This window comes from Vidua chalybeata, chromosome Z (assembly GCF_026979565.1).
Source record: "Vidua chalybeata isolate OUT-0048 chromosome Z, bVidCha1 merged haplotype, whole genome shotgun sequence".
Classification (NCBI taxonomy): Eukaryota; Metazoa; Chordata; class Aves; order Passeriformes; family Viduidae; genus Vidua; species Vidua chalybeata.
Genome location: NC_071570.1, coordinates 68,656,462 through 68,794,551, shown reverse-complemented (window position 1 = coordinate 68,794,551; position 138,090 = coordinate 68,656,462). Strand labels below are relative to the sequence as shown.

General features: G+C 39.0%; 1 protein-coding gene and 1 long non-coding RNA gene across 3 annotated transcripts in view; both read left to right on the top strand.

Annotated features, from left to right (window-relative positions):
- Positions 1-366, top strand: part of LOC128782158 (uncharacterized) — a 17,852-nt gene extending 17,486 nt beyond the window's left edge. Inside the window, exon 3 of the long non-coding RNA XR_008428678.1 lies at positions 316-366. This is a non-coding gene — a long non-coding RNA (uncharacterized LOC128782158). The remainder of the gene's footprint in view (positions 1-315) is intronic.
- A 57,815-nt stretch (positions 367-58,181) lies between these two features.
- On the top strand, positions 58,182-86,799 carry SLCO4C1 (solute carrier organic anion transporter family member 4C1). Of its 2 annotated transcripts, XM_053932825.1 has the most exons (13): positions 58,185-59,391; positions 64,232-64,495; positions 68,553-68,747; positions 71,388-71,484; positions 72,373-72,494; positions 73,334-73,449; positions 73,736-73,880; positions 75,720-75,915; positions 79,092-79,245; positions 80,773-80,960; positions 82,501-82,565; positions 84,312-84,449; positions 85,969-86,799. In XM_053932825.1, exons 1-13 carry the CDS (start codon positions 59,157-59,159, stop codon positions 86,091-86,093), a joined length of 2,040 nt encoding a protein of 679 aa, XP_053788800.1. In that variant the 5' UTR covers positions 58,185-59,156; the 3' UTR covers positions 86,094-86,799. The 2 variants fall into 2 exon arrangements, with proteins under 2 accessions (XP_053788801.1, XP_053788800.1); XM_053932826.1 differs by lacking the exons at positions 73,334-73,449; positions 75,720-75,915 and having other exon boundaries at positions 58,182-59,391.
- Positions 86,800-138,090: the final 51,291 nt, after the last annotated feature.

Sequence of the window (138,090 nt, the reverse complement as noted above, 5' to 3'; positions counted from 1 at the left end):
TAAAAAGAAGGATGTGTATGTTAATTAATGCTCACTGGATTTGTTTTTATTTCAATGTAGCCTCTTGTTTCTGGTTTGCATTGTATAATGCCCATCAGTCAGTGCCAAGAACCTTACGCGTATCAGCAGCATCTTCTGGAACATCAGTGGCCATATTCAGTTGCAGTACAGTGTATGTGGAATAGTCATTCTCTGCTAGGAAATGATAAAACTGTATCATTTGATTGCAATGGCATCCTTGTTCATGCTAAGGTGCTGGCTTTAAAGGGTTCTTATCAACACCTCTAACTAATAATTTTGTTGGGTTTTTTTCAGGAGATGAGCTGAGAGGCAATAAGTAAGAGCTCAAGTCTCTGCAGGACGCACAGCTTTGCAATGAAACCATTGTGTATATACATTTACTTCCTCATAAAAACTTTGTGAGAGCTTAAACAAGACCCTGAAGAGTATATATTTTCCTCAAGATAGCAAAAAAACCCTCATTATTTTCTGTCAAAAAGTAAACCATACTTCCACAGAAGAATCAGATACACTTTTGGGCAAGACTGGTGGTGAAGGTGTAGAACTTTCTTGTTACATGAGGCCATTGGTTGGAGACAGGGACAACACAAACTCTCAGAGATCCATGCGACAACAGCAACAGTTTGTTACTGAAGATTCCTTATATAGGGGGTTTGAAAATCCAGGATTTAGACAACTGATTGTTTGGGATTTCTCTCTCCACCCAGATCTCTGGCCAATGGTGCTTCTACATCTAGACTTGAACAGGGTTGGCTAAGGGTCCCCTTTATAGGTTTGAATCCAACCTATCCAGGGACTTCTTTATCTGTTTTCCAGAGCGAACCAGGCTAGCTGAATTGGATTTGTGTTATGGTTAGATTTACCTTGTCCAGCTATAGACCAGCTGTACTGTGACAGTACTGTGACAATTTCTCAGTTTCTGTACAGTAATCTCTGAACAAGCTGCTGAAAATAAGAAAATGCTTGAACTTGGAGGATATGGTACAGCTATAGCTGTTTGAGTACTACGGACTTTGTCAAAGTACTATGACCTATATCAAGTCTATTCCTTCAAATTATTTCCATTTCTATTTCCAGTGTTCTAAAGTGCTTCTATTTGAATAGGGGGAGTAAACATCATTACACTGTCCCCCAAAGTCAGCTCTGCTTCTTGCACCAGAGTGAGGCATCTATTGGAAGAAGAAAATCCCCACACTGAAATAACTACTAATGTCAATGTTTAAATAATCATCTCTAAGCATGTACATTAATTCCTCATGGACATAAATGAAGTAGATAACCTCATTTCGTGCTAATGTTTCACATTTGTTCTTTATTTGGTCTTATTTCCAATCCAGATTGCTGCAATTTGGGGAGAGAGAGGGGGAGGAGAGAACGAAGATGGGAATGGAACACTAACTTCTTATGAAAAGTATGTCTAGCATGTATTAACTGTATCAAAACTCAGCCTATTACAAGGCTGAAACATGAGCTGAGCCCCTGTATGGCTGAGATGCCATTAAACTTGACATTTCTAGGACTGCCTGGAGTTGGGAATAATCTTGACACACTTGTGGGTTAAAGGAGAGGAAGAGCAGTTAAAAAGAAATGGAAGAGGTGGTTTGTATTCAGTTACAGCAAATCAAATTGATCAATTTTTTCTTCCAAGTGCTAAGTTTGCAGAAATTTCCTAGAAGCAGCTCATTGCACTGGTGTATGTGGAAATGAGGGCAGTATTGAATGAGTTTTCAGAAGCAGACTTGAAGTCATGTGAAATTATCTTTAACAACTCCACTCTAGTTTACATTAATCTGTTACTCTGTGTTAATACTCCAGATAGAGCTGTAATTCTGCTTTGTTGAAATGGGAATCCACTACCACCTTCATCATATCCCTGCTATTTATTTAACTTGCTGCACTTAAGAGTTTCCATGGCTTTTTGGGCAATGAAAAGGGATTTTAGGGCTTTAGGGTGATTGGCCAAAGGATCAGGATCACAGGTAGTGTTTTCTTCGTGCCTTTCAACAACAGCAAAGAATATTGAAAGGAAAGGGCAGAGTCAATAGATTAACATGCTACTCCAAGGCTGGTGTCACTGGCAGAATTTAGGGGTTTTTTGATCATAGGATGATCTATACAATGCCAGGCTGGCTGACACCTGATGGGATGTTATCATAGCAGGAGTACCCGCTGGGTAATAATTACCATTGACTCCATGATTGCAGAAGGCTGATCAATTGCTTTATTGTATTATACTACACTATACTATACTATACTATGCTATACTATACTATACTATTCTACTAAGAAGCACACTTCACCCTTACAGACAGTCTGATACATGTTGCATCCCGGGTTTGGGTTCAGATTAGGGGTTCTGATATATGTTAGTCAGCCGGTTCTGTGTACCCCTGTGTACCCCCATGTTCCCCCCGCTTCGGGTCACCTACCATTGGAGCATCACCATGCCAGCCTTGTGGCCACCCCCCTGTTCACTCCTGAGAGTTCTGTGTCTGTTACCCCATCCCTGCAACCCCGTTCATCCTGGAACCCTGTGTCCGCCCCTGTCGTGTCCCCATTCGTTGCCACAGTCTACGTCACTCCCCTGTTGTCTGTCCCCATTGGGCAAGGAGGGCTTCTGCCCGTATCTGCCCTCCCCCTATAAAACCCCACGCGTTCCTTTGTTTGCTGCCATTTTGTCCATACGGTGCTAGGGAGAGGCCGCTGTTCTCCATTGCAGCTCCACGCGACAATAAACCCTCTCCAGCCAACCGCAAGGACAAGGTGCACCTCCTTCGCCTCTTTGTCTCATCCCAGCGCCGGCCATGGAGCGTGGCCAGCCCTACCCTGGTGCGCTGAACACCACAGCGCCCGGGACACACGGTGCCCCAATCCTGCCGAGAAACAGCGCCTTTAGCCGGGCTCTCCAGAGCTGCTCAGGACCAGGGAAAACAACGCAACACTGCAGATACAGTCCTTGAAAATCCAAACACCATCACCAATGTCCAATTAAGAAATCATCCTTTGGTAAACAAATCTCCATAACATTCCACATGTGCACAACAGGTGCAACAAGTGACGATAATAATTGTTTCTCATTCTTTTCTCTGAGCTTTCTCACAGCTTCTCACAGCTTCTCAGGAAAATCCTAGGAAAGCTATCTCTCTCTCTGTTCAGAGGATATGTGATTACCACAGGATGCTCCTTTCTCAGAGGGGAAAAGAGGGTTTTTGCACAGGAGGTAGAAGTTCTTATCAACAGAACTTAACACTAGACTGGAATGGGGAAAGGAAAAAGACCAGACTTGCCTCTCATATGTAATGGGGAGGGACATGAAAGTTTGAGTGAGTATGTGTTAGTGAGATCCTTCAGTCTTCTCTATGGGGTGTTGGCTGCAATGAGGTGCACTCGACCAACACGTGCAGCGTCAGTCCCTGAGACACATCAGTGTCATCCCTGGTGGAATGAGTCTTCTGACAGAAGTGCAGATGGTTATAGGCTGTTCAGGGGGAATAGGCAGGGCAAAAGAGGCAGTAGAGGTCATGGTGGTAGGGTGGCATTTTGTATAATGGAGGGGCTGGAATGTGTGGATCTCACATTTGGCAATGGACCAGTTGAGATAATACTCTGGATGAGTATTAAGGGACAAGCAAGTAGTGCAGATTTCCTCATGGGAGTCTGCTACAGACCAGTGAGACAGGATGACAGCACTGATGAATTATTTTCTAAGGAACTAAGAGACACCTAATTCGGCCACCCTTGCCCTGGACAACCCATCTTGCCAGATATTAACCATATTATTAATATGGGAATTATTGCCATATTATTAGTATGGGAATGGCATACAGGTGGTACAAGCAGGTCCAAAACACCACTAAAATATTTGTGTTATAACTTAAATGGAAGGACATAGAGCTGTTAAAATGAGTCCAGAGGAGGGTCATGAAGATGATTACAGGGTAGAACACCTTTCCTATGAGAAAATGCTTAGATAATTGGAATTGTTCATCCTAGAGAAGAGAAGACTCCAGGGAGTCTCTATAGCAGCCTTCTAGTACCTAATGGGGGCCTACAAGACAGCTGGTAGAGGGACTTTTTGCATGGGCATGTAGTGATAGGATGGCTTTAAACTGAAAGATAATTGGTTTAGATTAGACATTAGGAAGAAAATCGTTACTTGGAGCGTGGTGAGGCACTCCCACAGGTTGGCCAAAGAAGCTGTGAATGTATCATCCATAGAAGAGCTCAAGGCCAGGCTAGATGGATATTTGAGCCACTGGGTGAAGGGGAAGGTGTCCCTGCCCATGGGGAGGGCGATTGGAATGAAATGATCTTAAAGGTCTCTTCTAATCCTAAGCATTATATGAGTCTATGATTCATGGTACAGGTACTTAAAGGAGAAAACTATGAAAGGTGCCCTTCTTGGTTTGTTTCTTTTTAAAAGAGAGCTTCTAATGAATAAAGTAGTGACTGGTGGCCATCTTGGCCACAGCAACCATGTAGGAATCAAGTCTGACATCTCTGGTGACAGGAGGAAAATGCCAGCAAAATGTCAACCCTTGACAAGAGGAGAGCAGACTGCTCAGGGATCTAATTAGAGACGTCCCTGAGAAAATTCTTTAGGGGGTGCTGGGGTATATCAGTTCTGGTCACTTTTTAAGCACCACATTCTAAGAGCACAGGAACAGGTATTTCCAAAATGTTAGAAGTCAAGTAGGGGAGGCAAAAGGTTGGCTTGGCTGAGCAGGCACCTTCCTCTGGAACTAAGGTAAAAACAAGACAGTGTATGGCCAATGGAGAAAAGCTCATGTGACATGGAGGGCATACAGAGATACTTGTCACCACTGTAGGAAGAAAATTTGTGTGTCTGAAAGTCTGTTTGAGCCAAAGCAGAGTGGGGGACAGGAAATCTACTTTTTAAATGTGTTAATATCAAAATAGCAATAGGCAGAAATAACATTGTCCCAAAGATCTGGCTGATGTCATCTTGAGGCCTTTCTTATTCATATTTGGATGATCTTGGAAATGTCCTGGTCAACTGGACACTGGCAAATTTCCAAATTCCAGCTCAGGTCATTCTATGATTTACAATTCACTTCCAGGATCCTGCACACAGGTTCAGAAGTCTCTCAAACTGAGTGTTATGTAGGATGTGGGCAGATATAATGAATTTTTGTCTTCTCCTACTCTCAAATACTCAAATATCAATCCTAAATGTGTGATTTTTTTGACTGAAGGGAATCTGAATCCTTAAAAGCAGATTTTCTTACACTGTTCTCACTGTTGCTATATTTTAGTGTGTTATAACCCTGCACAGAACCTAGAGGACATTGCAGAAATACGATGCAAGCTGTGAATCATAGGAATCTTATTGTAGATGCTAGTAGAAGTTGTTTCAGTACAGTCACATAGGGCTGTAAGAATGTCTTAAATACTGCCCACTCTACTAAACTGTAATACAGTTAAATATTTCCTGTATTTTGACACATGATTTATAGAGGAACATGCTATATGACACAGAAACAAAATATAGAACTTTACAATATGTGAAAAGCAAACCTGGCATATATTAGAAATTATACATCAAAATACTGAAAACACAGCAGAAATATAGAACTTACACATTAAATTAGTCATTTCCAAAAAATGAAAATGAAAAAAAAAGTATTTCTAAAACCACTCAACACAATGCCACTTTCAAAACATAAAGCTGATGATCAGCAAGAAATTTGGCAGGATGTGCTTGACAACATCATTCTGCCTTAGGAAAAATTACTGTAACAGAAAAATATTCCAGTATTTGCTTCTCAATGGCAGACAATCCCAGAAACCTCTGAGACACTGAGGTCTCAATAGGCACAAAATGGATGATGAAGAAGAAAAGAAAACCTATCCTTTTTAAGAACAATCACAAAAGTATACTTTATAGCAACTGGAATTGAACACAAGCAATTTTTGAAATTCAATCATAGCTATGTTCAGGGAGAGGACTTAGGGATTCAGAGACTTTGCAGCAGATATTTTTTTATTGAAAACTCATACATGTCACTTTAGTTCAAAAGAAACTTCTAAACAGAGAAGAGAAAAATTTGATCCTTTTTGCTCCATTTTAAAGGTAGCAAGTGAAGAAAATAAGCCTCTTTCACAAGCACGTAAATCAGTGAAAATGCAGTGTCTAAAGCAACTTATTCCTCTTGTTTACTCAGTGTATCTTCTCCTGTTCATGCCATTTATATGTTAACTTTTTCATATCTTATTGTTTGGTTTGGCATTTAAACTCAGAGAAAATTCGTGTTATTTTGCTAACAAAAGCATTAAAAATTGAGATACTCTAAATTTTTGTTTACCTCCTAAGATGCATCAATTCTTATCTAGAATGATTAGATCTGGTAGATCTTTGTTCTTTCAAAGATCTGTTTACAATCACTGTGAATTTCTTTGCAGGAACCAAGACTGCTTTTGTAAGTCAAAACCAGTAACCTGTCCTATGAAAAACAGGCATCAGTCTGAATCTCTTCTCCCTGTCATGATTGTAATCAAGAGAGATTTAAGAACAAGGAGGAATATATTTTCCCAAGGCACTAATAATGTTTCCTTTTTTCTGCCCTGCCTCCTCATGCAGTATGTGTACCTGATTAACTGTTGGCAGAGTAGCTGTGCAGCCTGTAATTTCTGTAAGACAATTCTGTATGACAAGTACAAAATATGTTGCTGTAGCTTGTTTAAATATTAACTTTGCATCAATTTCAATTTTAACTTTGAATCTGATATTTATTTTAAAATAATTCCTTGATTTATGCATACAACAAAAAGAATAGTTTTTAGTAAGCAAAAGTTTTTAGAAAGGGATGTTGTAGCTCTTAGATGCTCTCAGAATATTCCAAAACGGATGTCTAAGACTTGTACAGCAGTGAAATCAATGTGCATGAGAAGAGCAATCAATTCCTTCTGTGGAACAAAATAATTTGCATGCACCTGCTTGTTCATGAGGCTGCCAGCTTTTCATGTTGGGCTGGAGTGAGAAGTGAGTGCACAGCCCATGTACCTATATATTAATGACATGACATTTGCTACCTTTTGAAATGTTATCCTGGAAACACTTAATCACAGGATTAAAGAAACCACTGGGCCACTTCAAATTGATACCGGATAGTTTATAAGGAGGAGACTGGCAGACTCTAACACTGGCAGCATTGTTAAACACTTACTTTGCATCTCTCCTTGTAGAGAAACATAGAAAAAATCAGTTCAAGCTTGAGATCAGTTTACAAGTAATGACAGAGTGAAATAGATATGTACAGATTAAAGAATTGCTTCCTAACAGCTTAAATCCACTTAATGCAGACAAAGAATATTGCCTTGATAAAATGAATCTGTTAGTCTTACAGACTGCAAGTGAGGAAATAAGCAAAGGGGTAGTTGTCTGTTTCTCCTGCTTTGGGATTTGGTTTAGGGGATTTGCAACTAGAGAAACAAATAGCACTATTTTAATTGTTTGAGATAAAAGCAAAACATAACAGCATGAATTAACTTAAGAGTGATTTGTCTCATTTTGGGGGAGTCCAGGCTACCTTAAGAAAACAGGAGGCAAGAAGGGGAGAAAAATATCAAAAATAATGGAGAAAAATTTAACTGCAAAACCTTTGACACTACTTTGAATGCAGTAAAATACCTGTCAAATATCTGAACATCCATGAGTATGATTGATTGCAGATCAAAAAAAGCAAATCTGAATTTTCAGAGCTCCTTGTTGCTCTGTGTAAGTTGTTATCCACCCTCTGTACAGCATCAGCATGGGCCCATTACTTGATGTGCCAGCCCCTGGCCCTTTTATGAGTGGTCATCCTGGTATTCATCATATAAGATCAAATGCTTATAACATTAGGCTGGTAGTCTAAGAAGTTTTGGGGGGCAGGATATTCACATAATTTAAAATTAAGAATCTTAGCACTGACTTTGCATCAGAAATGAGCAGATGTTTGGATTCATGGGTGAAGAGGTCTGCTGCAGGCATAGGCCCCATCTCTCTGCAATCACAACAGATTTGCAGCTGGTCTGACAGTCCTCCTGGAGGTATGGTACAGAGCAGAGAGCTAACTAGCCTGCCTGTTTTAAAGGCATTTGGAGGCACAGGTGAATGAGTCATGAAGGAAAGCACATTTCCCACTAAACAGCCAGATTTTGCATGTGTGCATTCATACTTGCTATTATTATGTTCTCATTTTAATGTTATTGTCACAATTGCATGATCAATGTTTTGTTGTGATGCCTCAATGCTCTACCGAAACGGAAGGTGAAATGACTTGGGAATCTAAGTTGGTCTGTTTCTATCCAGTTCTTGATTCACTTCCAGGTTGTTCTGTTCATATTCAGAACAGCAGAGGAAAAAGCAATGCTAAAATTATTAATTTTTCAAGACATGCAACTTACACAACATAGATAGTTTTCTTCCGAAGCTGTAACATTACTAGGAGAAATTATAAGATAGATGGTAAACTCTTCTGCATACACAAAAAGCAAATAGATTTAAAAGCAAATAGATTTCATTGAGGTGACAAAAGTATGCAGGAATATGAAGAATTCAGTAATGGTCTTAAACACACTCTAGTTAATGTGAGTTTCACTCACCTCCAGAATTTCTTTGGTTTAAACTATCCAGGTAAGTATCAAAGACTGTATCTTTGGGTTAATAAAATAAAGAGGATAAACCTCTTTATTTGGCAGGGGGCTACTTGTTTTGTACTTTTTATGTTATTACTAACATGGGAAGCATTCTTTTCTCTTCTGGTTCTTCATTTTTGTAGGTCCTTGTCAAATACATAGGAGTTTGTAATACCTGAAAGCTGCATAATGGGAGACAAGTTTATTTTCCCCCTTTTCTGTAAGAACAGGAGAGCAGACTACTCTTGTTAAGACTTTAGCTTTGGACACTAATTGGACACTAATTGAGTATCACCAGGTCTTACAAATTAGAGATGAATAAAAATTCTCTTGGTAACCTTTTTACAATGTATGATTTTTAAATATGAAATCTAGTTCTTGTGCCAGAAGTAGAAAACACTAAAGCATAGTAGAAAACACTACAGAAAACATATGGAAATGTATTTTCTAGAACACTGGAAAAAACTTAGAAAATGTGATGTTGATACCTACAGTCCATAATTTATACAGTAATCAGAAAAATAAAAAAGTCAGATGTACTGTTACACAATTCACTCAGCTGCACATTTCATCTGAGCAAGTAATATGACAGCTGGCTATAGCAGTTTGTGCCCCAGTAGAATAAATGGAAGGCTAAAATTGCATTCACAGGGGAAAAGGCATGGGGACAGGCACATGTGTGGCTGTGTACATGGACAGATATGTATGCACATGTACTATGAGATGTCTCACGTTATCATCTGAAGGAATGAGACAAAATTGCAAAGCTGTCTTGAAGAGCAGCTTCTAACTGGGTTATTTCATCTGGCTTTTCTGTCTTTATCATGAGGTAACACAGATAAAGACCTGTTAAGCCACTGACTCCTGGCTTAATGAGATCTGTGTTCCAGGAGAAAGCCCAAACACCATCTGGCTGGCTCTCAGCAATGTAGAAAAAGTCAACCACTCTACCAGAGGAAACAGAGGATTGAATTTAAAGAGTTGAGACAGAGGAAAAAGGAGGAAAAGACAATGAGTACTGCAAATAAAATTGCTGTCAGTGTCCTACTGATATATTCAAGTATTCTACCAAGTGCTTTCAAAGAAATAATGAAAAATTAAATAATAATACTGCATCAGATAGACACCATAGTCACATTTCTATAAGAGTAAAATAAATATTTTTAAAGAAATCCTTGAAAACAACCCTCAGCAGCTCAGAGTTTCAGCTAGTCTGAAAACAACTGGTTTTTTTCACTATTCCTGGCAGTCTCTGGCAGGTTATTGCAGACAAAGCTGAGTTCTGGCTGCCCTCCATGGAACCTTGTTTTCCAGCACACATTCCACTAATAAATACTTCCATGTTGAAATGAAAGCCATTACATGGAAGTTAAGACCTCACTGGGGGCTTAAAGTCACAGCTTTTCTTCTGCCCAGGAAAAGTGACTATAGCGTGTCAATATTCATGTAATAAAAAACAGAACTTCTATTAGTAAAACTAGATAAAGTAGAATAAAAAAATATTGCTATACACTGATGTGGAGATAAGGGAGAAAAAGTGGGGTTCTGTAGAACAACTGCATGGGTTTTTGGTTTTGTAGAGTTCGGAACAAATGTTGCTGCAAGGCTGTGCTAGTCTTCAGTGGTCCCCAAACCAGCCACATCAGCCCAGCTCTCCTAGGAGATGGGAGAGGCCCAGGCTCAAAGGGAGTCACATCCCTGCCCCAGAACGTCCTAACAAACAAACAGCCCAGGCTGGCTCAGACAATGGTGTGAGTGGATTTGTGTCTTTTTAGGCAAAAAGCTGTAAGAATAAGCCACACTGGAGGGCAGAATTAATGCTAGTGTGGGGAATCTGATGATGCTTTCACTTCTGTAGAAATTAAACTTCCACAATCCCTTAAATGCTTTTTTTCTTGGTGACCAATGCAGCAATTTGTAATGTGGTGTACTTAGCCAATATGTTTAAGGAAAGAAATGTATTGTGGTAAAGGCACTCGACTAACTCTCCATTTCTAGCTCTACTAAAAAATGTCTGTGTGACTCTGAGAAAGAATATTACTCCTCCAGCAAGGCTTGTTCTGCATCTTCCAGGTATATAATTACTTTGGAATACCAGAAGCAGAGCTTTGTGAATGGTACTGTCACTACACAGGTCAGCAATTTTTATTAATTTAGATTAGGTAGATGATTTTATGGAAAACCCCAAAAACCTCTGCCTATCCAAAAAAAATGTACCTCACAAAAAAAGAAAAAAAAAAAATCAAAGGAAAATGTACAACTCCCCTCCCCCACCAAACCCCCAAAAAATAACATCCCAAAACCAAATCAACCAACTAAAAAACCCCATAAAACCAAATGGGCATGAGGGAGGAAAAAGCCCCTATTTTTCTTGTTTGAAATCAGGAAACTTTTGAAAAATCTTCTTTCCAAAGTCACAGAATTATTCCTTTGTCTTCCCTTTGCATTTTTCATTTCCTTTTTTTATTTTTCCCCTTGTTCCCTAAGAGAAGAGAAGATGCTTTCTTCCATTGTCTGCAACAATCCTGTCTAGTTCAGTTCCTAAAATCATCACAGTAGCAAGAGCTGGAGAAAAACAGCTATTTTTTTCTTTCAGTTCAATGTGGAAATATGGAACTGCTGTTACCTGAGTTACTGCTCGGGTTACTGTTACATGTTTGAACTCATTGAGCCATATGAAGCAAATTTTTAAAATGTCAAATCTGTACTACTGGACTGTCCATGGAGACAGAGGGGATGACATTTGTGCTGTTGTGCTAGTGTTATCTGCCTAGGAAGAGGAATATAACTAGCATCATGTTTAAACTGATAAATATGAAGATAACAGGATAAAGCATTCCTTAAGCGCTGATAGCATGTACTTACTACTCCAGTCCTGTCTTGGCTGTCATGTCAAATAAAGGAAGCTGAGACAGAATAGTTACAGGCAATAGACTACGTAAGAAGATTAGGCAAAGGAAAGTATCAGAATATGTCCTTCTGGAATACAAATTTTCTCATTAGATACAGGATTCTTCTGCCCCCTCTCAATTAATTCTGTAACACCTACAGGTTCTGTAAAAGCCCCCTGTATAGGAGGATAAATCACAGCAGTCCCAGCAGCAGTGGAGCTACAGTCTGCAGCACAAATCACAGTGGATTTCTTGAGGTAAATCTGCAATAAAAGAGATCTGTGCTCTTGTTTCCTCTTCCTAGCATTTACAAAACCCAATAGCACAAATATAAGCATCTAATATTTGAAACAGAAAACCGCTCAGCTGATGGAGGGATCAGGAGCTAATGAAGCTAGAAAACTACTAAGTGCAAATTAGTAGAGCTTCACTGGTATTTGATTGATAATTTTGCCCAACAGAGGTTATTGCAAAGATACCTCATAAGAGATCTCTGCTTAGAGGGGTATGCAGTTTCAGGAAGAGATTTGGTTGTGATATTTTCAGTTTAGGGGAGTATTTTTGTTACTTGAAAGTTAAAGAATACATAGGATCATCATCTTTGCAAACACCTGCCTCAAAAAACCAAGCAATCAAACTTGGCTCAGTCCTGTGCAGGTCTTGATAGCATTAAGCATTTTGGCAGTAATTTCTCCTTCTCCAAATTATGGATGTATTTCACAAAGATTAAAAACAACATTTCCCACAGCTTATCTGATGGTAAATAATCAGGGACCCAGCCAGATGGGAACACAGAGATTTCAAAGAAGGGGAATTGGTACACTTTTATTTCACGTTTTCTTGTGCTTGGATATTCAATCTCTTGTTACGTGATATTGTTGGTCAGAGACAGCTCACTGAGCATCCTGGACAAATAACATATTTTATTGTTTGGAAGTTCTTTTCATAGGGAGTTTGAATTTCCCGGGCTTAGGTAGTTGATTGGCTGGGATTTCCTTCTGCCTGCATCTTTGGCAGTGCTGTTTCTGCATCTAGGCTTACACAGGGATGGCTGAGGTTCTGCTGTATAGGTTTGAAACCAACCTATCTGGGAACTTGTTTATCTGTTTTCTGGAATGAACTAGGATAGCCTAATTGGGTTTGTGTTTACCTTGTCCGGCTACAGACCAGCTGTACTGTGACAGTACTGTGACAATCTCTACTAAGGATGAGATTATATATGAAGCATGGAGGCAGATTAATTTCTTTCATATCTGTTCACCTAATGGTGATCAAAGGTGTGATGCACAAGCTTGGCTAAAACATTATTTTTTGTTTGGTTGGGGTTTTTTTTTGTTTGGTTTGGTTTGATTTTTGTTTTGTTTTTTTTGGTTGTTTTTTTTTTTTTTTTTTTTTTTTGTGTTTGGTTTTTTGTTTTGTTGTTTTTTGGGGGTTATTTTTGTGGTTTTGTTGTTTTGTTTATTTGGTTTTGATTTTGATTTTGATTTTGTTTTGTTTTGTTTTGTTTTGTTTTGTTTGTGGGGTTTTGTTTGTTTTGTTTTTCCTGAATAAAAGAGCATTCTGGGAAAAAGAATGTTGAGGGTTTTGGCTTCTTTTTCCTCTCATAACTGATAATTCATCTGTATGGTGATTTGTAGAGACAAGTTTATATCTTTCTCAGTCAGCTCCACTGAACGCTTTGGAGTCCTGAAGCTGTGGCTGGGCAGTTTACTTCCCTTGTCTTCAGCTGAAATGTATGTTTAGCAACTGACAGTTCTCTTTGCCACCATAGAAGAAATACGAGGCTTAGCTCACTTATTGTCTGTTTCCATTTTTCTACCTGCCAAAAGAAAAGGAAAAAAAAAATGGCTAGGTGTAGGAAAATGTAGTGGAGAGTGCTTTATGTACTGAATCACAGATACCGATGAAAGTATTTTAGCTGTTTGGAGGCTACACACTCAGGCAGTCACAATGTAGGTCAGTCTGAATGAAATGTGTTTTTATCAGAAGAGGAAACCTTAGAAAGGAAGAGTTTGACATAATTTAAACTGTTTGACATAATTTAAACTGTTTTCCTCCTACAACTAGTATTTCTTTTCAGGAATGATACAAGTTTTGATGGTAGTTATCCCACATGAAAACATACAGACTAGTCAACTGTTCAAGAAAAACCTTGTGATGGCAGCTGAAATGCATATACCCACGTGAACACTCACACTTGACATACCCCTATATGCTCCAGATTTTAAAACTATCAAAATATTATGGGACCTTTTGTGTTTTTAAACACTCAAGTTTGTACACTATGATTAAGTTTATACACTATGATTAAGTTTATACACTTTAAAACATGGTTATCAATTATACTTTGCAACAGTTTTCTAATGGTGGAAAAAAAATATTATTACATTATATCCACACCTGACAAAAAAAGGCTGGCTACATTTCTGGGGAGAGCTGTGCTGAGAAGTCTGCCCTGTGACACAACGGTAACTGCAACCACAATTGAATTCTTCCCAGGCCAGCAAATGAAATAAGTAGGCATTTAAATGTAATACCTAATGAATACTTTTCAGGAGATGAAAACCACTGTGCAGGCTAGCATGACTGCTAATCCTTTCCAAGGCTAGGGAAGCGCTGAGCATAAATCATCCATAAGATGCTTTGGCATACATTTGCAAGACAGCTGAAAGATCATGCATAATATCAGTTTCAGCTAACCTCATTGCCTTCTTTCCTAAATGCAATACAAAATAAAAATTATAAGTTAACATTTAGAGTATAATCGCCTCTTAAATTTTAAATTAGAAATGGGGAAAACATTGATTTCAGAATTTGTTTTACAAATAAAAATAATATTCTTCCTATGTTTATAACTCAATGGAGATCTTTTTAGATCTTTATGCAGCAAATTGGTTGTTTTGTAAAATTTTAAGGCAAATTCAATGCCTAAATGGTTTTGCAGGGCTAAATATGAATAATTTATTATTTTAATTAAATTTTTATCTCGTTATTCCAAACATACTTGAATTTGAGTGCTATGCATATATAGTACACTTGATAAATTTTTCACATTCCTGTCTTTTTTTAGCACAGCAGAACTCCATCATATACTGTGTATGTTGCATTTGATATCTAGTCTGATAATTAATCCAAGTTTAATTACTTGGATAAGGACAATTTTGTCCTTGCTTACAACTGTTTAACTCTAAAGTGGGTTTGTGTATTTTTATAGTCTTTAAATGCTAATTGCAAAATCTTTTTCCTCAGCACAATTGTTGGCTTGGGAAGTACAGTAGCATGGGTAGTCTATGTATAAAAACTCCTAGTATTAGAGCTTTTGCTCTATTAAAAATGTTAAAGAGAGCTGAGCAAGATTTTCAATCAGTTCTGGACCCAATTTGATGAATTTTGGTGAAATACATAGGCCCAGAAATCTAGCATATTAATTGGAAACATTCTCCAAGTGTAATGTTAGGCAAAATACATAAATGAGTCTCCTATGCTCTCCTGGCTTCCATCAGAAATACATTACAGGAGCATGCCAAGCTTTTATAACAGAGTGCATTCGTGTAAGTGCTCATCCAGCTCTGGCTGCTCTGAGTCTTGCCCTAGGTAGCATTTTCTTTTGATTGAATAAATTAAACTTTAAATAATGCAGACCTATATGTAAACCCAATATTTGAAATGTCTTTGTCCCTATGCCTTGCTCAAGAAAGCCAGGTCAGCTTCAGTCTTGATGAAAAGATAACTACAGATAGGATAGATAAAAGCACATGCTACTTTACACAGAACTAAAAACTAAATGCTTTTTCTTTAAACTTCTTTCTATCCAATATTTTTATGCTTTAACACAATAGAGTTGTAAGGAGAAAGACCATATCCACACTAAACAAGAGAAGGCAAATGCATAGCATTCTTCCACATCGAGCAGCAAAGTGCTGACTGACATAACATTTTGTTTGCACAGCTAACTGTGTTACAGTTGGCAAATAAGAAACATATGCATTTTCATGAAGCCCCTGGCGGAAACTTCATCCAGAAGGGCAAGTCTTAAAGTAAATAGACAAAGACAAATAAAACAGAAGAAAAAAATTACGTCTCTTTGGCACAAAATCAAATCCATGCAAAAAGCCAAAAACAGCTCGAGAGCCAATTTCATGCTAATAAGCAAATGCTATTGAAGTGTGATGTTTTATAAAAGATTTTCAGAGAGATACTTCCATATGTCTCAATGGATTTGGAAGATAAGTATTATTTATCCCCATTTCACAGACAATGCAAATGGATGTCATGAAACTGCTTGTCCCAAGACATATTCAATTAAAATAGTGTTCTTTAATCCTTTCTCTTCAAGGCTGCCATATACTACCCCTCTGTATGCTCTAGCTTGCAAAGTTCTGGTCAGAATAAAGATATTTTTTTCTCCTGGGCATTTTTGAAAATTTATTAAGTTTCTGTGCTGAAGTCTCTGCTTTTTTATTAAAGGCAATCCATGTCAGGAGACTATCACCATGCCAGCTACTCCAGGTAGCTGTAAACCATCCATGTGGAGTATAAAAATTATAATCCTGATACATATTCAGTGTGTTTCATTGAATACTCTGGAAATCAGATGCAGTTAGGAGTAAATTAGGAGGCAAGAGCAATCTGGGATAAAATCTATTTGAGGCAGAACCTGCCTTAAGTCTTCCCAGGAGCACTGGAGCTTGAAGGAGATAGTGAGATAATCACTAGTAAATTCAGCATGTCCTTTCCCTCCTTTGACCAGGTCCACTCTTGAGAAACAATGCAACTTGGCCTCTGTTTTATCCAAGGTAAGTATATTTGAAAGTTTGGTTATTTCATGAAGAAACAGTTGAAAAGTTTCTGGCACTTGCATCACTTAAACTCTTTCTTCCTTCCCTTTCCCCATCAACTTTAGTACAAAAGAGGAAGTATTTTCTAATGTGCTCTTTCATCTTTTCCCCTGGCCTGAACGTTGATTTCCTGTTGAGACATAACTGCCACATTCCTCTTTTGCAATGCCAACAGAAGAACAATTACTTAACTAGAAGCTCTCCGGAAAAATGCTGAAGGTGTTATGAAGTAAGGTCTCACACTCTGAAGCCACAGAATGGATTGCACAAGAAAAAACTGTGAAAAATAATTAATTTCTTCTCATGCAGTTTATTCAGAGCAGTCTAGCCTGCTGTTGTGCTAGTAACGTTCTCAAGGGTTCTTGACTTAGAAATACAGCAGATGGCAAGAAGATGCCTGCCTGCTCTGTACAATCAGTTAGAAACATAGCATTTTTTTTTAATAAGGACTCCTTTTCAAACAGAGATAAATAATTTATAGTAATTTGTTAATCCTTTCTGAGCTCCTGCTCTATGTCTTTCAGCAACTACAAATTGCTGCCACTCAAATTATTTCCTTCCCTTTTTATACTAAGGTTGCAACAGGCAAGGTGATCAAAGAACAGGAATATTTTTGGGCCAATGTCAGAGCTTAAGAGTGGGCCTTTGATTCATAAACCTTGTGTTATGTTATGCAGAGACATCCATCTTAATTGCTACAGTTTTTCACTGGGAAAGCATTTTGAAGTTCAGAATAAACTTTGCAGGGAATAAAAACTGGTCCTAGGAGCTACTTAGTAATTTTTTTTTTACTCAAATATAAGAATATTTATTGTGCTTTGATCCCAGCTGACAACTAAGCAGCCATTCACTCACTCCCCCACAACCAGAACTGGGGAAATAATGAGAAAAATAAAAGTAAAAAACTCATGGGTTGAGATACAAGCAAATTTAGAGGTAAAGCAAAAGCTACACAAACAAATAAAGGAAAGCAATAAATTCATTCCCCACTTCCCAGGGACAAGCAAATGCTCAGCTATCCCAAAGAAGGGAGGGTACCATCATGGGTAACAGTGACTTGGGAAGACAAATGCCATCACTCCAAATGGTTCCCTCTTCTTTTTCCTCCAGTTTCATGTTCTGATCATGACTCCATGCACCCTGGGATATATTTGTGGTCAGTGTCAGCTGTCCTGGCTGTTTTTCTCCCAATTCCTTGTTCACCCCCAGACTGTTCACTAGCGGGGTGGAGTGAGAAGCAGAAATGGTCTTCACACTGTGCAAGTGTTGCTCAACAATAACTAAAATATCTCTATAATATCAGCACTGTTTTCAGCACAAATCCAAAACAGATCCCTACATGAGGCACTGTGAAGAAAATTAACTCTACTCCACAAGTATCCAAACCAGCTAAATATTTAAAATTCTAAGACCTGTTGTACTAAATAGCTCTATACTACACCCAGTATAAAAAAAAAAAGATGATTCAATTAGCAGGAACGAGCTTTTACTAGAATCATTGGAATTGTAGGAAATACTAGAATTATGGTATTTTTGTATATTCACTGTGATATTGTCTTCATTGGCATGACCAGTTCTACTTATGCACATGGAAAAATGTTGGAAAGCAGCAAAGTTGTTTATTAGAGAGATGGGAACACAGGCACTTACATGGATCTTTCTTTTCTTTGAAGAGTGGGAGAGTTCTTAGAATCATAAACAACAGAATAACCTGATTTGGAAGGGACTTGGAAGGAGCATGAAACTCCTGACTTCACACAGAGAAAATTAAAATTTAAACTGTTGTCTAAAGATGTCTTGAACACTTGGCTTGGAGCCATAGCTATTTTCCTGGGAATCTTGCTCAATTGCTTGATAAATCCCTCAGTGAAAACCTTTCCTAATCCTCAATCTGAACTTCCCCTGCTACAGTTCTAAGTCATTGCCATGGGTTCTTTCACTGGACACTGGAGAAGAGATCAGCATCTCTCTTCCATTTGTGCAGAAGGTTGTGTTGGTTTGGCACAGCCTGGTTTGTGGTAGCAGGGGGGCTACAAGATGGCTCCGGTGGGAAGCTGCTAGAAGCTTCCCACCACGTCCAGCAGTGGTGGGAAGCTTCTAGCTTCCCAAACTGTTGATTTCAGATGGCAAGGCAGGAAAATTGCTGCTTATAAGTAGTTAGTTTTCCATTAGTGGTGAGGGGGAGGTGGGGTTTGAGAAAGTCGAACACAATATTTTTTCTCTGACACTACTAATAGCAGGAGTGACTGAGACCTACTTGAGGTAGTGGAAATTTTCTCAGATGCTGTTTCAAGTTAGAACAATGAAAGAAAAACCATAATTTTACATCTAGTGGGCTAGAAAAAGATAGCTAAAGTCTCCAGAAGCTTCCCACCACATCCAGCAGCAACAATACCTGATGACTCTGAAGATGGACATGCTGTTAGCCAGTGAGAGAGGCTGGTAACACCTCTGTGATTACATAATTAAGAAGCAAATCAACACAAAGTCAGAGGGTTTTTTGCTTGTAGCCAGAGAAGAGGAGGAGGTGAGAAAATGTGAGGTAAAACAACATGGAGACAGCAAGGTCAGTGGAGAAGGAGAGGGAGGAGCTGCTCCAGGCTCCAGAGCCGAGATTCCTCTGCAGGCTGTGGTGAGACCATGCTGAAGCAGCTGTGCCCCTGCAGCCCATGGGTCCACAGGGAATGCAGAGATCCACCCACAGCCCATGGAGGAGGTGCCCATGCTGGAGTGGGTGGATGGCTGGAGGAGGCTGTGATCCAGTGGGAGACCCAGTGGAGAGAGGGCCCTTGCTTCCAGGCTGGAGCAGCCTGACCTTGGAGGACTGCACCCCGCTGAAAGAGAGAGACCCATGCCACAACAGTTTTGGGAGGGCTGTCTGCCCGTGGGGGCAGTTCATGCTGCAGCAGATGGGGTTTGGCTGCTGTTTGTGAGAGTGGACCCACACTGGAGAAGTTCATGGGGAGCTGTCTCCCATGGGAGGGACCCCACGGCCTCACAGGGGAAGGACTCCTCTCCCTGAGCAGCAGAAGAAAATCTCAGTGATTAACAGAACAACCCCCCTCCGCCCTCACCCTGTCTCCCTGTACAGTCGGTGGGAAGGAGGGAGGGGGTGCAGGAAAAGGTGTTTTAAGGGCTTCTTTTACTTCTCATTATCCTCCTCTTAATTTTGCAACTTAAGCTGAGCCCGGTTTTGCCCTTGCAGTGTTTTCTCCCAGTCCTTATCTCACTCATGAAACATTTGTTAATTTTTTTCCCTCTCCACTGCTCAGCTGTAGCAGGAGAGGGTGAACAAGTGACTCATGGTTCCTTGCATTGGGCCAGTGTCAAACCATGACAAAGGTATAAATAGAAATGAGGTCATCCCTCAGACTCCTCTAAGCAGGAGAAACCTAATATCCTCAGCAGCTCCTCATAAGCCATGCCCTGTAGTCATTTCACCACCTTTGTTGCCCTCCTTTGGACACATTCTGATATTTTTATCTCCTTCTTACATTGTGGAGAGGAAAACTCTACACAATGTTTGAGGTGAGGACACACCAACAGTGGATGTAGTGGGACAATAGGTTTTGACTGGTCAGCTATATTGTGCTTAACGCACCTCAGGGTACAGCTGACCTTTTTCTGGAATTACTGTTTTTATCTCTTGTCCCCATTCACCTCAGAAATTGCTGCTTCTCTTTGGGGCATAAACCAAAAATTTGACAACCAAAATTTGACAATTTGACAACCAAAATTTGAGCAGAACACACCAGTGATTGTACTCCACTTCTATTTCTGCTGACATTGTCCTTCTCATATATTCATAAGTTAGTCTAAAAATATCTTACAGTTTATTTACAAATCAGATCAACAGTGCTTCAGGCCAAATTTTTGTAACATCCAGTGACAAAGTGTAAAACACCAGCAACCTGTTTCAGTGATTCTCTGATCAGTGTCATCCTTTATAATAAATCCAATCTCTGGCAAGAGCCCAGAGATTGCTGTAAATGTATGAGCAATGTGTTGCTACCAAGGGACCATTTGTTACCTGAGAGGCAGCAAAATGCTGAATTTGAAGAAGTTACGTCCCATTTACATCCCAGTCTATGTGACTTAGCTGAACACATTAAATTTAGCTAGCTCCAAGATTATCAGGTAAGCCAAAGAAACTTCCTGCTGTTTTCCCTCTCTCTTTCACAAAGAACTGGGAGGAGGGATTTTTGAAGCTAGAAATCTGACTTTGTTTTTGGGGATTCCTAATACAATTTTCCTGGTTGTTCATGAAGGTTGTTTCCCCTTTACCTCCACATATTATCAGCATCTCCCACCTCCAAACTGTTGATTTCAGATGGCAAGGCAGGAAAACTGATGCTTATAAGTAGGTTGTTTTCCATTAGTGGTGAGGGGGAGGTGGGGTTTGAGAAAGTCGAACACAATATTTTTTCTCTGACACTACTAATAGCAGGAGTGACTTAGACCTACTTGAGGTAGTGGCAATTTTCTCAGATGCTGTTTCAAGTTAGAACAATGAAAGGAAAACCATAATTTTACATCTAGTGGGCTAGAAAAAGATAGCTAAAGTCTCCAGGCAGTGATAAAAACCTCTGAGATATGACTTATATGAAAAAATGATCCTCTCATTATAATGACAAATTTCCATCTGACCAATTTGATGACCAGCCTTTCCACTGTTTGGGCTGTATTGAGGTATTTAGTGGCAAAAAGGGGGGATTTACAAGAACTTTTCAGTAATATAGGATCATATTCTGTATACATAGGGCTCACTTTCTTCTACTCTTTCAGGAATATGATAAATTCTGTGGTACTGTGTGAGCTGATATGTAAACTGCTGTCATTACAACAGGTTTTTAGGTAATTTTTTGTTTATGAAACCCAGTATAATAATTAGTATACTACACCTACTAATTAGTTTAAATTTATGATTTATCATAAGTAATTTCTCACTGTATTTGTTGAGAATATTGTAGTTTATTCGTATGCTTCTATATTTAGTTTAATTATTGAAATAATGAAATCTGCATGTAAGCATGTTTGGGCCACTTGGGTTTAGTAAGAAAGGTAACTCTATACTGACAAAATGTAATCTATTCTTATAGATCTTCGTTTAAGTGCTCCAACGCAGTAACATTATTGTCTTTTGAATATACAGTCCAAATCTTCTGACTCTCTGGGCACTTACCACCTGAAACCCCATCACTTTTCCCTAGTGATCAGTATTCTCCAAATATTTCTGAAGCCTTTCCAAAGCCTCCAAAGTGTCTCTGTGGTTCTGTCCAATAAACATGACCTGGTCTTATTGGTTTTCTTCATACACATCCCAAAATTAGCCCTACTAGCTTAGTGGAGGTTAGTCTTACTGAGATGAGCTGATCTTCCAGTTTTTCTTTAGGAGTTAATTTATTCATAAGAAATACAAGGCATCAACTGAAGAAAGTAGGAGTTCTGGAAAAGTAATATTGGATTATGGCTTGGATACCTTATTAAAATGTAGTTAAATTACTTACTGGAAATAAAATATTGGAATAATATTGTTTCAAACTCAAAATAGCCCTAGTGATCTTGAAGACTAAAATAATATGTTTATGCATTACATGCAGAATAAAGCTTATTTCTACACATGGTGCCATGAAAAAATCCTGCTAAAATTAAACAATCAAAGAAGATGAGGTGTGACTTTATATAGTAAACAGTGATTGAGGAAAGAAGAGAAAACAGCAGGACTCTGCATGAAGCAAATTAATTCACACTAGAATTTCGTGCTTGTAGAGAAATCAAATTGTCCACTTCCCAACCAGCACAGCTCCCTGCCATGTAAATTCTTCACTTTGTATTTAATCTTCCATTTTTAGTACAATTTGTTCTATATGGAAGTCCAAATTTAAACTTCTACGTTTTCTAGATTTTCTTTTTTCAATTATTCTACAAGAGCATTTTTTCTTTGAATTACTTTGAGTAAAGCGCTATGCAGCTATCATAATTCCTTTTTCTTGCTGTTGAGAATATAATTTACTCCTGCCCCCTGCTTTATTTTTTTCTGTTTACTTTCCATAGAAGTGATGCTTGAGGCTATGCAACTAGTGCATCTATGAAACACAGTAATACTTCATCCCTTTTGTGGGATAAACATGAGAATACTGTACACTACTTGGAGAGTAAATAAAAACCACCAGCTTTTAAACAATATATAAAACTAAAATTAAGTCAAGGACAAATCTTCAAGAGTAAAGACACAAATAGATAATGAGCTAATTTAAACATCAATTCTAACATTCTTTGTTTTTTATTAAGTTTGGAACTGAAAAATGTGTTCCAGATCTGAAACTAGCACTTCCACATATCATTAATACATCAAGATTCTGCCTGGAGCAATGGACTGTTATTTTCCCGCATCCAGCTGAGTCTTTAAATGTAACAGCATGAATTCCATCTATTCTTGTGAAATGGTAGCCACAAATGCAGATAAAATATAAGTACCCATTATACGCTCTAAAGGAAGTCTGGGATAAACCAAAGCACTTTGGAAATGGCATCATTGTTATACTACAAGCTAGAATACAAACTTTCTACTGTATACATTTCTTTAAGTTATCTTTGCTATAAGGTGTTCTTAGACATATTATATATGCAGTAAATGTCATAGCATAAATTGTTATGATAATTATTTGTAATTCATCATCTATAACCTCTAAAGGTTACAGATCTAAAGCACGGTAATATTTCAGCTGACTGACAGATAGAAAGCCAATTAGGTGATTTTGTCAGAACCTCATTTCCAGAATCAGGTCATTGTTAAGAAGTATGTTTTTGGTGTGTTTTGCTGAGTTGGAGCCAAAGTTCTGTCCATGAGCTTTTAATTTCAGTGCTGTTCCAAGTGTAGGAATACAACGCAGCAGAATTGGCAGATATTGTGAGGTTTCCATTATTTCAAATGGATATAATTTTTAATTTATTTGTTCTGAGAATCACTCATCAGATTTATAGCTCTTAATATGAACACTAACACAATCTGGCCTTGAGCCAGGACATTAAGCTCCAGCTTAAAACCTTATTCACATCTAACTCTAAACACCTCAGTTCCTTGTTGATAATACAGTATGGAAAGTGAATTATCATGTAGCCTGGAGAGGTGGTTCATCAACATAAGGATGATATATATTGTGGGGTATCACTGGAATGTCTAATATGGAAAAAAGTCTTTGAGACTTCTATGCCTGTATCTATCTTCACCATCACATTCATTCTGGCATTTTGTATTTCTGTTTTAAGACTCAATATTATCATTCTGACATGTATCTGAAAAGATGTGAACCTACCAGTGGAATTTTGATTCTAATGTCTGGTTGTAGCTGAAGTTTCTAGCAATCTATCCAAATTAGCATTAATATGTTAAACTTGCTAATGTCTTCCATGGTGTTTGGAGTTTATTTTCAACTTAATCACCTCAAGCCTTCTTTCTGGTAAGCTATTTTGAAAAATTCCCTTAGCTAGGAGAACTGCCTTCACCATTTTTTTACCTGCTCTCTGTGGAAGAGAAATGAAAAATTGGTGTTCTAGACCTTGTTTTCTACTTATTTCTTCTTTTGACAAGCTAAAATGTGGACAGCTCCAAATTGCTGCATTCCCATTACTCATGGCATGCTGAGGGTAACTTCAGCTAGTGTCTCCTTCCATTCTGACAAGTAAAAAAAAAAAAAAAATCCAGACGATAAAGTTGGCATTTAATACAGTCACAATAAATTGACAGTGATTTTGGAAGACTTCTAGTCTCAGGTCTGTTTAATTCATTCATTCTTGCACATGCAAAACTTGCATTTAGTATTTTCTATCTCATGAACAAAATTCTTCACTTTGTCTCTAAAACACAGACCCTGCCTACTCTAAAAGAACTGTAAGCCTATTATGATACTATCTCATATTAGCTCAAATGGTAGAAGCCTTAAAGCCTTTTAAATATGCTTGTGATGTCCCCTCCATCAAAACACACTTTGGGCTCTATTAAGTATACTCTCTAGTATATCAGCTCAAACACTTTCCTCTGGAACTCATTACCTCTATATAAACTAATTAAATTGACAAACCTTTTATGCCAGTGACATTTATAGTGCTTAATCACTGTAGCAGAGAACTTCAAGATCTGTACCTGAAATGCTGCCACTCTCTGGTAAAGTAATAGATGTTGGTTTAGTTTGTTTTGTTTGATGCTGTTTTTCTGCCTGCTGTGTTGTACATACATGCATGCCTAAGTAGAGAAACACAGTGGATGAACATTCATTGTCAAGTGCATATTGGACAAGTCAGGAATTTTTTGAGGATTGACTAGCACTGCTTACTCATTTAATTTAATATCTGGTGATTAGTTCATGCCATTTATTTCAATCTTAGCACCCTATCAAAATTTATAGTAGAACAGAAATACATTCTAGAAAATCAGAAGGGCCCCTAAATTTTCACAAAGAGGCAAGCTTCCAAAATGACAAGGACATATTACAAAGTTCTTGTAATATGTTCTTGTCATTTTGGAAGTTTAAATCAACAGTATGAGTGTTAAGTTCTGCATGGTTCCCTATACTAAATGCTCATTCGCCATTTCACTAATGACATGCATTCCTCATCTTAGTGATCCAAAAATTAAGTTGAACATTGTAATACCCTCAGTCTCTGCACTTAGACAGCAGCATCCTGACATTCAACAAACACTGCTCAGAAGTACTTCAAATTCTATGCCACTAGCTGGTTTTAACAATATCCTAGAAAAATAAATGTGCCACCTGCAGGCACTGGGAGTGCATCAGATGCAGTGGATAAAGCCTTAGGAAAAGTGGGGGAGGGAGTATCATTCTTGTGTTAATTGCAAGCTTTCTGGCAGATTAAGAAATGCTATTATCTTAGGCATTTGCTCATAGTCATGAGTTAAAGTGCAGCGCTGTATATAATGTAAGACATGACTACAAAGGAAGTCTCTGCTGATGAGATATTTTAGTACAAGGATCGCAAAATTTGAAAGTGAATTTTTGATGCCATCTTCCATGTCTTAATAAAATAATTTCAGAATTCTGTCTCAGATTCTTCTATAGATGCCTGCAGTATTGCCAGGGTAGCATCAAGCAAAAATGTAAAATAAAGAAATATTATCTTTGATTGTCTATAAAAATAGAGTTGTTTCTCCAAAACAACTGTAGTTTACATTTGATTTTGAGAAAATACATCACTTTACTTTTAGAAAAACACAGCATCTATTAAAAAAATTAAAATATTATGAGAGTATTTTTATGTATTCTAAAGCTATTGCAATCTTTTTTACTATTTGCCTTTCATTCCACTGAAAATGCCTTTATTTTTCAAAATATTGCAAGAGACATTTCAATTACAGGTACGTCCCTGAAGTGGCTGCATTTCTGTAGAGAAGAAGCAATTGATAAATAATGCACATTACTTTCAGTCATGTGAAAGGGAAGGGAAAGGAAAAAGAAAGGGGAAAAAATAGGCAGTGCTATTATTATTCAATGCAGGCCTGCCTTGAGTGGTATATTTCTGTCGCTGTAAAGTAGATCTCCAAATCTGTACTGAGTAAATTATTTTTTTATTATGTTTGTACATGCTCATTCTTGAGCTAGGATGAATCATCAAAGCTGCTTCATCTCTTAGTCATCCCAAGGACTGGTTTCTTTGTTATACAGTAGAAAATATGAAACTCGTAGGATGTTGGAAGAAAAAAATGCATTCAACTTAAAAGTAATAGAGCTAATTTTATAATGACTTGGCTTCATGTGCTTGGGCTGATTTATGCTGAAGAATCTTAAATATATAATACCATCACCACCACCCTACATGCTTCACAGTTTTATCAATATAAACTTTGTGGTTTACTCAGCAATTCCAGTAGAATTTGAACAGGAAACAGTAAAAAAATTTGGTGATTACAACAGCTGGAAGGCCCCAAAATCTTTTAAAGTCTTAAAAGTTAATGAACTTATTGTAAGAGAAGATTTATTTGTTTTACTGTTACTAAATAAGCCTTGAAAACATACAGCAAGAACAGCTGATGGATGTTTGGATGTTTCATTTCTGAGATGCAATTTTTATTACCACATTACTCAGCTTATGCCTTTATCTCAATTAAAATTAATCCCTGCTGTTCTTTATGTGTCATCTAATGTTATTATGAGATATTTCATGTCATAAGTTACTCTCATGGCAAAAGACAGTCTTGCTCATAATCTGAAAGTAAAAGAAGAATATCTATGTTAATTTATTGACTTAGCAATTTTTTTTAAGACATAGAATAGTGTGAGCTTGCTAGAGAAAATTGAATCAAGAAAGTTATATAGCAATGTTTGTAGTGTAATTAAAAAATAGTAAGTGTTGGGAAACTAGATTTTTGGCACAAGAAACCCTGAAAGAAATTTCAGTCATGACCTATATGAAAACAAAACTTTCTATTTATCAGCACTTATACCTCTAGAGAGGAGAAACAGGATTTTTTTTTTTTTTTTTTTTTTTTTTTTTTTTTTTTTTTTTTCCTGAGGACATTATAACTTGAATGACACAAATTTTCTGCAAGAATATTTGAAAGGGTAACAAAAACCCAATTATATTTAAATATAAGCAAAAATTGATGTAAAATTCATTGATCAGCCTTGCTTTTCCGTGCAAGAAGGTAACAGCAATGTTTACTGGCTGCACATTTTCCTCTGGAATGACAGGCTGTGTGAGTCACTTATGCTATTGATGCCTTGGAATGGCTACCTAGAACAGAAGCTAGACAGAGTTAAAAGACAAAAGAAGATATTTATTAAAGGCCTTTAACAGATACACCTTGGGCAGTGAAAAAGCCTTACAGAGGCTTTTTCCATCCCAGATGGATGACAGTCGTGAGTTCCTCAGACAAATATAAGTTTGGTCTCTTTGCATATCAAAGGTTAATTGTCTGATTATAGCTCCAGGTAATGAAGTCATATTCTCCCGGTTTGTTTTCCGCCCAATTCACTTTTGTTTATACTTCCTGGGGCTTGAGGCAGAAGGCGTTGTTGGTTCTCAGGCCTGGAAGGATTGTTATGTCTGACAAAAATGAAGAGAGCTTACCAATACTCTGTATGGAGTTGAGAGTTATACACTAATGCAATACAGGATCTGAAAAAAAATAAAAGCTAAAAAGTTAAGGCATCACCATGGGCACTGAAAGCCCTGACAGTCCCTGCCTGGTCCCCCTGAGGCTCTTGTCACCTATCCTCAGCCCAGGACTCCATCTCAGTCTCAGAACTGACAGCCTCTGCCCCAGCAATGCTGCAAGGACCTTGTCTGCCTCCCCATAGCCCTGCCCTGTTGGTCCATGGACCCCACAGAGCTCTCTCCACATTCCTGGTGGAGGATGCCCAAAGCCCACGGCTGGGGGTACCCTTTGCTCCCAGCTAGGGCTGTGGGAGCACTCACTTTACTCAGGTCCAACAGAGCCACTCACCCATGCGTTGGGCAAAACAGATACATCAATGGTTTGCACAATTTAATCATTCATTTTTGTGAGAAATATTCTGTGCTGTCAATTTCCTCTCTGCAGCATGTTAGAGATGATGAAGATGTGTCCTTATCTTCTGGAGACTTCTCAGTGGTGCCAAAGACAGCATTTCATTTCTGGAGATGGGTCAGAGTGGACAGAAGTCACCTACAGTGATCATGGAAGAAAGACAGAAGACAAAGGAGAAGGAGCTGATGAATAGAATGGTGGAAAATGGAGCTTATTTTTACTGCTGTTCCTGGTCTATTTCCTAGAACACAATTAGAATATCTGCTTCTGTGAAGGGATGCTCTTCTTTCCCTCTCATATCCCCACAGATACACGACCAGTCTTGACATCCCCTTCAGCAGGAACACTGAAGGATGCCAGATGTTTTTCTACTCTAGGCAATTTGCTGTCTTACTTTTGGCTTCTGCTCAGAGCTGCCCTGTTTTCCTGGCAAAACGTTCCCATTTTCTCATCTTTTCAATGCTTTCACAAAAGGTCACTGCAAATACATAATATTCTCTCTGTGAGAATCTCTCTTTAAGAGCTATCTACTGAAAGCCCTGAAAAGAGGTAATCAGTTACTCACTCATCCTGGATGCATAAGTAGGCACTAATTATTGAAAAACCCCCACCATACTGTATCAACAGTAGCATGGTAAGGTAACAGAAAAGGCCTTGCCTCAAAAATGTTCTCCACATTGTGCAGAGAAGAAGATAAAAATTTGACTGATCAGTGAAAGGAGTTGCGCGCTCCAAATCTCCATTACAGCTGGGAAGGCCGATTATTCTGGGTTTGTAATTTTGGAGGTGCAGGTGTAGCTGTGCTGTTACTGGGAACAGCACCTGGAGTCCTTCATGGGCATTAGAAAGGCACCTGGGCTAAGCATGTCCTAGCATCTACATGATGCAGCTGGATAACTGGATCTAGTAACTGTGCCATGGTTTTGTTCATGTTTCATTTCTTCCTTATGCAGCCACAAAATCCTGTGTAGGATTTAAAGCAGGAAGCACAACAGTAGTGTTTCCTGCTTTAAACAGGGCAGGAAACTTTCACAGTAAAAGCTCAGATCAGCAGTTCAGCGAGCAAGACAGGAGGAAGCACCAGGAAGGTGATGCTGGAGCTGGGGGTGGCAGTGGAGTAGGCAGGAAGACAGGATGCAGCCCCATAGTGTTGGGAGACAGGGGACAGCAGGGAGCAGTGACAGCAGCCAGGGACACCCAGCTGGACCACTACACAAGGATAATGATGCCTGTCCTGGGTGGGTCACAGCTGGGTGCAGGGACATGCATGACCAGGCACAAGAACACAGGGTTACCTGAAGGAGAGCTCAAGCCAGAGACTTTATCCAGAACATCATGCAGCTCCCAGGAGAAGCAGGGACAGTGTCCCATGGGGCTTCTCACAGTTTCTGCTCTGCAGCTGTGCACCCAGCAGCTTGGAAGCAGAACTGTGCTATGTCAGAGCAGTCATGAGAACAAATGCACAAACCCTGACAAGAGGGGATGGATGGGTGGAAGGAGGTTGCAGAGTCTGGTAGTGCACTGGAGGTCAACAGTGAGTGCCAGTGTTTATACACATGTTGTGCTTCAGCTATGACTAAGGTAGTATGTAAGGGGTCCATTTGTGAACATATTAACAAGCTGATGTTGAGAAAGATAATATCATTATTTTTGTAAATGTTTGGAATTCTCCAGGATGAATTTTTCAATGGTCTGAACTTCCTGTGCAGTCTCACAGATGGTAGAAGACTGGGAGCATCAGGAGATAAAGAGAGTAATTTGAGGAATACTAAGAAGGAAATTAAACTTTGACATAAATCTTGGCAATGTTTTCATGTTGTCAATGTATAAATAAAATACACCATGAAGTAGGAATACTTAATTAAATCCTCTTAGGTTAGAATTATTGACAATTAGTTCTTTTTCAAAAACTGATACAGCTTTTCCTGACTGTGATTCTTTTAAAGGCTAGCTATTAAAGGTATGTTTTTGTGGGAGGAATTCTGCTCAACAGATCTATAGCAGTGTCTTCTGCTCCATGTAGAGTCGAATGGTGATTTTTTATAGTATAAATCCTGAGGATAGTTTCACTCCTTGTTTACATCTGTATCCTTTTTTTGGATAGTTTGACCAGTTGACAATAAAATGCTTTTCCCTCCACTTGATTTATTGTCTATGATTTGAAACTTTTTGCCCAGGTGCATCAAATTCTTCTGCATTTAGAATACATAAGGCTGGTTTACAAAAAAATTGTTGAGTGCAAGCACAACATACTCATTTTCAAATCCAGTAATTCTGTAAGTTGTTAAAGAACTTTATGAGAAATATTTATGTATTATGAGGCTTTCAAATGCTTTCTTGTAATGAATATGCAAAGGCTTAATTTTTTATGGGGGATGATATATTTTTCAGAGTCAATTTAATCAAATATGTATGATAGACAGATAATACAATTGCATTCCTAAAAAAAAAAAAAATATAAAGGTATCTTCTTTCAAGAGCCCCTCTTAATTGGCTACTTCATCTTTTTACTTACTGGTCTTCAGGTTGCTCTTTAAATCTCAGAGAAATTTAAACTGAGATAATAAACTTAGTGGCTGAATAGTTATATTCTTTAAAAGCTATAATCAAGTTGTCTGCTTAACATAAATAGGTTGTATGTAAATCTGTTTAATGTTTTACTAGTGTATCATTTTAATGCAGAGTAGCTTCTTTACAGGGAATTCAGCCTGTCACTGGATGTTTAAATTTTCAGTGTCTGTTGTCATGGCAACATGAATTGACTTTGGTACCCACTGTGTTCAACATAAATTAATTTAAAGTCATAGTATCTTTCTTTTCTTTAGATTTGTTGTGGTAAAAAATAGCTGTACTGGAAAGAGAGTTAAAAGTGCAATAATTCGCAGCTAATTATTAGTTTTACTAGTAGGATTCAATAGATTGATTTTAATAAATAATATATGTATGGAAAAATTTTTCCTCCCTTTCTTTTTCTGTCTTTCCTCCATGAGAGGAACCATACTTTTCAAATATTAAAACTGACACATTTTAACCATTATTTACATTTGAATTCTCACATTTTTAGTTATAGTTCCAGTGCTTTCATATTTTTTTGAACTGACAAGTAAATTTTTAGACTTTAGGATTTTCTCTAATTTCATTATTCTGATTCTTTCTGCAGTACTGTCATGCTTCCACAAAACTGCTAATGTTTTATGTTTAAATTTAACCTGATATGCTCTATCAGAAAAATCTGTAAAATGCAGCTATGTATATATTAAAAAAATTGGAGAGAGTCATGTCTTGATCCCTTGGGATTCTCATGGTTCATAAGAGGATTAATACAATATATTAAGTGCATGTGGTAAGAGACAGAATATAGTTCCAGCAGGCATAACAAAATTATTTTTTTCCTCTTGATATTTGTAAAGTTAGTCACAGCCTAATCTATCCTCTAGGAAAAAAAAATAGCTCTTGATGTGCAGTATCATGTAGAGTTCTTCAGTGCAGGAGACTCTCAATGACTTCTTTGCATGACATTGACATTTTAAGAAAATTCTGTGGTTTAATCTTCCTGATACAGGTAGGTGTTACATATTTCATTCCGTATGTTTTCTACAGCACAGTCCACTTTTCAGAGGATGCTAAAACAGTTCTTTGAAAGAGTTGTGTTTCATTTCTATTTTATGTTGAAAAGGTTATTTAATGATTTATAAATTGTGTGAACAAAATGCCATCCTTTCTGAAAATGCAGGCATCTCAAAGAAAATTCAGTTTGAGTAAAGTGAGTGTTTTGTAGGTAATAAAAATGTAATTTTTTTTTACTATTTATCCTGGAGATACTAAAAAAATGGACATGGTTCTGTTTGAACAATTGTCTTCTGGATATTGAGTTTTACATAATGAAACATTTTACATTGCAATAAAACATGTTGTTCAGATTCTATTTAATTTCTGTGTGGAAAACACTGGTTAACATTTAAAGCTTTAAAAAGTTACTGCTGAAATGCAGATGTTACTGTCTAGTTATGTCTCTGTGTGCCTAGCAGTTGCAACATTGCCATATTGACGCATACTGTAACGAGACATTTAAGAAAAAAAAAAATCTGCTGCAGCTCTGCATGACTCATTTGCACCAGCCTCACACATTTGTTATAACCCAGTAGAGAGAACAAATCTCAAAATAAGGTTCTTCTGGGGATTTGGGCTGCTGCATTTTCTACAAAAATCTTAATGGCTGCAAACTCTCCTCATTTGGATTAAATCTTCCAAACACCTCTGTTTCTTAATGAGGATGCTGTCATTCACTGTTAAATCATCTGTAATGAGCTTGAAAGGAGAAAGACTAAGATTTCTACTCTCATCTGTCACTGATGGGACAATTACAGTTTTATTGCTGACTTCATTTGTAGTCTGACTGATTCAAACTGGGAGTGAAATACAATATTCTTATTCCTGAATTACTGAGGGAGATTTTCTTCCCAGTTCAGTGAGCAGTAAGTATCATAGAGCTCATAATAAAGATATGGAATCACAAGGGTGTGTTCTTACACAAATGTGGGTTTAAGTATCACATCAACAAATGTATTGCATAGCACAGAGCTTTATTTTCAAATTCACCACTGGTTGCTCTGTTATGAACTCAGTTTGTCTGGTCTCTCCTTTCCTGGGTAAGAATACCAGTTTTTTAGTGTCAGCCAGGTATGGCAGTAGGGATTTACAAGCTCCCTCAAAACACCATATAAACCAATATTTTATATTAGGTTGTATTACTTTATAAAGCACTTGTCTGATCATGGAACTTTCAGGTGATTAGGTGATTTTTTTTCTTTAAACTGCTTATTAACCTTAAATAATCTTTAAACATAACCTTAAATAATCTTTAAATAATCCTTTTACAAGTGTATGTAAAGGTGGTATTTCTTTAAGATAGGAAACTGTAATACTGAAATACTCCTTTTATTACAGGTCTTATTTTACTAAATTACTATTTTCATACAGCTAAATTTCCTTTTCAACTGCAAGGATGATTTATGTAACTCCTGGCAAATAGTGTGTAGCTTATTGCATGCTTAGCTTCACCAAGGAGACGATAAAAACAAATTAGAAATAAAATTTGTTGCCTGTTGGAAAAGCATACCATAAGCCTCCAGAAGAATTCTTCCTATACTTTCTTTTCACAAGCAGAGAGCAGAGTCCAAGGCTCTTCCAGAAATACAGAATGCTATTGCTAGGAAGATACTGTACGTTCACTTTTTTAAATGGTTCACAAATTTTCCTAAATAAAACATTCTGAATGTCTTTGCTATGATGCTAGATAAACCTTCCCCCAACCACATGTGTATTTGAATGTAAGCAGCTAAATCACATAGCAGAAATCAAACATCCATTAGCAATTTTCACTTATCTCAAAAGCCAAGATTTGCCAAATCATAGTTCAACAAGGCTTTTTTTTGTCTGTTTCCAGGGACTTTATAGAGGTTGATGTTGTATTTTCATGCACTTATAAAAGAAAAAATAAAAAACCAAAACAAACCAAGCTTGATAATAAATACTGATTGTTTTGCCTTAGGTCAAGATTACTTTTTTGTAGTATTCCTAGTTTCTCCAACAGTTATTGATAATATTTAGTTACTGCTTAATATTGCTTCCTTCTAATATTTGAAGCATATCAGCTAAAGTGAAAAGGACAATTCAAATTCAGATGTAAGAGAGCAGATTTATTTGCAACAAATAAAGTAACTTGCCTGACTATAACAGTTCCTTAAGAAATTCCTGAAATTTGTGCTTGTTTTTACACTGATCTTTCTTGGACACTTGCTAATTAATATTTTGCCTCTTGACAAATTTCATGATACAGTCTTCCTAATCCTGAACTGCATTTTTAACCCAAAAGTCAGTGAACACAGAGATAAATAATAACACTTGCTGTTTGCTTTATGGTCTGACTTTTCATGGAAAGAAAAAAGAAGTCATATTGAAATTACTATGAGTTTCCTTGGTTAGTTTGTCTGGTATGCTACAGTTATGTGAGCAGTGCAGTCAGGAATGCATTTAATGCCTCAATGAGTTGAATACTCTTAGGATGGTAGTTCAAGTTCTTTCAGACATGATTTAGAACAAGATTTTGATCTTCTGGGAAAAGAAAAATCACTGTATAAAGTATGGAACAAAACAAAACCAAAAAACAACCCCCACAACAAACAAAAACAATACAAAAAACAACAAGAGAAAAGTCTGCAGCTGTAAAATCAATAGATGTGGGCAGGAGGCAGGGGATTCCTTGTCTGTTTTAGAGTAACATGTGCAGCAATACCTTTCCTGTGTTCATGTTTGACTTCCTGTGCATTGAGATTCAGGGTCTCATTTGAACTTTCTCTTCACTATGTAATTAGCATTTATTTCAGGAGAATGCTTTTCACTTTCTTCACTACAGGGTGAATTTTCCTCAACGTTCTTTCTACTCACTGAACCCGATTTTCATTTACATCAAGAACCTCTTGAGCCAGCGGGTTATTTCCATGTTAAAGGGCTTTTGTACTGTCAGTATGATGGAAGAGGTCAAGAGTGCAAGTGAAAAATCAAGGTTAGTAGATTTCTGGAAATCTTGTTTGTGTCTTTCAAAGCTACCATCAATAAGAATGGAAAATATTACCTCCAGTTATTTTGTTTTTTCCTTCCAAATACTGAAATTTTCTAAATTTGTAAGACTTCTAGAAGAAGAAGGCTGCAAAGTTATTTTGAAAGCTATTAGAAACAGTTTCAATACTTTCAAATTGAATGGCATGCATTAATAAGCATGAGTTTATTTGAAGTAAAAATTTCAAAATGAAGCTTTACTCATGTTACACATGGATATCTGGCAGTAGGAACAGTTAATACAATGCAAATAGGTAAAAACCAGGAATGTCCCATTTTCAGTTTATATTATATACTGTTTACCATTAAAATTGTGATTGATAAGTCTTATATACTAAAGATGTGAACCTAGGCACACCACAGACTGCAGAACTCACACTGAATTCATAACCAAATGGCAAGCACAGTTTCCAAAACTGTTTCACATAGTTTTTATAGATAGTTTCACATAGATATTTTTATCGAAGATCTGTTCAGTTTAATTGGCAGCATATGAGGTAAATAATGCAAGATCATTTCCATAGGGAGATTGTTCCACATTCTTGCAAACCCTCTTCTCAGATTTTTCCTAGTGAGGCAGTGTGTGTTTCCCTTACAGCCATATTAAAATCTTTCTATTTCAGTGCTTTTAAAGGATTGTTTAATGCCAGGCTATTGTCACTGATATTTACAGAAAGTATGAAGATTCAGTAATTTTTGTAGAAAGCCTAAGATTTTTTATTCATATACTTCAGGAGAAAAATTTGATTGGTAGGAACAGATCAGCAGACCAAACTATTCTGTCTTCTTCATCCCAGTTCTTTGTATGCCTATGAAGAGCTATCCTTTATTGCAGTTGTAAAACTTTATTATTCAGACAAGACAATTAATAATATTATCTATAACTAATGCCCAGATTCTTGAATACCAGGCTTATCTATCAATAAAATGAAGATATTTGTTTCAGTAGAGACATTACAATACAAACAGCTATAAATCATATGGAAACACAAATATTTAGCAAACTGTTAAATTCAATAGAGAACAGACTCTGGAATCTTAATAGGATGTATCTGTAACACAATTGTGTCCATACATTGAAGCCTCTTAAGCATTAGCCCTTCATAAATAATAAAGCCAATCCATGTGAATAATTTTAAATAGTTAAAGCAGATGGGAAGAAGCTCTGTGCAGCTATGCTGCAAAGCTGTAGATCAAAGCTGATAACACTAGGAGAATGACATCTTTGGCAAAGAAAGGCAGTATTCAGGATATCTTCAGGTCAAGTGTCAGAATCTTTTACTGCTATTTTAAGCAGAGAAGCCTCTCTTTGCAGCAAATTGTATATGGAGGTGTTTCCTCCTGTATGCATAGTCTAGTTAGCAGTAAAAAATTGTCACTGTGATGTAGCCATGTTCAATGATTTATTTCATTTTCTAACTACCTTCTCTGACAGAAACAATTGAAATGAAATTATATCCCAAGGACAAATCCCCACTCTTTGGAAACATTTGCATCTCAGTGTTTATGTTCATTAACTGTTTGTCTTTCTTGGCTTTCATCCAGCAGCAGAAGACTGTTATCCTGGGACAGGAATGTATGATAATTACATTATCCCTTAATTAAAATATTGCATGGACTCCAAAGATAAATGTTGCATCTGTCCTATTTTCAAGCTGAACTGCATGAGTGATCCTGGAATTCAAAGCAGCAGCCTCTATACATCAAAACTACTGCCTGTGTCACACTTCACTATAATGGTGGATCCCATCCTTGTTTTACCAAAAGCATTGGAAATACTTTTGCCAACTTTGCAAGGACAAGAACAAAATCCAGCAAGAATTTCTATCCAACAGAACAGCAATATCTTAATCTCACTCACCTATACAGAACAAAAGCATTGTATTCTGCCAAGTATCTGACTAAAAGATGTACAGTTAACTTTTCTGTTTCCACTGAAACTGACTGTTATGTCTTTGTCATGTTAAACACAATATTTATTGCAGATTTGGTGGTACAGAAGATCATAAGATCTAAGTAACTACATAAATTGTTCTGACCCACTAGTCAAAAATAGTCTTGATTTGTATTATAAATGATCCTACTTATTCTAAATCTTATGCTAGTCATAAAATGCTATACCATTAAAGATCAAGGAAAGAAATTTCCAAACAGAAAAACCATTTACATAATCTTTAACACTGATTTATTTCAGAATAGATACACAGCTGAAGGAGATGTTTTCCTTTCAAAAATTAGGTATAAATGTCTGTTGTGGTTTAAGCCCAGATGGCAGCTAAGCAGCACACAGTGGAATGGGGATGAAAATTGAGATAAGAAGGGTTTAAAAATTGAAATAAAGTAAAATATAAGAGTAATGCTAATTAAAACAAACAAACAAACAAAAAACCCACCAAGCAATATACAATACAATTGCACATCACCTACTGATGTCCAGTCCATCTCTGAATAGGCATCAGTGTGCTATGAATGGATTAGTGAAAGATGCCTCTACCTGAATTAAGGTGAAAATGAGACCATGTGCTGAAGTCAATAATACAGTCTTAATTAATGGTAAATTTGAATTAGAGAGATTGAAAAAATAGAAAAAACTGGTGCAGGGAAAGGAGGGAGAGATCAGCAAAAGATAATCACCACCCATGGATCCAGCTGCATCCTGTTGGTCCCTTTTCACCCCAGGTTTTTTGGTGTTGGGGGTCTCAGAGTTGTTCTTCTGGGAGAACCACCCTTATACAGTACATGTTCCGGGAATCCATGGGGTAGTGGTACATGCTGTTCCCACAACTTGAGGTGATATATATATGAACAGTTGATTCCTTTCGCACAGCTTGCCAGAGTGGGAATATTTGTCTGGATGAATTAACTAGGAAGTTCCAACCAGGCCTCACCTCTGCCAGGCCTGGAATTAACACCTTCCTCTTGCAAATTCCTTAAGTTCCTTCCGTGGTGGCTTATCTTATGCAAAGTTTCTTCTATGGCCTTTTGAGACAGGGAACTGCACTCTTCAAGTCCTTACATGACTTCCCTCTGGGTAAGTCTCCCATTTTGTATACTGGGCATGACATTTTATGTTGGAATATCCCTTTGGCCAGTTCAGGTCACCTGTCCTGGCTGTTCTCCCTGGTTTCCTGTGAAGCTCCTCACTAGCAGAGAATGAGACACTGACAAGTCCTTAGCACTACTTAAAACCAGCCCAAAACAGTGTGTAATTAACATTAATTCTCATACTGAATCCAAAACACCAGCTACTAAGAAGAAATTAACTCTCTCCCAGATGAATCCAGGACATCATCAGCCATCAATTTCCATCTTGTTCTATCTCTTATTTTCACTTAGAACCTCTTGCTGAATGAAACATAAATTCTAGTGGTGAAATGCTGTAGTTATATGTTTGCAAAGATATAAACAATTGTAAGTGATACATTTGCTTACTCATGCAGAGATACTTGTAAGTGCTTGAATACTCAGTTAATAAACGTAATTCTGTCTAGTCATTTAGTATATAAGGTTGTCTAAATATAGAAGATATGTCCACTAGTTCATCTGAAAATGACACAGTTATAGTGTCAGAAGCCTTCTGAATCTTCTATCAGTCTCCTGGGTTTTGTTCTTTTCTCCTGCTTCTCATGCTGAGCCTTTTTTTTTTCCTCAGTAGATATCCGAAGAATCAGCTATAAATATTCCCCTTTTGCAGCATGAGCTATTTTATCCTCTTATCCAGGATACTGATTTTGAGGGCCTCTACAGAGATACTGTGCAGCAGATAGATCTGTTATTTGAAGTCTTTCCTGTGTTTAATCTGTAATATCCAATGCAAGGGGTGGTGCTGGAATTCAAAACTACAGGCTTCTCAAACTGGAGCCAGTTTGTAGTCATTAATGCTGGTTTAGGCTTAAACTGAGATTAAAAAAAGGCATACAATAATTTTAGCAATAACATCAACAACAACCACAACAATTACAATGACAACAATGATGATGATAATGATGATGAAAAATTATACCTGTAAACAATGAAAACATCTATAAAGGAGCATGGTGCAATTCTTGGTAATTCCTAGTTTTGTCTAAGAATATGTAAGACAGTTAAGAGCTCTCAGATACTTGGTAACAGTCCAAGAGCCCCAATCAGTTCTGTACCACCAAAGAAATACTGGCTATTGTATGAGATATGCTCAGTCTTCATTCATACAGTTGACAGGACAAAAAAGCCACAGTCACTGTCCCACACAGATAAGGAAAAAAGAAGTAGAGCATCCCAAAATTATGTCTAGCATAAAAGCTCTAGCAATTTTAAAGGATATTAATGAGATTGCATAGATTGTTCTGAAAACAGGCATCAGATGTCTGCTTTAATTAGTAGCAATAACAATCCTTCCAATCCCCCCAAAGTATGCTCCTTAAAGTTTATAAAAATATTTCTAGAGGTTTCTCTTTTAGACTGGGAGTAATGATTCTGCATCTTACTTCTCAGTTCCAGATTATAGTTTCTCTGTTATATCTCTGTAGGCTGAGTAAAGACCTGCCATGGATGGTCAGTTCCTGGCAATGTTTTGCAACAGTTTGGAAAGTAGAATTTGGGTGTTATGAGGGTGAAATCCCAAGTCCCAAGGTTTGGATAAACTCTGAAATATCAATACAATTATTTAAATCAATGGAAACGGTTTCTGTTCCTTCAAGACTCCTTTCACTTCTCCTTTCTTTGTTTGCATTTACTTACTTCTTCTTCAGCTTTTAACTGTTTTCTTGCTATTGCTTACTTACATCCTAACAGCATGATTCCTGTTTTCTTAGTACATCCTTCAGAGAAATTACCTTTGGGACAGATGTTATTTTCAAAAGCTTTCCTTTATATCTATTGCTCCTGGTCTTTGAAAGCCTAAGAGAGACCCATTTAAAGAAACTGTGGAGGAAAAATACAGTGAAGATAAACCAGAGAAACTTTTTTTAACACAAAATTCAGAGTCCAAACACACAGCTTTAGAAAATCTGGAACCAAATTCAAACTCCTTAGTTGAAGCCACTTTTTGAAAACTGTGATGAACTTTCTGTGGAGCAGGATAGTATGTTATGATGATCCTTTCTGCTCCACCTTTCCCTTTGAATGCTTAGCCATATCTAGTAACTTATCTGCTAGGGCAGTACATGTTATTGAATTAATATAAGACTGATCAATTTCAACATCAGGTTCCTCTGCTCACAGTTTTAGAATAAATTTACATACAGAGCTCTCCAAATATTTTATTTAAATAAAAACTTTCTTCCCATTAGAATGGTAAATATAGAATGCATTTTGAGAACTTTTGCATTTTATTAGAAAAAACCATACAACTTCTGCCTTTTTGTGCTTTTCTCAAACCTGTGGACTACAAAAGTAACTCTTTAGCTGAGAGTCTCTGTCCATTAAAAATTAATTGATGCCATCTTGTGGCGTGTAAAGAAAATGCGAAAACTATCAACCCATATTCTTTGCCACATCCTGTATAATTTTGCACCACATTTTTTTTGTGCATGTCCTTTTCTTGCCTTTTCTCTACCACGACGTGCATGCCATTTTGTTACAGTTCAGTCTAACCCAGTTCTACAGTTGAAAAATGTTACTTTAAAATCATAATTTAAGAAATCTTCTAAAGAAGAACAGTTTGTAATACATATTATGATCAAATTAAACCAGGAAATATAAAGAAATTGTTAATCTTATGGAACTAAGCTTAGTCTTTGACAAATTTAGTTTAAAGAAAAATTATGGAAAGGGTCTGTTTGGTGTTGGCATCACTGTGATATCATAAAGCTTGCAGAGACATAGGTTCAATACTCAGTGGAGCTACTTGTTTTTGCTATTAACTGGAATTTCTAGTGCTCTTTGATGCCTGGGGAAAGAAAGAGGCAGTTCTGCTTGTGATACCACCCTTCTGTATGTTCATCTTTACAAAGCAGAAAATCAGGTCCTAAACTCTGTGGAAGATCAAACTGCAATGTACACAGACCTTGCCAAGATTATATTTGCATTGTCTAAATGTATTACTTAGAATTTATTCCTAGCATTAATGGCTGTCTCTTTATAATGCAGTCATATTCCAAAGGAACGAGTGATTCTTAGTGCTTCAATTATTGAATTACTCCCTCTAAGAACTGGATTCCTATAACAGATCATCATAGCTACAGCTTCTTTAATAATGTGCCATCATTTTGTAGTTAATGATTCACCATTCTCTCTAATTTTATCTTAAATCTTGAAAATATGCTATTTAACCATAAAAATTAATAAACTTCTTTGGGAGTTATAAATATTGAATTATCTTCTGTTAAAATACTGCAAGTTGTATATCCTGAAATATTCACCTTACTATTCTTTTCAAAATTACCCTAGTTTTGGTACATTCTAGCGGTATCTGTGGGACCTCTTCTTCTGTTTCTACTTGCTGGAGTTAATTCACATAACCAGAATTAACATGAATGTATATGTGAATATATGGCATCCTGTATTTTGCACTTCAGCTCTAAAATAATGAAATACAAGTCAACAACAGACATTCCTTTTTTTCAAACATTAATATTCTTAGCAATTCAATATTTGCTGTTTCCAAGAAAGAATATTGTAAATATAAACCTAGTATTTACACTGTGTTTTACTTGGTGTATTTTTAATTAGCTCACCAATATTCAAGGTATATTTGCAATCTTCTGAGATCTCAAATCTAGATGTATGGAACACAAGCAGAATTCTCTGTATCTCTTTAAGCAGACTATTCAAGCCTCTTTTTTTTTACTCTGTTATTGAATTCTACTATTTAGTTTTGTGAGGACTGAGAAAAATGCACAGGCATTGTTTTAGAACTTCTTTCACATACTGTTTGAAAAATTTTCTAATGCTCTACTTTCCTGAAGACAGAAAGAATATACACTACTTATCTACTTCTAAAATATTAATTACTTGAAAAATGAATATTTTTTCCATTTGGTCAGAAAGAGAAGAAGAATTAAGTGTAGCTGTTCAAGTACAGATGACAATCTGACAGGCCACAAAATTATCTTGTTAACCACAGTTCCTTTTGACCACAGTCAATAGACACATGAACATAAGGATAGAAGATGGATAAATGACACTTTCCTCCCAGTTTTGGATGAAAGTGAGAATGATAGCATAACTTGGAATGGGAGCAGAGAGAGGATTTTATAGAAAAGATAAGGAGTTTGGTTTTGTCCATGCAATGCAGACATACAGGAGGTTGATACTGGAGTAACAAAATGAAGTGCAAGAATACGGTTGCCTAGTTCTGGACTGAAATACTGTTTAAAGTGCAAGCAATTTAGCAATACATCATTTAGTTTCCTTTTATCCAAAAACTAACTTGTCTTCTAGTGACTTAAGTGACTTCTCTTCTAATCCTTCCAGCAACCAGAAGCAATTTACAATGGCAGTAAAGGCTCCTCAATGAATTATTGCTTAATTAAAACATTAGTATCTTATTTTGCTAAAAGACTGGTAAGAAAACATAACAGCTGGGTGGAAGACTCTAGGTTGTGAAATTTGGCAAACTTTTATAACATCTAGTATTTATGTTCTCCCTTTCCATATTTTTTCCTCATTTGCTACTGAAATGATTGAGTATAGAAATTCTGTTCATGAATAGACACCATTCTACTGACAAAATTAATTTCCATTGATGCAAATGCCAACATAATAAAGTAAAGTTTCCCTTGCTACTAGGCCACCTGAAATCAGATGTTTATATGTTTGCAAAATATATGTTAGTAGCAAAGTAACACCTGTCAATTGAAACAATTACAACAATGGATGCAAAATATCAAATTAAATAATGCCAATAATAAATGTAAAATATTTCTTTTTCTGAGCATTTTTTATCAAACATCTGAACAAAACTCTCTAAAAGTTTAATTTGCCATGGAGCAGCAGAAAAGTGTTTTAATAAATATGTTGTCTGGGTACTGAGGAGAAAACTATTGCTGGTCTCATTATAATGCCTGTCCTGAGAACTATCAAATTGAATAGGAATCTTCCCCAAAGATAGCATTTCTATAGGGAATCTTTCAATTCTGTTAGGTAAACATAATGCTTAAAGCACACTGCATCTGACAATGAGCTGTAATTGATCTGCTTTAGGATCCAAAGGAGAAATTATTTCAGAAACTTAGCCAAATTCAGACTTCCATATGTGTTTATTTAGAGCCTTATCTTTGCTAATGATGAAATCTTGGTAATACAAAGTTTCACTGTGTTTTTTAAACTCAGAGTATAAGTAACTTAAACTCACTAACAAATGATGTAGCTACAGAAATGTCAGTTTATCCTAAAATAATACATTAAATATGTAAATTATACACCTACATGAAGTTTCTCCTGTTGTGAACTTCAGTCAGCTTATTATCTGTCTTGAAGATGCCATTTGCCAGAGACTCAAATTATATTAATTAAGATAGTGACATTGATATACTCCATTGATTTACTTTACTATGGTTTATTGCCTTTGAATCTTCAGGATTTTTTAAACTGATATCAAACATACTAACATACTTCTAAAACAATGTTTCAAGCATTGATATTGGTCTTTTTATATTTACATTCACCACTTCTGTCAGCTGCCGAAAGAACTCTTTTGAAATTGCATTTACTAATTTGGAAAAAAAACTACTCAATCTCATCTCCAGTTTCAACCCAAGTGAAAACTGAAGAGATTTCTGACAGCAGACATGGAATGTTGAAAGAGGAGAAAATAATTGTGGCTAAAATATTTAGCTGACCCAGTACTGATATGAAGGAAGAAATTAAGTCAAATGCAGCACTATTCATAATTTGGGAAATCCGAAGACAGAGGCAAGAATAGCATGTAAAAAACACTATTGAAGACTTGTTAGAAATGTGTAATGACTGTTTCTTAGTTCTGGTGAAAAAAAAGTCTTATCTATTAAAGTAAAAACATAATGTATGTTTTCTACCATATTTTAATGACTATTGCTTGTACATAAATAAAAAGATAATCCAATCCAACAAAAGGAATAAAATCAATATTTCTGTAAGTGTTAGCAAGTGATGACAAGATTGTGCTCAAAACTTTTTTTGCGCAAAAATTGGAATAGTGCAGAGTCAGGGAACTGGCAGAGCAGAGATGAAAAGCCTTGAAGGGTCAGGCCAGTAGTAGGTGTGGGTCATGACGCCATGTCTGCTGCTGATGAGAGGGTTTGGTGCTCATTAAATAGTTGCCATGCCTTACATCTCAGTTTCCTTCTTGGCAGCAAAACTGCAGCCAGCCTGCCCTTTGAGGACTATGCTTTGATAAAGTAGTAATGGACTGACTGTGTTAGTGTGCTAATTAACTCTTCTTTTCCTGCATTTACACTTTTATTCTTTTATCAACTATTAAAGAAAAGTTGGTTTACTGCATTTTCAAAGATAAAGATTCTGCTAAGCTCTGGAAGAAGAAATGTGAGATAGCAGAGACTAGAAGGTGTTAATGGACTTGCCCAATGAGACCCTGGCTGATGTATCACTGGTGTAAGCTCTTAGAGAACCATGCAATGACAGCTAAACAGCTGGTCTCTCCTTTTCCATACCTGTTAACGAGCATAAAAACAGCTTTTAAAATATTTGTGAAGTGCCCAAAGAGACAGTGCAATAGTTTATTTATGATAATGGCCCAACCCTGGGCAAACAAATGGGCTACTTTAATATGTATAAATTATTGTAAAATAAACTGCAGCAGAGGTAACTCAGTCTCACAGCTTCTTTGTGTTTGCAGCAGCAAATCAGAACACTTCAAGTATCACCAGCAGTAGATGTCTGCTTTTCCTGCAGATGAATCCTGTCATAGGGGCACATTTAGCCCTCTGAATGAAAGATTAACAGAAAGAGATAATGCTAGAAAGACATAGTTTAGAAGAAAAACATTCTTTCTTGTCAAGGAATTCCTTTGTGTTTCTTGTGAAAGCGTTCCTCTGCGCTCTCCCAAAATGCAGCTGAGGTTGAGGACCTACTAGTTTCATTTGAACAAGATGAATATAGCAATTTTGAAGGTATTCTGTTATGTGAGAGGTTTCATACTACTGATTTCAAATTCCAGAAATAATAACTTCTAAAGTGGCATTCTTATAGCCAGTGGAAATATAATTCACATCCATCACAGAAAAATCTCAAACCCAAACCCCAAATCAATAATTAATAACTCTGAACTTTTAGCATTAAGGTATTAGGACAGAAAAATAGATGACTGATTTCATTCTAGACACCAATTATGAAACATAGTAATAAAATATTACCATAAAACAGATTATCACAGCAGACCCTGATGTTCTAAAGATGAGTGGCAATGCTTGCTGAAGCAGAATATTATTGGAACTTCCAGCCACTGTGTAGATTACTTTAAAAACTGAGAAAGAAAAATTTCATTCCTTTATGTCCTAATAAAAGTATTGACTACAACCAAAGCCCTGTGGGCATCAGGGGAGAGACGGGATTCTGCCCCTCTGCTCCGCTCTGGTGAGACCCCACCTGCAGGGCTGCCTCCAGCTCTGGGGTCCCAGCACAGGAAGGACATGGAGCTGTTGGAGAGAGTCCAGAGGAGGCTACCAAGATGATCAGAGGGATGAGTCCCTCTCCTGTGAGGGAAGACTGAGACAAGTGGGATTGTTCAGCCTGGAGAAGAGAAGGCTTCTGGGTGACCTGACTGAAGCCTTCGGTACCTGAAGGGAGCCCACAAGATCAATGGAAATGGACTTTCTACAGGTGCATGTAGTGATAGGACAAGGGGGAATAGCTTACTGAAATAGGTTTAAAACAGAATCGATTTAGATCAGATTTTAGGATTTTTTTTTTTTTTTTTTTTTATTGTGAGAGTGATGAGGCCTTGGCACAGGTTGCCTAGAAAAGCTGTGGATGCCCAGTCCCTGGAAGTGTTCAAGGCCAGACTGGATGGAGCTCTGAGCAACCTGGTCGAGTGAAATATGTCCCTGCCCACAGCAAGGGGTTGGAACTAGATGATCTTTAAAGTCCCTTCTACTTTTAACCAATCTTTGATTCTGTGTTTTCATGAAAATGCAATATGCAGTTCCCTCTTCAGTTATTTGGCCACAGATAAATTTTCTCACATCCCTTGTTTGTTATATTACTTTTTTTTTAATCTATGATGAAAGGTATGTTCTAATACCATTAACAATAATTTTAAATTTTCTAAACAGATTTTTGATTTAATATGTATACTAATATGCAAACAACCAAACTCTGTCTTCCTACAGTGACATGATACAGCAACATGGTCAAACCTTTCCTCAGTGTGTGCATTAGAACAGAACCTCCCAGACTGCTGTCACTGCTGTCATTGGCATACTAGACAACTAACCCCTGGTCGCTATCTCTTCTTGCTATAGCAAATTTTTTGAAGCTGTGGTGAAATTGTCTTTAGAGACATGCCCTAAAAAAGCTGGTTTCTCCTATTGATCATATCACTCAGATTTCTGGGTCACAGGTAACTTCTTAACACACCAGGTATAACAGGGCAGTTGTTTTCCAGGTGGCTGAAACATGGATATTGACCTAAGCCCTACTGACTCACAGCACAGATGAGACCTGACACCTGTGCTTTCAAATTATGATGAAATTATGGGCTCATAACCACTGCTATGCTATGCTAGAAATCACATTCTAATAGACAACTGAAAGGCATCTTATTCACTGAACTCCTTTCTTTCTTTTGTAAGGCAAACACATGTTTTCAGTTTTGTTTTTGTTTGAAAAAATGCTCCCAAATGAACAAAATTGGAAGAAGAGAAATATAGGTTCTAAGGTATTTGTTTTATGAAATTAAAAAAAAAAAAAAATTCCTAAATACATTATCAAGTTGAGGTCTAACTCTACTCAAAGTGGCTAATCAAGTACTAGTTTCCAAGCATGAAGACTATAGAAGTAGCAGCAAGTTAGGTATTTCCAGAATGAACCAATGTTTGTGGACAACAATGCTAAACAAAATAGTACTGAAATCAACAAGTTACTTCAAAATGTGCATTCTTACTATCATACAGAATACAGAAATGACAATAAATTCTGGCAAAATGTTTTATTTTTCTCAGTAGTCCAATTTGGAGCCCTCTCCTGGAACTTCCAAGTATAAGGTCAAGTGAAATTTCATTTAACTTTATGCATTTGAAACATTGAGCAGCCACTTCTACCTCACAGAAGAAGTCTGTTTCCTTAGTTTTTTCCATCTGATGTGAGTCACATTATTTTTATCAGCTCTTCTATCTCAAAAAGACAGACATACAATGGTTGTATTACTTTGGCGGGTTAAGACATTCTACTAAGTAATATTTCTTAAAGTATTATTCTATTAAGATTAATATTAATTTTATTTTTGAACAAAATTTTAATTTTATTTTTGAACAAAAATGAGATTATGGAAAAACAGCAGATTGCTTTCTCACACTTACAAATGTTTTATAGATGTCACATTGTATTGATGTATTTATTAGTGGAAGATAAAATCTTATTGCTACAACATTTGAATTGAAGTTAATATTTGCAACATGGAGTCCAAATTTATGGATATGTAAATTTGAAAGAAAACTGATTTTATAAATTTTATGTAAGAAAATAAATAAAAGTGAATTAAAGAGAATTTGAAATATTACACAGAAAAATGTTATGTGAATTATGTCAATAACATATATTTTAAGACATTCAGGTATTTAACAGATAAAGGTGGCTGGCCCAGCCTTCAACTTAAAGGATGAATTGAGGAAGTTAAGAGTAGTACAAATATGACAAAGATAGGAATAACCTCTTCCTTTAAAACAGCTTCTTTTTTCTCCTGCTGCTTCTTCAACCTCTCCACATATTTACAGCAGAGTGTGTCTCACAGACTCAATAGATCAGATTATTTGTGAAGGTTGAGGCCAGAATTTTGGAATGCTTGTTCTGGTTCTGAAAGAGAGCCCGAGTCCCTGTGGAATGATTTTGGCATAAGGATAATGCACGGCTGACCACTGTCCTTTAAATCTTATTCAGACTAGATGTCAGTGTTAAACCTATGGAGTGACTGAGTGGGTAGTTTTCTTTTCTCAGCTGCTAATTATTTAGTTCATATTGTCTCACAAACATTTTAAACATTCACTGCATTGATGGATTTAGTGCTGGAGATTTAGCTTAAAGATTAACAATTAAATGTTTAAATTAAGATTACAATTTACATATTGACACAAAACTTACAAAATGGGCAGGCTGTATGTATGAATTGAATTTTAAAATACTTCCTATGTAACACAGTTTAATGTAATGCTGCCCCTGAAAATTAAATGCTATAATAAGTTTCAAAAAATATCCAGAATCCATTTTTTGTTTAATCCCATACAATCAGGAGTCTATTTAATGTATGTCATTTTATATTAATTTTAATAACTTCATCTTACTTTCTACTTTTTCATAGTTTATACTTACATATTTTTCTATTATATTGCATTATATTTTATTGTATTTTACTTGGCTTAAACTTAAATCCTGAAAACTACCAACTTTTCTGTTTCCACTTAAAGAATTTGTTCCTCACATCATCTACTACTAGAGGCATATGTGACTTTTATCAGTATGAGCGGATAGTAACCCTTTACATTTTCTAAAAATATTTCCTTAACAGTTTCATCTACATTTATGGAAGAATATTGAAGCTATTAAGAGTTCATACAATCTTGATAGTCAATACACATTGTAGTGCTCCTACTCACAAAAGTGATTACTTGCTGGTCTTCATTTATTTAGAATGCTATCCAATCTGTTCAATTCCTTCTCAAAGTTTTCCTTAGATGATTAACATTCTTCCAAAGAGAATATATTCTAAGTAGAATCAATTGTACACTTTCTTCTTGGTTGTAATTTAGTAATCTGAAACATTTCTAAGGTCAGAATGAGTTTTAAGACCTACTTAAGCCTTCTGCATCTTCATGGATATGAGCTGCATGCTTGGAACAAGAAAAAAGACTATCTAAGGTTCAAATATGATTACTAATAGCTTCTTGTTGGAGGTAAAATAATAGGATACTGATACAACAAATAAATTTTGTGTATCCCCAGCTGTCTGCCATTGCCATCTAAACAAGGGTGTGGAATGAAAGAAGAAAAACACACAATAATAATTAAAGAAATAACAGATGGGAGAGATGCACAGCTATTTGATGTGAAGTAGTTCAAGAAAATTAGAACAAATATTCATAATGTAAGTTCTTCCTTAACCAGGTCAACCAGGGTGTCCAGTGCTCCAGACTCTTTTACTCACATCCATGTCTCCTTCAGGTTTCCATGGATGTGCTCACACAAGCTCTGACAGTGCACCTGTGCTGCCCTGGTGTCTTGGTTTGAAAAGACAGGTGTCTGTTAAGGAAGGCAGGAGCCTTCCTTGAAATGGAAAATGTAAACCCCCTCCCTCTGAATTATTATAATTTTGAAATTAAGGGGCTCTCAGGCAAAGATATGGGAATAGGAATAACAGTTCTTTACTAGGAAAATTAAAAACCAAAAATGCAATAATAGTACAAAAGAAAAAAAAAAAAAAAAAAACAGAAAACAAACCACTGTCAGAGTCAGAATATGACCTGACACCCTGTTGGTCAAGGTGTTGGTAGCAGTCCAATTAAATAGTCACTGCAGTCCTCCTGGAGTGACAGGTGTGGTTCTGTTGGAGCAGTGATCCTGTAGGAGGGTGTAGGTTTCCTCTGAAGGTCCGGTGATGATGTAAATGGGCCTGGTCTTTCTCTGGGAATCCAGTGGAGAAGAAAGCTGCTCCTCTGGGAATCCAGTGAGAAAAGGCTGTCTCTGTTGTTCCAAATTTCAGATTATATCCAGTTAGGAATTCTTGCCTCCTCCCTCGGGGCAGAGCATCTCACAATGGGATGATGTAATTTTATCAGTCATGCAGTGAGACTCGATGGCCCATTAACAGAAGGTATCTCCCTGCAGGGAGGATGGGTTGTGGAAGACATAAAGTAAACTGCCCAATTAACAGAAGATAACTTTCCCACCTCTAACAGATAGCACATAGAACATACAAATATCTTACAACCCAGGACACCTGGATTAGGGATCAGGGAGTAAAGCTGCATTAGCAGGAGCTGGGAGTATTTTGCTGAGGGGCTGTCTCTGCTTCCCCTGGGAGCTGCATTGTGCCCAGGTCCCACTGCCTGTGGTGTTGATGCTCTCAATGCCTGGTTCCTCAGAAACTGCACAGCAGCAAGTGCTGCTGCTTGACAAAACCAGTCATGAACATATTCCCTCATGTTCACAAGTCTAACAGCTGTACTGCCTCCAAAACTCAACCACACTGCTCACTTGTTTGCCCTCTGTAACAGCTTCTATTACCTTCAATATCCTTTTTCTTATGACAGGATGCAAATGTCTACCCCGTGTTTCTGATGCCAAGTGGAAAACACTATGGATTGTTCTCTCACTTTTAATATACCCATGATTACTCCTGAGATTTTGACTTTCCTCTGGTGATAGGCTCTAAGACACTTTGGGTCTGAGGCCTTGAAGAGCATCACATGGGTCTGCACCCACACCTTTTCCCTTCTGCCTGCAGCCTGGGGTTTCAGGGCAGGACAGGGGAGAGCCCCCTGCCCTGCCTTCCTGGCTGTGCTATTGTCCTTTCCTCTTGGCTCCTAGTCCCTGGCACAGCCACTGGCCCTTGTTGCTCCCTGACCTCAGGTTAGGGGTTATGCTACCTGGTGTCTCAAAGAACTGCTACTCCTTACACAGTCATTGATTACTCCAAAACTCTCTGTGAGGCTGGAGGCGATTTTTGTTCCTTCAGGCCTCCTGAAATTTCACAGTCTCAGTGTGCCAGTGCTGAAATTGCCACCTGGAGAATTCATGGTGTTTATGGGGAAATTTGACCAAGCCACTCTTCAGCTGATCCTTAGCTATTGAGAGGTGATGACTACAACCAGATAGGTTCATGGGCTGTTCTCCTACCTACCTTTACAATATCCTTTTCCAAGTTACATAGGTGAAAAGATGATAGCAACCTCTCTCCCAATACCTAAACTGAAACCATCAGCTTTGGGTCTCAGAGGGTTTGTGGAAGTATGAATAGAAAACTATAGGAAGAGCTGAACACAAGTGATTTCTGCATGTCATTTTAGCTATATAGAACTTAGACTATAAATGTCAAAAGCATGGTCACTGGACTATCAATAATTCCTTGATTAGAGGTTTAAGTGTGTTTGTTTCACCAAGAAGAAATATGAGCTTAACAAACTATTCAAAATTCAAGGAGGCTATTCCAACTTGTATCCCATAACCTGGTGATAGTAAGAAGTGCCTGTAGATGTGTCAAAATCTTCCCGTGCCCTTCTGTTGGTGCTATGACTCCTGACACTTCTGGTGGGTATGTTACACCCTCTCCTGTTGCATTTAGTGGGAAATCCTCTAATCCTTTTTCACCCTATAGATCTTTTGTCACTCTTCAGGCTGTTAAATAGATTGATCTGTAACCAGAATGACTGGTTATTTAATCTTGTGTTGAATGCAGCCCTTTCTTTTTGCAAGGTTCTTTAATATTACCTACTTTAGTAACTGTACATGATGCAAAAATGTGAATAAGATTTATTTGATAGAAGGCCATCAGTTTAGCTTATTTCTGTTTTCTCAGAGCTTCAGCTTCCCAACCAGGTAATCTTCAGCAAATTAGGTAGCTATGAGCAGGATATTTTAATTATATGATCTGAAACAGAAATCTTGTTATTCCATTTCATTAGCCACTATAAAAGTAAAAAAAAAAATCTAGCATAAAATTAGACTGCATGTGAAGCAAATTTTAAATCTGGTATATACAATCTCTCAATCAAAAATAAAGAAATGGAAATGTATTATTATGGTTTCTTGTGAACAACACCTATTATATGATTTCATATATAAATTAATTGCAATTTTAATTATTGTGCTATGGACCTCTAAAGTGGTACTTGAAAATAAACCATTGAATGAAGAACAACACTCTTTTCCAGTCAAATAAGTCACTTGAGCATCTTTGCAAAAAAAAAAGTCTTGTCATTGTTTAAGTTAATAATTTGGCTACTGCCTTTGCTAAGAGGCAACATACAAAGGGTTTGAGGTTTTTCTTCACTTACATCTGTTCGATACACTCTGTGAATTAAATCTACCTGATGAACCTGGTATTCAGTGGACTGCTGAGTAGGTTAATTGCTTAATTTGTAGCTAAAATTATTTGAAATTCCAGTGCAATTGTTCAATTGACTTTGAGTTGTCAAGTTCTCTTTTTTTTTTCACTTAAAGCTTTTAAATGAATTTAATTTATATATTTGCTTCTTAATGTTTTTTTCAGTATTTTGTTGTTTTCTTGTTTAAAAGAAATAAAAAGGCAATTAATACCTGCAAAGCTTAAATTTTAGAATATTTTTCTGTTCAAGGAAACTTTTGAAGCCTTAATTTGTTAATAGATTTTTCGTAATAGAGATATTTTATGGAGTTCTTCAGCTTAATAATTTTCTTGCACAGATTTTCCATTTTGTAATATATATTAATACTGTCTACCTTTTATATTCCACATATACAATTATCATGACTAAGCACATATAAAAATAAATCTATCCAAGACTAACTCATGGAAATATTTTTAGCCAGGAGGATAAATCAGTGAATGAAATCATAGTAAATTCTCCTGGACAAACAGAAGCTTTATATATTTAGAAAAATGGGAAAATGTCTGAAAAAAAAAACCAGGCAAGTTTATGCTGCATCAATAAAATAATGGGGCAGAATTGTGTAATTTTAGTTTTATTATACTTAATGTTAAAATTTTTCTGTAAAGACTAGAATAGTTGGAAATATTTGACATTCTGAAAATCAAAGCAACAAATTTAGAATTTATATATTTATCCGGATATATAGCTGACATCTAGACAGAAATATCTGCTAGTAAGAAGGTTTCATGCATTGTGTGGTTATAATTTGCAAGACTGCTACAACCACCTCATATAATCTTGATGACTTGAATTGCAATTGATCCATCCCTTTAAAAATAATGGATTTTCCAAAACTGAAACCATAAATTTCTTAGAAAAATATGCGATTCGGGAAAGAGAAATATGTCTGAGGTTTTAAGACCAAAGATATCAAGTCTCTGCCAATTTAATTTAGAACTCAAATCTTATAAAAACCTTATAATCTATTTTTTAAAGGTTAACTATATTTTTTATAGGTTAACTGATTGGACTTCTTTTGTAGCGGTATCTCTACAATAAGTTTCTGTCAGGGAATTTTTTTAACAGCCCAAATGGAGAGATTGATAAATTCTCTTTCTACATGCACGTTTACAGCAGTGTTCTCAGTTAATAAAGAGGAAAAGTCAACTAGACTACTTCTAGACTAATAACCAGAACTCCGACATAAGATAATTATTCCATGCCACCCCAAAATAAGCACATTTGTTTTCTGCTGTTGAAATATTTGTTTATGCAACAGAGCACAGAATCACAGAGTGGTCAAACATAGCAGGAACCTCAGGAACCAGTCTGGTATAACAGCCTGCTCAAGTATCACCTACAGCCAGACGCCAAAACCATATCCAGTTATCATTTTAACATGTGTAAGTATGGAAATTCCACAGCCTCTCAAAGAAACCTGCAGCAGTGCTTGAGCATCTTCACAACAGACAAGAATTTCCTGATGTTCTGACTACATCCCACGTTTCAATTTGTGCCCATTGCCTTTGCTCCTGTTACTGGGCACCACTGAAGACTCTGGCTCTGATTTCTTTGCTTCTTCCCTTCAGGGACATTGATAAGATCCCTGTCCAGAGGTGACTATTCTCCTGGCTGAAGGGTCCTGTCTATTTCGGCCTTTACACATAAGAGTGTGTCTCCAGTTCCTTCAACACTGCAGTGGGCCTTCACTGCACACTTTTCAGCTCCATTTCTCTCTTGCTGTGGCACGAACTGGACACACAGCTCCAGGTGTGGTCTCACCCATGATGAGTAGAACTTACCTGGGGATGAAACCAGTGAAGCAGATTTAACACAGAGGGGCTGTGTGTGTGTTTTCATCTGCAATATGAACATTATGTACAGATTAAATTCACTGCTAAAAAAAACCAAACTGCCATTATGGTAAGCACAGTATATAAGACAGAAATTTTGTGAATGTTCCTGCTCTGGATATGCAGAATTTACTGTACATTATAAAACTTTACTAGCTGCCTGCCACTAGAGGCCATCTATTTACTGATGAAACAAACAATGAGGAAGATCCAATTTAATTTAGTTTTGTTCAATCTGTGAACCAGGCAAAAAGAAAAGAGACTTCCCAGTTTTAGAAAACATTGAAATTACTGTTTCTGCAAATAAATAAATAATTCTTCTCTATTGGTCTACTCATTTGTCCTAGATTGCAAGGTAAGAGGTATTCAATTGCCATCTGTTAGAGATGCGGCAGTTATCTTCTGTTAATTGGGCAGTTTTCTTTATCTCTTCCACAGACCAATCCTCCCCCTGGGGAGACATCTGCTGTTAATGGCCTATTGAATGTCACTGCATGACTGATAAAAGTTACAGCATCCCATTGTGAGATGCTCTGCCCAGAGGGAGGAGCCAAGCATTCCTAACTGGATATAATCTTGAGTTTCAGGAACACCAGCATAATATTTTCTGCATTGGATTTCCCAAAGGAACAGCTGCCTTTTCCGCTGCAGGAAGATTACACCCTTTTTTACAGGATCACTGCCCCAACAGAACCACACCTGACACTCCAGGAGGACTGCAGCTGTAATTCCCAATTGGACTGCTGCCAACAGGGTGTCAGGTTGTATTCTGACTCTGTCAGTGTTGTTTTGGTTCACTGCCTTGTTTATTTTGTCTTTTTATTTTCTTCCCTAATAAAGAACTGTTATTCCTGCTCCTATATTTTTGCCTGAGAACCCTGCTTAATTTCAAATTTATAACAATTTGGAGGGAGGGGGGGTCTACATTTTTTTTTGCCATTTCAGGAGAGGTTCTTGCCTTCCTTAGCAGACACCTGTCTTTCCAAACCAAGACATCATTAAATTCCAAGGGTAGAAAAAACAACATGGAATTTACTGTGTGAAAAATAAATTACTCTGGTAGTCGTATTAGTATGATATTAGATAGTGGCTCTGAGTATGTTTACAGGTCAAACGACATGAAGGTTACAGAAAGCAGGTAAGGTTTGGTGAAAGTATAAGATTATGGCATTGAGACCAAAACAGGAGAAGCCTTAAATTTCCATATTGAGGCATATTAGTTAGGCAGCTTAATAAATTATGGAAATAACTATAGGTATTAATTGTAGGATATCACTTTAACCCTCTTAGTATCACTAACCTAGTAATCAAACAAGCACACACTTAAATGTGTTTCACTTCAGGATATGTTATTTGGACTTCCCAAGAATTAAAATGGGATGCCTTAAAAAAGATCCAAGAAAATATCTCCTTTGTCATACATTCAAAATAGGAAAGTTGATATTGCTTCCTTTGGCCCATACTAATGTCACAATTAGGCACAGTCCAAACTAAAAGCTACATTACTGTAATTTAAGTAGACACAAGACTCTAAACAAGCACTACTGTGGTGACAGAAGAATATTATTTCCCTGAGGCACAATGAGATTTGGAGATACCATCAGCTACTGAGATCCTACAGAAGTGTACATAGCTGTAGGTTTGCTTTTATCAGTTTAAAAAATATTAGGTGCTCAAAAGGACACCAAAGCAGATATTTTTACATAAGTAGAAAATTTCACACAGGCAATAAAAATGCTGGTTTTACATTATTTAGAGAATAAACACACCATCAGGACTGGAACAGGACTAAGATCTTACAAATAATATAAAAGAAGAAGATAGTCTAGAGAAAAAATAACTAATATATGAAATTCCTAGCTCTACAAGCCAATCAGGCAGGCTAATTTCTATTTTATTCTGACTCTCTCTAGTTACTAACATTCCTCTTCAAAACAGGGAATACACTTGGTAAAAGTGCTAGCTGCATCTTTAAATAGCAAAAAGTATGTAAAAATTAAAGACTAATTTTTGTAACAAATTTAAAAAGAAGATGCAAAAGGAGATTATTCAGTTAAAAAAAAGAAGGGATATTGTTTTTTCATAGTATTCTTTGCATGAATTCTGACCCAGCCCAAATAATAGAAAATTACACAGAGAGAGCTAGTAGAGACGAAATAACTAAAAGAGGTTTTTTGTCAGTGGCAAGGTATCAGAAGTAAAGTTGTGCAAGCATTTGAAGTCTTAAACATTCAGCAAACACTCAGAAGCTGTCTGGAAACTGTGTTCTAAGGACATCTGGTAATCTGCTTTGCATCTTGTTTTATAGCTGGCAGAGTCAAAGGAAATATTGTACTGACAAAATGTTTTACTGAGTTTCTGGGAGATAACCTTGCAATATGAGAGTGGGTCTGTGCTCCACTTGGTCTTTATATGAGAGGGGATGGCTTTGAGATCCTTGGAAAAAAATATTTTGAATATGCATTTCCCCCCATCTGCCTTATCTGATTGCAAAAATTCAATCACTCGCAATTCAGAGAATGGCAGTTCTGAGACTTCATAATGCAACTAGTATTTCTTAAACATAACCACAGGTATTATCTGGTATTATCTTGTATTCACATGACTGCAAGAAATGTGACATGGCATGATAACATGCAACAGGACAAACATGACTTGTGAGGGTGCAGTCTCAGTAGCTGATCACACACAATACTGTGAAGTTAAAAGGGCCACAATTTTATAATTCTTCCACAAATTTAGCAATTTTTTTTCTTTAAATGGTTGTTTTCTTTAAAATAGTGTCTCTGCAAAATATTCCAGTACTAATTTTATTATATTCTTCTGTAATAAATATCCTTATTTTTCCTCTAGAATATGGTTTCCTATTCCTCCTTTACACTTAGGATCAGAAAGGGACTTCCTAGTTAATCAGTTCTCATTTCTTTATCCTGGTTATAACTTGATCAAGCTCCATTTGGAATTTTAAAATTCTGTAAATCCATTACTAGTTTGTTCCAAAAACTCACCTCTACTGAAGATTAAAAGCCTTCTAATGTCAAAGAGAAAATTAATTAGTTGGAGAAGAGAAAATTAATTGCAGTCAGTTTGCTCATTTTTTCTGAAAGTGTCTGTTGCATTTTGTCTTTTTCCTTGTGGTTGCATATTTCATGAAGCACTTCAACTTTTTAGATTGAACAAGCTTGTTTCCTTCACCTTTTTGTAGAAAACAAACTTCTCTGTAATATTTCTGCACATTTTATCCTGCGAAAGTGATTTCATCTGAAGTTGAGGATACAAGTGGTACACTATATAGAATAACACAAAAAATAATTTTAGCAGGTACCTCTGGCTTCAATACACACATAAACTGTTGGTCATATTTGCCCTTTTGATGAGCATCTTTGATCTAGGCAAATACCTCACCAAATTTACCTCACAGTCTTTTATTTTTTTTTATCTGAGCACTATAGATACTATTGTAGAAACTGTTAATATTTTGCCATTTTCAGGTAGGTTGTGTATCCAGTCTTAAAAGCCAAGAACTTAAACTTCTGTTATGGCTTTACATACTGTCTCAGAGTAAAGTAGTTTATAAAAGCTGGTTAAATCTTCTGCATGTCTCTGTAAATTGCTTTTGGGGACATAACCAGCCCAAAGATACTCTTTCTTCCTGTCCCTGTAGGTTTCTCCTAAAATCTGTTCACTACTAAGTTCAACCCAATTTAATTTCCTTGATTATTCAATTCCCTATTTAATTTTCAGATTAGACCTACACTGGACACCACAATGTACCCTCCCCTCCACTTTTCTTAAAAATGTTATTGGCTTCATCTGAACACACTTTTGTTCATATCAAGCTCCACTAGCTTCTCTTTTTGCCTTCCGTTCTGTCACCTTCCTGTGGTAATAAAAAATTACCACCAGTTGGTAGTGTGACAACTCAATGAAGGTAACAACAAACCTAGCTGATCTGGCAGATCAAAGTAGGTTTTCATGTCTTATTAGCAGTATAATAATTAAGCAATTTAATGGGTTAATCTTCCTATACAAGCATGTAGGCACTCTAGCAAAGATCGGGATGTTATTTCAAATGGCATGTCCTATTTTATTATAATTAGGAGGATATAAAAGAAAACAAAAAAAAATGGAAACACAAAAAGAAGTTCCTTTAAACATACTGGTGTGCCAGCAGGTTTAGGCATATTCTTAGACCTCTCATGAAGCAGTTAACTGGGATATATCTTGATAACCACTTGAGGAAACAACATTCTGGATTAAAGCCTGAAATTATAATTAATTTCAGGACTTGGGATCATCAGTGACTAGCAGAGGAATGCTTCACTAGGAAGTAGCTTTCTGCACTCCTGTGGGCTTGGAAAGGTCACTTCTGGCTGTGCATGTGGGACAGCACCTTGGAGGAACCCTGTGGTGGCCAAGGAGGAGGGTGGAGAAGACCCAGGGAAGTCCATGCTGCTCCAGCTCTAGCCACCACACACTGTCCCTACAAGATGCTGCAGAAACAGCAATAACAGTTGATTTTCCATTTTCAACCTATTTGAATAAATAGAAACATATTCTCTCATCTAACTTACTTGTTTTCTTTTTACAGAAGAATGTCTCCATTAAGTTTCTGTGTTGTTATATAAATACTGGAAAATGTGTGCTTGTATCTAAGAACATTTGGGAATTCAAGATGATGCCCTGGCTTTCACTGTGAAACCAAAGCCACTGCTGATGTTTGTGGTTTCAATGTCTCGGACTCTTTAAAGGGGAGGAACTTTTCAGGAATAACTTGTACTGCCCAGAGATGAACATCAGTGATGAAAGCTCTCAGTCTGGATCCCCAGACTCTCTCCCAGTTTTGCTTGTGAAGATGAGTCAATTTATACTAAATGCAAACAAACTTAGACTTTCTTATGCCCTTGACAAATTCTCATGATTGATGTCCGCAACTGAGTCAATGTGTTTAATGACTGGGAACTCCGGCACATGGAAACCTTCTGAGGTACAGGAAGATAATAATATTTCAAAAGGATAGTATTTGCAAATGTCCAGAGTTTTTGTTGTGGGCAAATCATATTGCCTCAAATGGGAAAGTACTGTATCTGGTACATTTTGCAACTTTTCCCTTTTTGCAACACTTACACAGAACATTTTAATGTCCTTGGGTTTTTTCCATTTCTCAAAAGGAACATTCCTGATGACTTTTCTCAGCTACGTAATATTATTCTTATTCTTATTCTTATTCTTATTCTTATTCTTATTCTTATTCTTATTCTTATTCTTATTCTTATTCTTATTTCTTTTTTCCCTCAGGAAGAATGTCTTTGGAGAACATCGACGTGCCTGTCCACCCGCCCGACGTTCAGTAAATCCTTGACCGCGGCAGATGCTACGAGGCCGCGGTGCGGGGAGATGTCCGTGTAGGGCCGGCCGCGGGGCAGGACCGGGAGCAGCAGCGGGGCGGGCCGGGGAGGGGCGTTGGAAGCACCGCCACCTGCCCGGCGGGGCCGGGCCGCCCTCGGGCTATTTAGCGGAGCGTTGGGTGCAGGTGCCGCTCGCAGCCGCGGTTGGCAACGGGCTCGGACGCCATGAAGGGCGGTGGCATCGAGAACCCGGCGTTCGAGACGCCCTGCTCCGACTTCGGCCGTCGGTGCCACGCGGGCCCCGCCAGGGCCGGCGCCGCCGCCGCGGCTCCCGCCGGGCCCGGCCCTTGCCCCGAGGAGGGGCCCTGCGGGTGGGGTCCCTGCGCCCCCAGAGCTCTGCAGCTCTGCAACAATTCCGAGGGGTACTTGGCTGCCTACAGCCTGTTGGCCATCCTCCAAGGTAACATGTCCCTGCTGCCCAGGGCACACGCTGCTCCCCGTCCCGGGGCTGGGGGGAACCGGGCGGGAGCCTGGGCTGGGAAAGGCTGATATTTTGGGTGGCGGGTAAGGAGAGACAGGGTTCCTCTAGTGCTGTGGCTGAACAGTGACGGTAATGGTTTGACTAGGGGAAGAAAGTATACTTTCTTCTGTGCCCGGGATGGGGAAGTTGCACAGTATTGCTCCTTTTACTTCACTCTGTTTGTCCTTTTTTTCTTTTCCTGCGTACTTTATTGACCACTGCTGAGTCCACACACCTGCGGGCTCTTCGCTTCATGCGCTTGTCGATGCTACATCCCTACTGACCACAGGGAAATAGTGCTTCATGTGCACACACAGGCAGAGACTTAAAAAACAGGGATTAAAACACCAATATAAATACAAAATTGTAGCACCCCACTACTGCCTTGCCTGCTTCATAATTGAAACACTATCCTGGCCTGGTTGGTTAGGACTTTGGGTAAATTTGAAAACAGCAAAAACGTGTGATTTTGTTCTGTGAATCCCAGTGCAGCCATCTTAAAACTTAATTAATTATTTAAGTTGACCTTGGGAGTAACCTGAAGTAACTTTGCCCTAAATTCCTGTTGTTCAGCTTCAGAGATTCTTGTCCATATTTTTGGTTTTCTGTAATGATTGGTTAGGGCCTTAGCAAGCCTTACACTTAGAAAGTAGAAATGTTGACTGAGGGGAGGAGAAGAATTAATGTAAAAATATAAAAAATTTAGGTTTGTTAAACTTGGATACTTACCTGCAAAAAGGAGTGATTGGGTCTATATTCATAACCTTTCAACCTTTATTTGACTAGCTAGGAAAGAAGAGGGTGTTCCCTGAGCAATTTGCTTTGAAGCTCCTTGTTGTTAATCATAAAGGGATTTCTACAGAGGGGTGGAGGGGAATGCTGGATATTTGATGTTAGAGGAGGGAGCAGCCTACACCAAAGAATTGCACGGTTCGGATGGCTCCATTCCATGGGGAACCACACTGAGGCAACTGGAATGGTATGAGGAGAAGAGAATTGGAGACTCTGCTTAAAACCTAGAAGGATTTTAATGCTACTTGTGATGCTTGGAGAGTCCTTGCATGAACTAGTGCCTTAGTATCTGTTTCTGTGAACTTTTTCTGATTTTATCCCCTTTAGATTCTGATCTTGTCTTAGCATATAGTTTTGGAAAATGAGTATTTAGAAAGTTTTAGGATAAGCCTATTGTTTCTTGCTTGAATTTGAAAGGTCGTGCTGCAGCTGGTAGGGTCAGAAGATGATTCCTGTTGCAGTTGTCCTGCCAAATTTGTTTTCTCTATAAATAAAAAGAAAGGGGAGTGTGTCTGTTGAAGAACTTCTTGCATCATACGTTTCAATAGTAGCTGAGTAGAAGACTTTTAGAATACACATATAAATATTGTGGGTGGCATAAGAATAGGGATAGGCAATTAAAAATGCCCCGAATGTGACACTGAAAAGATTGTTAAACTAAATATAGTGTCTTGAATATTTCTAATGTGTCTAAATTTCTTAAAATCAGTCCTTCTGTTCCGATCTGATTGTTGAGCTGAATAACAAATTCGGCATGCTTTAAAATCTTGGTTGTAGTCTGGATAGGTTCCCAAACAAAAAAACAACTTGTATTATAAGAATCTCTGTCCCCTTAGGAGGTTATTTGTGTAGCTTGTGCCACTCATCCAGCTATTGCTTCTGTTATGTAACTCTATATGTATGCCAGGCACCTAACGAATCTAGTTCAGGTTTAGGGCCTTAAAGCACAGAAATTTAGGATGTTTGTTTTGGAAGCAGGTGTAGGCATGACTATTACAGATCTTGTGACATTCCTGATGTGTTACCTGGATTTTCTCACAAGAACTTTTCCTGTGGTTAAAACATGAAGGAAACTGGGTGCTGAAGACAAGCTGCAATTCTTTTTGAGATGCGGAAAAAACAAGGTTTGTCAGCAAGAAATTCAGGCTTGTGTGTGAAACTTTGTGAAGATATTCAGGTCTTGCAGCTTCAGAGTTTAGATAAAAGCACACAAAACACAACTAGGATTTTGAAGTTATGTGACCTAATACTGTACTCTAGATTGGGTCTAATAATTTGATTTACCTTCCAAATTACAAAAAGCATCACTGAGGAACATATCATATATCTATTAAACTTGTCTAATGCACCTCTAGAAAAGATTATTTCTTAATTTGTTGAAGATTAATGAAGTAATCCATAACACACTTTTGCTGAATGTAAGTTGTTGTGCTAGACTTTTTAAATGAGTGAACATAGTGGATGATTGTCTGTAGTGACCTGGTATTTTGTGAATCTAACTGAAAGCATGTATTTGTCGAATATTTTCTAGCTTCTCTTGAAAATAGATTGGTGTCATTAGCACCTGATATGCTGTATTGCAGCTTCTCAGAAGATTTCAGGTGGAACTTAACTCTAATTTCTGACCCTTTCCATTTTAAGTACATGTAAAACCTGTATTTCCAGAATACAAAACACTTCTTCGTGTAGAATTTTTTTACATGACTAATACCTGCTTTCTGTATGGCACTTAAGAGTTGCCTAAATGTATGATTGCATCTAGTAATACATTAACTGGGTATGCTGCAGTTCATAGCTGTACTAGAAAACAAGGTAGAGATTATCTCACTATTTTGAGTACAAGAAGGACTGTTTATTTCTCATGTCATTAATAATTTTTAGTAAATAAAACAACAGAATCACAGTTTAAGACTGTCAGTCTAATCTACCTAAAATCTTTGAAACTCACTAATATATTATAGGCTGATTAGACCTGGTACTTTTACCAAGGCATTTTTGATTATTATTTTTATGTGCCTGTTGTTAAAGTCACCATTCTTATGACAACTGCAAAACATGTATTTTTGTTGAATGGATGAAGAAAAAGAATACTGTTGTGTTTTGTGATAGCAAATAAAGTTGGTTTATAATTAATCTGGATTTTATGCATCAGTACACACTGTACCTAAATCTCTACCAGATGTGGCAGGACAACAAGATTTTGGTTGGTAATTTCTATGCTACAATTTTAAGTGTTGGGATGTCCTTACAGAATTTGTTTCTCAGATCAAGTTAGTATCAGCCAGGTTCTGCCTTTCTTGAAGATACTTTAGTGATTAATCACTGGATGATGTAATTGGGGAAGTTATGCTGCCATTCATCACATCTGCATTTTTACAGTTGAAATGGAAGATTTTATGGATTTTAGAATGTAAATTAAAGGTAGTGACTTAAAATACCTGTAAAAGACACTGCCTTCTAGCTCTGTAATCTTCTTGCTGTGTAGCCCACCTTCATTCAAGTGTTTTAAAATCTTAGTCAATGTTTGACGTTCTGTCAAATGGGAAAAACTTGTTTGTTCATTCCTTCATGCTAGTATTATTCTTTGGTTAATGCTTCTTAAGAGGAAAATAAAGTTGCTGAATGTGTAACTAATGGCACTGGAAGAACACCTGAATATTTGTGTCAATCCCGTATGAATTAAGTGTGATGACTAAACTGACAGGTGAAATTGTCAGCCTTAATAAAGAGGCCATAGTAGGGTATTGGAATTGAGATTGCGCTGCCAAGAGTTGTTTCCATATAGAAAGCTGAAGTTTGGTTATTAGAAAACACCTGGTTTATTTGGAGTAATTTTTTTAATACATTAGGGTGCTCTAAGGAGATGCTGAAGCTTAGCTCAAGTAGTTGCACTTATGGGTGGTGCTTTGCTTGTTGAAAACTAAGTCAAGCACATTTCTGTCACTAGTCTTGTGTTCTCTTCTTAGACAATAGAAAATAATGTTTTAATTTTAGAGTAACTATAGGGCCTTTGTCAGGGGAGAACCTCATCAGTAAGGTTCTGTAAGGTTGCAGAACTCAAATATATTTGTACTGCTGTCTCTAAGACTTCACAACTATTTTTTTCAGGTATATCTTTTATTATAGGCACAATTTAATTAGACTATGATAAAGTTATCTGACAGTGTTATAATTACAGCTATTTATCTTATAACTGAATCCTATTTTGGAACTGCTAAAACCAAACTCGTGAAAGTTTAACAACCTAGTCTTTTTCACAGAAACAGAATGTGAAGCAGTGTAGAAGATTTAAGTTCGTCTACAAACAGTGCTTTTGTAAAAATGGGCAGACAGAGTGTTTAAGCATACACTGGCAATTGTAGCTTAGTTGTACTTTCAGTTAATTTTTTTGCAGTTCACCTGTGCTTCGGTAGGGCAGCTCATGCAATGACGTTTTTCCATATTGTTCTGTAACTTCAGGGAATTTACAGATTCAAGGGGCAAACAGTCTTTGCTCAGTTGAAGTAAATCACCTCAGTTGCTCTGAAACAGTTGCAAAGAATTATTGAATAGCTTTACACTTTTTTATATTATACGAGATGCATGTTTGTTCACCTTCTTTTATATTCCCTTTGTGATGGCAGGGAGTTGGTTGTTTGTAGTAAGTTGAAAACTATGTCCTGAACTTGCTTCAGTCATAGCATGTATTATAATGCAAGTTATAACCTTGACTAAAATATCTTTAATTTTTTAAGAATTTTATGACACTGTAATGCATTCTGTTTGAAATCTGTGCTTCAAACAAATACACAGGTCGTGTGCAATTTCACTGGCTAAGCTGGTGCTGTATTGACCACTATGTACCTGTATTTTACAGCTAATAAATACCTTATAAAGCAGCCTTGTATAAATATATATTAATTTTAACCTTTCCATCACAACAAGCTCTGCAACTATATTGAATTAAAGTATCTTTGACTAATTATCTCCTTTTTCTTTATTTTTGCAGGTATTGTGGTAAATGGCCTGATTAACATTAGTATTTCAACAATTGAGAAGCGTTATGAGTTGAACAGTTCCCTCACTGGCTTAATCTCTGCAAGTTATGACATTGCTTTTTGTTTATTGTCACTGTTTGTATCTTACTTTGGAGAAAGAGGGCACAAGCCACGATGGCTTGCTTTCTCAGCATTTATGCTAGGACTGGGCTCACTTGTATTTTCCTTACCACACTTCAGCAGTGGAAAATACCAATATGGAGGTAAAATTGAAGGTAAGCTTACAGTTGTTTTGAAAATTACTCTAAAAAATTAAAATCTCTGTATTAACTTGATGCAACTCCTTATTTGCAACTCCTTACAACATAGTTAATCTCTGTCAATGTCCTAAAACAGGGTGCTAATCTGTAACTGAAAATTGATTCTTTGAAATTTGGAAGTTCAAGAGCCGCCTCTCTGCACAGTGAGCTTTATTTTTTTCAGAAGCAAACTGACTGTCAATATCAATTCTTGCTCTTAAGCAACATTTGAATAAAATGCTTTTTTTTTTCTTGCCTTGATTAATGCAATTAAAATTCACTTTAAAGAAAAAATTGTCAGGTATCTCTTTGTGACTAGGAATCAAGTTAGGTCAGCAAGGTAGGAGGAATGTTAAAGCTGTTAAGTCTTACTATCTTGCCTAAAAGGTGTCTACTTTGCTTGCATTTCATTGTGGTTTTGAACTATTAAAGAAAGGCATGTTGATTAATTCATTAACAAGTTTCTCTAAATTCTTTTAAAAAAGATGTTGATTTTAACTTGTGGATTTATTTGAAATAGAGAGGAAACAAGCAGTACTGAACTGTACTGAACAAAGCAGTACTTAAGTCATGGGTGTACCTATCTCTCAGTTCTTAAACTTTTCTCACAAAACAAGACTTAGCACAGTGTGATTAATGCAAACTATTCGTATTTCAATTTAGTGGCACACCTATAATGCAGAAATGTTCAGATATGTTTAAAGCAGGATGACTTAATCTTTTAGGATTGTCTTGTTATTGCAGTCTTAAATCAAAATCTTTGCCTTCAATGACTAAGCATATTAGAGTGCTCACTAAAAAAAATCAGTAGCTATTAAGCAACATAATTAAAGGTTGTTGATTCTCAAATTAACATCTTCAGTAGTAATAATTTTGTCCACTTCTATGAGCTGTCTACATGTTAGTTTAAAAAGTTGGGCAAGCTATTTTTTCTTATCTAATAAATGAGGATCTGAAATGGAAATTAACTGAACTTTTAACTGAACAAGGTCAGAAGAAAACATCTTTGGTGTTTTGGGGGCTATGAGCAGATAATTACTTGTTAGCTCTTGGGAGAGGGACAGCAAGTTGCTTGCACCTGGCTCTGTTACAGTTCCATTTCCCTATAATTTTGGTTTCAGTATTTACCTTTCTACTTCACTTTGATGAAAGGGAAGCTGAATTTAATACATAAAAGTTTAAATCTGATTTTTTTTTTTCATTTGGAACAAGATACTGTCAGTGTAGTAGAGCAGATTACCAGCTATTCCAACTGATCTTTCCCCTTTAAAACAATTTTAGCTGAAATCCCAAGGAGCATGTTACTGTTTCATCCAACATCCATCATTGAAGGTGGCTGTATATATTGATACCTTTACTGGGGACATGTTCCACATGGACTTTTGAAATCTAAAAGCAGTGGGGAGTTTTTGAATTGGCATGTGTATCTTCACCATAGCACTGTCAGCTGACAGATTGCTTGCTGTTTTGACTGTTGTAATGGAGGTGCCTATGCTGTGCCGGTGGTGAACACATCTAAGATCTTAAGCTGACTTAAACAAAACACTATCAGAAATAAATTACTGAGAGTGCAGGGAATGTCAGCACTGGGGCAGTCAATATAAATCTTCAGGTGCTGTGCAACAACATCTCTTAACTGTCAGGTAAGCCACAGCACAAGATTATGCGATGTCTGGTTTAGCTAGTTCTGAGGTTGATGAAACATTTTAACTATACAGTTAGCTGCAGAATTTAATAGCACCATGCCCCAAAAGCATTCCTTTTAATTATTTGTGTGAGTTGCTTATAGCAATGCTAATTTTTTTTATTAAGCTTGTATTCGATGCTTTGTATTAAAATCCACCAATTTATTAATTTATTTCTGAACAGGTCTTGTTACTAGTTGGTTACTTGATTATTAATGTTTGTCTGTTATATGTCAGTACAGTGAGTTTTACATGCAAGATAACTTTAAAGTAGAGTTTAATGCAATATTTAATGTAGGTACCATATTAATTAATAAGTCTAGTCTGAAATACAAAATACATCTAGCCTCCAGCTAGAGCCAGACTCTTACAGACTTCCTGGAACTTACTACTTTATCTTGAGATAATAATTTAATTTTGTTCTGAGTATACACATATCCTACTCTACAAATCTATTTCATAATTTATTTATCATAATACCTCTTCCTAGAAATAGTTTAACCCATTTCATATTGAAAGATTTGCTAATCAATTGTCTGCCTGTTATTGTTTTGGTTTTTTTTTTGTTTGTTTGGTTTTCTTTTTGTTTTTTTTTTGGTTTTGGTTTTTTGGGGTTTGTTTTTTTTTGGGGGGGGGGAGGGTTAAGCCACCGTAAAATGCATTTTCTATTTTCCAGAAAGGATTTAGACTCAAATTTGTAACCCGGGTATGACCAGCTGTTTGTTCTGGTAACATTTCCAGGTTGCTTGGGCTGCCGGTGCCACAGCTGGCTCCGGTATGTGCAGTCAGGAGCTCCCCCTGCTGGTGCGTCCTTAACAGAATCAACTTAATTTATTAATTAGACAGCACAGAGGACTGTGAAAAATGCAGATATTATAAGCAGTATACCTTTAAACTTCAGTCTCGGATTTTATTTTAAAAATTAAACATGCTTTAATATGTCTGTGACAGCGAATGTGAATCCTAGTTCGTCACACAAGGAAAATAACTTAATTGTGAAGACAGTCAAACACCAGGACAGATTACCCAGGAAAGGAAGGAATACTTTAAAGACTCTTCCTTTTGAAGTGAGGTTTTCTTATCCCACATGTTGGCCTGTTTCTGTGCAATGACACTGTATCATCTATTGTCTGCTATGAGAAGTAATGATTTAGATAAGTTTTCTTTACCTGGTCTGTGGCCAGCACTTCCGTAATTACACTTTGTTTTGCGAGCCCATAGTGTGGATTGATCTTGCCTCTTCTTTGCGTAAGTAAAAAGTGTTCTCAGATGTAAAAGGATCTAAGGGAAATAAAGGCTGTAATAATTTTGTAGTGGAATAGTATGAATTAATCAGTCTACTTATCTGACCTGGATGACATTTTCATATATTTGTTCATAATGAGTTCATTTTCATAATGAGTGGGGCTCATTACCACCAAACTGATAAGTTCATCCTCCTTCCTAGGGTTTCATGCGTTTATGTGGAGAACCATGAAATGTTTCTCCTACCTCTTGTCTCTTGGTATTCTGCTACCAAAAGTGCAATAATAGCAAGAGAAAGGAGAAGACAACACAGTACTCCCTGTTTTGAGTTCCTCTTTTCTCTTCTCTCCTTGTAGTGCCAAATATTACAGCACCAGACACAACCTTTTGATGCTGTACCACTACTTTCCTCTTTGTGTGTGTGCACAAGTGCAGAGGCTTTACATTAATTTCTCCTTTTGGAGGCATAGCAGTGTGTGTTGTATGAGAGAGTGGTATAGGCTTTTAAGGTTTTTCCCTTATTCATAGGCAAACGCTTCTCAGAAGACTGAATGTAGAGGGAGAATTATCTTTGCTAATGACAGACTGCACTTTCTGTCAGGCAGATTTCCTCAGATTGTGCAGATTACTCTGTCGTTTCCTAAGACTGGAAATTGTTAATGCTCCTCAGAATTGTTACAAGGTACAAGAATGCAATGAAGTGTCTGTTACATTGGCGTATTCATAACCTGTGGAATGACCATTTGACAGGTGGTTGGTTGGTTTTTTCATACATCTGGTCAATAATACTTTCAGCAAGCCAAAGCATATTTATAAGGCAGTTTCATTCCTGTTGCCAAAGCATATTTATATGGCTATTACAATCCTGTTTCTTCCCGGAGATGAAACAAAAACCAAGCACTTCTAGTATTTCTTTTGGAGGATATGATACCACAGAAGGCTTGGCACTGCAATATTGGATATATTAACAGGTGTGAAAACTAAAATGGGAGCCTGGCATAACAGCATTCTTTTGTAGTTTAGCTTTCAGTACAGATTATTCTTCAAGTTGGACTGTGAGTTAGGTAACAGAATTGTAAAGTATTGCTGTCTCTGTTTTTCAGACACATGTCAAACTGCAGCAACCACCTTTGCTAATGCCACTTGCAGTGCCAGCAAAACCTCTTCACTTCGCAAGTATATGTATGTCTTTATCCTTGGACAGCTGCTGCTGGGAGTTGGAGGAACTCCTCTATATACTTTAGGGACAGCTTTTATTGATGATAGTGTCCCAAAACACAAGTCTTCCCTTTATATAGGTAAATGTAAAACTGTTTATAGAACATTGTCTGGATAGATCATAGACTGCAATGCATTGTAAGTGTTTTTATGAATTCCTCTAATTAAACAATCTTGTAGTTATAACTTATGTGCATGAAGTACTTCTACATCAGTTACTGTGAAATTTAGATATTATTCTGCTCTAAGTACCAAGTCTTTTCAATTTTCATTTTGTAGAGCATGGTAAAGCTACTTTGAGCACCCTCCTGTCACCTTTTCACGTCAGTAACTTAAAATTGTTAAATGGTTCATGTAGCTTGTCTGTTAACAACAAGAATAAGTTGTTGCAAAAAACTTCCTTTTTAGTCAGAGGTGTTGAAAAATACTGTGTATCAATCAGGTCAGTAGCTAGATCAGATTATTTTAATAATAATAATTATTATTATTATCCTTTAATAATTTTATTTACTTACCTTCTAATAGTAGGCTGTCCACTTAGTGCATAAACACTGGTGTGCTTCATGTGATCAATCCAGTTCTCTAGGCACACATAAATTTGGCACTTGGCTGTACTGGAAGTACAGCGATTGCTTCACTGGGGCTGTTTAAAAGCTAAGGAGTAATAATAATTAGCAAGGGTTTTTAATCTTTTTCAGTCACCATTCTCTAGATTATGTGCCATTTTATTGCTAAGTTCATTGCAGTCTAAGTGTGTTTTCTGTGGGTATAAAGATACTTATTTCCCCCATCTCATATGTAAGCTGATTAAAAACATATTACCTATACTTCTAACTTGCAGGAGGAATTCAAAACATCTCAGATTCCAGGACTGTTTTCAGACTAAAACAATATTTTAAGGGGCAGAATTGAAATCATTATTTGTTTGCATGCATATTTTACATAGTTTTCCCAGGCAAGCTACATCATTTGATGCCAACAAACAAGATAGGTGCCTATGATAACTCTTAGGTGAAAAAGACTAGTTTTGTTTTTGCTGCTTCTTTATTTTGAGAGAGATAGTATTACATTTTTTTCTTCCTCCCCTGCATCCAGTGAAATAAATAGAGCAGAATTAGGGTTGTCTGCATAATTGGGGGAACAAGAAGTGACCTGAAAACTCAGGAGAATGGTGTCAGTTGTTCATACTTAAAAAAAAAAAAGACCAATACAATGAACTAACTAATGCACAGCCTTCAGGCAACTGAGTTGATTTCAGAAGAGAAGCACATTCCAGGTTTGTTATATTAAGCAGAATACAACTGAATGGGTAGGTAACTAAGCCTTGATTATTTTCCTTTCTTCATGCAATGTACTAATTGTTTAAGTATGTTGTGTTGCTTTACCTTATACAAGAAGGCTTATGCAATGCGGGGGAAAAAAACCCCAAGAAAACAACCCATAAAACAAAACCAAAATAAACCCAGAACCCACCCCTAAAATGGTCCATAAATATCTGCTAGCACCTTTTGCTGTAACCCTGCAACTCATAAGTTGGTATTTTTTCTCCTCTACACTGGGTGCATTTTCATGAGGACTGGGACATCTACAGCTAAAGCCATTGAAGTTAAACAATTCCAGATGGTATTTAAATTGAGTGTGTGGGAGAATATAGGCACTTTCTAAACTCAGTTTGAAGTTCTGTAGGATGAACTTAACTCAGAAAGTTCCTATGACCATGTCACTGTTTCTGAAATGAAGGAAAACCTGGCATATATCTACTCAATATTTATTTTGACTTACTTGACTGTCGCATTTTGCATTACTTTATCCTCTTGCACCCCTCCTACCCTTCTGACTCCCCCATCATTTCTTCTTACTAACTAGAGGGACATTAGGTACTTGTGATCCATGCACTTCGGAAACAAATGAGAAATCCAGATTATTTCACCTGGGGAAACAGTAGGAATGCATGTTTACTAATTAAGATGGATCTAGTTGCTATTAATTGCAAGCCTTAATCTGCAGAGACAGTGTTCCCGCTGTCAGTGACTGCTAAACTGTAACAGAAATTGTCTGGTAGGCCAGGAATGCTATTGCGACATGAAAAAAGTCTTGTACTCTTTTGTTAGGGTGTGGTTACACCAGCAACTTTGCAGGTTGGTGATTTCTTTTTGGAGGGGAGAGGGTCAGGGTGTTTGTTTGTTTTGTTGCTTGTTTGGTTTTTTTTCTTTAAAACTCTCAGGAGCCGTTAAGAGCCCTGTCTTTGTATTTTAAGGCAGATATTACTCCAGTCATACACTTCAATGTAACTGTGTTCTGGTTTTAGAAGATCTAGAAAACAACTTAAAATTCAAAAGTAGAAGTAAGAAAGCTCTTAAAGATTATGATTTATACAGTTAACAACCAATGTTCATAATTTCACTAATTTTTTGCATCAGTTGTTTTTTAAATGTAGGCACAAAATGGGGAAAAATACAATCTTTTAATGCTTAAAGGTGCAGTCAGTGAAACACCTTTTGCTGAACCTCTGATCTGAAGCTTCTGAGAGCTGCAAATTTCCTTGTTGAGGCATAATTACAGATTTTGTCTTTTATATACTATAACTGAAGTAGTGACAGTGAAAGAACAGGCTGACTTACAGAAACCTTTTGGTCTGGAGTTGACTTAAGAATATTATTAAAAGAAAGCTTAAAAAAATTAAAGAAGTTACGGTGAACTTGATGTATTTTCTCTTCTAGGAGTTGGCTATGCCATGTCTCTGCTGGGTCCTGCTATTGGCTATGTCTTAGGAGGACAGCTGCTTAAAGTTTATATTGATATCCAGATCCCCAAAAGGCAAGATACAACTTAGTTTATTACTTCCTATTTTTTTTTCCTAATGATTTTTATTAAAATATTCAGCTTTTCTCCTTTTGAGGAGAAAATTTTTCAGAAAATACTGTATTTTCAAAAGCCTCATTAACTTGGAAACAAGTTGCACTTAAAAAGGTTTCAAGTTAGTGAGCTACTTCCTAGAGTGAGTAGTGATTCTGTTGTATGTGAAAGTTTCTCTGTAATGCAAATAGTTAGTTCTAGTATTTAAATATTAGCTATTTTAAACCTCAGTAGCAAAATTGCTTTTCTTTTGCTTAGTTTGTTCGGGGCTAAGCTGCATCTACTGATGTCTTGTGGAACTGTTTCCTTGAGCTGGAATATGAGGGTTAGGATTCTTAACTCCTAGGGAAGATCTTGCTAGAAAATCTATCTGTTGACTAATAGTCCATTTTTTAAAGAAGTGTTATAAATTGTACTAATGTTTAAGCCAGCAACCTCATTTACACTTTTATTTCCTCTGTTTTAGAGCCTTCAAATTGATGCAATGACATTCTGAACTTCTGAATTGGTTTTGGTATAACTCATTGATTATGACGAATCTTTCTAAATCCAGCTTTCCAGTATCTTCATAATGCCTCAGAATCTTCAATTCAGGGCCAAAGAATAGTCTTTAAATTGAAATGGCATTAACTAATGAGTTGAAGGCTAAGTTTGGTAGAATTCGATATTTTTATAATTTCCTAGTGAAGTTGGTTTAAACAAGCAAATAATATACTTAATACATGTAAAACTAAGAAAATAGCAATATTAAAAGGCTTTCTGTTAAAATGTATTAAAAGGAAATATTCCAGCTCACTGAAATCTGAAATTCAGAAAAGTAAACCTGCTTTTTCTGATTTACTTTTTCAGTACAAAGGTGGATCAAGATGACCCACGCTGGCTTGGAGCATGGTGGATAGGATTTCTTGCATGCTTTTTTGCAATTTGGCTTCTTATAATACCCTTCTCGTGCTTTCCAAGGCACCTACCAGGTAAAGGTTTAGCAATATTTGGCTACTTTGGAAGAGACATTTGTTCATAGTTGTGGGTTATAGAGTACTGAACTGAATGTTTCCTCTTTGATTTTGTTTCTCAGTTAACTGTCTTTGACTAAAATCTGAGGACAAGTATTTTTTTTTTTTTGTTTCCCCCTCCAATATGCAGCCTTTAAAACAAGGTGAATCACCTAGAGGGAGGATCTTGTGTATGGTGGTCTTGCCCATGGCCGGGGGGGTGGGAATAGATGATCTTCAGGGTCCCCTTTCAACTCATATCAGCCCTTGAGTTTATGATGCTCTATAGTGACAGACTGGACTGGAAACGTATACCTAAGCGTGGAGACTGGTGTTCAAAGTTGGAAAGGTGCTTGTAGCTAAGGCCCCAGGACGATATTCAAAGTTTCTGTGTTACCCACCAAGAACAATGTAAAAATTCCATAAGCATCCAAAGGGACTTACTATACTAATATTGAAGTATTAGCAGAAGAAATGATGGAGGAAAATAAAAAATAAAGTAGGAAATGGGAGAATATGGGGACGATTAAAGAAGAAAAGGGCTTCAGCATACTCTGAAGTTTTTAGGATGTCCCTGATAATATCTTCTTGCAGCCAAGACCTTCCAATGGAAGTATGATGTTTCAACAAAAATCTTCGTTCAAGAATACAGTATTAATCTCTTTAAAAATCTGTACCAATAGAACAGGCAAGAAGACCTGTAATATCTGAAACAGCTTTCCCAACTAAAGGAAACACAAATTTTTGTAGTGTTTTGACATTGTCTAAGAGTGCAGGTATTCAATGTTTTCATTGTCAATAAATATGACCATTTGTAGGAACTGCAAAAATTCAGGCTGAAAAAATCTCAGAAACTCATGATGATGGAGGTCAGGTACTGGTACAGACCAACAATATTGGACAAAGTTTTAAAGACTTTCCTATGGCTCTCCTGGTAAGAAAAATCTCAAATTTGCTGAAACTGAATATATTCTGAGAAATGAAATTATTTTCCAGATGTTAGAGGTCTTTAGAAATGGCTTACTGTTTTGTGATAGGGAAAGCTTCAGTGTTACTGATAATTTAATGCACATTGTTTTTGTTGATGTGTGAGATTGTTAGAAAAGCAGATTACTGAAGTTCCATTTCAGAGTATCTACTTTTAAAATACAATGACTTCTACTTTAGTTGGTACCAAAATCAAATAATTTCCAGAGCATTACGATAATTTCTCCCCATAGATTCTCTTGAGGAATCCAGTGCTTATGAGTCTAATAATAGCCAGTTCCTCAGAAGCTTTAGTTGCCACTGGATTTGCCACATTTCTACCGAAGTTTATAGAAAATCAATTTGGAAAGTCATCAAGTTTTTCAGCAACGCTTGGAGGTAATATGGCTTTTTAATTTTAAATCTTAAATATATTGTGTTGAACACTTCATAAACATTAGAGGTGGAAGACTATATCTTTTTTGTATATTTGTGAATGTACTTAGATGGAATGCAGTAATCAGAACAGTATTTTTCTTATTCTTGCCTGCCCTTAAGTACTCTAGTCTACTTATTCAAAGTAGATTGAGGATTCTGTGTGCTGATGAAACTTTTAGTTTATCTAGTAGTTTATTCCTTTTAGTAAACTTTTACTTTACTAATTTATTCCTTTCTTATTCTCGGTGAAAAATGTTTAATTTAAAATTTAATTTAAAATTGGCTGAAGGAACATCTGTATCTTAGGCTCTACTAAAACAACCAAGATGAAGGGCAGCTAGGGAAAAAAAGCAGTGCATATCACAAATAAGAAGTTGACTTTGCCTTTCTCTTCTTTAATTCCACATGACATTACAATGAGTTTGCAATAAAATGACTGATCAGAATATATAATAAGTCTGTTATGTAACTGACTGTATAGTTGGCTTACTGTCATCTGTTTATTATCTGATATGCAGAAGTAATAGGTAGAACATGAGAGAGCCATGAAAAACTGAGTATTGGAGAAACAGAAAACATCAGATGGAAGAGCTGTGCTCAGTAGGCTTACTTCATTGACACAATTCCGAAGAATAGCAACCAGGTCAAGGCAGAAATGCCCATAATGCCAACAGGTGCTTGCAATATGCAGATTTAATATTCCTAGAATGTGTCTAGAGTGCTGCAATATATCCGTGGTAGTTGAGCTGCTCTTCTTCCAACAGAAATGTGTTTGGGAAAGACTTTCTGAATTACTTCTCTGGGCAATACTAGATAGTATTGTTGCATCAAAACAAAGCATCTGTAAGTTTTACATAAAAACACATTGGAATATATGCTCAGTTGTTAACCAAAAACTAGGAGTGAAGTGAAAAACTGAGTGTTGTGTTTTTTTGTTCATAGACCTTAACTGAATGTCTTTGAGTCAAAAATACTGGCAGTGCTTATTAAATGTACAACTTTAAAGAAATGCCTACAATAATGTTGAAAGCTGGCTGTACCTGAACTGACCTAATTAGTTTAAGCATTCCCATGACCATGGAAACTATTTAAACTGTCATTGACTGTGGTTTGTGGAATGCCCAGGTCTGTGGCCTGGGCAGTTTTGTCACTGTACCTGAAGTGTCTGTAAAGTTAGCTGTCTCAGGTTGGTGTTAAGTCTTACTGAGTTCTGTGTTGTATTATAGATCAGCCATATAGAAATGCTCAGTTATTTATCTGGAGTGCAAAGAGGATAAATCATTGTGGACTATATGGACTATGACAGCAAAACTGACCCACTGATCTGGACTTTAAATCTTTCAGTAGATGACTTCTTGTATCTTGTGTGCTGTCTTGTGTGTAATAGTGTTTATGTTCTTTTATTAAAACGTTCCTAACAGATTTATAAGAAAGAACATGGACATGTCAAAAAAACACTGAAAGAATGAAACAGGATTTTCTGGTTTTGTGGAGATGCCTACTGGTGTTCAGAGATTCCCACCACATAGTGCTCCTAAGTCATCTAGTTTGGCTGTGTTGAAGTTAGGTTTTGGACAACTATAAATTACACTGGCCAGTTAAACCTCTGGAAAGGCTAAAGGTGGTGTAACAGTAGAATAAATTACTCATATAGTTAGATTCTGGTAGTATGACTTGAAAACAATATCACATGGACTGCATTTTGCAGGTAACTGCTTTGATTTTTTTCTTAGCATAAAATTGCTCCACAGTTAAGTCTTGCATTTTTATGTAACTGCTCCTTGTCTTGTTTTCCTCTAGGACTTGTACTAATTCCAGGAGCAGCGCTAGGCCAAGTCATAAGTGGTGTCTTGGTTTCCAAGTGCAAAATGGATTGCAAAGGCATAATCAAGTTCATGATAAGCACCTGTTCAGTGGCCTTAATATTAAACACAGTATTTTTATTTGCTAAATGTGGGAATGAACCTTTTGCAGGTGTCTCTGAAACATATAATGGGTAAATATATTTTAATGCACTCTTGGGTTTAATGTTAATATTTTAATTCCCATAGTGTCAAATAGTACTCACCATCAACGCTTAAAAGCAGAAGGAGGGCAACTAGCTATTCCAAAAGTCTGCTCTCAAGTGGTCAGTTATTCCATCATAAATTAACAGAGCCAGAGGCAACACCAGCTATTTGAAGGTCTGCCAAAGAGCCAGAAGGTGCTGTGCAAAATAAGTCAAGTAGGCTGGTACCTAGTAGGGTAGTCCCTAGTAGGGACTGCTAGATGCCATATAAAAAAATCATAGGCATGAATTGTATGCTGTGTAAGTTGGTAAATAACTTAGCAATATATTTTTATTATTTTCCCAAGTGCCCCCTCCTATGCAAAGGCTAGATACCATTACCTTCTATAAAAGCATAATCTGATAGTTCTTCTCCAATGCATAAAAAGACACTTGAAGCTAAATGAGATGGGGAAGAGGAGTGGTGCAGTTTGCTGACACAATAGCTTAATATGTACCATGAAAACACAGAAGATGGGTTGGGGAGGAAATTGGTTTTGTAGCTTCTAATGCCTATGCAAGTTGGTGGAAAGTAGAAATTTACTGGTATGCAAAAGTATGCAAAGTGAATCAACAAAGTTCCATACACTGGTGACTGAAAGAAAATAAAAAACCTTAAAGCCCAAATTATGACTCATTCTGATTTAATCCTTACAGCTTGCTGTATAAATTGACAGCAATTTAAAGGCCAGTGTTGAAATTGGATGACTAAAATATGGCTTTGCTTCAGTGTCTGAAAAAATTCCAGCAGATGACTTAGACAACTCAGAACTGTGAATCACAATTCAGATTTCGGCTGTAGAAAGCTTATAGTTATATATTTAGGAAAAGAATCGGTAGTCATCAATAAAATGCTGAAGATATAGTATAGAAAATGGTACATGAAATTACCTATATTTTTATATCAGGTCCTATGATAACAGGCAGCTGACAAAAGTTACAGCTGAACTGATTTTCATCCTAAGTTAAATACTGCTAACTTGTATTTTTACAGTTTTGTGTAACTTTATCAGTTATGTATCTTAACTGTTGCTAAAGTCTACTTATCTACAGAATTTGGAAGTCAACCAGTCCTGAAATAAATCTCTTCCCTTGGTATCCATTATAAAAACTTACTCATTTCTACCTTATTCAGTGTTACATGTTGGATATACTTTACTGGACGTGTGCATCAGAATAGTTAGTGGCACTAATACAGGGCCAGTTCTTAAACTATTTTCCATGAAGAAATAAAATATGTAGCAGTAGCTTTAAGAAAACAATAAATTTATAAACTTGTGGAAGAACAGCCAAATGTTTGCCTCCTGCTTATGCTACTGAACAAATGCTTCTGAATGAATAAATTATGAGATGGGTCTGAGACTTGGATTCCATGACTTGGAATTTGATGTAGATTTTTGTGGAGAATTTCAAGAAATCCTTCATGGCAAGTATTATCTTCTTATTGAAAAATAGCCTAGAAAGGTGAGGGAAGCTTTTGCAGGTTTAGCCTCAGAATTATATGAGTACAGGATCACTTGTTTGTGTTAATGAAAACAGCACCTTACTTTTAGTAACACTGTTTATTACTAAATTAGGCTATCGGCAGAACTAACATAGTTTTTTCCAACAGGCACTTCAAAGAATTGGTTTTGCCAAAGTCTATTGCCCAGTGCTTCCCTGAAAACTTGAAGGAACAGAAATGCAGTGACCATTTCTGTACCTTGTTTATTTCCACATGTCTGTGAGACTCTTGTTTAAAAACTCCTGTAGAGTTTTTTAATGAGCAGTTGATGGTCACATCTGCTAGATTTTTTAGAAAAACCAGGAGTATCTTTTTGGTTGTATTTTTCTCTTACTGTGTATAACTAAATGTTCAGTCCCTCTTTGGAGGCTTAGGAAGGAGACACTGCACATGTAAACAGGACAAATGCCACCAAATTGATTGAATATTTCTAGGCTTTGCATTCCTCATAGGCTAGGAAGGTACTGAGGGTACAAATCTGATTAGTGAATTTGCTTATGGTGCACTGTAGTTCATTCTTCATACTTAGAAGAATTGAAGTTAGTTTGCTTAGGCTTAAAGCAAAAATTAATTTAGTGGGATTCTGCTGAACTACAATGAAATGGATTTTATATGTAGTTATGATGTCCCTAATATTCCATTTGAAGTTTAAATGTATGTAAGTTAATTCCTAGATAAACTATTTCTCCTATTAGTATTTTTTGCTGTCTCAATTTCTCACAAAGAAACATAGCTTTAGATAATTAATGTGGAACTTTAATTTTACCGTACAATATTTAAACTCTAATGGCAGTGTCAGTAACCTGGTTTTAGCTGACTGAACTTTTAACCTGTGAAAATTCTTTACTTATTAATGAACTACCATTAGAAAATCAAAGGATGTTTTTATTCTCTCTGGTTATGCCTTAGGTTATGCCATCAGCACACAAACCAAAGTCATTTCTCATGCTAATAATACAGTGGGACTACTTCAAATAAAACCATATGATTACATATATTGGAAGTAATTAGAAAGTAAATATAGTGTGCAAGAGTTAAAGTAAACTCTGTTATTAGTTATTCCCTAAACAGCCAGAGGAAATCTTTAAGGCCCTTCAGGATGTGACATTGCGAAACTCATGTGCAGTTGTCTTTGTGCTCATACAATTCAGATGTCTGCGTGGCAGTGTTAGAAATAGTAAAAATGAGGTGGCTTTGCAACTGGACTCAAAAAAGGGGAAAAATTTTGGAGTATGATCAGTAGAATAAACAACTCCAAATACTGGCTTTAATCTTGTGTTTATTTTCTTGAAATTATAAATTGAAGAAATTCAAATACCTCAGTGGGAGGGAGAGAATGATATAAGAGTTGGGCTGAGATGCAGAATTTTGTTGTCTCTTTTGTGAGTGAAAATTGGAGGAATAATCTTTGGGTAGAATAACAGCATAAAAATAACTTGGTGTATAATAAATGGAAGATCGAGAGCTCTAACTATTATGCTTGTTTTTAAACAACTAAGTGCATAAATAACATAAACAGAGTATTTTAAAATTTATTATGCTACAAATACTGCTTTACTTATTTATATATAATTTGTTTTTCAATTGCTTTATTAAAAGACTATTAACTTCTGCTTTTCAGAACAGGCACTCTATATAACTTAACAGCACCATGCAATGCTAACTGCAGGTGTTTACGCTCCATATACTACCCAGTTTGTGGCAGTGATGAAGTCCAGTACTTTTCTCCCTGTTTTGCGGGATGTGCCTCATATCTTTTTAACAACATGAAAAAGGTACTTTATGCAGTGAAGATAGCTGACGTGGTTTGTTCTGGTTTCCTGTAAAATGTGCTGTCTTTCAAAATGTCCTTCCCTACAGTACCAAATGTAGGTTGCATTTAACAAAATCCAGTGATTACAATACACAGTTCACTTATGGTACCAGTGTGACTCCCACTGCCGGTCTCTTAACATGTTCATGCCACAGTGCTGGGCCTCCCCAGTTGTTGGGAAGGCATTCATGGGTTGAAGCCAGGTCAAGCCCATTGCTCTCTCAAATGTTTCTGGTAGTTGTCTGGCTTTTTATACCCTTTGTTGGTGTGAGCCACACTCCCTGCCCTTTGCCCTACCATGTTCATGCTGGTCTGGCTAATTTAGGAAAATATTTCCACTCTCTTAACAAACTCAGAGAGAAGCATTTACATCACTGTTGACTCACTGAAGTGGCATAGCTATTTGTTTTCTGTATAGCTTTCTTTGCAACAGTTCTGGTCATTCACAGCCTGCATTGTTCTGTGAGTTTTCTGGGTACAACAGTCCTTCCCAACTCTGGGCCTTCTTTCATTGTGAGGGTTTACTGGTTAGCCACAGTGTTTCTCACTTGTGTGATGCCATTCTCTAAGTGTACATCTACCAGACTTCCTAATGCTGAAAATAAATTAAATCGAAATGAACTTTAAATAGAATTGATAATCAGAAAAGTCAGCAATTGTCTTGAAGTTCTGAAGAACCTGATGTTCTCATCTAGATCTTTAAGCAAAATTCAGTGTTTATTGTATACATGGCAGCCTGCTTCTGTGAGTTTTGAAAACTTGAATGTCAGTAGCCCCTGATGCAGGAATTGTAAGCCATGAAAGTGCCTAGGTTATTATCAAGCCTTCCTGGAACTGAGGGGCTTTCTGTGCTTGTCTCTACTAGTACAATAAGCTCTTGAGCAGGGATGTGGGAGCAGTATAGAGAGACCCAAAAGGCAAGCTGACCCAGGAAAGGCCTTTATTCTTTTTATATTGGAAAATGAGAGAAGATACTATCCATAAGGAAATGTAGGAGACTAACTACTTCTTGCAGTTGAAATTTCACACATCGCTGACATATTATATTTTTCTTTGGAAACAAACTCTGTGGATTTAGATGAAGAGCATGTTCCATTTGTTCATCTGCATATAGAAGTGGTCCTATATTCCTTCTGTTCTTTACTGCTTAAGTGTAGAGCTTGCCTTTCTGCATATGGTTTGCCTCTAACTTTTGCAAGTTTTTTATGCTTGTAGCTAAAAGCTTACAAGGAATACAAAATGGAGGCTATCACTGTCTTTTTAGGTCAAAAATACAAAAATACCTTTTGCTCAGGTGAGGTGGACCAGTCAAGTTCAGTTTTAAAAACTAGTGTTAGTGTCATGTGCTCATCAGGAAATTGACTGTTTTCCATATGGTAAAGTCAGTGTTTATTCTTGTCTCGTGTGATGCAAATGTAATGAAAATTTACCAAAATGTGTCATTCTGTGTCATTCTTGGAGCTAAATTTTTCTCATAAATTATTTGTAGACATACCACAACTGTTCCTGTATTGGGAAACCAAAAAGAGGAAATGGTTCAGAAGACTTTATCTATGAAGCTGTCCCTGGGAAATGTCCAACACAATGCAAATTTTTACCTTTATTCCTGACCTTCTTCTTTTTTGCTGTTGTTTTTACATTTATGGCTACTACTCCAACAACTGTGGCCATTCTCAGGTATGTTTTTTGGTCTGTAAGAAAGGTGACATTCTTTTAAAAACTACTATCAGTGAAATACTTCTTTTGCTTTGCAATGTGGTATTTGAACAAGGTTGTGTAGTAAGCTAGCAGTACTTTAAACAGAGCATAATCATACCACTGTTCACTCTTGTTAGTAGATAAGTTTTGGATTTATTTTTAAAAAATCTTTCTAGCATGTAGCAAAATCCATTTTATGGAAGCACTCTTGACTATTTTAGTTAAAGCAAAAAGGAATAAATGTGCTGTGTGCTTTGATGAAGAAAATACTTGACTAGCCGGTTTATTGATAGTGTCAGCATTTCAAATTGTATCAGGAAAAGGATGAAATAACAATTAGTCTTGTATTTTCAACCTTAAATTCCTGTCTCAATTCAGAGTTCTAGCTTGAAAAATTGTAGTCTGTCAAGAATTGTAGACTATTTCCCATGTTATTGATGTTGTATGTATGGTGGTCACTAATATAAAACTTGATCGTGAGTTAACCAGTGATTTTGCTGTCTTTGAAATTGCTGAAACTTATATGTGTGAAAGCTAGATTTTTTTTGTTTTTAAAATGGGCCTCTCATTCTGAATTTAGAGCTGTTTTCTGTTATGTTAAAGTTTGACTTGTAGTTCTAATACTTCCAGTGAAAAGATAGCCATGATGCAGAAGCAAGTTGCTTTGTGAGGATGTGGCTAGATGTCCTTTGGCAGGAGGCTGAGGCAACATCCTACAACAGTGCTTTGTAATAGCCTCCTGGCCAGGTTTGGTGTAAATCTGGAATTAACAGCTTGCCATATTAGTGTGGGGGCAGAATAAAGTGGAGTTCTGCATTATCTTCAAAATTGAGCTGACATAGTTTTATTTCAGTAATTCTAAGCAGTAAGCATTTGGATATTTGAATCCTTATATAATTTGGCTGAAATAGGGGAACAGTTTCTCTGGAAAAAAGAACTGTACATAGATATTTTTCAAAAACTAATTTAAATAGCTAAAATGTCAGTAAATTTTACAGTATATTCTGATATCTTTTCAGTGAGCCTATTTTGTGCAATTTCAAATGTAAACTCATATATTCATGACAGTGTTCTACTACTAGAACTAATCACCTACATGATATGGAACTCATTCTCCTTCTTTTAATTGTCTTTATGGATAATAGAATCCTAATACTTGCTTCTTTATGTATAGTAGCTCAGGATTGCATCCTAGCATTGTTTTAATTTCCTTGGTTGTTCTATGGAAAAAATGTTCAACAGTATATCAGGGTGCTGACAGCAAGCTTCCTTTTTATTTATACTATTTTGTTAAACTAGTTAAATCTAAAATTTCTTGATGGGCTACTGGTGTTTTCTCTGTCTTTTATCTCAACACCACTTGAAATAGTTGAGTTACTTGTTCTGCACACTGGATTTCTAAACCCCTCAGCAATTAACAGGTTAAAAGAGTATATAGAGAAAATGCATATTTACTGAGGGACACAGCACAGAAGTGGGACTTGTTTACTTTGTGTTAAACTGCAAATCTTGTTTACAGGTGTGTGCCAGATAAACAGCGCTCATTTGCTCTTGGAGTACAGTTAGTGTTTCTGCGACTACTGGGTATGACTTTCTTGTTGAAACATTTGTGTCTGAATAATCTACTTATTTGACATTTTTTTCTAGACTTTAAAATAATGCTTTAAAAAGCTTTCAGAGGTGCTTGAAGCAGTCTGTCATTGGCTTATAGGATACACTTGTAACATCTGGATTCGAATTCATTGTTAATAGGGCATTCATGCTCTCTTTAGCCTTTCTCACTCTTATGAGCATAAACCAAATACAGGAAACTGTCATTCTTTCAGTAAAAGACATCTGGTGCTACTTTCCCCAGACGAAGACTTATTCTGAAAGCTGAGATAAGAAGAACTCATGTAATAGAAAATAGTTTCATGTAACATCTGAAATCCAGAAGTTAAAAGAAAAGTGAATATGTGGAGCCTTTCCTCTTCTTCCTTCATCTAAAATGTCTTTGACTTTAACATTTATTGATATTGGAGATAATGGCACATAAATAACTATAGAGTATAATATGGGAAATATAATACTTAAATTCTATATCTAAGCATCTCCAGCATTTCAGTAAGACAGATGAATCTCCTTAAGTAAAACAAAGCTAAGGGTATGTATTTTCTGGTCCACAAGCATTTGAATTTTCTCAGGTATAATTAAAATTCTTGTTTTAGTAGTAGATGGTTTTTAAATGGTATATTTAATTTAAGACTGGGACAAGACACAGTTGTTGATTGGACTTTTATGCAAATATTTAGTGCTGCAGCTATTTCTTCTCCTTTGAGATGACATATCTGACACTCACAGTGTGAGTTATACCTTGCTGTATTCAAACTGTGATTAATTTAAGTCATTCTACTGATAAAGTGTAATAAAAGCAAACATCCTCACAGGTAGAAATAAGCTGGAAGACTGTGATCAGTGTTGTATGAGGGTCCCTCTGTTTCACTTTACTCAGAGTTCAGATATTTATGCTAGATCTCTAATTCCTGACTTCACTGTGGAGTGATAGAACTGTGACTGAAGAAGGCAGTAACTAACAGCATTACTTGCCAACATATTTTTGCTGTAGGCTTTAAAAATCACACAGGGGTTTTAGGCTGAAGACCTACTGAGGGACATAGCTACTTGATTAGCTCTAGCAGAGTTTAGGCCTTGGGTAGGTTGAGTAAATGTGCAGTGATGTACCTGGTGTGTTTATTCTAAAATTGGCTATACTTGGATGCAAGACACTTGTGCATTATAACACACAAAAATCACATGGAGTTAATAAAGTCTGTGCAAGAATAATTTTAAACACTGCTTTTTTGGGGTGAAATTTTAACTGGAAGCTTTGCTACATCTGAGGAATGGGGAGACATGTAATTGAACATCTAACATAATGATATTTTAGTTCTCTTAATTTGGAACAGATTGGTGTATATGATCAGAAGAAAGGAACTTTTTTCCTTTCAGTTAAGTTCCTGATTTCTTGATTAGTTTTTTTCACCATTGATTTTAATTACTTTTTTCCAATTAAGACAGAGGAAGTTAAGCTCAAGTCTTTGAATAAATTTCTTGCTTAACAAAGTGAGAGTTGTATAATGAATTAACTCTCTCTATCCTGCCTATTAACTGAGAGCAATGTTAGGTGCAGACTTGCTATGTAATATGAAGCCTATGACTTTGATTAAAATATTATGTTTAGTGTTTGGTTCTCCCATTTTATCTTCCCTGCCAACTTGGCATTTTACTGTATGCATGAAAACTAGTATGCCAAGTAACTCAAACATTCTAACATGTTGCTGTGTTTTTTAGGTACTATTCCTGGACCAATTTTGTTTGGTGTTGCTATAGACAACAGTTGTACTCTGTGGGATATTAATGAATGTGAAACTAAAGGAGTTTGCTGGGTGTATGACAATGAAAGAATGGCTTATTTGCTGATGGGCATAAGTAAGTCTTTTATATTAAATACATATACTAGGTAATATATATACTGACCCTAACCCAGGATGCAACAGTCTGCTAGATGGGAATTAACTTGATATAAAACCTTACACTTTTCATTTTTAGCAGCAGTGTTTTTTAACTTACTTTCATAAATTTTCAGCAAAATATTATGGAAGGAGAAACACCACAGTAAGTAAACCTTAAAGGTTACTTTAAAAACGCTTTTAATAACACAAAATAGTTTTTGTCTTTGATCTTGCTTCATTGTCACACTTTATTTACTAGATTTTTAAGGGACTCGTTCACATTTTAGTCTGTCTTCAAGGCAATGAGCATGATTAGGGGTGTGAAGATGAATAGAGGTATGGAGCACCTCTCCTATAAAGAAAAGGCTGAGAGAATTGGGTTTGTTCAGCCTGGGAAAGTGAAGTCTCCAAGCTGACCTTATTGCGGCCTTTCAGTATCTGAAGGGGAGCGTACAAGGAAGAAGGACTCTAAAAGAGAGCATAGTGATGGAACAAGGGGTAATGGATTGAAACGCAGATACTAGGAAGAAACTGTTTACTGAAAGCATGTCCAGGCACTGAAACAGGTTGCACAGGCAAGGTATAGATGCCCTATGCCAGGAAGTGTTCAAGGTATGGGGCTCTGAGCAATCTGATCCTAGTGGAAGGTGTGCCTGCCCCCAGCACAAGGGTGGAAGTAGACAGACTTTAGGTTCCTTCCAGCTCAGATCATTCTGTGATTATGTGGGTTGCATGTTGGCAGTTAAGGTCTGGGGAGCTTTCTTCCTCTTTTTGTATTTCAGTTCTTTTCCATAACTTATATGAAGTTCTTAAAATTATCTCTGAATGCTAGTGAGAAAAAATCCTGATTTGTTTAACTATTTGTTCCCTTCAAATGTGAGGTATATAGGCCAGTGGGAGAGAGGGTGTAGGCTAAAGTTGCATCTGAGATAGGTGCTGATGTCCTGTCTTCTAGCAGCTGTGATATTTACAGTGTGTAAGCTGAAGTACTGATGTCTAATCCTGAAACTGAAAAAGCAGCAGTCATGACTTGAGGTTAAGGATCTCAAGGCGTATTTGTGATCAAATACAATCCCTCTTTTTTTGGCCTTCCAAGTTGCGCAAACACCTTTCTTTTAAGACATCTGACAAGAGAATACTTAACGGATATTCTGTGTGGGAAGTTTTTGTTTCTGGAAAAGAGAATATTGATATAACAAATGACAGTACTGAAACAAGAAATAAGGAAGATTTGCACTTCAGGCTAGAATGAGGTGAAGAAATACAGAACTGGAGCAAAGCAAAAATTAGCAGGCAGGTGAGGGGTCTAAATTCAGCTGTATGACAGTCTTTATCTGCCCTTTGTCCTTCATGTAGAGTACATTTAAATGGAGGTTATGAATTTCAGTCTTACAGGGTGTATTTAACTCACTGTATGAAGCTTTGTAAATGAGTGAAACACTGCGTCTGCTACTGAAAGTGAGTGTGATAAAAACTCTCCTGTTCTTTGCATTCAGGTGCTGTTTGCAAAATCGTCACAATCATCTTTGTGGTCATGGCAGTGTATTTCTACAAGCCTCCACCATTAACTAAAGCCCTGCCACGAAAGACTTCAGAAAAGATATCTGTTATACACACATAAATTATGGGCAAATCAGAGACTTCTGAAAGAAAACTATAAAAATAAGCATTATTACAATACTTGTACCAAAGTTCTTGTACACTGTTGCCTAAATACAAAAGATCATATTCAATGTTTGAACAACTTGAAATATTTTGAATCTGTAGTATTCTCTGATTTGCTAAACATTGTTTAGTATTCCATTGTGGCTATCCAAAGAAGTTACACTGAAATTTGCAGTCTAATTTTAAAAGTCTAGTATGTAACTTAATTGAAATAAGATGGAATATTCTGATCATAAAACAGGAAAAATAAACTGAACTGATATGAGCTGTTTATCCCTAAATATTACTGTAGTGGGAGAAAACAAGTAACTTGGTATATTGAAGGGAAGTGTGTATGTTTAAAAAGGATTTAATGTGCACATAATCTGGGCTAGTGCCTTTGGGGATTTTTCTGTAGGAACACTTGGGAATGTGTAAGTATGACTGTTTTAGAAATATTTTTACATGTTATCTTAATGACATAAGTTCATATTTTAGTATTTGCAGGAAAATGTTAATAGTTATGATAGAATAGCTGGGTTGCAAAATCAAAGTATTTGTTAATTTAAATACTTGAGCTTCTATCTGGAACATATACAGAAACTTGCTGTCCAGGTGCTTTATTTAAACATTCTAAAAATGTTTCTATAAAATTTTAAAATAAAACCTATTTTCTTACTGCATCTGTGTATGCTTTGTCATTTCCAAATGTGACTGAATTCTTGACTCCAAGAAACAAAATGATGAAGGCTAGCAAGAATGTGTATGGAAGTATCAAAACTAAAATATGGCTTCATTTTGACTTATGTTACATTTGTATTAAGTTGAGTCATGTTATGAAAGCCATATTTCTATAGCACAATGTAATTGGTCACAAGTTAGCCACTGTTACCAGACATTAAACTATGTTGCCTACTACTGAAGTATCATTCAATATTGACAGGAAAAATTTATTCAGGAAGATATCTTCTGCACTTGCTTTACTTTGGTAGTATTTTTTTTCTGTTGTGTTGGCTGTTCACATCACTCTTGAGAAACTGTGTGCCCTCTTCTTTGGATTACAAGGACTGTGTTCAGTTGACTCATTTTAAACATTAAACTCATTTAAAATTGACTATACCATATGTGAAAGCAGAAGACTTGATGGCTTTAGAGGGAGAGAAGAGGCAGGAATTGCTTGCTTTAATATAGATAAATGTCTCCTGATAAAGTTTTGTGCTTGTTTCCTAATGAATGGGCTCAGAGAAAGAGGTTAACTACCTCTCAAAGAATTAAATACTGATCCTCCTTAATGTTTGGCAATGTGGCCTAAAACTCAGAATTAATTTTCTAGCTCTGACATGGTTTGTGTGGGGTGTAGCAGATCATTAAAAGACTTATAATACTGTAGCTCAACTGGTAAACTTGTTTCTTTTGTTCTGTCTTAGACTCTGAGATTATAGTTTATAGAGTTTCTGCTGCTTAATGTGGTTGCATAGATTACAAAACTTGTGGGGCAGAGCAGTGAGAGCTTTTCTGAAGGAGTTATCAGCAATCTTGCTCTGGAGTGATTATTTAGCAGGAGAAGGAAGGAAGATTGTAATTTATAATCTAGCTTTATGACCCATTAAAGATTTCCCTTGCTGTTTTAGGAGTATCACAGTGACTAGAAGACAGAATGAATAGAAGTTTATCAATTTACCTTGTTTCACAGCAATATATATTCTGTTGTGGAGGCAAGTAGATGTTGTGTCAAAGGTTTCACAAAGTAAAGGTAAACATCACAGACAAGTGTGTTGTATGTATCTGGACAGGGAGGGTGAGCTAAAAACTGGCCCAACATATGTGCCCAGAGTGTCAAAGCATGAAGTCCAGGTTGAGTCAAGTCACTAGTGCTGAACCCCACAGATCAGTACTGGGGCTAGTAAAATGCAGCTCTTATATGATGACCTGAATGATGGAACATATTGTGCTCTGAACAAGTGACTGATTGACTGGCTGGTTGCTGCCATTGAGAGGGACCTTTACAAGATTGAGAAAGGGGCAAACAGGAACCTCATTAATTTCAACAAAGTACAAAAGCCTGCACCTGGGGGAAAAGTAATCCCATGCACCAGTAATATGTAGGGGACTACCAAGCTGGAAAACGGCCCTTCAGAGAAGGCCCAAGAGTTCACGGTGAACACAAGCTGACCACAAGGCAGCAATACACACTTCCTGCAAAAAAGGCCAGGAGTATCTTTAATCTGCATTAGGCAAAGCACTGACAGCAGGTCTAGGGAAGTGATGCTGTCCTTACTCAGTGCTAGTGTGATCACACCTGGAGTGCTGGGACCAGTTCCAGGCTCTCCAGAACAAGGGTGTTACAGACTCACTGGAATGAGTGTGGTGCAGGACTATAAAGAAGATTAAGGGACAGGAGGATCATTTATACTGAGACCTAGGGAAGTTCCTTCTGCCTAGCAGATCAGGCTCAAGGAAGTTCTGAGCCTTGAAGAGGTAGAAGCTACACTGTTATTAATTCCCAGCTTTCTGGAGAGTTAGGAGGCAGTGCACGCAAAGTGAACACCTGAAATTTCCTCTGAACACAAGAAATTTTTTTTTAAGTGTGAAGGTGGTCAAACATTACAATAAGTTTTTCAGGAATTTGTTAAGCTATTCTTGGTGATTTTAAAAATCTGACTGGACATGATTCTGAGTGATCTATTCTGGCTGACCTTCCTTGAGCAGAGGGTTTGCACTAGATGATCTCAAGTGTTCCACCCCAAGTGATTCTGTGTTTCTGTGAGATGGTTGTCAGTGAGACTTTTGCCCCATTCACCATATGATGTGAAGCTTCTATATGTGTTCTTACAATGACAGAGACCTATCTGGTTTTGCACAGTGTTTTTTGGTTTCTTTTCTTGGGTTTTGTTGCTGGTTTTGGTTGTTTGTTTAATATCAGCTCATATCTCATATTAGTATTAAACATTTAGTCTGGTGGTGTGTTTTAGAGTAATATTTCAAGTTATGTTTTCTTCAAAATGTCTAAAAGAGAAAGGTTTCCTCCAAGGCACCCCCTTCTCCTTTTTCAAATGGTTTAGCCCAATGTTGTACCCTCCCCTGTTCCAATCTATCAACCTAAGTACCTATCCCGTTTTCCAGCCCCTTCTGTGTCAATCTCTATAGTTTCCCCTTTTTCCCCATCAATCAGTGTAAACCCTACCCTTTTCTCCAGAAACTTCCCTGCCATTTATGTAACCCCTGCATTCTCATTGTTTGTACAAGTATTTTCTCCTCCCCCTTATTCCCTCATTGGTCATTGTGAGTTATAATGCCACCTTGTGCTCCTCCCCTGAGAACTCCTGACTGTAATCTCCTCCCCTGTTACCACCTCCTTTTATAAGTTGCTGTACAGGCCTGTTCGGAGCTCTTGTCACGGCCTCCCTTTGAGTTTGCTTCTGTCTCCTGCAGTGTGTCCTCTCTCTCCCTTGTATGTGTCTCCAAGCTGCCTTTATGTTCAGTGGAATAAAGGCAGCTTGGAGACGCATACAAGGGCCCTTCTCTTTTCCTTTGCCACAACCCTCGGCGTAGATTGCTTCGTCAGTCAATTTCAGATCCTGACTTGTGGCTGAACCGCTACCCTCTGCCAGCCAGTGGCCAAGGCACGGAGCGTGCATCCAAGGGAGGAAGCAAGAGCTAGCCGGTTGAGAGCTTCTCTCCCTTGGGGTTGGACACGGTGTCAACTTAGCAACTAATATTCTGTGTATGTCTCACTCCATGATTATATTTCTTTTCATGGTAACAGTGATAAAACATTTCAAATAGAAATTGTGATTTTCACATGCTCTGTGAACTGCTACTTAGAGTGGTTGGAGTGCTAAATTCACAGACTTTTATCTTTGAGGTTTATATGAATTACCACAGATTTGGGGTTTAAGAAATTCAAGTATTGTCCAAAATAGGGATGGTTTAAGACTTTTTGAAAGTTACGTCTTCTAACTAGCATGATTACTTTTAGAAGCATATCCTACTGTAAACAAGACTGTCCAACTAAACATAGTAGTAGAACAAACGTTGTAATTCATCTGTGAACAGAAGTAAGCTTTTAAAATGAAGTACATTGCCATGTATGTATGGCTAGTGCAAATGAATTACGCAAAAGTTTACTGGAGCCTCTGCCCAGCAAATATATAGAATTCCATGAGTCTTACAAGAAAGTGATTGTAATTAACTGTTACAGGTGAGACTAAACTGATCTAAACTTTCTTAGTTGTTGTATGTTTTTTAAATCTCAAAACCAAGACTGCAAACTGCATTTTCTCTCATTCAAAGAGGAAGGATGATGATAACGTAACCTCAGCCTCTGTCTGGACAGTGAGAGCAAGCCACTGTTAAAAAAGCTAATTATTTTTGTTTGAAAACTTCTCTAAATTTAATAGCTTAACACCAAAATTTACTTGCAATGGCAATAGTACATTCTTTCTGGTATCATGAATACTGAGAAAGGGGAAAATAGGAACTTTGTTTTCCATGTGGCTACCATAAATATCATTACTTAAAACTTTAAAATATTTAGTATACACACCTGGTTTCTGAGGTCTCTTTGTACATGATTAGAAGTATCTGAATAAAATTACCTGAAATATGTTGGTTATGAACAAAGTAGACCTACTATTGATGGATTATAGACAGAAGCATGGGAACCTTAGCAATGCTGCAGCTTATTAGCTGGTTTTACATGTTTGTCAGTTGCTGACCATTACTGAGATGATGACAGTATGAAGAACTGCTTGTTAAAGCAGTTACCTTGTTAAAGGTAGGTTCAGGTGTAAGCAACTGTAAGAAAATTACTGAAAAACATCTGCATCTGAGAGTGGTCAAAAGGGCTATGGGTTAAGTAGTATTTTTATTAATTAATGAGTATAAAAGACTGTCTTAATCTTTAAGACAGACGAACATACAGTAAGACATTAGAACTTTAGATTTTTGTTTGTTTGTGGGGTTTTTTTTGTTCATTTATTTGTTGTGGTTTTTTTATTGTGTGTGTGCGCGCTTTTTCCCCTCCCTACCAGATGGTTCTGTTTCTGCTAAAAATAGACATTTTCGTTTGGTTTTGCATGCAACATTACAATTTTTAGAGTGCAGAGCAGATAATATGCAGCTTTTGCAGAAATACTCAATTAATGAAAGTGTAACTTCTGCAATTTATCAGCTTAATTTCTGCTTTGGCAGTGGCAGTGACTTTCTTTTTGTGGTAAATAAATGAATGTGCTTATTTATGACTTATTTTCTTTTCAGGACATGTCTGTGAGGCACACTATTGTGTGCAGCTATATGCTGCTATTACTGTGCAGCTCTTTTTTCATATGGGTGGAGGTTTTTTCCCCAAGAGACAGAAATCCACAGGCAAAAAAGATCAGTGTTAAAGAAGCTTTGGAAAATTACTGAGGAAGACTCTTACTCTTGTATCTTAGTAATATATGATGAAAAAAAAATTGGAATAAATTATTTGTGTGCTGCTTCCATGGAAAATACAGCCAGAAGAATGAGTCTGCTATACAGAGGAGTCTTATGAATTTGGACAGCATACTCATGTGTATACCTTTCAAAATCTGTATAATGGGAGCTGGTAACTGGTTATAAAACACGCACTCCTCTCCAGTCTACAGAATACCTTAGTAAATGCCCCAAATGAAAGTACAAGTGGTATATATAAAGTTTCTTTCTGATCATTATTAATCTTTGAATTTTCATAATGAATATAATTTTTAGTATTAAATGGAGCTCTTGAGCAAAGGTGAAATAGAAACGGGAAAAATCATCATTCTCTCCAAATTACTCAGATACTTCAAAAAATTGCTGGGCTCAATTGATACCTGTTTTGCCCCCAGTATTTTATTCTGAGATTGTCTTTAAAGATACAAAATGAAGGAAGAATTTCATTTGTATGGAAATAAAATCAAAAGTAGGGGGCTGAAGTCAGTGAAAGTTTTGCTGTTTATTTAAAGGGAATCAGTGTGCTTAGATAAATTGCAGAATAGTTGTTTGATATGTGATGTGCATACCATGCATCCAGTTGGAGGAGATTTCTGTCACAAAACTGAAAGGGTTTGGTAACCTATAAACCTGGTAAGAAATGACTGAGCTATGACAGAAATGCAAGCTAGAGATAGAAAATTAATGCTTTTCAGAAAATTTTTTCCTACAAGTGTCTAACTTGTCATGTTTAAATTGGCTTGATGTAGAGTTTGGTTTCAAAGATTAGGAAAAGCCTGCTGATTAATCCAAATCCACATCTCCACCTTTGCACTTCACATTTCTCAAGCATCTGTTGCCATTCCTTCAAATGGCAAGTTGTCCACTATGGATAATGGAGGCTCCAAAACTGAACTAATTACCTGCAATGAATGAGGTGAGGCAGTTCCTGCAGGATATTGTCAAATAAACATGCTAAAAAAGCTGTATCAGGAGATAGGAAATGAAATAAAACAAGTGCAGGCTGAAAAAGTGACATAGGCAAATTCATATAGGAGATTAAGATTATATCGCTGATGTATTTTATTCTAGTCAAGTTAATGACCTGCATTTGAAGAGCTTTGTAAATCAGTTATTTGTGTCTACCAGAACACAAGAACATACAGTCGATGATTGCTTAGGCACAAAATCTGGAAACAAATCTGGTAGTGGAAACATTGCAGTATGTAATAGGTGTTGTGGTTTAAACCCATTTGGCACTAGGCCACAAAGGGCCGCTATTTCACTCCCTTCTGTGGGAGGATGGAGAAAATTGGAACAGTAAAAGTGAAAAAACCTTAGGATTGAGATAACTACAGTTCAGTAAGTAAAGCAAAAGTTACATATGCAAAGCAAATCAGGGAATTCATTCACCCCTTCCCATGAGCAGGCAGGTGTTCAGCCATCCCCAGGAAAACAGGTTTATATCACATGCAATGATAACTTGGGAAGAGAAGCCAAACACTCCAAACATCCTCCAATTCATCCTTCTTCCCTAAACTTTATATGTAAAGCATGATGCCATCTGGGGTCACCTGTCCTGGCTGTGTCCCCTCCCAACTCCTTGTGCACCTCCAGCCTGCTCACTGGTGGGCTGAGAAGCAAAAAAGCCCTTTGCCGTTGTTGAGATAGGGGGTGGTCTCTGCTACTGTGCCTGCCTGCAGAGAGAGGACCAGAGGAAACAGCTGACACACGGGAGATTCAGATTAGATACTAGAAAACAATTTTAGTGTGGTCAGGAACTATACCAGGCTGCTGAGAGAGGTAGTAGAGTCACCATCCCTAGAGGTACTTAAAAGGCATCTGGATCTGGCGCGGGTGATGTGGTTTAGTGGTGACTGTGGCAGTGTTGGTTGGACTGGATGATCATAAAAGTCTTTTCCAATCTTGATAATTCTATGATGCTATGAGAACACAGAAAAACCTTCATTGCATTAGTCAATATCCCTCCAGATAGCTTGAGGACTACTTCTGGAAACTGTAAAGCACTTTTAAAGTTTGCAAGGGAGACCAAGTAACAACATATTAAAAAATCTTGAGTAGCTTCTTAGACAGACTGGGCTAAGACATTTAGTCTTTTTCAATGCCTTAGTGGTCAACTCTAATTTTTAAACAGAAAAAAAATTCATTAGACTTGTGTCATTCTGAAACCTAATAAATCTCACTTGCTTAGATCTGCTGACATAACTAGCATCAAAATTTTGAAAAAAATAATCAAAAAGCTAAACAAAATATCTTTTTAACTATTCCCAGAATGGTAACTTCAGTATTCAGAAAATGTCCAATAGAGCTTTTTAGCAAAACAGGCAAAGAAAAAAAGAGTGTTTTTTCTACTGTCCCAATAAAAAAATTCTAACTCCAAAAGTCTCTGAGACTTTCCTTATCAAGTACTCAAGAAAACAGATATGTGTCAAAAACTGTTCTGCTGAAAAATGCAGTAAGATCCATAAGGTAGGGTAGACTTACTACTACTGCAAATGAATTAATAATATCTAACTGATTTTGCAATTGTTTTCAATAGCTTTCATAGTCTTTCCTATGGGCTTCATGATTTCAGTGAGGGTACATGGGTGTCTAAACATGTGAACATGATAAGCAATGTGGACTGGATAAAATTTGATCTAGTAGAACATCTGTCCCAAATGCTGGAGTTAAGACGTATTTGTCAGCTAAACACAAAAGCTACATAAATAATGAAGAATGGGAAACACATAGGTAAATTATAGCACATTGTTACTTAGTCAAAGTACTTAGTGTCCAGGATTACAAGAAGTATATTCCCATGTTTTCATGAAACTGAATAAAAAGGGGAAAAGTTATTTACACATTCCAGTTAGGTGTTTTTATTCAATTAGCTTTGCACTAGTGTTATTTCCTATTCTGCTAGAATATATTACTATTACTATTATTATTATTACTATTACTATTGTTGTTATTATTATTTGCTACGTGCTAATGGAGATTATTGTATCATGAAGTCAATTTCAAGAGAAGTCACAGGAAGAAGAAATGAAATTGGTGCAGGAATGATTTTGGAAAAAAAATTGTGTGATAGGTTTGGTGAACATTCCATTGGTATGTAATACCTTACATCTTTGTAACTACATGTTGATGAATCTTTTGGAACTTACTCTTCAATTTCAGTGTTTGAGGAAGCTTGTGTTTTGCATATTGTTTTGTGCTGGCATTTGATACTTAAAGAAATCTCAATTCAAGATTATATCCCTTGTGTACACAGAGGGTAGTATTAAAGTTAGTATGGTCACAGTGACTAGGTTTGCTTCATTTTGAAAAATTATCAAGCTAAACCAGACTGAGAACACCAATGTAGTTAATTCTTCCATTTGTTGGTTTGTGTACTTTGTTTTTATGTAGTTAGTGTCTGCCAGTACTGTGGTCAGCAGAACTGACCTGGGTTCAATAGGGCTGAATGCTGTTATTCTCTGCTCTGTGGAAAAAGTGTGAAATCTTATACGCAGTGAACGGTAGGTAGTGTCTTGTTTATAAGACTGTGTTGTTTGAATAGTTTAGACTTACTTTGAAGACATTTCATTCATCCTGGACTCCACGGTGGTTTGCATGGATTGCCTTCTGCACCCATTATGTATTCTATTGTCCTTCACTTTCATATTGAAACTAGCAAAGTGCTAGCTTTTAGTTTTATCTCGTAACCTTTTTGCATTATGTATGTCAGACAAAATATTTTCCTTGCATTTCTATATTGTATTATTTGGTTTAGAAAGTGGTGTTTGTAGTGTGTTATATGGAATTAGAAATAGGGAGAATTCACTTTTTGGGGTGAGGAAGAAAAACCATTAGAAAAATGTGCTCATTAGGTCCATTATTATTTGTCTGAACAATATTGTCCTTTTAGAATAGTGCTTAACATCACTTGTAGATGGTAAAAAAACATTATTAGGAAAATGGCATATTGCTTGTTTTAACATGAGCCATGTGTTTTACTGTGGAGATTCTTCAAAGTTTGGGTGAAGCTCTACTGAAAGACTTAGGTCCTCAGCAATCTGAAAAATAGGTTCACTTAATGAGATATCTGAAGGGACTACCTATGTGTGTGTCCAGCTGGAGTACAACATGCAAGTACCTGAGCTCCATTTTAAATACTCAAGGTACGAGCAACTGCATTTATCCAACAACTTGTTCAGGTAACTTGAGGTGAAGTCTTCAGTGCAGATCTCAGGCAATCCTGAGCTGTAACTTTCATTAAAATGCAAAATTTTCTGTGATTCCACTATCTGGCATTCAAAGTGTTTATTTGTTATTATAACAGGGAGCCAGGTCGAGTTGAAGTAAGTAAATTCTCTTCAGAAAGGATATTCTTCTCTTACTTCAGAGAGTAAGAGTAATTGAGATGGACAAACTGGGGCACTGAGATCCCCTTCTTCCCCTCCCTCTGCATATACTTCTGAACTATTAAATTAACTAGACTGTAGTGACTACATGATTTAACAATACAAGAATATGCAGTTGCTGCTCTCTTAAATTATGATCCTAATGGGAATTTATTTCTTCAAACAGTAAATTTCATCTGCTGAGATCAGCATATTCATAGCAGAAAATTAAAATGGAAGTAAAATTGTAACTGTCAGCATCTGTTGCAGAGCAATATACCAGTAACCATTATATCTTCTTGTTCTCTCTGCAGAGGGAAAGCAATGATGAAGATTACTTGCTTTAACACTTCCAGTTCAACCCTGTTGCCTGTTATTAAAAAATTATGTCCTTGAACAAAATTCACTTTTCTTTCTACAGTATTACCCTCAGATTTTCACCGTATAAAGCTTCTTACAAATCAGATTTACTGTATTCACAGGCTAAAGAGGAGAAAAATCTGAAACATGGCAGGTCAGCGTACTCTTTTTTTCCTTGGCAAATCAAAACATTGTAGTGCCAGAACTCTTGACAGGTGTATAGTTCCACACAATAGTTGTGTCCGCATTCCCAGCAGGAAGCTGAGCCTCTATCAGGTGCTGTGTTTGTAGTGGGTCCAAATGGCTGTGGAAAGCATCACATACTGATGCTGCATGCTTGGCAGCGATTCAAAAGGCTTGGTGTTCTGCATTAAAATTATTGTTGAAGTCTCAATAACAGGCCTGAAGTTGACAAGAAAATTCAAATCTGCAGCAGTTCTTGCCATGCTCAAAATAGTGAGATGAGCCATTTCATCATTTAGGTTGTTCTTTCCCCCCCCCCCTCACTTAGTTCTTCCCTCTCATTACTTTTTTTGGAAAAGTTGGAACAACCTCTGGGTACTATTGGAAGTATTTTTGCTTATCTTGGTCCTGCATTTTCCTGTGAAACAACATGATTGCACACTGAGGTTAAAGAACAATTAGGATATGGTCTTGGTTGTCTTTTTTTTTTTTTCCCCAACCTTCACTAATGACCACCTTAATTCCTCGCTGATTTAAATCATCCATTGAGGCATAATTTCAGACTTTTACCACAGACAAGTTTATAGTATCTACATTTTACAGTAGACAACACTGTGTTTCCACATTACAAGACAATGTTACAGTAAGGCTTAGCTGGCCTCATGTTGGACTTCTCCCTGGGGACTCCCCTGATGGGGGAAGCCCTCCTGGAGCAGTTCTGTGTCAGGAATGAGAGCTGCATTGGACTTTTTTGGTCTTCAGCTTCTGTTTATAGTTATCTTATCAAAACTTCAGCATGCTGTCTGCACCAGACTCTGTGTGCAGGAAAAAACAGCACAAAAATGGCCCCAGATGTACAGTTTCAAGATCTTTTAAGGCTGAACTAAAACTAAACTACCCAATTAAGAAATGACACCTAGATTATCTTCCCTTTTAACCCAATAACTGATCCCTCAAAACCTGCGATGCGGACTTTTGTCCAATTGCAAGATACCACCCAAACCCATGAAGAAGAAGGAAGAAGAAGGAAGAAAAAGGAATTTGAGACAACACCCTATACCCTCCATCTTGTTTTATATCTGTTGCTGTTGAGGCAGGGATGGAAATGAAGAGACTTTGTCTTCAGAAGGCAAAGAATGAACTTTATTAACAAGTATCATTCCTCTTTTATAACCAGGATTGCTAAGGTGAAATATGATTGGTCTCAAAGCCTTTCACACCATTGGTGCACTATGAATAGCACACAGTGGTAGAACATCTCTATAAACAACATGAACAGAAAAAGAGATAATAATTGTTGGCATTCTTTCTCCTAACTTTCCCAGTCTAGGCCTGGAAGAATTCTCTCTCTTTTCCCTCTGACTGAACTGAGAATATCCACACAATTTCCCCTTTTTGTTTAAAGAAGGAGACAGTGTTTGTTGCCCTCCTGCAGGAAGGAGAACAAACACAGCTCAAGAGGTTTATCAACTGTCAGTCAAAACCTGAATCGGATATTGGCTCAGAACGGTCAATGAGATTCCAAACTTATATTATAAATTCCAAGAAATCAGTTACCAACTCTAGGATAGTAACAACTCATAGTCAGTCTGCCAAAGGACTGGCAGTCCAACTTGTCAAAACCCATTTTCCAGTGTGAGCAGATGCCTACATGACAGAAAAGAAGGTAATAACGAACACGTTCACATACCCAAATCAGACAAATTTAGAATTTGGCAAGATAAGTAACATCTGTTTTCCACAGCTGCAAAGCTCTTAGGCCTCTGGGATTTATCCCAGCCAGTAAGGTGCAGTAGGTGAAGCCTTGGTTGGCATTCATCGAAATTGCTTTTTGCACGGTGTGTGCACTTGATAGAAGAATCATGCTAGGCTTTTGGCCCATGCAGTCATGTCCTGAATGAACAATTTGAGTGATGAAATTGAACTCAGGTCCAAATTGCATTCTCTACTCAAAACAATTGAGTAGAATTGACCAAATTCAGAAACACTTGAGAAATCTCTGGAATGCCATGGCCACAGCCCTTAATTCAATCACTTGGGCCGAGGCTGACTACAGCTTTCCAGTGCTTTGAGCTATCAGTAAAGACGCAGCTCTTTAGCTCTTTCCACCGGTTTTTTGTGTTTTTTTTTTTTTTTTTTTTTTGGTGGTTTTTTTTTGTTTGTTTGTTTGTTTTGTTGTTTTTTTTTCCCCCAAAACTGCCAACACTGGTGGGCTTTAAGACCCAGGACGAGGGTCTGCTGGACGAGGTGGAGGACCCGGCCCAGGGGGCCGAGCCAAGCACCCGAGACCCAGCCGGGGGGACGGGGACGCCAGCCCCTCTGCTGAGCCAAGATCCACTCAGGTCAGTCCTTCCCCCCCCCCATTGTCCATGGTCAGTCCTTCCTTCTCATTGGTATCACTTGGGGCCCCTGGATCAGGGGTCCCTGGGACACCCCACGGCAGCCCGCAGATGGGCGACCCATTCCAACCTTATTTTTCGGTGCACGCCTCCACCAGGCTGCGAGAATCCCGGCAAATCCTCTGGCTTTTTGCCCTCCCCCCGCTCCACCCGGCCATGGATCAAGCCACAGCTTCTCGGGACCCTGCTCCTCACGCTCTGCTAACAGGAGCGGGATGCGTGGGGTGCGGCAGGGGAAGTTCTCTCAGAAATATAAAATCCCACCCTGGATTTGGGGCTCGTGGCACCGCCCACGCCTGCCCAACACAAGGGGCTGCTCCTCGCCCCCAGTGTGTCTGCCCTCCCCGCGATACAATCGATTTTTGCCCAGCTCCCTGATCCACGGTACCAGCAGCAGCGATGCTGCTCCGGACCAAGCCGGTGCTCCCTCGCTGCCCCTGCCTCTGCCTCCGAGGGACACAGCTGAGGGCAGTCTGGGGGAAGCAGAGGGGGCGATGGGCTAGGCGCAGGCTCTGAAACAAGCGGGCTGGATGTTTTGTCCAGCGCGGGGCTGTTGGCCGCTGCCGGTGGCAGATCACAGAGCGGAGCTGCTGCTGATGAGCCGGAGGCGCGGGAGGGGCGGCCAGCTCCGGTGTGGTGGCGGGCAGCAGCGTGGCGAGCGGAGCGGGGGGCACGGTCTCCCTGCCGCGCCTTGTGGCCGCTGCCCCCCGGCGGCGCGGCGTGCCGCCAGTCCGAGCGAAGCGGGCGGCGGCGCAGCTGCGGTGGCCTCTCTTGGGAACGGCCGCGGCAACTCCGTCGGTCCCGGGGTGGGCGACGGTGGCGGCCGGCTCGGTGCCGGCTGAAACACGGAAAAACTGGCTGCTCCATCCAGAGCGGTGGGTGGAGCGAGAGGCAGAGCTGTCGCTGCCGGAGCGGTGGGTGGCACGCTGAGCCTAGCTGCCAGCGGAGGCGGCACCGCGGACGGCAGGGCGGGGACGGCAGCCCCTGTCACTGGCGCGGGAGGCAGTCCACCAGAGGGCAGGGCGGAGAACGACACGGGGGCTTCGCCCAAGCGGTGCTGGTGTACGGCCGGTGCCGGCAGTACATGGGGGCAGGGCCTGTACATCTCCGCAGGCTGTCGATGACACTGACTGCACCGCAGCCCCCACTGTGTCACAGACTGCGGCGCCGCCCCCCCCCCCCCCCCCCCACAACTGCATTCCGGAGAGGGGAGGGCAACAGCGACTGGGACAGTGAAACTGCCTGCTTAGAAAATGGGCAGGCTTCGGGCCGCTGTGCTGGAGACGAAAACCACCCAGGCTGCAGAGCCACGAGCGGTGGCGGCTCCTGCCAGGCTGGGAGTTGCCCCGTGCAGCCCCTGCAATGTTGGGAGTGCCGGAACAATATTTGTGACAAGGGCACCCCTGCCACCACCTGAAAAGCGGAGGGAAGTCGCTGGTGCCACTCTCGGGGCGGGACAGCTCAGCCCGACTGATCGCAGCGCGGGCTGCGGTGCGGTCAGCATCCGATTGAGTGGCGAAGGATATTTCGGCTGGACATAATCTCGGGGATGGGGATACTTGGGCTTAACCTAGTCTTTCGGTGACTTATAAATTCTGTGAGGTTTTCCTGTGCCTCCCACGGCCCTGCGCTGCGCCGGTGCGGGGCTGGGCACTGCCCTGCCCGCCTCCCACCCGATGAGCCCCGAAACGCCGCTGAACACTGAGACGGCATCTCAGCTCCCCGAAACCTCCCATTCGGAGTTGCTGCCCCTCAGGGCTGTGCCCCGTAGGGCCCAGAGAACACGTCTCCAGTGATGACCAGTGTGAACGCGCACGCATCCCCTCTGCACACCTCATCCAGGAGGCAATCACCCAAGTCCTCCCAAGTTCTCGGATTTACGGAAGTGCTGAGATCCACAGGAAAGCCATGATCTCTGGCCCAACCCAGAATGTTGTATAGCCACTCATCCAAGATATCGACCCCTAATTGAGGGATAAAAGCCCTCCACATGTTCAGAACCAGTTGTTTGGCAGTAGAGGGTTGGTTCCCCATTGCTAAGGAAACCCTTCCCCAGCAGGCATCCACTTCAAGAGACTGTCTGCTACTTCAAGGAAAAATCATTCCCACTCTCTGTTTGGCCTCTCGGGCCAACCCCCGGGGTCCATACAGGACCAAGTCTTCTCCGGAAGACACAGGGTAAGTCAGCTGTTAAAAACAGGCCAATTTTAAAAGGCTTGGGCCTGTTTATTAAAAACAAAGACAACTGAAAACGAGGCCCCAGGGTAAGCCCAGGATCTCAACTGCAAGTCAGAGATACAAGTAACTCTGTGCTGCACAGGATGTTTCTTTGAGTAGGAGTTCCGCAAAAACACCAGGGTGCTCGGCACCCGGGGGTTTTTAAAGTCCTTAAAGGTGCAGGATTGGTGCACTTTTGATCCACTTGTTGATTGGTCCTCTTCCTGGTAGCTGGTTGGTCCATAAGACAGTGCATTCTCGGCAAATCATCTTGTAATTCTGAGGCACTATTGGCTGGTTAGTCCACCAGTCATAGGTTGAGTTGCTGACATCACTCCATGATGTAACCTGTCTAGAAGTTTCTTGCCTTTACACCTTTTTTGACCCCACCTTTTCCTTGATTGACAGCTATGCACACACACTTGACTGACAATACATTTAACTTTGTAATTTACTACATTAATTAAAACAGTTCATTATATTAATTAGCAATTCATTAAAACTCATTAAAACTATTAACTATTATTAACTCAGATGACTGGGCTCACCCCCAGATTGGGGTGACCCCGGGTGGTGGTAAATTCTCTCCTCCAACCCGGGCCTTCAAAGAAATACTCAGTAGTCTTCAGTTGTCCATTCTCAAGGCAGTTTATTGCATGTTATCTCAAGGCACCCAGACTCCCTGACATTCTCTCTGACTCCTTCTCCCTCTGCATCTCTCTCCATCTCCCTTTGTCTCTGTCTCTCCCACCCAAGGGGCTGGTGCCATCTTTTATATCACACATTACGTATTAAATGTTTATAGTTTTTCCCCAATGCCTATCACCTATATTGAACAGTGACTTTCTACTCTAAACCAGTCTGTGAGTGCCAACATCACCAAGAACATGGAGGATAGGAAGGAGAAAGAAGGAGGACAGGGCATGCCCAAATCCCTCCATCTTAGAACTTCTGACCCCATGTACAAAACTCAGACCCCTCTGTACAAGGCCTAAAACCCACCTGTACAGCACTCTAAAAGATTCTTCCTTTCATTTTGTGACTACTTCTATTATAATATCTAAGCTTTTGTGATTTCTTGTTCTTCCTGCAAGGCTGGTAAATTGTTCCATGGGTCAAATTCAAAACCACAGGGGTTTCCGGCTGCCTGCCAGGGTACCAGATGCTTCTGACCTGGACCCGGAACATCCAAGAGTGTCTGAGGGACACCTTGGGTTCCGACACTCAGACTACTAAAACAAATTTATAAATTTATTTATGACATCAGCGTTACCTCACTCAAGAGGGCAAAGGTGTCCAGACAGAGTCTCCGGACTCCTGGTGCTCAGCTTGGCCGCGACCTCCTCCCCGATCCGTCAGGGTCTTGGGTCTTTGGCCTAGGCTGTAATCACGTCCGGGTCCAACAGATGTCGCTGTTGAGGCAGGGATGGAAATGAAGAGACTCCAGAAGGCAAAGAATGAACTTCATTAACAAGTAGCGTTCCTCTTTTATAACGAGGATCACTAAGGTGAAATACGATTGGCTTCACAGTGAAAACCTGTCACACCATTGGTGCACTATGAATAGCACACTGTGGTGGAACATATCCATAAACAACATGAACAGAAAGACAGACAATAGTTGTTTTCATTCCTTCTCCTAACTTTCCCAGGCTAGGCCTGGAAGAATTCTCTCTCTTTTCTCTCTGACTGAACTGAGAATATCCACACATATCCATTACTATATTCTAAAAACCTAAACTCTAAATTTTCCACCCTGTGATATTACACACTTCTAGCCAGCTACATGCCTGTAATCCCAATGCTATTAATCAATTTTGGAAGTTGTCTCCACAGCCTCAGGTCAAATGCAGTGCTCTCTTGCGAGTCTGTGCCTTTCAGTACAGAAAGTTTAGAATTCTCAGCATCCAGGATTCCAACATCTCCACCGCTTGTTAAAAGCATGAACACTTTATAGACAACCTTGCCAATCATTTGTCAGACACACATTTGACTGAACCCCATGTTTTCGCTTAAGCTATCATCTAACAAAAATTCTACAACATCACTGATTCCCACACCCATGAAGAAACCCAAAGTCCACAATCATCTGTGGGTGAAACACAAGGGTTGGATTCTCTGTGCAGTTCACATCTGTGTGTCTTCTTCACTGCTTGTGGAGAGGTCAGTGCTTTCTTGCATTTGGTAGAATTTAACATTCTTCACTGAAATCCACCTGGACTTTGCACCTGCTAAAACACAAACAAACCCAACATCCCCACAGGGACTGGAGGATTTTCTCAAGATGCTGGAAGTGAAGAATGGGCCCTGATGTGCAAATAAGGCATTGATAGGTTCTGCTTTGCAAAATTGCATAAAGACATGTAAGATAACAACATTAGTTGTTATTACTAACATTCTTTGGTTATGAACATGAGAAAATATCAAGAGCAAAACAATGCATGTAGTAAAGATGAAACTAACAGCAATTAGGAATCAATCAGATAATACACATAATCACATATGAAATCACACGATTACCAAACACTGCAACTCTGAACTGTCATTTCAGAGTCTGCAGTAGCTGATAAACCTTAAAACAACAAAGAATTGGAGAAATCATGTCTGGATTCATGTTTCTCCAAAGTCTCTTTGAAAATAGGCTCAGCTGTCATATATGGTCAAATTGCCAAGCCAAAATGACTTGAATGGTTTTTGATGCAGAAAACATCTGGGTTGATTGTCAATCACCCCATCCAAGTAGAGCTAGAGCTTGGCCAGAGCCCAAACTCTAATTGGTGGGTATCACTTAACACATTTTAAAACAAGACTCTTAAAAAGAACAGTTATTAGTAAAAAACCTTGGGGTTGAAAACCAATCAAACCATCAAGTAACTGAATCCCTCCAAAATTTCCTTCAGGATAGAGATTCTTCAAACACAGCAAACCTCTTCTTGAAAGATCTGAAAGTGGTCACAGTCAGGATTGTGATCGAGGATCTGGACACTGAGAGTGTGAAGGTGGAGGAAGTGCAGCTGCATGAGAGACTGATTACCTAGTACGAAACTAAAACCCAAAAGATAAGTTAATGTTACAGCTGAACTCTCTGCTGGAGTACTTCTGTAATAATAACTGAAGAAAGCCATGAGACTAGCAGTCTGGATAAAGAAAACGTATGAGTAGTTAAAAAACAAAAAGGCAGAACCCTGAAGAGACACATGTCTTGTAGGTGATCACAGAAAATGATAGTAAAACACATGAAAGCTGGTTGTAAATACTACAATAATATCTTAATAATAATTCTTACCACAAAAATCAGAGAATTCACATTATATAGTCAACTTATCAACAGGAAATGTTTGAAATGGGTTAAGACAACCTTTTTTAAGCATTCATATAACATTACCTACAATCACTATTTATCAGTATTACTTATAAAAACCAAAAATAACAAAGGTTACAAACTCAATACCAACAATCCCTAGAACTCTGAACCATTGGCAAATTAGCTGATGACCCTGCAGATAGGATCTGATTGATGTTTCCCAAATGCTCTGTTTTCAGAGACATTTTGTCTGCCGGATCAGTCTGTGTCTCACAAATGGAATGGGACCCTGACTGGTTGCAGACTTAGGATTTATTATCTGTCTGTATCATGCAAGCAAAAAGTAAGAGACACAGGGAGATCACAACATCCATACAAATCCAGATCAGAGACAAGATGGCAGCTTATGCAAAGCCTTTTTCTACATATTCTTTGAACCGATAGCATAAAAGAAAAGGTGTAAAGTCATTATACTCTAACCAATAAGAAAAGGACCCATGTGGGTTTAACATTAACAAAAGGACTTCTGTGAACCTCAAACAATACACAATAATTCATTATTTAAGATTGAAACTTTTTCTATCTTTGCAAAGCATATATCTAGAACTTTTCACATCTTGAACTACCAATAAGTTCTTGTTCTTTCTTGTTCCTTATGATAAATATAAATGTATTCACTTGGTTCTTAACTTCCTAGCTTCCCATGAGAAGGCTTTTTTCTTAGCTTTATGTCTACTTTCTGGGGCCTTTTTGCACTTTCTAAAGTCTTTTGCCTTTTTATATTTCTACAATTTTCGGTAGTTAAATCATTACTAATAATTTTATCTTTACATGGTGGTTTTCCTCCCTGGGAAGCATTTTTCATGTAAAAGATTTCCATCTATATCATACTTGGAGTAACACTGATTTGCATAATGTTCCCTCTTTTTTGCATCTTGGACAATGACTCAGTGCTGCTGCATTTTCTGTGGAGTTGCCCTGTTGACAAATTGGATAAAGTGCTGTGAGAGTTCTTGAAAGTTTTTCATCCTGCGCTTGAAGGAGTTTCCTAACACGTTCTCCCCAAACATGTGCTTGAATTGCTGCAATGTGCTGAGGTGTGCCCACCTTACTGCATGCCTTTATCATTTCACTCATGGTGGGTTGTTTTCCAGGCATGGCACTGATAATACGTTTGTACTCTGCAGGAATCTGTCTTGCAGTGCTGTCCTTCCGATGTTTGCCCAATTCATCAACGAGGCATCTCTTGAGATATTTCTGGGAATGGGAATCAAATCCACACCTGTATCTGGTGGGCTTTTAATTTGCCTGGATGCACCTTTTTCTGGCCCAAAGGGTGCATGCATCCCAGTCTGCCCTCCCGCTCTTGTCTGAGGCATGGGGAGGAACATCTGTGGTTGTGCACACAGGGGAAATGAGGGTGCAATGGCTGAACCCGCCACTGGTGGCATTGCAGATGGCATCAAGGTAGACATATAGGGAATATTTACAGAGTATGCAGAAAGGGTGCTGCCATCTTGCCCTAGAAAGGAGGTTTGAGGAAAGTGTCCACTATGTCGTGATAGGAATTCTTGAGCACATTCCTTGAGTTGGAGGAAGAGCTGTTGTAAAAGGTTTTTTGAAAATGGGAAAACATGTGGATGAATCGTGCAGCTGGACTGTTGTCCTGGAAACCAAACTCTTGGGCAGGCAGGTGAGGTGCTGGAGTCTTGCTTGTGGTTGGCCAAAAGCAGGGTAGGATCTGTGATGGCATAGGAATGCCTTTTCTTCTGTGACTGAGATAACATTTTCATCGCTGGCATCAGGGGTTGCAGGGAGTTGTTTTTCTAGATCATCAGTGGCTTGAGCTGTGGTTTCCGGTTTTGGAAGTGCTGTGTCTTGTTCAGGGACTTCCCATTTACCTGGGAATATAATTACTGTATTCTGTTCAGTTAAAAAGGAAACTGGAAAAAATACTTTATAATACGATTGAACTGGTTGAAGTGGTGTTGTTGCTGGATGGTGTGGTTGCATGGAACCCGATCCAGGTCCAGGCTCCACCACCGGTGGTGGTGCTGCTGAGCCCTGTGCTCAGACTGTAGCAGGCAATGCTGACTCTGTGACCCTGGGCAGTGCTGAATTAAGGGATACAGCCGTAGTTTCGGCTCCCTGCAGCCCACACGGGGCAGCGGCGGCCTGGATTCCCAGAGCGGCGGGGGGGCGGCTGTTGCCATGAGGTCTGTCGGTGCTTGAGAGAAAGCAGTGGGGCAGCGGGTCGGCTTGGCTGTGCGCAGAGAGCATGCGCCGCCCCTGGCACGGCCTGAGCCCGCGCGGACCGCCAGGAGGGGCGGGTGGTGACGTCAGACCCACTTGCTGTGGTCCCGCCCTCCATGCCGCGGTTTGGGCTTCAGGGGCAGGGGTAGGTGGGACCTGGATGATGTCGGCTGGCCCCTGGGCCGCTCTAAATGAACAACAGGGCAGGGGCGGACCCTTGTGATGTCTTTTTCAGAGGCTGGCTGGCGACAGAGGCTGTAGGTGGCCCGCCGAAACCAGAAGGCGTCGCTACCGAAGCCTCGAGCACCTGTGACGCCTCCCAGAGCAGGGAAAGAGGTGAGGAAACTGACGAGGAGCAGGGCAGCTCTTCCAACCCCCCCCTCCCCCACCTTAGGGACATGTGCAGATGTAAGGAATTTGAAAAAAAGGCATATTGTTTACCGCCTCTTCACTGAGCAGTAACTTAAAGCTTGGAAGCTGTTGTCTTTTGGGGTCCTCCCGAGTTGCAGTCTGCCCATTGTCTTCCTCCCTCCCCTGCAGGAATCCCTGGGCGGGTGCTGTTAGGGTGACCACCTTCCTGAGAGCAATCCCCTCCCTGCCCGGATGACCAGCTCCCCCAGCCCACCTTACACTAAGGCCTGGATGTAGTAAAGTCACGCTCGACCAGTGAAAGAAGGAGGGCTTTTGAATTGAGGAAATCCAATTGGCTTTTATTGTAGGAACGGCAGAGGGTCTGGGGAAGGCAGGATACAGGTGAGGTGGAAGGCAGGACAGGCAGGAAGGTCCACAACTGCAGCTGAAGGGTCTCGGTATCAAGGAGCCAGAGAGAGGGTCCTGATCTCTCTCACAGAACCACAAGTCACTCAAGCAAAAGGCACCAAGAGCCAGGCACACCCCAGCAGGGGAGGGGACAAGGTCAACTGAGGGGACAACTGAGGAAGGGTAGGAGGGGTTGAGGTAGGAACAAACCAATGGGGTTAGGGAAGAAGGGAGGAGCTGGGATGGGGTGACACAGCCACAACCAATGGAGAGTGGAGAGGGGAGTGGTTCTAGACAGAAGCCAATGGGTAGACAGAGGGTACAGACTTTTCCAGAACAGGGGAGTGAGCACTGTTTAAGTGACAGAGCTGGATTTACATAAGAGAACGGGGAACCCTGGGAAAGAGCTTCAGTTTCTCACCCTGAACCAGAATGGAGTTTCTGCCCAGGGCATTCCCGCCCCAATGGCTGACCCATGGTCTCCCACACTCCCCGATTCCTCTCCTGCATCACCCTCCTCCTCAGATAAATCTCCTTCCTCCTCAAAGGGAGGAGCTATCTCCCAGACCTGGAGGGGGCTGTGTGAAGGGTCATGAGTTTGAGGGGATTTCTCTGGGAATCATGGTGCTGGGGCAGTGAGCTCCTGCCCTTCTGCCCCTGGGGAAAAACTTTCAGCTGTTCGGGGATTTTGCAAGGATAGACGTGCAGCAGAGTCTGGGTATTTCACATCATATGTAACTTGGTAAAGGGCTCTACAAGCTGCCAACAACACCCCTGCAGTTGGGTCCTCGGAAGTGACGTACTCATATAACCTTATGTTAGCATCTTCCCTTAACTGGGGTTCAAGTACATCTTTTTCTGTGAAAGCTGGGTAAGTTTTCCGTGCCCACAGCAGCAGGAATTCAAAGTCTTTCTTAGGGACCTTAACTGGGTGCTGTTTCAGTAAGAGTTCTAGTTTCTGGAATGCGTCTGCCTCTTCTTTCAAGAAATGTCCTGCCCACTTTGGTCCCTTTGGGAGCTTATGAAAAGAAGTCCTTGTCATCTCGGTCTGACCAGCAGGCATGGGATGTCCAATAGCCTAGTTTCTGCACCTCTGGAGGAATTTGCTGACTTCTGTCTCTGCTCCACAGGACTTATGGCAGGATTTCTTCAGAGCTGGATTGCACTGACACGGGGCACCAGTTATGGCTTCACTGGGCCCATGTTGGGCTTCTCCCTGCAGGCTCCCCTGATAGGAGAAGCCCTCCTGAAGCAGTTCTGTGTCAGGAACGAGAGATGCATTGGACTTTTTCAGTCTTCAGCTTCTTGTTTATTATTATCTTATCAAAATTTCAGCATGCCGTCTGCACCAGACCTTGCATGTAGGAAAACAGCACAAAACTGGCCCCCTGATGTACAGTTTTGCCGCCGTGCCTACCCTGAAGCTCCCTGGCTTCACCTGCCCAACCAAGGTACGGTCGGCAGCGGGGGACACTCCCCTGTTTCTCGAGGATATTCGGGGAGTGGCTAAGACAAAGCGCTTTGCTGTTTGCCTTGTAAGGAGGAGAGGCGACATCAGAGGAGGTAATGAGGGAATCGACTCAAGGCCGGGGAAAAAGTCTCAGGTTTAATGCAAGCTCTAGAGAGCACTGAACGCCATTGTCCTGGCAGCCAAAAGTGGCCTTGAGGCTCTCACAATCATCTTAAGTACCGAGGCGGTAACAAGGGGGAAGGGATGCCCACCACCCAGTGGCGGAATTCGGGGGAGTGGAAGGCGGAGGGACAGACAGACATACAAACTAATGGGGAAAGTTTAAGGGAGGGACCCCTGGCCCTCGTCCACTCACTCGATGCCCAAGGTGGAAGATTCTGGGAGAGTGAGATTAGGAGCTGAGTGATGGACAAGGTACCAGGGAGGGGACAGGGGAGTGACTGAGCATTTTCAGGGAGATTGGCATTGGGGAAGGCGGGAAAGCTCAGGGTGTAACCATTGAGAGACAATGAGGGGGTGAAGGGACAAACCATTACAGGACTGTTACAAAGAGATAAAAACACAATACAACAACTCCTCCTTTTTGCTTTAAAAAGGAAGGAGGAAAAACTTAACAAATGAAACTAGAGGTTCAGTTTTTAAATTTGACCTGATCCAGCCTGAGAGTCCCATCCTTTAAACAGTCCAGTCAGTCAGTCTGAATCTGCAGTCTTGCTGAGATGGAATGAGTTGACCGGGAGCAGCAGCTGCAGAATGGGGCTCAACTTGATGTTCATGTTGGCTGGGTCCAGATCAGCGAAATCTGAGTCCAGGCGATGGTATGATATGTGTTTTTCCTCTGCTGCTGCAATGGCTGCCCTTTGCAGATGGAGAGGGCTTGCTGCAATGATGCTGGGGGTGGTTCTTCCCTGGGTATTTGGGGATAGGGGAACTGGGACAACTTTATTGCAAACACGTGGACTGGGGACACACATGGACTGGTGTAGCTGGAGGGGTTTTTCTGAGGTTTTGGGAAAAAACATTTTTTAAAGAGATGTAGCTTTTTTTTTTCCTTGCATCGCCTGCAGTTTGATGCTAACCCCCGATTGGTGGGGTCATCTGCTGCACCCACAGGCACTCTGATGTTGTGACTCACCACCTGCACAACTTGATAAATCACAGCTCCCCTTGAGGTGCTGTGGCCTGCCTTATTTCTATCCTCACATGAGGCAGGTGCGCATTCCGGTTTCAGTTTTTTGGGAAAGTGGGGTCTCCCTCCCCCCTCCTACTGTCCCTGGGGGTGCCCTGCCCAAAAATGGACATTGGATTACAAAATGTCCCTTCCGATCACAGTGGAAGCCTTGGCGTTTCGATGGAGGTGGCCTCGGAACAACGTTCCTTGAAGGCACAGCATCCAAGGCAACCATGTGGTTTCTGGGCTTTTCAGGGATCTCGAGCTGTGTGTCAGCGTTCATGGGTGTTGTTTCTGAGACAAACTTGTCCTGGACCTCTGATCCCTCTACATGCCTCTCAATTGTCCCCTTGACCCGATCCGTGGAATCTGCAAAATTGTCAGAAACCTGCTCCTGCTCCCCCCTCCCTGTGCTTCCCTCCCTCCACGGTCTCTGGGAACCGTGGGAATGCAGAAGCAGGAGCTCTTGCTGCTCCCTCCCTCCTTTTCCCTCCCCCCCGGGTCTCTGGGGCCCATGGGAACTCGGAGGTAGGGGTTCCTGCCCCCCCCCCCCCCTTCTTTTCCCCCACCCCGGATCTTCGGGGCCCATGGGAAGATGGGGACAGGGTCCGGGGAACAGGATGGGGGCTACCCCCTCCCTGAGGCAGTGGGGTGGAGACGGCAGAGCTCTCCTTGGAGGGAGAGGGCGGGGTCGATGACGCAACTGTGAGAACATGTAAAGGACTGGAGGGAATGCCCACACGAGGGGGAACAATAGGTGAGGGAGTGACCTGATCTCCCAAGGGGATGGCGCCCACGCCCACAGGGAGGCAGGAGGGGGTTGGGTCAAAGGCAGGGACAAAGGGAACAAAGGAGAGAAAAGGATTATGGGAAGAAGAAGGCCATGTGGCAGGGCATGCCATGTGGTGTCCACCATTTTGTGCCTCATGGGGAGAAGAAGAGCACCGCCACAAGGTGTATGTTATAAATAGAGGCGAGTAATTTGTTCAGCCTTTCAAGAGTCAATCAGAAATTTATTGATTACAGCAAACGATGGCAAGCAAACAGCACTGGGTGCAGCTGGGGAGTCCCCGCTCCGCAAACGGCTCACACTGTTTCCCCCTTCCCGCAGTCTTTTTATACTCTTTTTCTTCCGTGTCTGTGGTATCTCTGGGTGTACTCTGCGCTTGCGCCCTCTGTTGCTAGGGGGTTGTCTTCTACTCTCTGGTGGTCGTTTGACGAAGGCTCCTCTCTTCTTCCTTGGTGAAAGTCCACGGCCCTGTAATGGTCTTTTCCATATAAGGTTATACGTTATATGCACCTAAGTTCTAATTACACAACTAGCTTAAGTAATCAACATACTAGCTAGTTTCTGTCTGGCAGTTTTCTGTTATCTACACAAGGCTTCTCCTTTGGCTCTCTGTTATCTTACACAAGGCTTCTCCTTTGATTTTCTGTTATCTGCACAAGGCTTCTCCTTTCTGTCTTGCTGAACAAAGAGTCTTCTCTAACTTATCACAATCCCCCCTTTTCTTTTTCTTTATTTTGTCCATCAAACTTTTTTTTTTTAGTTATTTTAACAGTGTTATAAAATGGGGGTTTAACATCAAAACAAAGCTAACAATGCTCTGTAATCTGGGGGTTAGGTATGCTCTCTCTACTAGCTTCTAAAGGGTGTTAAATCGAGAATCTTCGCTAGTGGGTATTATTGTCTGGTTATCACTAGTTGAATTTTCTATTTCTGAATTACTTTGATTACTGATTATTTCAACATAACCTGGCTCTCTATTTTTGGCTATTACTGGGTTAGGGCCTACTGGCCAAGTATCTGGTAGGATAGGCTCCTTCTTCCTACTGTCCATCTTGGATCTGATGGTTTAGTTACATTCAGATACACAAATTGACAATTTCCCTGATTGACTATGCTGCCCGACCAGTCCTTCTGCGGAGCTTTACAGCCGTGGGGTCTTTAAGAAACAGTAAGCCATTGATCTCCTTCTACTGACCAATCTGATGCTATTGTTTTACAGCCCCAATGCCCACAGAAGTATTCCCCGGGGTAATTGCAATATCCCTTTCCTGGATTTGATGCTGGACACATCGATGGGGGCCAATGTACATAATGACAATGTAAAACTAGGAGATCTGGACAATATCTGAGTTTGAATTTCCTTCCTATCTACTCGGGTTAATATCTATTTAAAGGGTTGATGTGAAAATTGAGAATATCTTCTTGGTAATAACATAATCAGAATTACAATAACGATAACTTGCCAAGGAGGATGGAGTCTTGGTTTTGCACTTAACTTATAATTTCCTACCATTTCCCTTTTAGCTTGTTGCCCTTTTTGTCTCCTTGGGGTGGTTGAGTCGGTACCTTTGGGGAGATTATCAATACCCAGTCGGTAATATTTGGAGTATCTCTGCAGTATTCCACTTGGGATTGGGAAGAGCCTGGTTCTTTCCCCTCTGCCTCGCCCGCCGACTCGGGTGCTTCGAGCCGCGGGGATTACCATCTTCTCGGCAGCAGCGGTACTCTCCAGCGCATCCATTCCCTTTTCCCCTTCTAGCCTTATACTGCTCCCAGTTCTTATCTTTGACCAGGGATGAGTCACACGGGATTTCTTTCAGCTCTTTCTGACAACACCGGTTTACAATATGGGCAACAAAGGGGGCAGGTTCATTCAGGTGGAAACAAAAATTCTCAGGGTTAACCACTTTTCTGTAAACCTCCCACTACTCTTCTGATTTGAACCTTACCCACTTATTCTCTAATTCCTCTAACTCTAATATGATTCTTGTTAATCCTCGCTCTAGCTTGTAGCAGCTGGAGCAAATCCCAGTAGGTGGCTTTCCTTTGCGGCAATGGACCCACCACCGTTCTTGGCAAGTTTTACAAACAAAGCACACAAAAGGATAATTAATCACAATGTATTTCTTTACACACTACTCTATAAATCATCAGCCAAGGGGTAAGTGTATCTTTTCTGTCCCCTTCTTGGTCTATCTGGATTACCCACACTGAGTCCGACAGTTTTTCTTCAAGGTGATCTTCAGGTTTCTGGGTTGGCTTGTTACTCTCTAATGGTCAGCTGTAGTCCTTTTGTCTATTGGATCGTAACCTGCGTCTGTGGGTCACACTAGGGGAGTACAGTGAGGCTGCCTAACAGGGCAGGATGCATACATATACTTTCATTCATCCACATTCACTTAACTTTATTTTTCATTTACTCTCACACACAACAAAACAATTACAACAACAAGGTACCTTTTATTTTTCAACACACTTATTACACTTTTAGGTTTCCCTGGCCAGTCCCAGTGTTCTTGGATACCCCTCAATCCAGCTGTGTTGTTCCTAACTCCAGATCCTCTCAGATTTATCTTCAAACCGGCAAAATTTTTATTTAATTCTGGGTGCTCTCGAATATTAATATCTCAACCCAGCAAAACTTAATTCTGGGTGCTCTCGAATATTAATATCTCAACCCAGCAAAACTTAATTCTGGGTGCTCTCGAATATTAATATCTCAACCCAGCAAACTTAATTCTGGGTGCTCTCGAATATTAATATCTCAACCCAGCAAAACTTAATTCTGGGTGCTCTCGAATATTAATATCTCAACCCAGCAAACTTAATTCTGGGTGCTCTCGGAATGTTAATCCCTCAACCCAGCAGGTTTGAATTAACCCTGGATGCTCTTGGAATATTAATCTCTCAACCCAGCAGGTTTGAATCAACCCTGGATGCTCTTGGAACATTAATCCCTCAATCCAGCAGGTTTGAATCAACCCTAGATGCTCTTGGAATATTAATCCCTCAACCCAGCAGGTTTGAATCAACCCTGGATGCTCTTGGAACGTTAATCCCTCAATCCAGCAGAATTTTTAGGGGCCCCTCCTACACATTTTACCTTTTATTTTTCCCCAATAGATTATGCCAAGAAAACCCTCTTTTTACCTTTTCATTAATTTTTTTTTTCTAATTAATTACCTTTTATTCACACCCCCCCCCCCACTAAGGGTTCCCACTCTTTCTCTGAGACTCAGACCCGGGGGGGGTTCTCTCACTCTTTTTATCACTCGCTTCGTCTCTTTACTGGCCGCTTTTCTCACGAAAAAGACGGAAACGCAGCATGGGAGACTACCGCTCTCGCTTAGCAGGTCTGGGGTAACCAGCCCGCCTCTCATTCACACACATTCATTCTCCCTTTATTCGCCTTGTAATGCAAAGGATCTCCCAGTGACAGCTTTTAACACTAAAGGGCAGTGCTATTGTATAACAAACACTTAACTCTTAGCCCAGCCGGGTTCCCTGGCTACTTCTGCAAGCTCTTTCCCAACTAGCGATGCTTGTAAGCGGTGCTTGTAACTCCCAGCTTGTACCACGCTCCCACTAGCTGTGCTATCAGCCAGCGGCGTTCAAAGCAGCTCCTCAAACCGCGGCTCGTGCCCGCGCGCCCGCTGCGCTATCAGCTAGGCTGCGCCTAAAGCACTTTTCAAGCCCCGATTTAAGCCCCACACCGCGCTGCCCCCGCTCGCCAGGGACAGCCTGTACTACGCATGCGCACCACCTGCTCCATCAGGTAGTGTAGCTGAACTGCCCCACGCATGCGCTCCTCGTCACCGCCACGCTGCGTCTCTTTATCTTAGTAACGCCGCACCGCGCTTCACACACACACACACAAACAAGCACGCACATCTGGATGTAACAGACACACCACACTGAAACTGGGGCACAACACACTGCAATTGGGACACAACACACAACACACTGAAATCGCAATTTCTCCCTCCCCGAGCCGCACTATCAGCTGGGGAGGTCCTCCCGCCTTTTCCTAGTTTGGCTTCTAGTTACCCGCTGGTTATTCCCCTGGAGCCCAACATTCACCTCATTCTCACCTCATCCCCCTCCGAACCGGGGCAGAGGGATGTTATGGTGAATGTGGAGGTAGGCGTGGAGGGGGAGGAGGTATGTAGGGTGGAGGGGTGGAATCGGGTAGGTCTGTATCCTACCTCGTCCTTTCCTGGAGGGGAAGGAATCCCAACTTTTAATCATTAGTCCTTATGGACTATCTGGAGGAATCTGGGGAAGCTTTACAGGGTTTCCCCCACCCATGGGACCAGAGGGTTTGCTTTTCCTCTGTCCCATCTTCCGGAGTGCCTTCTTACACACACACCTCTATGCTTCCCTCAATTCGTAGCCCAGCCCGTCGCCGGGTGTGGGAAACGCACTACTATGAGGTCCACACTCACGTCGTCTCACAGAGACGTCTCACTCATCGCACTCCGGGATCCCAACCCCAACCGAGCGGGCCCCGTCCCCTTTGAACAGAGCAACCTCAGTAGCCCTGAAGGACCACTGAAAGGTACTTACACAGTCCTGTGTCTTCGCCCGGGGCTTCGTGCACAAAGATTAAGGGGTTGCCGGCTATTCTTTGCTTGCCACCGAATTTGGGTTCGTCAGTAAGGGTCCCAGAGGGAAGACTCCTGAGCGGGGCTTGCTGCCAAGGCAGCGAGGGCGCCTCCCCGTGAGGAGCTTCCAACGGATAGCCCTTATCCGAGTCACGGCACTAGATTGTTATAAATAGAGGCGAATAATTTGTTCAGCCTTTCAAGAGTCAATCAGAAATTTATTGATTACAGCAAACGATGGCAAGCAAATAGCGCTGGGTGCAGCCAGGGAGTCCCCGCTCCGCCTACAGCTCACCCCGTTTCCCCCTTCCCGCAGTCTTTTTATACTCTTTTTCTTCCGTGTCTGTGGTATCTCTGGGTGTACTCTGCGCTTGCGCCCTCTGTTGCTAGGGGGTTGTCTTCTACTCTCTGGTGGTCGTTTGACGAAGGCTCCTCTCTTCTTCCTTGGTGAAAGTCCACGGCCCTGTAATGGTCTTTTCCATATAAGGTTATATGTTATATGCACCTAAGTTCTAATTACACAAGTAACTTAAGTAATCAACATACTAGCTAGTTTCTGTCTGGCAGTTTTCTGTTATCTACACAAGGCTTCTCCTTTGGCTCTCTGTTATCTTACACAAGGCTTCTCCTTTGATTTTCTGTTATCTGCACAAGGCTTCTCCTTTCTGTCTTGCTGAACAAAGAGTCTTCTCTAACTTATCACAGTGTACACCATCTTGTGCTTCAGGTGAAACTTCTTGAGGGAAAGTAGGGTCTGAGGTACTAAAACGAACAGTGGACTTTTGGGACAGGGCTGTACAATGTGGAGAAGTAGGGGGACAGGAAAGATCCCAAGCAGTCTGGCCAGGACTGCTCAGGTGGGGGTCTCGGGGATTCTGTGGCAAACCAGGGAGGTGAAGGCAGCCCTGCAGCTTTTGCCAGGCTGTTCCCTTTAGAATCCTTGGGTTGGGGCAGATGGGGGAGGTAAAAGGGTTAGGATGGAGAGAAGTGGGGTCAAGTTTGCTCCTGTGTGGCTGTTCCTGCATTTCAGAAGAGGCTCTGAAAGTATTTTTAATTTTCGTGGCTAAGAAAGCGAACCTAGAAAGGGAGGAATCCCCTAGCCGCAACAACTCACTGTATACTAGGTTCCAAAACTCCAAACTATGAATTTGGTTGGCTGAGACATTAGAAAAATGCAGGTACAACCACTGAACAAACTCTTTAACTTCTCTTTTATGAAACGGAATCCCCTTCCTAAAAAGGACATTTAATACTTGGTAATAGACTCCCTTTTTTGAAACAGAAAGCCGAGCACCCATCGTACATTTTCCTCAAAAGTTCTGTTAACTGTTTTTTCCTCTGAACTCATCTCCCCACCTTCCTTTCCTACCCCTTCTTCACCTAAGCGGGTGGGCGGGGGGGGTACTCTGCTGTTTTAAGGCGCAGGGCCGCCCCACAAGCGTGGGCCGTCCTCCTGGCTCCCCCAGGCTCCCCCGGCACCCCTGCCTTAGTGAAATTGGCCGATTCGCTGAAGAAATGACCCTAAACCCTCTTTCCAATCCTTTTTTCTCTGCTGAAAATCGCAGTTCTAGAGCTGCCCCACGCTGCTCTGTTCCATTGAATTCCTTTCTTTGTTCTCCAGGGGAGGCTACAGGCCACGTGGTGGTGCCTTTATATGCACAAGATGGAGGACGGCCACATGGAAAGGTCTTCTCCTTCCCATAATCTGTCCTTTGTTCCCTGTATCCCCACCTTTGACCCAACCCCCACCTGCCTCCCTGTGGGCATGGGCGCCGCCCCCTCGGGAGGTCAGGTTACTCCCCCACCCATTGTTCCCCCTTGTGTGGGCATTCCCTCAAGTCCTTTGCATGTCCTCCCTGCTGAATCATTGACCCTGCCCTCCCCCACTGGGGAGAGCTCTGCCGTCTCCGCCCCGCTGACTGAGGGAGGCAGTCCCTATCCTGTTCCCCGCACCCTGTCCCCATCTTCCCATGGGCCCCAGAGAGCCGGGTGGGAGGGAAGGGGGGGGGGACGGGAACCCCTACCTCCAAGTTCCCATGGGCCCTGGACATCCGGGTGGGAGGGAAAAGGGGGAGAGGGGAATCAGAGCCCCTGCCTCCATATTCCCATGGTTCCCGGAGAGCCGGGAAGGAAGGAAGAGGGGTGGGGGGGAGCAAGAGCCCCCGACTCTGCATTCCCATGGTTCCTGAAGACCCGAGAGGGAGGGAAGCAGGGGGAGGGGGAAGCCGATGTGGGTCTCTGAGCATTTTCCAGATTCCATGGAATGGGTCGAGGTGGCAGCTGAGAGGCATGTGGAGGGATCGAAGGTTCAGGACAAGTCTGTCCTGGAAGCGGCATCCATGAACACTGACACACAGCTTGAGATCCCTAAAAGGCCCAGAAGCCACGTGGTTGCCTTGGATGCTATGCCTCCAAAGAGCACTGGTCCGAAGCAGCCTCCATCAAGATGCCAGTGCTTCCACTGCGATCGGAGGCGACATTTTGTAGTTCAATGTCCATTTTTGGGCAGGGTATCCCCAGGGAAAGTGGGAGGGGTGGGGGGGGGAGGGAGACCCCATTCCCCCAAAAAACTGAAAAAACAACGTGCATCTGCCTCGCGTGAAGATAAAAATAAGGCAGGCCACAGCCTTAAGGGGAGGCCACCTCAAGGGGAGCTGTGATTTATCAAGTAATTGTGCAGGTGGTAGTTCAAAACATCAGGTGCCTGTGAGTGTGGCCAATGACCCCACCAATCGGCGGGTTGCATCAAACCGCAGGTGATGCAAAAAGAAAAAGGACCCTACAATCTCCTTAAAAAATGCTTTTCCCCAAAGCCCCAAAAAAACTTTCCAGCCACCCCAGTCTGTGTGTGTCCCAAATCCCCATGTTTGTAATAAAGTTGTCCCAGTTCCACTATCCCCAAGGATCCAGGGAAGAACCACCCCAGCATCATCGCAGCAGGCCCTCTCCATCTGCAAAGGGCAGCCGTTGCAGCAGCTGAAACACCAAGAGCAGAAGCTGAGCGAAGAAGCAGTCAGACGAGCAGCAAAGAAGATCAAGCAGCTGTTCTTCTTTTTTATATTTTGAAAAAGAGGGAATTGTTGCATCCTGGGATTGGGGTTTAGGGGTTCTTATTTGTGTTAGCTAGCTGAGTCCTGTGTACCCCCATGCTTCCCCCCGTCTTCCCCCCCCCCGCAGTTTCTGGCCCCATGCTGCCTGCCATTGGGCTTTCCTCTCTGCCGCTCCTGTAGCCACTCTCCCGTCTGGCCCTGGGAACCCCATGCCTGCCGCCCCATCCCAACGATCCCGCTCAGCCCGAGGCTCGGTGCCCGTCCCTGCGGGGTTCTCTGGTTGGTCACTGTCCTACATCATCATCGTGTCACCCGCACAGATTGGGGGGTGGCGCCTGCCCTCCCTATCACATCCCCTATATCATCCCGCTCCCTCCTGGGTCCCGGCGCCATTTCCCCCACGTGGAGCGCGGGTTCTACCCCCCCCACTGCACCTCTCAGCGACAATAAAGCCTTCCTGCCTTCCTCATGGGTGATCTGGACATTCCTTCCCTCTTTACTTTGGATCCCTGCACGGGCGACTGAACCCAGCAGACCATGACGCGCATGCCGGTGCCAGCGGCACGCGGGAGAGAAGCGGTGGACCCGGAAGTCCGGGGGGAAGCGGCGCCGGAGGGCGTTGGAGCTGCCCCGGACCCGGGAGAAAGAGAGCACGCTGCAAATAGGGTGTTTCCTAGCTGCTGTCCCACCTGTCTCTGGTATTTCAAAATCCTCTCTCTAAAATGAGTAAGATCATTTAGGGAAACAAAAACAAAACCAAAAACACTTTCGGAGAAAAACAGCTCCCCCACACTCCCATGCTTACTTTCACTCCAGACTCCTGACTCTTGATAGCATCACAGGCCACACATTTTTCCTTCAATAAGGCTGTTGAGTGGCATAGTGTGTTTGAGGTCAGGATTTTCTTCACTGCTGCTCCTTATTTTTATAGGTTTTTTTTCCATGCTGTTGTGGGTCCTCTGAAAGCTGCAGTCTCTTTGGGGAAGCACTTCCTTCTTCTCTTACTATAGTGCTCCCACCATTGTTTCTCACTCCTGCTTTCTTTCCTCCTCCTCTCTTTCCCCACTGTTGTTTTTGCTTCCTTAAATATTTTTCCACAAAGGCATGACCACTCTGGCTGAAGGATTTAGACATGCCCTAAAACAGGGTCCATTAGTGCCAACTGAAACTGCACAGAGCAGTCTCTCCCCTTTCAGAGGTGCCTCTGAAGCTACTCGCCATCAGCACCTGGGCACCTGCACACAGTATAGGGATTAAGGTGGCTGCTGCTTCAAAATTTTCCAAAGACAAAACTAAGATCCCTGCAAATGGTTCTAGAGACTAGCTGGTGAGGAGATAGCAGGATAGAGGACATGCAGAAATGAAAAACGCACAATGATGAACAAAAGGAAAAGTATCTGGGACTCTGGTTTGTCAGTTGAGAACTACTCATTATAGCATGATTTTGCCAGGAATGGTAGACAGCTCAGTCCAAAAATCTAGGAAATGTTAGAGACGAATAGACCAGAATATATCACTATTGTGCTGTCACGTCTTGAACACTATGTGCATTGTAAGCCTTTTTCAAAATACTGAAGCACAAAAATGCAAAGAAGAGTAACAATTATGGCTGAAGTTATACCATGATTTTTAAAGGAAAAGGAACTGTAAAACCTGCAAAATGAAGGAAGGATAAGAGCAATAGATGATACATCCCTGCAAAATCAGGTATGGTACAGAAAACATAAGTATAGACTATTCATTATTCTTTTTAGCACAAAAACATCCTGGCAGGCTTGCACTGAAATGAGCAGGCAACATTTTCCTGGGCTTTTTTTGAAGGGGAAATGCTTTTTCACAGTGTGCTTAACATCAAACTGTGAAATTAATTTCCACAGGAGGTCATTAACACCAAAAGTGCAAATGAATCTGAGAAAATGATTAGGCAAATTAGTGGAACAAAAGTCCATAGGGACTAATGAATGTGATCACTTGGCTTGGGATGTCATAAAACTACTGATTCCTGGGAAGGAACACCAGCAGATGCATTACCTTGTAGCAAGCCTTAGAAAGCAGGCTTTGCAGGACATTACTGAAGGCAAATTTTTGGCCAATGGTCCAAACCAACACAACAGTTCATGAACACAAAACGTGGGGAACAGCCTTACTTAGCCTAATTCCATTGAAATACATATTTACTCAAGAAAATAGTCTTTCCATTTTACCTTTTTTTCTCTCTTTTTCTCCTTTTGATCAGTTGCAGGCCTGAGTCGTGCATTATATTCTTATGCCTTTTTTCCTCCCAGAAAATGTGAGAGAGGGCAGTAGGAAAATAAAATTGCAGTACCAGCTGTACAGTTACTTGTTGCTGACAAATAAAACCCTAATGTGGACAAAGGCTCACAGGAGATGGGCAAAGGCAATGTACCTACAAATGTACCACAGTGCAGCATGGAATAATGTGTGGAGTGACTGATTAACTTACATTTGTATTGTGTTTTCAGTACGTTTTATTTCATTGTTTCATCACTTTGTTTCATTTGATTTATCCAGTAAAACAGAAAATCTATGTAACACCATCTTCAAATAAGTACATTTTACATTAAACATAGCCTTCCCTCTGTGCAATATCTAAAATGACCCAGTCAGAGAGTATTGGACAGTCATACAACTATAAATCAGCACATTTTCTTTTGAAGTAACACAGTTATTAAAACTGTGCTGTGTAATGACTGAGGCAGGGACTCAGACCAGCAGGGACACTGAGACATTTTCTCAGACAAACAAAAAAAATGGTTTTATATACTTCTTCAAGACGAAGTATTTCCTTATATGGTATTTGTCACTAAGCCACCTATCACACATTGCCACGTCAGGAACATGCTTTCTTAATGTCCTTATGTGGGGTGATCACGTGCTGCTCAGGTGTCTGGCAGCTTCCAGCAGGCTCCTCTCTGCTCAGGGCATCTGCCATATCACATCTTCTCTCCCCAAGGTCAGGAGGTGACAAGCTTTTCTGTGCTGGCATGGAGTTCTGCAGGCACTTTCCACAGCCTGCAGCTCAACACTATCTTATCTCTCTCCACACTGCTGAGGACCCCCAACCATACCTGAAAAATATTTCAAATCTTCTGTTTGCTTCTCTACAAAGGATCTGACATGGAACATTCCAGTTTGGATGGTTTTGTAGGTACAGTATTGACTGCAACACCAAGTTTTGGCTTATTTTTCTGTATACAGTAAATAAATAACTAAAAGAAATTACAGTCTTTTCTGCACATTTATTTTATCATTTATGACAAAAATAGAGTTAATCTCAACCTTTGGACTTCTTTGTTGATTTCATAGGTTTTATCTCTGTAAATATTGCTGAATAAGTTTTTCAGTGCTATCCATTCACATAGCTTCACTCCAAACACTCATTCCTTATTCTTAATAAATCCCAAAGATATCTACAAGTTATCAAACTGTTTTGATGTCAACCCATGAAGGGTTTTTTGTTTTCTTTTGATTTGATTTGGTTTGATTTTGGTTTTGTTTGTTTTTTTTTTGTTTTTGGTTTTGGTTTTTGTGGGGTTTTTGTTTGTTTGTTTGTTTGTTTGTTTTTTGTTTTTTGTGAATGAATGAGTGACTGAGTGAGTGACTTCTTGGTACTTAGATGATGGCTGGGGATAAACCTCATTACACATTAATTAAGGAAGATAGAGCATGGTATTACATATAAGGCACTGTCTAAGTCAGCAAATTTTGATTAAGTGGGACAACAATACAGTCATCAGTGACAAATAAAGATTCCCATCAGAAAATACAGCAACTTTGCAAATATTTTCTAAAGATGACTGAAAATATTGTTTTTTTCTCCACAAAATAAAAAAAATGGTGGAAATTGCATAGAACACAACTTTGCTCTAAAATATATATTCATTAGCTCCAGCACTTAGTACTTATCTGGCTCTCAGCTCCGGACATTAATATTTTTAATGTTCAATATTCATGCTGTGCTCCTATAGTAGTAACTTTTAATAGAAATGTAACAAGAACATCAACTGAAACACATTAACTTTATAGCATGCTTTTTATTTGAAAGTAAAACACTTAAATTGTGTCATGAATGTATTCTCTCAAATTGCAACTCTCAAACAGATGCTTTACTGCACTTACTCCCCTTATACTTCCTTGACATGGAAATAAATGCAGCTTTTAAAATGGGAGTTGAATAAGATAAATAAAAAATATTATGGTGATGTTTAAAATGCCACTTTATGAATAGTTATCTTGGTAAGTAATAATGATGAATTTTTTCAGTGTGTTCATTGATCACATCATTCTCACCCAAACACAGATTTCTCAGTAGATTGGAAAAAACCCTCAGAGTATGGTAACTATCTGCTTTATTTCAAAAGGAGCTAGTTACATGCAGTAAAATACCTAAGGGGAATTGGATTTGGTTTTCATTTTTCATCACTCCAGTGCTAGAGGTTTTTGTGTGGTAACTGAGTTTCCATTTTATGGGTGCTTTTTGCTAGCCTAAGAAGCACTGCAGGCAAAGGAGTGACATCCCTGCTGCAATTGTAATAAGGAAATACTAGAGGTTAATTTGCATAAATTAGATTTATTCTGACTGCCTGGACTGGGTATCTAAAGATCTGTTGTCACCTTATAGTCAGAGTAGGCCACTTAGAGAAAATATTTATAGTAGTAAAAATGGTAATGTACAAAAAAAGTAGGCTCTGGAGGCTGAGTCTATCTAACTGCAAGATTGTCCAATTTACAGCGTAGGTTTTCTTCTGATCTTGAGAGTGCATGTTTAAAATTGTCACGTTTATATAAATAAATACAGAAAAGTCAGAATTATTTTCACATAAGTGAAAGGGAAAATACAGCTCAGAAATCTTATTTCATCTTTAGCAGGTCAGCCCCTTGAGAATTTATTACTGTAACAGTTAGGATTAATTGAAGCCCAGATTTGAAAATCATCTGCCTGTTTTACTCATGTTCCTGACAAAATGATAGTCTTTTAACTTTACTAAAAGAAAAAACTCACTCTGTTTTTTTCATGGAAAACAGACTTTTTGAAGCGCTGACTTAATTTCTGACACTCAGTTATGGTTTAAAAAACCTCCCATTTCATTTGTCAGTGTTGTAGATACAGAGGTGGTTTCAAATTTAACTGAAGAGAAAAGGCAATTTTACAGCACTTATAGCAGAGAAAAGGTAGAGAGCTGTACAGGTCATATAGCATTACAGATAATTTAGGAAAAAATTGCCCATAATTTGGAATTTACACAGAAGTTTATTAGTGAACTTGAAGATATACATTTATTGGTATTTTTTTTCATCTGTTTTCTACTTGAACATCAAAAATTAAATACTGTCTGGATGATATGACCCACCAGAAGTCTAAGCAGTCCACTGAGTCTGTGTTTGAAAAACAGGATGGAATTTCTTTGTTGCAGTTATTAGAAGCTGACAAATGGAGAGACCTTTCATCTAATGGGGAAATCCATTTCATGTTATGCTACTTCAAAGAGCAAGATCATCTGCAGACATACATAATCTTTTTGTGTATTAATATAAAGTTGCAATTTACAATTTACTCACATGGCAATTACTCACCATGAGTGTAAGAATTAGTAATATACATATGGAAGATATTTTGAAAACAGAAAGAGATTCAGCAGTTCAAGGAATAAATTTTTTTTTACATTTACATTTTTACATGTTTTTTGTTGTGTTTTTTGGGGGTTTTTTTTGGGTTTTTTTTTGGTTTTTTGGGGGTTTTTTTGGTGTTTTTTTTTTTTTTTTTGTGTTTTTTTTTTTTTGTTGTTTTTTTTTTTTTTTTTTTTTTTCTTTTTTTTGGTCTTGACTGGAAAAAAGAAAGAAAGCATTCCTGTTCAGAAAATTGTTATTATGTGAATGATTCTCTGAATTAGATCTACACAGGAAAAAAGCAAAACAGTTGTGCAATTTTTAATTCTTAAACATTAAAAGTAAAACACAATATAAAATTTAACAAGAAGCTAAAATGCATTATCAATAGTTTGGAAAAAAAGTATGAGGCAGATATATCAGATGACTTAGCTGAGGAGTTTGGGGCTGGGCAGAAGAGTTCAAACCCTTTAATGTTAAAACAATATATTTAGACTCTATTTAAAAATATATATGTTTTTTGAGTTATTATTCAGACCTTATGTATATTTAACTGCTAGGGTTATAGTTCATTCCCATCTTGATTTTTCAGATTTGACATAAGAGATATTCTCAAAAGTATGCTTTTTTGGAAACTGTTCAAGTAAAATAAAGTATTACATTTAAAAATAATCCTGTTGTAGTACTATGAATATCCCTGTCTACTTTTGTATTTTTGCATTTCTAATGTATACTTACATGGTGAGATTAGCACAAGTATTTCCTCTTTAGCAAGATTTAATTAAGAAGCAAGTACTTTAGCTTTAAACTATTATCCATCCTTCAGTCTTTAATCCAGGCCCAGAGTGGAAAGCATGTCCACAGTCAATTGACCAGGACTGATGAGTAGATGCTTAGGATGGCACAAAGGTAAAATCCAAGTGAGATATGACTTGATTCTTAATTCTGCCATTTTAAGCTTATGTGGTAAGAACAGGTGTAGACTGAGCTAGCTTCTGTAATGTTGGCTGGGTGCTGCTCTGCTTTGGAGATTCAAGTTCTTGATAGATTAATTCAACAGCTTGTTAAATTTCTTCATATTAATAATGCTAAATGTTGATTAAATAGCTGCACTATGTGAGTCCTTCCAAAGTGCAGTTGTTAAAAATGTGATAGCTGTAGTCTCCAGCTTGTTCCAGTGTATGCATTAGATGAGGTTTTCTTGAAGCATAGAAATTGAATATGGATTTTAATGCACAAATCTCCTCCTACATTTGGCATGTCTCCTTAATCTGTATTTATTTCTATAAATATTGGGCCACATATGCACCCTGTTAGTAACTTCAGATTGTAACTAGAACTATGCCATTTTAAAAGTATCTCTGTTCTTAAATTAACTCATTAAAAAACAATCACCAAAAACAAAAACCCAAAAAAACCCTGAGAATTAATATAAAGAAAATATTATCTGTTAGGACTAAAAAGTACTAAGAACACTGAAGATTAAATCTGTCTGATTTTCTCTGCTGCCTGTAAAGTGTGGTAGAATCTTTTCTGAAGTATCTGTCACACCACTTTTGAGTTCTAAGAGAACACAGCAGCTGTTGTTCATAGACCAGCTATAAACAGCATTAAATAACACTCTTGATATTGACTCACAAATCATTTCACATAACACACTTACAGGCACTGGCCAGTATATAAAATCCAACTGCAGTGCTTGATACATATGCACATGTCCATAAATAAGCTGTTAATGTAATGCTTAGAGATACAGAAGAGTGTCCACAAAGCCCATCATCAGGAAATTACTTCTAAAAAAACTCTTTAATAGCCACAGCATGTATGCAGAGGAACAGTGTTATGTATTTTCCCATATTGTTTATTTAAGTGAATGTAATTGATTTTAGGCTGAACTGAAAGTCCTAAAATGCACATGAAGAAAACAGAGGTGATCAGGGTAATATTTCAACTGCATCAGCTTTCAGAGATTCAATTACTGCTCAAATAAAAATGTTACATACAACATAATGCTTAAATATATATTAAAAACTTACTAAATGGGAGAACAGATTTATTTTTCCTAAATGAGCCTAAGTTAACCTCTATACATTAAAGATAACTTAGTGTAGACCCTCTCCTATAGATGGTGCACTGTCCTCAATCTTTTTTGTAGCAAGCTGATTTAGGTCTACCAAGAGTAAAAATTATTGGAATGGACTCTCTTCTAACAAACTATTGTTTTGCTTAAAATTTGAAAACATTTTGAAGAGTGATAAAATAGCTCATCTCATGAAAAGCAAAATGCATCCAGGACAAAGAGAACTTTAAGTCTATACAGAATCACAAAATATTCTAAGTTGGAAAGGACCCATCACAGTCATGAAGTCCAACTCCTGGGCCTGCAAAGGACCATTCCAAGAATCACACTATGGGCCTGAGAGCATTGTCCAAACACTTCTTGAACTCAATCAGGTTTGGTGCTGTGAGCACTTCCCTGGAGAGTCTGTTCCAGTGTCAAACCACCCTGTTGGTCAAAAACTTTTTCCTAATATCCAAGCTAAACCTCTCCTGACTTAACTTCATGCCATTTATTCGAGTCCTGTCACTCGACACCACAGAGAAGAGATCAGTGTCTGCCCCTCCTCTTCTCTCACAAGTCTACAATTGTAGACTCCCCTCAATCTCCTCTTCTCCAGGCTGGACAGGCCAAATGACCTCAGCCAATCCTCATATATCTTCCCCTCAAGGCCCTTCACCATCTCCATAGCCAACTATGGATGCTCTGTAATAACTTTAGTTCATACTTATATTGTGCTCCTGTACTAAACGAGTTAATTGCAAGGTACCTCCTTGTATATCTACAATGAATCCTAACCAACAATTACTTCTGCATCACTACCGACTTCAAATTCTTTGCTTTTTTCATCAGCAGTATTTTTTTTTAGATATCACATGTTGTTATTGCTGCTGTTATGGATTGTGTAATGTATTCCCTTTTGTCCTGCATTGCTCAGCATTTTTCTTTGAGAACTGACCTATTTATTGCAAAGACACCTTGTTCTAGTTAGTGATTTACCCTTCTGTGATTCTGATTATAATACCTACATTGCATTATCTAGAGTTTCTTTCATCTTTTGCTTCCTAACAAGAGCAATTGTGAAGCACAGTTTTCACTAGCCTTGGAGGTATTTGTCAAGATTTGCAGAGCAAGCATCTTTCCGCATACTAACTTTGTATGTTGCCTTTCATGTCATGCTAAATATGATCACTGAATAAATTCTGCCTGGGATATTCAAGTATGTATGACAGTTATATTGCAGATTTTTAGAAAGATGTGTCTGCAGTTCCACAGGCCACCTTGCATTTCTCCCTCAAAACAACCTCTTACACACAGATCAAAGAATTATTTAAATTTTGAGTAACTTAATCTAGCAATTTTTTCCCATTCCTGGTGAATACCTCATAGGTTACTGAATTTTTAGACATGTAAGATTTCACATGCAATTTCTTTACATTGCAATTTGCTTTAAATAGGAAAAAACCCCCAAACTTTACACAAGGTCCGACTGACAGATATAGGAGAGAATGTGGAGGTCTTATTTCACTTTTGCTAAGTGTTTGTTTTATTTTTCAAACCATGTAATGGAAATATGGCATAGAGAAGTGATAGCGAGAGGAAAAAAATTAATTTTCTGGGCCTGGTCAAATGTTTCACAGCGTAAGGAGTCTCTGTTGCTGGAAACTGCTGAATTAAACATCTACTCCTACAGACCTCCTTAGTCACATGGTCCAGAAACTTGGTGAGAAAAGCATCCAAAAGATTGCATTGTTTTGGCACTGAAGAAGATCACCAAGAATTAAAACCAGTTCAAAAGATCAAGGGAGCTAAATTTTCTTTCCCGCCTTTCATTTCTTTCTAGCGGAATGAAGGAAAAGTCCAGGTATTTAGTTTAGCTTCTGCTGAGATACCTTCCCTTCTGTTTCAACCTCATTTGAACCGCTGAGACCAACTGCAAAAGTAGGTACTGTTTCAATCAGGACGTGTGGTTTTAACGTTTTTCACTTCTTAGATAGACAAATTCTGAGAAAGAATAATATTAACACACAGACAAATTACAGGGAGACTGGCAGAATTCTTTCAGTTTTGCCTGAAAAACAGCAGAGCAGCTATGGACTGACTACCCACAGAAAAGCCTTCCCACAGGACATATAAAAATGTGGTGGCTGGAAGGAAAGGACAGGCAAGTGCTGCAACAGAATTAAAATGTGGTAGTTCTGAGGGGCTGACTGAAATGGTAGCTTCAGTTAATATTTACTTGAGACCTGCAACAGAAACTGAAGATCTGCTTTACTTAATATGGAAAGGAAACATATTGGTTTTCAACTGAAAAGTAAAAATTACTAAAATAACAAAGGAGTAAGTCTTGTAGTCTTAATAGATTTAAATAAGTCCTTCTCAAGAGCAATTATAGTAGTTGGAATACAGAGCTGCCAACTAAAACAGAGAGTTAAAACTTGCTAAAACTCACTAGGCCAAGAAGAAACTTGGAGATAAGAATTAACAGTACTTTGATACAAGAACTGAGTTCAAATTGACTCAAAAAATAAAAATTCTGGTCTTGAAATGGAAATATCAATATCAAGGAGATGACGAGATACAGGCTGTGACAGCCAGGAAACCAGGGTATTACATGATGCATGGAAACAAAGGTGCAAGCCATGTGTCAGAGTTTGTGTGGGTTGGTCAGTACTACTGAGCATGCACAGGGTGGGTTGAGAAAAGGGCCTGCAGAGCATGCTGAAATGCAGTGTTTTCAGTTCTACTTTCATCTCTGTGGTGGAATATATGAATGACCTATGCTTAAATACAGAACTCTACTGTTAAGAAGTATTATTCAGCATGGTTATAAAGTTTCGCCTTACGAAAATGCTACTTTCACTTGATTGGGTAAAGGATCAAATTGGTTTTGCCAGAGTTTGGGTATATCTTCCAGCCTTTAAGAAGCAATCACTAAGCCAAATCTAAAGATGAAACTGAGCAAATGACAGACAATTTAATTAGTTAAAAAAATGTCCTGTGCTGTAGAGGAGGCAGAGCAAAAACAACATCCACCGCCATGGGTAATTGACTAGATATGGGGAGTCAAGACAAAGGAAAAACCCATTGTGTTCACAAACCCAAAGAACTGGTAGCCTGCCAGAACAGGTGTATCTGTTGAGGATAAAAAGCAAGGAGCATGTGTATGGTGTAGGATCTGTCAGTGGAAAAGGACATCTGTAAATACATAACAATGTTTCATCTGAAGAAGAGAGTCCATGTCATCAAATTGCTTTCTGGGTTGCCCTGTAGAAAGAATTTCACAGGGGAAGAGCACAGAATGGTATGTGATAAGAGTTAACCTAGCAAAGAGCAAGGATTTTTTTTGGTAGCAAGTCTGATCTCATTCATTAGCAACTTGCTTGCTTCCCCAGACTGAAAATATACTAAGTTCCCTCCAAATAAGCAAGCTTTTCTTGCAAAAAACATCAGCCTGAATTCTAAAACCATTGCCCTAACAATGCTGCTTTGCAGGATGCACAGCTCAAATCTTGATAATCTGAGATGCTGACAGAAATGCTAGGAATCCTGCATGTGAGACATGTCCAGGATTAATTTGCCCAGCTCAAGATTCAGGGAAAGATGCTGCTAAATCCCATTTGCAGTGGTGTGGTTCAAGCAGGCTAAGGTATCATAGGTGTTTTTGAAAGCTGAATGTCAATGCACCTTTACTAAGTGATACTCCTATAATATACTTTAAAATCTGAAAGCCATTGAAAGCAAATGTCACCTGGAACTCATCATAAATATTATACGGCTGTGAAAAAAAAGGACTTCCTAAGTGCTTATTCTGAGAGCACAGAATGTTTTTGTGCTCTGTGGCAGAGCTTGAGCTGGTAGGACTTACCTCACTACAAAGCAATTTCCAGTCACTGCCAGAGAGGAATGTCATTGTACACTACACTTCTCTTCTGCCTGTTCTTCCCTCTGCTTAGCATTTTTTTGATTTTGAGGAAAGGACATGGAAATGAAAACAGACCTAGATGTGGTGCATCTGTGTTTTACATTGTGGAAATGCTCCACTGAGAGCAAACAACAAGACAACAGCACTTTGCAGCAGCTGAGAAAAATAATTTCTAAGTACCTGTTTCTGAACACAAACCTAGATTCATTATATCTTTCTTTAGCCTAAGACCAATACATATTTTCCCACTTTCCAATCAGAAAAAACAGGTATGTGAAAATAAGTTCCCAAAATTCTGCCAAGCTAAGTGGTGATTTCTTGTTCAAGCACTTCAAACTCAGATTTGTCTCTTCCTCTGTAATTCTGTAATTAAAGAATATTTACACCTTGTGATTTATAGCACAAGTGTTTGTTTATATATACTTTTTCTTCCTTTCACATATTACTTTCTTTCATTTAGGGCTAAATTATTTCAAAACCAAATATTTCTTTTGTTCTAATGTTAAAGTTCACAGTCTGTGGTAAACTTGGTAAATCAAATTTACTTTCCATAGTATTCCTCTGAACTATAAAAATAATGTTCTTTGTTTCTATCAAAAATAGCTATATTGGGGGTTTGTTACATAATTTTCTTTAAAGAGCACTAAAAAATAAAGTTGTCTAAGCCAAACTAAAAAGTCTTCTACCTTTTATTTAATGCAAATCATATTTATAGAAGTCAAAAGAGTAGGTCTGAAATTGATACAATGCTTATACTTCCTCAGAAGAAAAAGTCTGAGCATTGAAAAACTTCTAAAGGACTTCTATAACTGTATCTGGTTAAGTATTTGTATGCTTTTCCTGAGTCATCGAACTTGCTGTCACAGAAAAAATAACTGCCCTCAATTCTGTCTTTGAGGAGACTACAAGTAATAGGATTAGATTATTACTTCAATTTTTATGTGATAAAATTGCATTATTTGTAATTTTTAAAACTTTTTAGTCCAAGAGATTTAATGATAGACACTAGAGAACACTAAGAAATATCTTTCTTGATATGTCATTTTAAAATTCACTGGCTGCCTATCTTGACTATATGACTAGAAGTTAGGTGAGCTGAAGGGATAACCTAACACTGCTGAAGTCAATCAAAATTTAACGCCATCATCAGCAGATCAGCAACACAATCTTAGATCTCTTTCATATGTCTTCCAATTGACCTGGGTGGCATATGGGAAATGCAATTTCCTTATGGATTTTTCTTGCCCAGGTTGGTGCTGGTGCCTTCCCTGCAGACTAAAAATTTCTGATGCAGGCTTTTCCATGGGCATTTAAATACCTAGGACCCTGGTCATCTGTGAGTGGAACACCGAATCCTAGTTTGCAAAGAAATAAAACATAGAGGGAGGAAAAATGGACATCCTTGCATTTAAGAGAATGACTTGACGTGAAGAGGATACTACTTACTTACTCTTGGAATGAAGTAGATGAAGTGGGAGTTCTTGTTTTAAGTGTCAGGTCATGTTGTAAACCAGTTTGTCTCACTTATACTGTAAAGCTATCATTGAAACCAGTCATTAAAGACGAACTTGATCATAACAATGGAGGCTGAGAACTGGCTTCACAATTTACCACAGCAGAGTGTAGGAATGTGCCCCCTGCTGATGGAGTGACCAATATATCCTTTGTCTCCTTAAAAAGGCAAAAACCCCAGAAGTTTCTCTCCTCAGTTTGGTAAAAAGACACCTCATAGAACCTTTGGGACTTCACCTCAAACCTAAGGCTGCCAATTGGACAGAAGCCAAAAGGTCCTGCCTAAGTTATCCACTAGAAAAAGAAAATAACAAAAGAAATAATCGCTTTTGTGGGGTGTTTTAGCAGGAGCAAGAACCTCTTCCCCTGGCTTGGTTTTTCTCTGCAAGAGCTTTGTTATTTTGCCTTTTATTAAAACTTTTCTGTTTCCAACACTTACCTCAGAAGCCATCCTGCTAATTTTATGCCAGTTGAGGTAGCTGAGTTATCTCGGCTGCGATAAGTCCTCTGAGAGGTCATAAGACCTAGCTCAAGGAGAAAACCCATCAGCAGAGGGTGTACTGTAAACTTACAGCATCTGTTAATTATGCAGTAAAAATTCACACACATGCTTTTGTCTGCAGCAAATACAAGATCATGTTCAGGTATTTTAGCTGCCAATCAAAAGGTCTTGCTTACTCACCTGCCCATAAAGGTCTGTAAGGTCTATAAACTGCTGATGAAGACAGAGAAAAATCCCTTTTTTTGGCAGGAATTTGAGTCTAAATCCTTTGTATGCCAGGTCAGTGCAGAACAGGCTAAATTAATGTTAGGTCTGACCTGCCTCAAAGACCAGAAAATCATTTTTGGATAAGGAGAAGATTTCTTTTTGTTGAAACGTATAAGGATGCCGTAACAGTGTTGTTGAACTACGCTTTTCCATTTAGGAAAAAGAAAGGAAAAAAAAGTCTCAACAAAATGCCAAACTCAACAAATGCCTTTAAGTGTAGCTGTCAAAGAAATATGTAAGAAAATATAGTTGAAGGTATGGGAGACTCTTTTGTATGATTTCATCCAGCACAAAGTAATAAAAGCCAAGCAATTTTGCACTGTCTAGCTATATAATTTAACCAGCATTAAATGAAGCAAAAATTAAAATAGTAGTAATAAAAATGGGAATTAGTTCCCAAAGATTGAATGTTTCTGTCAAATTCAAACTCTGACACAGCTGTTGCTGTGGCTGGAATTCAGAAAAAAAAAAGTTCTTTCCCCATCTTCAAATTTATACAGCCTAGGTGGTTATCTCGCTGTAAAGTTCTATTAAAATGATGGTTCTCATTGGAAGGCCATTCACTGTTATTAAAATATATATAATAGAACCTAACAAATCCACTCTTTAGCTTCTCAGAGAATCTCTTTCCCATTCTCAGTCATGAAGAAGTCATAAAGTAATCTCTCATAATTTCACAAAAATGTTCTTAGGAAATATATCTTCTCTTCATGCACTACTGTGTTACATAGAGATATAAATACATGAAACTAAAGCATAGCCTTTCAAATGAAGGAAGTCAGCTTTGCTTTTACAACCATGGTTACTCACTCTGAAAAAGAACTCAACATGCAAACTCTGCATTTACAGATGTAAAGCAAGTATTATTTTATGACTTTATGAGATAATTCCTTAAACTTCATTTTTGTAGTAACAGCTGAAGAGAAGACTGCTAGCAGGTGTGATGACAACATGTCTTAACTACAACTAATCACACTGTTGTGCAGGGGTTTGGGATTATGCGGAAAACCAAGTTCACCTTGCCGTGACTCCAGGCCTTTCAGCCCTAGAAGCTTACCTAAATATTAGAAGAAAAAAATCAGCCCGGACATTTTGTGCTGTGTTAAAAGAGTTTGCAAAAGCAGAGATGACCTGCCTACATCTAATCTCACTTAGCACAGGAGGGCCATTGGAAACACCATAGGACCAACACAGGGTGTTGTGCTTAAATCCCAGCCAGCAGCTCAGCCCCTCACTCAGAAGAGCAGGGGAAGATAATTGGAAGAGTAAAAACCAGAGAACTCAGGGCTGAGATGAAGATAGTTTAATAAGGAAAGCAAAAGCCACACACACAAGCAAAGAAAACAAGGAATTAATTCCCATGGACAGGTAGATGTTCAGCCATACCCAGGAGAGCAGGGCCTCATAATGCGTAAGGGTAACTTGGGAAGATAAACATCAAACACCATCACTCCAAACATCCCCTCACATCACCCATTCCCCCTTCTTCAACCACTTTGTATACTGAGCATGATGTCACATAGTATGGAATATCCCTTTGGTAAGTTATGGTCACCCATCCTGGCCATGTCCCCTCACATCTTACCACGTATCTCCAACTTCCTTGTCAGAGTGTCAGTATGGAAAAGAAGAAAGACTTTTAGTATGCAATAACAAAAACACCTTTATACATCAACCCTGTATTCAGCACAAATGCAAAACACATTGGCTTATCAGATACTATGAAAAAAACTGTACAAAACTAGTACATAGGGCAAGCAGTTTCAGATCTTCCTGATTGTCCCATGGAGTATGGGACTCTGCAGGATTCACTGATCTGAGACCGCCTAAAACCAGAATAGACTCAATGCAGCTGAGTTAAACCTCATTGTTCTGGTTTGAAAGCAAAACCAGTGAGACACTCTAAGTCAGAAATACAATTTATTGGGAAAAGGGAAAAGAAACAAAATACATGCAATAATACAAAAGGAAGACCACTGACAAAGTCAGAATACAACCTGACACCCCTTTGGCCAGCGTGTTGGTAGCAGTCCAAATTGGAGTGGCTGCAGTCCTCTTGGAGTGGCAGATGTGGTTTCTGTTGGAGCAGTGGTCCTGTAGAAAAGGTGTAGTTGTCCAGTGGGAAATCCCAGCTGCATCTTCTTGGGAAGCTGTGGTAAGGCTGCCTGCTCTGTCCAAAATCCCAGAATATATCTCGGTGGGAATGCTTAGCTCCTCCCCCCTGGGCAGAGCATTTCACAATGGGCTGATGTCATTCTGAGTCATGAGGTGGGTTCTTGATCACCTGTTAAACAGAAATGGCCCCTGGAGGGAGTTATCTCTGAGTCATGTGGCAAGACACTGATGGATCCCTTAACAGGAGCTAAGGAAAACTGCCCAGAAGACAACTGCTACACAGATGGCAACAAAAAATATCCTCCTTCTCAATCTTGGACACTCATCCAAAACATAACCAGTAATCCCCAACCTTAACCTGTAACCCCTAGGCCTAACAGCTAACCCTACCACCCTAACCATAACCCTAAACTGCAATGACCATAATCCTAATTCTAGGCACCTTAACTCTAACCCCAAACCCAACCCTGACCTCTCACTCCAAACCTAAACCCTAACCTTAACACCTAAGAGGAAACACTTTGGACAAGATTTCGCTGCAGGCATGACCAAGCACAAACACATTAGGATTAACCCAATGATAATATATATAGCTGTGATCTTTCTTCTTCTCTCCCTCAGCAATATGTCCAGTTCAACTAATAGCATAAGGAGGTGTACAGAGTCCTTTGAAACTCTCAGGAATAGCCCGTAACTCATAAGGAATGTCTCAAGCAGGGCTGGCAAGTAGTGCAGGTTATCTTGATTAATTGCTTAAGTATTACCTGGAAATACTTTAAATAATTTTTGCTAGTTTCAAAGTTTAAAGAAAAAGCTGCCCTGTTGCCCTGATGAAAAGAGGAGTTGGAGGTTTGACATAATCAGAAAGTCAACTGCTTTCTGGAGTTGTAAATGTTTATCCAGTTACATTTTAGATGTGTTTGCAATTTACAAGTTAAATTGCAAGCATGGAAATATGGCCAGAAATTTACTTCACTTTCTTTCATTTGACCTAAAAGAAATACCTAAGTAAAAAGCAGTCTCCTGGCTAAGTCATATTTTATCTTCTAGAAAGAGAAATTCTTCATTCAGACTCCAAACCAGAATTGTACCTGATCAATGAATTTAGGGCTTGACCACATGCGCAGGCGCATTTAAGTAAGGAAGACAAGGGGCGTGCTCTTGCAAGAAGGACAGATCAAGACAAAAAACAGACACAGCTAAATGCATTTCTTACCTTGTTTATTCAGTAGGCCTGAATTAGTCACACTTCTCCATTTGCCCTAGTTTGAAAGCAAACCAGTTGGAGATTCTAAGTCAGAACTACAATTTCATAGGAAAATTTAAATAAAGGCAATAGTACAGAAACACTAGCTTAACCTGACAGAGTCAGAATACAATCTGGCACCCTGCTGGTCAAGTTGGTGGGAGCAGTCCGATTAAATGGGCTGTAAAAACAGGCTGTAGTCCTGTTGGAGTGATGGATGTAGTTCTGTTGAAGCAATGATCCTGTAGTAAAGTCTGGTCCTTCTCTGGAGATCCAGTGGTGGTTACAATGCTCTTTACCTGTGGGAGTCCAGTGGTACTGCTCTGGTGTTTTAAGCCTCAGATTATATACAGGTAGGACTGTTTGGTTCCTCCCCCTGGGTGGAACATCTCACAATGGGATGGTGTAATTTTATGAGCCATTCTGTGAGACCTTGATGGCCCGTTAGTGGAGATGGATTAGTGGAGCCCTCTGGAGGGAGTTATCAGGGCTGTCTCATAGTGGAGATAAAGAACACTGCCCCACCTGTTTTAAGATCTTATGAAGACGGTAATAGAATACATACTTTTGGTTACATCTTACACTGTAACCTAAGACACCATTTAAGTAGGTGCCTTTCTGGACTCTGAACTTTTCCTCTAATTTCTTTTATTGGATCAGATATAGCTGTTGCCCTCTCCCAGTTGCTAACCCCTTAATTCTTTCATCCTCACCTTTCTTCTATATCTGCTTCTATCTTTCTCTTTTGTTAGTTTCCCAGTGTTCTCTAACCCTTATCTCTGCTCACTGATTTTTCTCTTCATCCCAATTACAAAATAAAAGGCTGTCTCAAGCCTTACTCAAATACAATATGTGAAAAACTGCAGCTCATCATCATCAAATTTCACATATACAGGCCCTATGCATATGATAGACATTTTGATTAACCTTCAGGGAGGAAGAAGTGCAGCAGTAGATAGAGGAGAAGAGGGTGGAGGCAACATTTTTTTCTTCTGAACCTACATGTGGCCTGGCATGAAACTAAGGAGCTGCCTTTGGCAGCTGAGGATGGAATCAAGGAAAAGCACCTCTGAAGACGGGTGAATTCGGGATCCTCTATATACATTTTCAACACCTATTTTCAATGAGTCCATCTAAATACAAAAATAATCTAATATACAAAAGTTATATAAGGTAAAAAAAAATTATCACAGATATTCAACAGAATTGACAGAATCCTGACTTTTATGTTGGACATGTGATGTAGTTTTTACAAAGGTATTAAGGGGGGTTTTGCATTGAATCAACTTTGGTTTTTTTCTTTTTTTTTTTGAAAATAATGTCAGTTACTATACGAAGGGAAATTTGAAATTCACTCTCACAGATAGAATGGGCTTTTCTCCTTTTGCTGCTGATGCCTTAGAGAGATCACTTTCTGAGACTCAGTTATTGGAGCCACAGCAGAGTAGAGCACAGAAAATGCAGCTTGATCTGGCTTGTATGAAAGGAAACTGCTATTTCCATTCCATTCCACTGAGACTGAATTAAAACCTTTTTACTACACACAACTGATTTTTTCCAACGTAACAACTATTAGCAGCCTTAAGATTTTCAACAACTTCTCTAACCTTTCTTCACTCCTAATGCCTGTGAGCGAGTACTCTCCTGGAAAGGAAAAATCTGTACTTACTTCCGAATTTCCTTGCATCCTCCTGTGAATTGTCTGTTATGATCAGTTCTGGACACAAGATATCACACCAAATAGACCCAGGGAAGGTTCTGTCATCCCATGAGCTCTTGTTTGTAATCTAAGCTAGGAAAGAGAAGTCACACTAGATTTACCACAAAACTTCCTGGGCCCCCGTGGGAGAAGTGTCATATTGGTCTTGTTTGTTCCATAAGAGCAAACTTCAGGGCTGCGGGCAAATCCCTGTCACACAGAATCAGCGTAGTTCCAGGGCAGCTTACTCACTTTGACAAAGGCAAAACAATACTGAGAAAAGCGGATATAGCCAATAATTTAATTTTCGTGTTTCATTATCCATCTCAAAGGTTTGGGTTTTTTCATTTTGTTTTGGGGTTTCGTGGTTTGTCCTTTTATTTTGTGCATTTCAGAGAAACTGTCCCAGCAGAAATTAGGAAAATAACGGCCGTGTTGAGACGGTGCGGATGAAACAAGACCCTGGGGAGTAGGGCATGGGCGGTGGACTTGGCGGGACTCCAGGACTCCAGGCAGATCTGTGCGGGGGCCACGTCGCTTCCCTTCTGCATTCCCGCCTTCTACTGCGGCTTTGGGATAGCAAGACGGGGGAAAACCCTCCAGTGCCTTGTTCAAGCCACAATCAACCACAGCGGG

Coding starts and splice junctions, on each gene's coding strand:
- SLCO4C1 (XM_053932825.1), top strand. CDS start 59,157: ATGAAGGGCGGTGGCATCGAGAACCCGGCGTTCGAGACGCCCTGCTCC. Junction 59,392..64,231: donor CCTGTTGGCCATCCTCCAAG/GTAACATGTCCC, acceptor TTATTTTTGCAG/GTATTGTGGTAAATGGCCTG. Junction 73,881..75,719: donor TTTTTCAGCAACGCTTGGAG/GTAATATGGCTT, acceptor GTTTTCCTCTAG/GACTTGTACTAATTCCAGGA.